The 144,179-nt window shown below is 36.1% G+C and overlaps 1 protein-coding gene, 1 long non-coding RNA gene and 1 pseudogene across 3 annotated transcripts; 1 reads left to right on the forward strand and 2 right to left on the reverse strand.

Moving 5' to 3' along the window:
* Nucleotides 1–755: 755 nt before the first annotated feature.
* LOC144454577 (uncharacterized) lies at nucleotides 756–5,902 on the reverse strand. Its single transcript, XM_078147136.1, has 2 exons — nucleotides 2,902–5,902; nucleotides 756–2,410 (listed from the first exon to the last, which is right to left on the reverse strand). Exons 1-2 carry the CDS (start codon nucleotides 3,891–3,893, stop codon nucleotides 2,380–2,382), a joined length of 1,023 nt encoding a protein of 340 aa, XP_078003262.1. The 5' UTR covers nucleotides 3,894–5,902; the 3' UTR covers nucleotides 756–2,379.
* Nucleotides 5,903–44,060: 38,158 nt separating this feature from the next.
* Nucleotides 44,061–96,049, reverse strand: LOC144454458 (uncharacterized). 2 transcript variants are annotated; one of them, XR_013482848.1, is made up of 3 exons: nucleotides 95,865–96,049; nucleotides 45,570–45,830; nucleotides 44,061–45,324 (listed from the first exon to the last, which is right to left on the reverse strand). It is a non-coding gene; the product is annotated as an uncharacterized LOC144454458 (long non-coding RNA). The 2 variants fall into 2 exon arrangements; XR_013482849.1 differs by lacking the exon at nucleotides 95,865–96,049 and adding an exon at nucleotides 46,347–46,394.
* Nucleotides 71,875–72,684, forward strand: LOC110218059 (small ribosomal subunit protein eS4, X isoform-like; annotated as a pseudogene).
* Nucleotides 96,050–144,179: the final 48,130 nt, after the last annotated feature.

Genomic DNA, 144,179 nt, shown 5'->3' on the forward strand with positions numbered 1-144,179 from the left:
AAGAAGCAAAGCACAGATAGTTTGAATTTGCATAGAAAGCATAAATAATAAGAACAATCAATAATATAGCACCGATCAAGAGAGTCGGTAATGGAAGAGAATACATCACCAATTCAAGGGAACCTCCAAAGTCAATCAACGGCTGGGAGCCCCGTTGCAGCCTGTACAAACTTGAATTGTGTAAAGATTTTCCCGGGCGAAGCGTCCTTCCCGCGGGTGAGGCTCAGCGGGCTTACAGGACGCAGTGTTTTTATATTGTTCTAAACAAAGAAGGCTTGGGGCCAAGAACCCCTTTTTGATGCTTGCGCTACTCATGGTTTGTCCAATACACATCTGACCTTAGCCACGCTCCCATCCGCCTGAGGCTTGGTATTTTTTTTTTAATAACATCACGTCTCACAAGGAGAGGAGCCAACCCTCCATGTCAACGTGACCTAGGAATGGCTAGTTCCTGGAATGCTAGGCCAAGAACACTCAGGAGATATGGAACGGTCATGACCGAGATTTGAACTGAACCTATTTATTTGAGTGATCTTATTAATTTAAAGGGGAATTTCCAATTTCCATTTCACTTGGCCTTAAGATCATGAGAATAATAGGTGAGGGGCAAAGGTGTGACATGAGTGTATATAGTGCGTATTTTGGTATACATACAACAATTGCATATACAAAGACATAAAAAGAACAAAGCAAGTAGTAGTATGGGGGTAGCTAAGGAATTAAAATACATAGTAGCAGTAGGAGATTTAAAAAGAAAATCATACCAATGATGATTAGTATCTGAGATCACTAAATGAGAAGCTTCGACTAGTCTTCCTGCGGCTATAAGAGTCTGTATTCGATGTTCATTTAACGCGCGTTGGTTGGACTCTAATAACTTTTTGATTTCAGTCGACTGATTCAAGATGTTCATAAGGGGATATAGAGATAGAGACACATGAGGTAGAGGCAAAGATTGGGGTACCCAAGCAAAATTTTTAACTAGGTTAGTGTCTGGTGGAAAGTAAAAATCATTTCCTTGCCAGCGTAGGAAAGATACATTGGATAAGCAACCAGAAAATGGACAGTAGTAATATCTACAGATAGAAGGTCAGAGTGATTATTAGAGGCTATACAAACATATTGAGTAGATACTTCATATATCATAGAAAAGTTACTCACTGGGTATAAAGTTAGATCACACAAATTGGATGAATGTGAGAGAAGGCAGGGTTCCATCTGCCGAGTCATCATCCCACAAACAATCCCTCCATTAGTTACAACACAATCAGACAGAGTATGAGTTACATTATACCAATCTATATAGTTTCCATAGATATGAGGTAAAGCAAAGTATTTATGTAAGACAAAAGGTATTACATGAAATTGCACATAACAGTCCAAGTTTTAACTTGGTAGAGTATAATAGTTCCAGCGCACCAAAGTGGAGTGCATCTAGCATTCTCAGGTTTTTGCTTTTTCCATACATCTGACAAGTCAAGTATATCGTTCCATATGTGAGAGTTACCTTCCTGTAGTAATCTTTGGGCATTTTCCTTCTGTATGAGGGTATATAAGTTTTGCAAGGAACATTTAGTCCAATTAAATAAAACACCAATGTTTTTCATAAGGTGTAAATTAACGAGGATGCTATTATTAAAGACTTGTAAAAATTGGCCTTGATATTGTAATGTATTTTGGTGTGGCAGGATCGTTGTGGGTAACCATTGGGCATTCACAGTCAAAGCTTGAGAAACATCTTGTCCAGCACTGCGCAGTCTGCTAGCCAAGGTCTCAAGGTCTATAGAATTAACTATACCCAAACCAGTTCCTGCACCACCAAGTAATGTATCATACCAAGCTCTTTTTTTCCTGACACAACTTTCTAAAGAGGGAAAAGTTACATTATAATGAAACACTATTTTGTGTTGCAAGATAGAGGTGTTAGTACATGAGCGGGGACACGAATTATTCCAGGAGGTTTCGGAGTCACAGGTACAACCCATACTAATTGGTTTAGATATTCTTCATACAGCCCATTGGAGGTGTTACGACAATAAAAATATTTTCTGTCGTCCGCTTGTGATAGTGAGACAGTGTAGGTGGAGTTTACTTGTGTCCAATTATATGTTACAGATCTTAACCTTTTAGGAAAATATGGACTAGGTGGCCAACTTGTAAGGGTACAGGATATATTGGTACCGTTTGCTGTGGTTACAGTTAGGTTAAAACTAGTTAAATTGATTCTCATTAGGGGAAATAGAGGGGCGTCCCAAACTTCTACGTTGAATGGGTATGACCAATTCATGATGTGGGTGTTGTTTTCACCAGCGTAGATGGAATCAGTACGCGGTCCTTGCTGAGGATTCCCCACTGGAATACCTGGAGTTCATGCCATAGTTAGCGTATAGCAGGCAAACACTGTAAAACACTTAATATCGTAAAAACATTTGGGTTAGTGGGACATGATACCATTTATCATCACCAGGGTATACTACTATGGCAGTATTAGTGTTTCCTTGTGCTATGAGCTCAGCTGGCCTTGGTCTATCAGATTGATGCTTCTTTATCCAAACTTTAGTACCATTATCACTCTGTATTTGTAGGGGGGTCCCATAATAAAGAGAAATAATATCTAGGGTTTTACAAGTGTTTTTCTGGGTAGCCCGTTTATAGGGGCAGGCAACTAATACCCCAGAGTAGGTGTCCACACAAGTGCAGGCATATTGACACCCCTGACTAACAGGTAATGGTCCAATATAGTCTATTTGCCAAATTTGAGCAGGTAAAGACCCTCTAGCCAATTCTCCAGTGATTTTCTTCGGCACAGGCCGATGAGCAAATAATTGACATTGTATGCAGTTTTGTACTATTTGCTTAAATAGATCCAGAGGTATGTTAATCCCTCTGTCTAATGCCCACCTGTAAGATGCAAGAGCGCCAAGATGTCCTGCGGTGATATGGACCCATTTTCCTAATTGTGTTTCATTTTCCTCTCTGGGGGTGACCTTTAAAGCTTTTCCTTGAAGTTTGGATAATTCATCAGCACGGGCATTATACTCACGTTCCACAGAATCTTGATTCACATGGGCATCTACATGAAATACAGATACATTAGTACATTGACACCATTCCCATATTTGTTCCCATAATTCTTTTCCCCACACATCTTTGTCTCTAATTTTCCATTCGTGTTTCTTCCAAATTGGCATCCAAACTGCTAGGCCATTGGCTACGGCCCAGGAATCAGTATATATATGACATTGGCCACCTTGTTCCTTTTGAATTACTTGATAGACAGCCACTAATTCGGCCCATTGGCTACTCTGGCCTTCACCAGAGCTTTCCAAAATAGTATTGCATGAAGGGTTATAGGCTACAGCTTTCCAACATCGCTTAGATCCTATATATTTAGCCGAGCCATCAGTAAACCAAGCATGCTTCTTCTGCTCGGGGGTTAGAGAATCATATCCATTATTCCAAGAAACAGGTGATTGATCATAAGACTTTGGTGGTATATCAATATCATTTGAATGTTTTGGTAATTCTAATACCTTTTCATGCAAGGTGGAAATACCCGATCTGCCTGTCTTGACTCTATTTTGCAAATACCATTTCCATTTAATAATTGATGATTCTTGGGCATGTCCTATTTTATGTGAGGCGGGGGTCCCCATAATCCAACTCATAATGGGTATGGCTGGCCTCAATACAACTTCATGGTTTAAAGTTAAATGTTCTGTCTCTACCAGGGCCCAATATGCAGCCAATAATTGTTGTTCAAAAGGAGTATAATTTTGGCCAGCAGGTGGCAGTTTCCGCGACCAAAATCCTAAAGGAACATTCCTGCCCTGTTGTTTTTGCCATAAACTCCAATCAGCATATCCATGCAAAACTGTAACTTGCAATTCCATCGGCCCTGGCTGTACAGGCCAAAGATCCAGGGCAGTTTGAATAGCTATTTTGGCTTCCTCAAAGGCTTTCGATTCTGTTTCCCCCCATTCAAATGCATACTTTTTCCGGGTAACTTTATACAATGGCTTCAAAATCTGACCTAAATGAGGAATGTGATTCTCCAGAAACCAAACAACCCAACGAACTTTTGAGCTTCTCTTTTGTCCCTAGGAGGTGAAAAATCTAATATTTTTTGCTTGGCCTTGGGGAGGATTTCTCTATGACCCTTATTCCAAATTATTCCTAAAAACTTCACACTTTGAGCTGGACCTTGAATTTTATCAGGATTAATCTCCCATCCCTTCTCCTTCATATATTCTATTAGTTGAGTTAATCTTTTCTCTACCACCTCTTTATTCTCTGCCTGTATTAAAATATAGAGGTCAAACTCAAAAATTTTAGACAATCCTTGGGGTCTAGCCACACTCCTCCAGCTCCCCCATCACTTAATCTTACAAGCCAGGAGATTGCAGGCTCTCCTGATCGCTGTGAAAACCTACTAAGCAAATCAGTAATTTCTCTTTGGGAGTAATCTTCCGTGATTTCAGTCACCCGGGGTGGGTTAGTTCCCTCCTTTTCGGCTTTTCTCCTAACTATCGGCCGAGCTTCCCCGTCTACAACATCCGGAACATCTTCCTCTATTACTTCCCCCCACCTATCATCATCTTCATCCCAAATATCACCTTCCCAAGTATCAGGGTCCCAATTCATATTTGCTGCGGCGATTACAGCATGCACTTTCCTTTTACTCACCCTTCAAATTTTCTACACACACTCCTCTCTCCTACATGCTTAAACTTCCTTGCCTTTCTTTCTAATGATTTAAAATCCCCTTAAAACCTGTACATATCTCATTCCTTTCTAATTCTGACCTAACACTTCAACAATCCTTCCCAACTTGCCCTCTACCAACCATATAACCTAAGTAATAAAGTATTCTTCTCTCTTTCCCTCTCCCATCCACGCACTGCTTTGAAGCTGCTGTTACCTGGGGAGGGAGAGGGGGAGAATGAAGGCAACTTTTCAGAGTCCTGCTGCAGCCTTTGGCTGTCTGGCTGCAAACAACCCAAAAGGGAGGGAAATGATGTACTGGTCGTATCCCCCCATTATCCCTGCTGGCAACCGGCCCATCCGTCGCACCCCAAACGAGAACCCCCAACACCCCCAATCCTCACTAGGTCCTGTACACTGTGACCAGGTTTTTGCGAGCGAGGAAAACGGAGGGTCCTCCCAACCGGGGACCTCTACCGGAGCCCGGGGCTCTTAAAGAAAGGCATTTATACAGCGAATCCTGTTCGTGACGCCAATTTTGTATTAATAGGATTTAGTGAGGTTCGGATTCGCTCCTATAAATGACACTCTCCAATGCACCAGAAAATAATAGGAAATAGATAATTTATTTAGAAGAAGCAAAGCACAGATAGTTTGAATTTGCATAGAAAGCATAAATAATAAGAACAATCAATAATATAGCACCGATCAAGAGAGTCGGTAATGGAAGAGAATACATCACCAATTCAAGGGAACCTCCAAAGTCAATCAACGGCTGGGAGCCCCGTTGCAGCCTGTACAAACTTGAATTGTGTAAAGATTTTCCCGGGCGAAGCGTCCTTCCCGCGGGTGAGGCTCAGCGGGCTTACAGGACGCAGTGTTTTTATATTGTTCTAAACAAAGAAGGCTTGGGGCCAAGAACCCCTTTTTGATGCTTGCGCTACTCATGGTTTGTCCAATACACATCTGACCTTAGCCACGCTCCCATCCGCCTGAGGCTTGGTATTTTGTTTTTTAATAACATCACGTCTCACAAGGAGAGGAGCCAACCCTCCATGTCAACGTGACCTAGGAATGGCTAGTTCCTGGAATGCTAGGCCAAGAACACTCAGGAGATATGGAACGGTCATGACCGAGATTTGAACTGAACCTATTTATTTGAGTGATCTTATTAATTTAAAGGGGAATTTCCAATTTCCATTTCAAAGCTCCACCATGCCAGCATTCCTCCTCACCCCAGCACCACCCCTCAGAACTGTGACCCAGATCGAAACATTGGCAAAGCAAGAGATTCCTGCCTCAGCACTGGCAAAGAGATTCCTGCTATCCCTCTCTGATCATCCACTGGAGTCCCCCTCAGTCTATGGGCCAGAAGCTCGAGAAGTAGCTGTCCCCCCCACCCAGGGCCATGCTCTTGGGGAATGGAGCTGAGACCCCACCTTCCTCTCTCAGCACCGACAGGAACAGACTTTTCCCACTGACCTTCTAAATTATCTTTGGCATTTGTGGATTGAGGAGTCTGGAAACCTCCACAGCTGCCCACAATTTGGTCCTCTGAGGCCTGCTCCAGGTTCACTGTGGCCTGCATGCCCATGCTGTGCTGCGCTCCACTACTAGCCCTGCGTGATACACCTTTCTGATCAGTCATCCAGGTTGTGTTGGGCTGGAAATTTGTTCCACTCTGTCTTTTTATGGGTTCTGCTTCTTCAGAATTGGTTTAGAGCCATTCTTTATGAGTATTTGGAGAGGTTTGGGGGAGAGCTCAAGCAAGTCACTGCTTTCACTCTGCCATCTTGCCTCTGCCTCGATAGATTTTTTCAAGGCACAAAATCATACATGTACATAATATATCTGAATAGGTCATCTGAAGTCAGTTCATTAAAAATATTCCACAGACCATCTACCATACCCCTTTATGTTTTCAGTGAACTCTTTTTTACCTGATGTGAAATCTTAAAATACTATTGCAAAGCCACTCAGGTCTAGCAAAAAAGGAAGAAAGAAGAGAAGGAACAAAAGATGAATGGAAATGAAAAGAGTAAAAAAAAAAAGAGGAAAGTGACATGAAAGTCAGGTGAGAAGGAAGGTCTTGTTTGGTTCATAGGAAATGTGGGTCATTGCTTATGGACTGAGGCTAAATGAATCAAAGACCAATAAATTTTATTGTTGCAAAAAGACTCTAAGAAATATAATCTGGTAATTATTAAGATGACCGAAATGATCATCAAATGTGGTGGTATATCCCTGTATTCCCTGCTCCTTAGGAAGTTGAGGCTAGGGAATCACTCACTGCATGAGTTCTGAACTATAGTAGACAGAATTGATTGGATGTCCACACTAAGTCTGAAGCCAATGTGGAGAAATCTTGGGAGTTGAGGGTCACCAGTGTGAGAGATATCTCTCAGAAGTGAAGCCTCCTCAGGGAATCAATGGTTCTTTCAAAACCCTCCCCTGCTCAGAGCCTGTTCTTAAATGCTTAGCAGAAAGAATAGCCCTTCCCCAACCTGAACTGTTTGCCCTTTGAAAGCTTCCCACCTTTTCTTGTGTCTGGGAAGGGGATTAGGGAGAGGAAATTGCAGTAAATTTCGGTTTCCTAGGAATTACCTAACTCATGGGAATTTGGCCCTAAACCCCCTCCTGATCACCACATCACTTCTATGTCAGCATTAGGTTTGCTACAGGCATGTTTGGATTGGCTATACCCTGTTTCCTTGTTCTTTGTCTTTGAATTTTCGAGCCTAGAATGTAAGGCTGCCTCCCAGCTAATGGGATAGGAAGGTTTTTCCTGTTCTTTTTGTCCTTGGTGCTGGGGAGAAGTTTCCACACTTAGACTGGGACCTCTGAAGCCCAGCCAATGGGAAGAAGAGCCAGTGGGTGGGGGAGTGGGGGAGGGAATCGCGATTAGGATCTATATAATCTGCTTAGTTGAACACACTCATTCTCTCTTCGATAGGCGCCATCTTGTGGGTGCTCTGACGGAACCTTTCTCAAGAAAGCCAATAAACGAACTATTCTTTTTGCTAATATTTCTAAGTCTCTGATTTATTGGTAAGGGTCTTCGTATCCCACACACCAGGATGCATAAAGAGGGGTTAACTGGATACAAATAGAAAACAGACATTTCACAGTCTTAAGGAGCTCACATTTTAATTGAAGGAAAAAGACATACAGGACTTTTCATGCCTATGTTTAGCTCAAACAGCAGTTTATGGGGAATCAGGATTCTCCAACAATTAGTGCTCTAGGTACCCCAACACCTTGTACTTAACTACGCTATACGTACATTGTATTTATGCCATACATACAGTACTAATGTGTGTAAATATTGTATCCCTTAGTAGGATATAAGCTCTTTACGGATTTCTTTTTGTCTTTGTGTCCCAAGCACCTAATAAAGTGAGTGCTAGTTAATTGATTTTTTTTCTATTGATTGATGATTGAATAATCTTTTCTCCCTTTTGGTTCTATGGTGTCATAGACTTTGAAAGTTACAAAGGACCTTTTCAGTAATCTAGAATAAGGCTTTCATCTTGCACATGAGAAAATGAGCCTCAGAAAATTTTAGTAATTTGTCTAAGTACCCACATCCTCCTAGTGGCAAACCCAGGATTGAGAAACTACATGAAGAGGTTCATGTTTTCTTTAAACTCTGCATATCCCCAAGTCTACCCCAGTTTTCTATAGACTAGTTCTTAATAAGTAATCTGCAGGTTATATGTTCTTCTATTACAACATATTCTGGGCCTGTGGAACTCCTTTTCAAGGATGCTATGCTCTAGATTACAGTCTCATATCCCAGAATCCATCTGGCAAAAAAAAAGTCATTCCACATGGGCTTCAGAGAGAGATGGATGTAGTTTTTTTTTTAAAGCAAGAGTCCCAACCCAATGGGAACCTCTAAACGTTCAGCATTGTGAAAGTAATACATCAGTAAGTTAACTCAACTCTTTCTTTACATTTCACTTTCATGTCATGTAGATGGAGTCATAATTTGACCTTCAAATTGAACTCCAAGACCCTTTTGAGATTTGAAGATGTGTGGTTAATTTTGCACATCCTTAAAGAGAGCCTGAGTTTGACTAAGATTCAAATGTTTATGAATCTAAATACTTTATTTCAGAAATACCTGATTCCCATCAATAATTTTTTTTAAAAAATCTAGATCTTATATGAAATATTCAATCCTCCAAGCAATTTGCAAATACAAATTAATGCTCATAATATCCCATTAAGGTATCTTAATGCATGTTCCTCCAGCAACTTAATCCCTCTGGGCATTTAGAAACTGAAGAAGCTTTAACCCTTTCAGGACATCATGGATATGCTACACAAAGGGAATAAACTTAGGCCCTACCTCATCCTCTGAAAATCTCAAAATGAATACTTTAAACATAAAGAAAGAAATAAATAAAGAATGTTCCTACTAATTCTTATAGGGAAACCTATAATTCTTTTTAAATGATAAGCAAAAAGAGAGAAGAGATAAAGTTACACAAATGCTAAACCTTCTACTCTACAGCCAACATCTAGTGAAGTACATTTATATCTTCCTTTTTTTTCCTATGCCTTGAATGAATTATTTCTTTCATATATTATTCCTAGGCACAACTTGATTCAATCTAACCTAAGTTGGGAGGGGCCACCTCCCCAGTCCTAGTGACTGGTAGTAAGGCTAGAATTGGGTATCCCAACTAGGAGTAGGTATGAGCATCAAGATACTTGAGCCTAAGCCAGAAACCAAGACTGATCATTGCAGCTCAGAGCCATCAGTAGGCCATGGAAAGGCTGGTCTTTGCCTGTCTCTGTGTGATAGGGAACAGTCAGAATTCCAGTCTCAGAGCCTGAGCTTTCAAGGGACAGCAGACATTTTATTGAGTTTTTTTTTTAATTTGAAATCCATTCTGTCTGTTAGATCTATTAGGCTTCTTAGCTCTCCTCAGATCTTTTTTTTTTTCTTCCTACCTTCTTTTTGGATTAGGCACTTCTGGCTCAAAAAAAGGTAATTTTTTCTGGCCTTTATGGCATTTTTTTTTCATTTTAAAATTTATTTTTAGTTTTCAACATTCACAATTATAACATTTTGAGTTCCATATTTTCCCCTTCCCTCCTCTCACCCCTCCATAGATGGCATGCAATATGACATAGGCTATACTTGTACACTCATATTAAACATATTTCCACATTAGTCATGTTGTGTAAGAAGAATAAGGAGAAAAAGGAAAAAAAAATTGTGAGAAAGAGAAAACAAAAAAAAAAAAGAGAGAGGGAGAAAATATTGTGCTTTGATCTGCATTCAGACTCCACAGTTCTTTCTCTGGAGGTGGATAGCATTTTCCATCATGAGTCTTGGAATTGTCTCAGATCCTTGCGCTGTTGAAAAGAGCAACGTCTATCAAAGTTGGTCATTGCACAATGTTCCTGTCACTATGTACAATGTTCTTCTGGTTCTGCTTACTTCACTCAGCATTGCTTCACATAAGCCTTTTCAGCTTTTTCTGAAATCCACCTGCTCATCATTTCTTATGGAAGAATAGCATTCCATTACATTCATATACCACAGCTTGTTCAGCTATTTCCCAATTGATGGGCATACCCTCAATTTCCCTTACTTTTCCAACACAAAAAAGAGCTGCTATAAATATTTTTGCCCATGCAGATCCTTTTCCATTTTTTGTGATCTCTTTGGAATACTGTCCTAGTAGTGGTATTACTGGATCAAAGAATATGCACAATTTCAGAGTCCTTTGGGTATAGTTCAAAATTGCTCTCTAGAATCAGTTCATAATTCCACCAACAACACATTAATGTTCCAATTTTCCCACATCTTCTCCAACATTTATCATTTTCCTGTTTTGTCACACTAGCCAATCTGATAGGTGTGAGGTGGTACCTTGGGGTTGTTTTCATTCGCATTTCTCTAATCAATAGTGATCTAAATTTTTTTCATTTTTTCATGTAACTATAGATAGCTTTAATTTCTTCATCTTCTTCATCTCTGTTTGTATCCTCTGACCATTTATCAGTTGGGGAATGACTTGTATTCTTGTATTCTTATATATTTGATTCAGGTCTCTATGTATTTGGGAAATGAGGCCTTTATAATAAATAATTGCTGTAAAAATTTTTCCTAGCTTTCTGCTTTCTTTCTAATCTTGGTTGCGTTGGCTTTTTTTGTGCAAAATCTGTTTAATTTAATGTAATCAAAATTATTCATGTTGCATTTCATAATGTTCTCAATCTCTTGTTTGATCATAGATTCTTTCCCTCTCCATTGATCTGATAGATAAATGATTCCTTGCTCTCCTAATTTGCTTATGATATCACCTTTTATGTCTAAATCACATTTCCACCTTATCTTGGTATGCAGTTTAAAATGTTTGTCTATGCCTAGTTTCTGCCATACTATTTTCTAGTTTTCTCAGCAGTTTTTGACAAATAGTGAGTTCTTATCCCAGAAGCTGGAGTTTTTGAGTTTATCAAAAAGTAGATTATTATAATCATTGACAGATGTGTCTTCTATACCCAGTCTATTCCACTGATCCATAACTCTATTTCTTAGCCAGTACCAAGTGGTTTTGATGATTACCACTTTATATTACGATTTTAGATCTGGTATGACTAGGTCACATTTCTTTTCATTTATTCCCTTGATATTCTAGATCTTTTGTTTTTCCAAATGAATTTTATTACTATTTTTCTACCTATATAAAATATTTTTGATGGTTTGTTTTATATGGCACTGAATAGGTAAATTAATTTAGGTAGAATTGTCATTTTTATTATATTAGCTTGGTCTATCCATGAGCAATTGATATATTTCCAATGATTAAGATCTGCCTTTAATTGTGTGAACAGTGGTTTATTTTTATTTTTATTTTTAATTATGTTCATATGGTTTGTAGGTTTGTCTTGGCAGATATGCTCCCAAATATTTTATAGCATCTACAGTAACTTTAAACGGAATTTCTCTTTCTATCTCTTGCTGCTGGACTTTTTTTAGTAGTATCTAGAAATGCTGATGATTTCTGTGGGTTTCTTTTATATCCTGTGACTTTGCTTAAGTTGTTAATTATTTTAAGTAGTTTTTCATTTGATTGTCTAGGATTCTCTAACTGTGCCATCATATTATTGCCTATTTTAATTCCTTCAATTTCTTTTTCTTCTCTTATTGTTAAAGCTAACATTTCTAGTACACTATTGAATAACAGTGGTAATAATGGGCATCCTTGTTTTACCCTCTTTATAGCAATTGTGATGAATCATAGGATTTTAGAGTTGGAAAGTTTCTCAGAAGGCAATCCATACCTAAAAATGAATTTTCCCTGGGAAGAGGATATCCAAGGGTCTACTTGGAGGCCTAACTACCTATTATTCTAGTCCTTTAGCTAATTTAACACTACCAATGGTTAATAATTTTTTGTTCAAACAAAATTTGCCTCCCTGCAAGGAGAATCTATCTCACTACCAATTGCTCCCAATTTTGCACTTTGAGCTCAAGCAGATGCCAAATCCCTGAGGATCTGTGTGGGATAGCAGAAATAGTGCTGGATTAGGAATCAGTTTCAGACTGCCCCAAAAGACCTTGCATGGGGTCATCATCCTCTTGATAATCTCACTGGCTTAGGTCACTTGTAGATCTAATATTTCATTTGTATTACACTTTAGAAAAACTGAACTTCTTTTTGCCAGTTCAGTGCCTGCCTTTTCTGCTACCAGGAGTTTCCTTTACCTATTTCTTTGTGTTTAAAATCCTTCTCTCATGCCTCTGGAAAACCTATCTCTCATTTAAGGGCCAGACAAAGTGTCTACAATGAACATAGGAATAAGAACTTTATTTTAGTTACAGTTCTGCTATTGTTTTACTGTGCAACAGCTGAAAACCACTTCCCTCCTCTGAGGTTCAGTTTCCTAAGCCTTTCGATGGGAGGATGACAGTAAATGCCCCTTTCTAGCTGCAGCATTCCATTGCTCCAAGATATAATGTTGTGTTTGTGCGTGTGTGCGTGTGTGTGTGTGTGTGTGTATGTAAGTCAGTCAATAAACATTTATTAAGGGTCTGCTATGTGGCAGCATTGCGCAAAGCTCTGGGCATACAAAGAAAGTCAAAAGTCAGCCCCTGCCTACCAGGAACTCAAATCTAATAGGGGAGAAAATGTGTAAAATATTCACAAAAATTTTCAGAACAATAGGAAATAATTAGTGGAAAATTGAGAGGAATTGGGAAAGCCTTGCTGTAGGTGAAGCTTAAAAAATCAGGGAAACCAGGAAGCTATGTGTAGGTGTAAATGGAAACAACCATTACATCTCACCTGCTCTTTTTCAGTACCTTCATTTGGGCAATGAATCACCTGCATGTTAAAAAACCCAACCTACATATTGAGTACCGTTTTGTGCCAATAGAGGGAAGAAATAAGAAATGCAGCACTAATCAAATTAAATACTTTGAGTTCTGCTAATGACATACATCTTGTAAAAGTAGAACCCGATATTTTAAACCTCTACATTTTTTACCTAAGGTATAATTATATATTGCATATTTTGAAGTTAAAAGAAATATACGAGATATGAGGAAATAGATACTGAAAGCATAAGGTGATGCTATCTATGTGTTCTAGATTTAGAGCTATATATCAAGTATTTATACTATGTGTGAATATGAATGTAAGAAATAGTTTCACAAAGATCCCTTAAGTCTAGGTTTGCCTAATTATGCCATAAATCATGAAAACCATCCACATAAAAATCACAAACAAATCTTTAAAAAGGCATAAATTTCACCCTCAGTTTAATTTTTCTACATCGTTCTCTAATCTAAATTCAAATCACATCGGTGGAGAAAGAAATGTAAAATGTAGGCTTTCATTCTTCTATAGACAGCCTTCTTCCTGGCATGTAATAAAAGGAGATTACATAAGAATAACATTCTTTTCAAAGAGTTCATGCTCCATCAAACAGTCTAAAGTAACAGCAACCTTTTTTTTTTTTTTTGGCCATAGCATTTGCAGTCTACAGTTTTACTGATAACAGTTTTTTCAAGGCTAGCTCTAAGTTCCAGCCAGGAATTGGTTCATAACAAAGAAGCACACAATCCCTCAGTGATCTTTAACAGCTGTACTTAATGTCAGAGGGAAAAAACAAAAACAAAACAAAAAAATATATTTCCCAGGATCTAAATACTCTAGTCTAACAGCACTACCTGACAGAGGGCTATAATGTTCCTGGGATGTTTGGAAAGAGAGAATGGTCCATTTTGGAGACACAAAGGACATGTCTGACCATGCCACTCAACCCATTCAATAAACCTCAGTGACTCCCTACTACTTCCAGGATAAAATATAAAATTCTGTATGGCTTTTCCAGTCACAACCTAGAAAGGCATGAATTTTTCCACTCTTTTTACACCTTACTTTCATTTACATATTCTATGATTCAGTCACTTTGGCCTCCTAACTGTTCTTCCTTAAATATATTCCATATTCCCACTCGGCTCATTTTCACTGGCTATGCCCTATGCCTGGAACTGTCTCCCTCCTCATCTCTATCTCTGGACTTCCCTAGCTTCCTTCAAATCTTCTTCAAGGAGCCTTTACTGGGCCTACTTATTATTAGTCACTCCTCTATAAAATCATCTCCAATTTGTCCTATATTTTTGTTGTTCAATTATTTCAGTCATGTTTGACTTTTCATAACCCTATTTGGGATTTTCTTGGTAAAGATACTGGAGTGATTTGTTATTTCATTCTCCAGCTCATTTTATAGATGAGGAATTGAGGCAAACAGGGTTAAGGGACTTTCCAAGGGTCACACACAATGTTTGAGGCTGTATTTGAACTCATGAAGATGAGTCTTAGTAATTCCAAGCCCAGTACTCTATCCACTGGACTACCTAGCTGCCTAATTTATCAGGAAGGAAGAAAGAAAGAAAGAAAGAAAGAAAGAAAGAAAGAAAGAAAGAAAGAAAGAAAGAAAGAAAGAAAGAAAGAGAAAGAAAGAAAGAAAGAAGGAAGGAAGGAAGGAAGGAAGGAAGGAAGGAAGGAAGGAAGGAAAGAAGGAAGGAAGGAAGGAAGGAAGGAAGGAAGGAAGGCAGGCAGATACATGATAAATAATTGTGTATCTTATTTATACATGTTGTTTAATGCTATGTTCCCCACTATACTATGATCCCCTTAAGTGCAGGCTTTGTGTTTGCCTTTCTTTGTATCCTCAGAACATAGAATCATGCCTTGGTACAAAGTAGTAAAAATACTTAATACATTCTTATTGACTTGCCCTGCATTTATATTACTGTTTCTTTCATGGCATCTCCCTAACCTAATCCACACTCAGTTCCCTTTTTTTAATGTTCCACCAAACGATTTCTCAGACCTCATTAGGATAAAATTCCTTCCTATGGCCTGGATCAGAGTCTAATATGCTCTGTATAGTTCTATAGCTCTGAAGGAAAACCTGATCCTGATTATCTAGATCTTTGATTTTTATTCCAGACTATACAATCTAACAGGCACAGTGGGAGCTCCCTAGATTTTCTCTCACATGCAGTAAGAAGCCCTAGGAACTGGTTTTTCTGGCATCTTCTAGGTTATATCTTCATTTTTGTCACTGGCATATGTTCAGAGCTAAGTAAAATAAAGGAACAGGAACACTGGGATTGGGTGGGAATGCTAGATAGTCATTTCCTGTTTCTATATTAATATGTGTATGTGACAGACGAACATTTAGGTTTGAATCTAATAGGATAAGCTACGATTATGTAACTTTCTCTTTAAAAATCTACACAAATTTAACTACTTAATTTGTTCCTTTTTATGTCTTAAAAAGGAACAGAAATGAAAAAGATACTATAAAGAGTAAGGTTTTTGCCATGTGTACATACATACATGTATGCATATATACATACATTCTGTCTGCACATATGTATATATATGTATATATACACACACACACATATATATATATATATACATATACACACACATACACACAAATATATGCTTATATATGTATTCATATCCATATATGATCAGGTATAGGAACTCTTTCTAATTTCATCATCTGATGTGTCACTGGAATTTCTTCAAATAGTTCATCAGATATTATGATCTTAGGAGTCAAATATTGTAGATTGGTATAACTGAAAAAGAAAAGATCATTATGGAATTATGATATGATTAAATCACAATTTGAAACCAAAATATGATTCCAGAAAAAAACAACAACAACAAAGAAAGGCCTAACAACATCAAAATAAAACAAATACAACAAAAACAGTGAATAAGTGATGGTAAATAAGAGCTAGAAGTAAATGAAATTAGGAGCTTAAAAAAACCAAATAGATAAACTATTAACTAAATAACTGAAAGGAAAATCAAGTTACCAGTATAAAAAATAAAAAGTATAATTCACAAAAATCTAGAATATAGAAAGGATAATTTGGAAACTTGTGCAAAACCACTTACCATTAAAACAAATACCTTGAATAAAATGGTTGAATATTTTAAAAATATAAAATGCTCATGCTAATTATCCAGTAATAGAGCATTTGGACAAACCAGAAAAATAAATTGTGACATAAATCCACTCAAAAGTAAAAATAAACAATAGGAACATACGAATTTACCAGCAAATCCTATTATACATTCAAAAAACCAATTAATTCCAATATGAAACAAAGTGTTTGCAAAAATAGGAAAAGAAGTCACCTTGCAAAATTCTTTTTATGATACACATATGTACAAAAACTTCAAATAAAACATTATAAAGCTAGCTTTAGCAGCATGTCATTAACCTTATAAATTTTGTTCAGGTTAGATTTATGGAAGGAAAGCAAAGCTGATTCAGTATTTTGGAAACTATAAATATACTTGACTATGAGAAAAACAAAAATCCTGTGATGATATCAAAGGTGAAGAAACATGTTATCTTTAAACAATATCTATTTTTTTGTCTAAAAAAGCTCCTATAAACACAGAAATAAATAGACCTTTCAATAATATGTTCAGTATTATTTATTCAAAATCAAGAGAGTATGGGGCAGCTAGATGGTGCAGTAGATAGAGCTCTGGCCTTGGAGTCAGGAGGACATGAGTTCAAATCCAGTCTCAGACACATGACACTTACTAGCTGTGTGATCCTGGGCAAGTCATTTAACGCCAATTGCCTCATCAAAAGTAAAAAAAAAAATAAAACCAATGGAGTACATTGTATGTTATGAGGATAAAATCAAGACCTTTAAAAAAAATTGGACTATTTGAAAGCCATGATCAAAAAAAGAGCCTAGACATCTTCTTTCAAGTAATTATCAAGGAAAACTGCCCTGACATTTTAGAACCAGAGGGCAAAATATAAATTTAAAGAATCCACTGATCACCTCCTGAAAGAGAAGCCCAAAGGAAAACTCCTAGGAATATTGTAGACAAATTCCAGAGTTTCCAGGTCAAGTAGAGAATACTGCAAGCAGCTAGAAAGAAACGATTCAAGTATTGTGGAAACACAATCAGGATAACCAAGATTTAGCAGCTTCTACACTAAGGGACTGGAAGACATAGAATATAATATTCAGGAGGGCAAAGGAGATAGGATTACAATCAAGAATCACCTACCCAGCAAAACAGAGTATAATTCTTCAGGGGAAAAATGGTCATTCAGTGAAACAGGGGACTTTCATGCATTACTGATGAAAACACCAAAGCTGAAAAGAAAATTTGACTTTCAGATACAAGACTCAAGAGAAGCATGAAGATGTAAAACAGGAAAAAGAAATCATAAGAGACTTATTAAGGTTGAACCATTTACATTCCTGCATGGAAAGATGATATTTGTAACTCATAAGACCTTTGTCACTATTAGGGTAATTGGAGGGTAAAAATTATGTGTATGTGTGCATAGATAGGTAGATAGATAGATAGATAGATAGATAGATAGATAGATAGATAGATAGATAGATAGATGATGGATAGAGGGCACAGGATGAGTTGAAGATGAAGAGGTGATATCTGGAGAATAAAATTAAGGAGTGAGAGAGGATTATACTGGAAGAAGGAGAAAAGGAGAGGTAGAATGGGGTAAATTATCTCATGTAAAACAGACAAGAAAAGGCTTTTACAGTGGAGGGGGCACAGGAGAAGGTGAGAGGGAATGAGTGAATCTTATTCTCATAGGATTTGGCTTAAGGAGGGAATATCATACATACTCAATTGGGTATGAAAATCTATCTTACCCTACAAGAAAATAGGGGGAAAGGGGACAAGACAGCAGGGTGATGACAGAAAGGAGGGCATGTTGAGGTAGGGGGTAAACAGAAGTAAACACTTCTATGGAAGTGTTTTGCATGACTACATATGTATAACCTGTATCGAGTTGCTTGCCTTCTCAATGATGGTGGGTGGGGAGGGAGGAAGGGAGAAAATTTGGAACCCAAAGTTTTAAAAACATATGTAAAAAAATTGTTTTCACATGCAACTGGGAAATAAGAAATACAGGAAATGGGGTACAGAAATATGTCCTGCTCTACAGGAAAATAGAAGGGGAAGAGGATAAGAGAAGGAGGGGTGAGATAGAATGGAGGGCAGATTAGGGGAAGGGGCATACAGAGTGCATGCCATCTTGGGCCAGGAGGAGGGATGAGCTTGGCAGAAAATTTGGAACTCAAAATCTTGTGGAAGTGAATGTTGAAAATTAAAAATAAATTAAAAAAAGAAAAGTGAAAGAAGACAAAGAAGGAATGAGAGAAAGGAGAAGAAATAGAGAGAATAAATGGACAGTGTGACATACAGTCAAAGATGACAAAAGTACTTAAATAATAATTAGCTGACATATATATTTATAATATATACATACACACATATATATATGTGTGTGTGTATATATATATATATATATATTATATATAGTTTTAGAAGTATATTACACATATGATCTCATTTGAGACTTATAACAACACTACAGGTATGAGAATATATTACAGGTGTTGTTTTCACAGTCTTTTAGAGGAGGAACCTGAGACTCAGAGAATTGAAATTATTAACCTAAGAACACACAGCTGGTAAAAGAGGTAGGTTTTGAATCTAGGGTTCCTAGGATTCATAGAGTCCAACAATTTAGCCACTATCCCATAACCCTTCATTACCTTAGGTCTCCTACAAAACAAAACCCCTTCCTCTTGCTCCAAACTAAGCTGCTGCAGATGTCAACTCTATCTTGTGCTGTACACCAAACACCCCTGGGCCACCTGGAAGCACCCTTGAGAACAGGGCCCAGCTTGTCTTTCAGATTGTATCCCTCCCCCTTACCACAATGTTTGGCACATAATAAATAGTAAATGGGGAAAAAATTAAAAAATAAAAACAAGATCTGTGGTAAAGAAGGCATGTCTATTGTAGCCACTAATAACTGTTATAGAGCTATAAATGCTATTTATTTCAATAAGATAAAAATTATTTAAGAGAACAAGTATAGTAAAAGAAGAAAGAAAAATATTACTTTTTTTGCAGACACATAATGGTGTACTTAGATATTCCTAATAAATAAATAAAAATAATCTGACAAAATTATTTACAAAGTTCATCCATACAAATTATGAGTATTTTTGTTACCAACAAAAACCAATAAGAACAGATAAAAATAAAAATTTCATTTAAAATAAATATAGAATGTATAAAATACTTGGGAGTCTATGTACTAAGACATACACAGGAACTATTTGCACATAACTACAAAATACTCTTTTTGGAAATAAAGAACCACTCTAGAGAATTAGCCAAATATAAATTGCTTATGAGTAAGTGGAGCCAATATAATAAAAACAACAGTATTATCTAACTTAATTTACTTATTCAATAATATATTTCAAGCTCAAAAATAGATTACCTTATGGATTACAGAAAAATTGTAAAATTCATCTGGAGTAACAAATGATGAAGAATCACAAGTAATGGGGGAAAAAAAGTGCACAGGAAGATCTCATAGAACCGTATCTCAGAATTTAATTTAAAGCTATATTCTTCAAGACCATGTATACTAGTTAGAAATAGAAAGTTTGATCAGGGAGACAGAACATACAGTGAAGAAAAACAAAGTAGCACAGAAGTCTAGTGTTTGATAACCCCCAGCTACTGAGGTGAAAATTCACTATTTGAATTAAAGAACTGCTGGGAAAATTTTAATGCAGTGTCAGGAAGAAAGCATACCCCAATATTTTAAATGATAAACCAATATAAGTTCCAAATGGGCACACCATAAACAAATTAGAGAAGGAAGGGATTACTTATCTGTTCTATCAATAGGGAGGAAGATCATAACAAACAAGGGACAAAGAAGATTACAGAAGGTAAATGAACAATTTTGATTACTTAAAATTAAGAAATTCTTGAAGAAACAAATGAATGTAGTTAAAATTATAATGGAAGTAGGTGTCTGGGAAGAAATCTTCATAGCAAATTTCACTGATAAAAGCTTCAATTGCAAGATATGTAGAGAATTTTAATCAAATGAGTTAATATTTTTAAAGCACTTCTCACAGTACTTGGTACACAGTAGGCACTATATAAATGCTATCCATGTTATTATTTATAATTTACTAATATTTATGATAATAAATACAATTTCCAAAGTGATAAATGTCCAAATTCTATGAATAAATAATTTTCAAAGGAGAAACCATCATCTAAAATTATATTTAATCTGTTAATAACTATATTAAACATGCTTCAAATCACTACTAATTAGAGAAATGTACAACTCTGAGATTTTTCATGAAATCCATCATATTTGCAAAATTGACAAAAATAGGAAAATAATAAACTTGCAAGCAGCTTTGGAAAAATTAAGAATGATTCATTCCTAGCTAAGAAGTTTGGAAATCTACCCTCTCCCCCCCCAAAAAAAATTATCAAGCTGTATATATTCTTTGATCAAGCAATAATATTGCTAGTCCTATGTTACAAATAGAATGCTAAAAGAGGAAAAGAAACTACATTGCAAAAGCACTCTTTTAAAATATTAATTAGATTTTAGTTTTCAATATTCACTTTTATAAGATTTTGAGTTCTAAATTTTTACCCATCCCTCTCTTCTCCCCACCCAAGACAGCATACAATCTGATATAGACATTACATAAACAATCATATTAAACATACTTCCACATTAGTAATGTTGTGAAGAAAAATCAGAACAAAAATGAATAACCACAAGAAAGAAAAAAACAAGTGAGAGAGAACATGATATGCTTCAATCTACATTCAGACTCCTTAGTCCATTCTCTGGGTGTGGATAGCACTTTCCCTCTTTGGTCTCTTGGAATTGTCTTAGATCATTGCATTGCTGAAAGGAGGATGAGTTTGTCAAAGTTGGTTATGACACAATGCTGCTGTTAGTGTGTAGAGTGCTTCTGCTCACTTTACTCAACATCAGTTCATCATTCTAAATTTTTCCTAGTTTTTCTGAAATCAGTCTGCTCATCATTTCTTATAGTGTATATAGTGTGTGTGTGCGTGTATATATGTGTGTGTGTGTGTGTGTGTGTGTATACACACACACTCATTAGGAATGATTGTACCTCTGATGTGAGGGCTGTCAATTCCTTTTTTCAGGGTTGCTTCCCACCTTTGGTGTGTACTTGCCACCCTTCTCTAACCCATGGTTACATGAAGCTGTAACATGCACAGTGGCCATACCCTGGTAAACTATTTTGGAAGACAGGCTAAAAAGATTGATGGTAACCAAGGGACCTCAAAACCATCAGTGAGTTAGGGGGATATCTTCCTGAAGAATGTGAATACTTCCTGGTAGAATAGGAAGATGAGAAAAATTTTTTCCAGTGGGCCATAAACTCAAAGGAAGCAGGTGCTATGGAGAACTTAGAGATTGTATTATAACGCAGCAAGCATCAAAACTATTTGATACTGGCTAAGAAGTAGAGTGATGAATCAGTGCAATAGGTTAGGTACAGAAGACACACCTTCAATGACTATAGTAATCTACTGTTTGATAAACCCAAAGACTCCAGCTTCTTGGATAAGAATTCATTGTTTGACAAAAACAAACAAACAAAAAACAACTGCTGGGAAAACTGGAAAATAGTATGGCAGAAACCAGGCATAGACCAACATCTTACACTGTGTATCAAGACCAAGTCAAAAGTAGTACACTATTAAGATATAGAGGCTGATACTATAAGTAAACTAGGGGAGTAAGAAATAGTTTACCTGTCAGATTTGTGGAGAATGGAAGAATTTATGACTAAACAAGAGATAGAGAACATTATGAAATGCCAAATGGATGATATTTATTACATGAAATTGCAAAGTTTTTGCACAAATAAAGCCAATGCAACCAAGATCAGAAGGGAAGCAGAAAGCTGGGAAACAACTTTGACAACTAATGTCTCTGATAAAGGTCTCATTTTTCAAATATATAGAGAACTGGGTCAAATTTATAAGATTACAAGTCATTCCTCAATTGAAAATGGTCAAAGGATATGAACAGGAAGTTTTCAGATGAAGAAATTAAAGCTATCTATACTCATATGAAAAAAATGCTCTAGGGGCAGCTAGATGTCTCAGTGGATAGAAGACTGGCCCTGAGGTCAGGAGGACCTGAGTTCAAATCTGGCCTCAGACCAAACACTTGACAATTACTAGCTGTGTGACCCTGGGCAAGTCACTTAACCCCAATTGCCTAAAAAAAAAAAAGAAAAAGAAAAAAATGCTCTAAATCACTATTGATTAGAGAAATACAAATCAAAACAACTCTGAGGTACCATATCACACCTACCAAATTAGCTAACATGACGAAACAGGAAAATGATAAATGTTGGAGAAGATGTGGGAAAATTGAAACACTAATGCATTCTTGGTGGAGTTGTGAACTCAACCAACCATTCTGGAGAACATTTGGGAACTATACCCAATGCTCTATAAAACTGCATACCCTTTGATTTAGCGATAGCACTTCTAGGGCTGTAACCCAAACAGATCATAAAAATGGGGAAAGGACCCACATGTAAGTAAATATTAATAGCAACTTCTTGTATATTGGCCAAGAATTGGAAGTTGTGGGGTAGCTAGGTGGTACAGTAGGTAGAGCACAGGCCCTGAAGTCAGGAGTATCTGAGTTCAAATCTGGCCTCAGACCAAACACTTGACACTTACTAGATGTGTGACCCTGGGCAAGTAACTTAACCTCAATTGTGTCACCCCCCCAAAAAAAAAGAATTGGAAATTGAGAGGATGTCCATTAATTGTGGAATAGTTGAATAAGTTATGCTATATGAATGTAATGGAATACTATTGTGCTATAACTTACATTAAATGATGCTGAGTGAAGTGAGCAGAACCAGAACATCATACACAATAGCAGCAATATTGTGCGATGACTAACTTTGAAAGACTTACCTCTTCTTAGCAAGGCAGGGATCGAAGATAACTCCAAAAGACTCATGATGGAAAATGCTATCCACTTTGAGACAAAGAACTAAGGAGTCTGAATGCAGATTGAAGCATACTATTTGCTTTCTTTTTGTTTATTTCTTTCTTCTTTCTTGTGGTTCCTTCCATCAGTTGTAATTCTTCTTTACAACATAACTAATGTGAAAAATATGTTTAATATGAAGTATATGTAGAGCCTAGATCAGATAGCATGTTGTCTTGGAGTGGGGAGAGGGAGGGAAGAGGAGAAAATTTGGAACTTAGAATCTTATGGAAGTGAATGTTGAAAACTGAAAACAAGTTAATTTAAAAAGCAATTAATAAAAAAAACAGTAATAAAAAAAACTGTACTGCTCATCTTGTTGTGTGAGGAAGGGGAAAGAAAAGGTGCTCTACAAGTTGTCTGCTTTACCTAACCTAAGTTCTAATTACTGCAGCAGGTGAAGATCCTACCCTGCAGTCAAAACACACTCAAATAAATGTACACAATCTTTTGCAAAGATGATTCCACTCACCACTGATACAAGGAATGTAAGCACGCATATGAACTACAAGAAATCCAGCAGACTTAAAAGACAAACAGCCCTTGTTACAAGGTAATTCAGCAGGTATCAAGTCCAAATAGTAGCCATAAGTGAAACAAAGCAGGTGATGAAGGTCCCCTTACAGATGTTGGAACATGTCTTTTTCTATAGTGGTTACCATAATTAGGAGCGTCATGAACCTGGGCTGTTTCACAATCAAATCTAATCTTAAATACCTCCAAAAAGGAGTGAATGACAGGCTCATGACCATGTGATTGTCACTTGCAGGAAAAGCATCATCAGTGCTGAACTGATGAACTCTGATGAGGTCAAAGAAAAGTTTTATGAAATCCTAGAAGTCCTTATCATCAATGTGCCAAAAGTGGCACATTATAATTCTAGGCGACTATAATGCCAGAGTAGGCACAGACTATTAGACAAGTCAAAGAGCCATTGGCAGGCATGGAGTTGGAAACAACAACAGCAATGGTCACTTACTACTGACAACTTCTGCATCTCATGACCTTCTCATCACCAACACCGTCTCCTATTTACCTAAATACAATAAAACTTTGTGGATGCACCCTCACAGCAAACATTGACATTTAATAGACTATGCCATTGTTAGGAGAAGAGATAGCATGTTAGAATGATGAATGGTGTATGGTGCAGAGTAATGGACCAATCATAGACGTATCCTTCCAGAGCTAAACATTTGCATCAAAAAAAACAGTGGCTGGAAGGCAAGAAGACTACCAGAAGACTTAATGTCCACAAATCAGAAACTTCTCCAAGTATGAACAGTTTATTGCTGAGTTGGAGGGAAAACTGAGCCAACACAAAGATGGTGAAAATGGAATATAAAGGGAGTGGGCAGCTTTCAGAAATTTGGCATACAGCACAGCATTTACTCATCTGGTTAAGAACATTCACAAATTTCAGGATTGATTTGATGAAAATGCTGGGGAAAATCAGAGGCTGCCAAATGAAAAATGAGAATTCCACAGGCTTTATCAGCAGGATAATTCATCCATCTTTTAAAAAGTAGCATTTAAATCCATCAAAAATAAATTCAAGCAAAGCTTAGAGAGATACTGGCTTCTTGGCTCAGTAATAAGGTAGATGAAATTCAGTTTCACATTGATAGTAACAGCCCAAAGCACTTTTATGATCTCCTGAAGGCTACTTATGGACCAAAGATATATGGTGCATCTTAACTGCTCAGTGCTGATGGAGCCACATTGATTAGTGATAAGGAAATGATCCTGGAGAGATGGGCTGAACACTTCCATAGTGTTCTTAATAGACCATCATCAAAAACATGCCAAAGTCATTGACTGTATACCTCAGGTGGAAATCTATCCCTTTCTAAGCAGATTTCCACCTGAAGAATAGCTTTTGAATGCCATTATGTTCCTTTCATGTGGTAAAGCACCTGGTACTGATCCTCTTCCAGCAGAAATTTACAAAGCAGGGTGTCCACTGCTAATGCAAAAGCTAACTGAAATCTTCTGGGTTATAATGCAAGAGGAGGCTATCTCTTAGGAGTTCAAGGATGCCTCCATTTTATACCTGTATAACAGAAAAGGAAAGATTATTCTGTGACAATTGCAGTGGGGTCTCTCTCCTGGTAACTGCCAGCAAGATTCTTGCCAGAATCCTCCTTCAGAGATTAATCCCTTAGTTGAAAGATAGTCATCTATCTGAAAGCGCGTGTGTCTTCATAAAAGGCTAAGAAAGGCTCCAACATGGTGTTTGCTGCCCAACAACTCTAGAACAAATGCCAGGAGCATAACTGGGTTGTGAGCACGTTTGTTGATCTGCCCAAGATATATGATACTGTCACTTATAAGGGCTTGTGGATGATTATGGAAAAATTTGGTTGCCTTAGAGTAATTCATCAGTATTGAACACTAGCTCCACGATGGCATGCTTGCATGAGTTCTGGATAATAAACAATGCTATCCCACTTTCCCAGTCACTCTATTATCAACTGCCTTCAATAATTATGAATTATATTATTGTGTTATATATAAATATAAATTATATTATTGTGCTTTTTATATATATGCACACATAGAGAGAGAGAAAATTAAAGCCATTATCTAATAATTATAGGAAAATATCTGTTTTCTTTTACTTTAATAAAGCATATTTGATTCAGGTATCCACTCTAAAATACCCTAATTACTGCTTAGTTCTTAATTTCTGTTTACATAAGTAGACACAGTCTAAAGGTATATCTATCCTTTTACACCTAGCTGTTTTTGGAGTCTGAAAATGGAAATCTTTCCCCCAGCACTGCCTCCCCGCTCTGTCACAACCTTGTTTTCTCCTTGGTGTGACATTTCACCTGCTTTCTAATTATAAGAGGCGTTGACCAATACTTAGCCTGAACATTCAGATGGCACTAGTTATCTTCTTTCCCATTTGAGGTATTAGTATGTAAGATACACTAGGGAAGTGTATAGAAAATTGTTATCTAGGTTCTAGTACTAGTGGGAGGGAGACTGACTGCTAGACTCAAGTTAATTTACCAAGTTAACTCACAGGTATCAGAAACTACTCTTTCCAGGTAACCTTCAGCCTATCAAACAAAATCTGCACCATTGGATTGGGATATAAAAGGAAGGCTTGTGAATATATTTTTAAGGAAAGAATTAAGCAAAAAATATCTCTCTGATAGCTCACACATAACCTAATATAGAAGTGTATGTGCAGGTGTCGGCGGGGGCAGTTAGGATAGCTTTTATCACTAGCTTGTAATGCTAAGGCCATGTATAGATAATTGTAACACAACCCACTAAAAACTGAAACATTCAGTCAAGTAAGCATTTTCCACTAATGCCAGATGACTCAAAGACTCACAGGCATATAGTTCCACCAACATGGAACTGGCAGGGAACCTAAGGGGGTTATGTAGTTTAAAACCACCAGTTTTTGAAGAAGAAAGTGAGGTCTAGAAAGCCAACTTAACCAAGTTTATTTTATTTTTCCACAGATAACAAGTTATTTGAGTTTGGAAGACCAAATATTTTAGTTGTTACTCAAACTTCCATGTCCCAAAATGGAAATGAAGTTATTAACATGAATTCTTATGTAGCAGCAGCCCTGACTCTTGGACACAGAGAATTTTTATCCAGGATGTGTATTTCTTGAAAGTTGGCATAACTTGCAGAGCAATCCTTCTTGTTTGAAACATTGTATCCATGAAGGAAAGACATATCTTAAGCTCTGACAGTGAAGAAGAAAACAAGGATTTACAGCCAAATTATCTTTCCGCTTTCAAAAGTGCTTCACTGAATATGCTTTGTTCTCAGACTCAGCATTTCCCAACTTCAAGCTCAAAGGTAAATGAAAGGCTGTGGCTTTCTCACACAAAACTGAAGAAAGTTGTTGTTGGTTTGTTTCTGTTCAAGTATTATGTTTACATTGAAAAAAATATTTTAAAACTACCTGTTTCCTTTTGAAAATTTATTTTACTTTTGGTAGAGTGCCTTAAGTTGTATCGGCACCCTAAAACCTCATGATAGGGCAGCTAGGTGGCTCAGTGGATAAAGCTCCAGCCTTGGAGTCAGGAGGACATAAGTCCAAATCCAACCTCAGACACTTGGTACTTACTAGCTGTTTGACCCTGGGCAAGTCAATTAACCCAATTGCCTCACCAAAAAACAAAACAAAACAAAACAAAACAAAACAAACAAACATAAAAACCCCCTAGAATTTACAAACAACAAAAATCCCTCATTGTTCTCAAATTGCTTTCCTTATGCAAACTCACAGAGAACTCACAAAATGAATTATTGTTGAAAGATCGATCCAGATGGAAACAGCAAAGATCATTGTCTCCAGTTCTGATTCCATTACATAGTGTTTAATATTTTGTGCTCAGATTCAGACCAATGTGCAAACTGCGACTGGCTATATTAGATATTATTTGTTTCAAGGGAATCAAGAAAACACCTTCTTTTAAGAACCAAGTCAGTGGACTTTCCATCCTTTATGTCAAAAGAGATAAATCATGTCCCACATTAATGTTGTTCTTCACAAAGCAAATGAATAACCTCTGATATTTACTTGAGAAGCAGTCTCTACCTGAGTGGATAGAGAACCAGTCACAGAGTCAGGTATACCTATATTCAAAGAACACTTTTGATATCTACTGGCATTCCGACCCTCCTCAAGTCATATAATTTCTCAATGCTCCTAGTAATTCTCTAAGACCATAAAAGAGATATTGGGTTTCCCTCTGTGTTGGCAGAAGTGGCAGGAGTTTCTTATGCCACTATGCTAAGAAGTCTGTAGATAGATAAATTAATACTCAGTATGAGTAAGGGACAAGGCATGAAGATAACAAAGGGGTTAAAAACTGCTTGATTCCTATAAGTGGTAATAGAATACAAGTGATCATGGTAATCTTTTCTTTTTGGGGGGGGAACGTATGCAAAACACAATTGCATATTAGCTATGTTGCAAAAGAAAACAGACAAAAAATAAGAAAAATTAGGATTTTTTAAAAATTTAATTTATTTTTAGCTTTCAACATTCACTTCCAAAAGATTTTGAGTTCCAAATTTTCTCCCCACCTTGTCCCTCCCCCACCCCAAGATGGCACACATTCTGAGTACCCTTCTCCTAATCTGTCCTCCCTTCTATCTCTTCCCCCCTCCTTCTTTTACCCCTTTCCCCTTCAATTTTCCTGTAGGGCAGGATAGATTTCTATACCCAATTTCCTGTATATCTTATTTCCCAGTTGCATGTGAAAACTTTTTTTTTACTTTTGTTTTTAAAATTTTGGATTCCAAATTTTCTCCCTTCCACCCTCCCCACCCACCATCATTGAGAAGGCAAGCAACTCAATACAGGTTATACATGTGTAGTCATGCAAAACACTTCCATAGTAGTCATGTGAAAAACTAAGTATATTTCCCTTCATTCTATCCTGTCCCCCATTTATTCTATTCTCTCTCTTTTGATCCTGTTACTCCTTATAAGTGTTTGCTTCTGATTACTCCCTCCCCCAATATGCCCTCCCCCTCTATCATCCTCCTGCTCTCTTGTCCCCTTCCCTCCCTATTTTTCTGTAGGGAAAGATAGATTTGTGTACCGAATTGAGTGTGTGTTATTCTCTCCTTAAGCCAAATCCAATGGGAATATAATTCACTCATTCCCTCTCGCCTTCCCACTTTTCCTCTCCATTGTAAATGCCTTTTCTTCTCTATTTTATAAGTGATGATTTACCCCATTCTACCTCTCCCTTTCTCCTTCTCTCCATATAATCTTCTCTCACCCCTTAATTTTATTCTCCAGATATAACCCCTTCATCTTCAGGTCACCCTGTGCCCTCTATCTATCTATCCATCTATCTATCTATCTATCTATCTATCTATCTATCCACATAATTTTTTTCCTCCAACTATCTTAATGCTGACAAAGGTCTCATGAGTTACAAATATTATCTTTTCATGTAGAAATGTAAACATTTCAACCTTAATAAGTCCCTTATGATTTCCGTTTCCTGTTTACCTCTTTATGTTTCTTCTTGAGGCTTGTATCTGAAAGTCAAATTTTCTACTCAGCTCTGGTCTTTTCATCAAGAGTGCTTGAAAGCCCTGTATTTCACTGAATGTCCATTTTTCCCCCTGAAGGATTATGCTCAGTTTTGCTGGGTAGGTGATTCTTGGTTGTAATCCTATCTCCCGTGCCCTCCAAAATATTATATTCCAAGTTTTGTGGTCCCTTAATGTAGAAGCTGCTAAAAGATGTGTTATCCTGATTGTGTTTCGACAATACTTGAATTGTTTCTTTATGGCTGCTTGCAATATTTTCTCCTTGACCTGGGAATTCTGGAATTTGGCTACAATATTCCTAGGAGTTTTCCTTTGGGAATCTCTTTCAGGAAGTGTTTGATGGATTCTTTCCATTGTTATTTTGCCCTCTGGTTCTAAAATAGCAGGGCAGTTTTCCTTATTAATTTCTTGAAAGATGACGTCTAGGTTCCTTTTTTGATCATGGCTTTCAGGTAGTCCAATAATTTTTAGCCTCTCTATCCTGGTTAGCCTCTCTATCCTGGATCTATTTTCCAGGTCAGTTGTTTTTCCAATGAAATATTTCACATCGTTTTCTATTTTTTCATTCTTTAGGATTTTTTTTAAAGTGTCTTGATTTCTCATAAAGTCACTAACTTCCAATTTCTCCATTCTAATTTTTAAGGAAGTATTTTCTTCAGTAAGATTTTGGACTTCCTTTTCCATTTGGACAATTTTGCTTTTTAAGGCATTCTTCTCCTCATTGACTTTTTGGACCTCTTTTGCCATTTGAGTTATGATATTTTTTAAGGTGTTATTTTCTTCAATATTTTTTTGGTTCTCCTTGAGCAAGCTGTTGACTTGTTTTTCATGATTTTCTTGCATCTGTTTCAGTTTTTCCTCTACTTCTCTTACTTGCTTCTCAAAATCCTTTTTGAGCTCTTCCATGGCCTGCGACCAATTCATATTTTTCTTGGAGGCTTTAGATGTAGGAGCTTTGACTGTGTTGTCTTCTTCCGGTTGTATGTTTTGATCTTCTTTGCTACCAAAGAAAGATTCTATTGTCTGACTCTTTTTACACTGCTTGCTAATGATCCCAGCCAACTACTTGAGTTATAAACTCTTTGTTAAGGTAGGAGTTTGCTTCCAGTGTGGAGAATGTACTGTCCCAAGTTTCTGGGGTTTTGTGCAGCTGTTTTCAGAGATATTCTAGAGACCTGAAAATTTTCAATTCTTCCAAGGTGCTATGATTAAGGGCGAGGTGTTTACTCCTTTCCTGGTCTGTTCTATGAGTAACCAAAACCACTCTTTTCTGTCTTGGAACTGTGAGGAAGATTATCTCTTCACAGCCACTACATGGTCTACCACACCAGCGCTCTTCCTTGCCCCAGGACCGCCACCCAGAAGTGCAACCCAGATCCAAGCATGGGTAAGCAAGAAATTCCTGCCTCAGTAGAGAGATCCCTGCAATCCCCCTCTGATCAGCCACTTCATTCCCAATTACCCTTCACTCTATGGGCCAGAAGCTCTGGAGGGAGCCATCACCCCGGAGCCATACCCCATGCTTCTCTCTCATCACAGACACAGACTTTTCCTACTGACCTTGTAAGTTCTCTTTGGTGTTCGTGGGTTGAGAAGTCTGGAAACTACCATAGCTGCCTGTGATTCAGTCCTCTGAGTCCAGCTCCAGGTTCGCTGAGGCCTGTGCACTCATGCCAAACTGCGTTCCTCTCCCAGTTCAGCGCGACTATACCTTTCTGATCAACCAACCGGGTTGTCTTGGGTTGGGAATTTGTTTTACTCTGTCTTTTTGTGGAAGCTGCTGCTTTAGAATTTTTTTAGAGCCATTTTTATAGGTTTTTTGGAGGGGTTTGGGGGACAGCTCCAAGAAAGTTTTTAAGAGTATGCTTAAATCTGCATTCAGAGTTCATCAGTTCTCTTTCTGGAGATGGATAACATTTTTCATGATGAGTCCTTTGGAATTATCTTGGATCTTTGTCTTGATCAGAGTAGCTATGTCTTTCACAGTTGATCACCCTTACAATATTGCTGTTACTATCTACAATTTTCTCCTGTTTCTGATCACTTCACTTTGTATCAGTTCATATAATTTGTCCAGGTTTCTCAAAAATTATCTTGTTCAAAATTTCTTATAGCACAATAACATTCCATCACAACATATAATACCACTTGTTTAATCGTTTCCCAATTGATGGAAATCTCCTTCAAATCTTTGTCAACACAAAACAGTTGTTATAAATATTTTTGTTCAAATATGTCATTTTCCCTTTCCTTTTATTTTTTTGGGGGGGATTTTGACTTAGTATAGTTATTGCTGAGTCAAAGAGTATGCACAGTTTTATAGCCCTTTGGGCATAATTCCAAATTGCTCTCTAGAATGATTGGATAAGTTCATAAATCCACTAACAGTGTATTAATGTCTCAATTTTTGTACATCCCCTCCAGCATTTGTAATTTTTCTTTTCTGTCATATTACGCAATCTGATAGGTGTGAGGGTAGTACCTTAGAGTTGTTTTAATTTGTATTTCTCTAATCAATAATGATTTGGAGCATTTTCTCATGTGATTTCCTCTTCTGAAAACTTCCTGTTCATATCCTTTGACAATACATGAACTGGGGAATGGATTTTATTTTTATAAATGTGGCTCATTTTCCTATATATTTGAGAAATGCAGCCTTTATCATAGAACTTAGCTGTAAAAGTTTTCTCAATTTCCTATTTTCCTTCAAATTTTAGCTACATTAGTTTTGTTTGTGTAAAAGCTTTTTAATTTCATATAACCCAACACATCTATTTTACTTCCCATAATCCTCCCTATGTCCTATTTGGTAATAAACTCTTTTATTATCCACAAATCTGACAGGTACATTTTTCCATGATCCCCTAATTTATTTACAACATCATATTTCATGTATAATTCATTTAACCATTTTGACCAAATCTTGGTATATATTGTGAAATATTGGTCTATGCTAGTTCTGCCATACTTTCAAGGTTTCCCTGCAATTTTATTAAATGTTGAGTACTTAGCTCAAAAGCTTAGATCTTTGGATTTATGCAACACAAGATAAATATAATCATTTACTATGGCACATCGTGTACCTAAATTATTCCACTGATCCACCACTCTATTTCTTAGCTAGTACCAGATTTTCATGATTAAAACTTTGTAAGATAGATTTAAATCTGTAACTGCCAGACTGTGTTCCTTTTTGCTTTTTTTTGATTCCCTTGATATTCTTGATTTTTTTTGTCCTTCCACATAAATTTTGTTACATTTTTTCTAGATCTACAAAATAAATCTTTGATTGTTTGCTTGGTATAGTACTAAATAGGTAAATTAGCTCTGGTAAGGTAGTCATTTCTATTAAATTGGCTCTGCCTACCCAGGAGCAATTAATAATTCTCAATTTGCTGATATGTTTTTATTTGTGTGAAAAGTATTTTATAATTGTATTTATAGAGTACCTGAGCTTGTCTTAGAATATGAACTCTCAAATATTTTATATTGTCTGCAAAAATTTCAAATGGATTTTCTCTGTCTATGTCTTGTTGCTGGGTTTTATTGTTAGTACTGTATATAGAAATGTTGATGATTTATGTGGGTTTATTTTATATTCCACACGTTTGGTGAAGTTTTTGATTGTTTTCAACTATTTTTAGTTGATTCTGTATGCATACCATCATTTCATCTATAAAGAGTGATATTTTTGTTCATTGCCTATTTTTATTCCTTCAATTTATTTTTCTTGTTACATGGCTATAGCTAGCACATACATTACAATATTTAATTATAGCAGTGATAATGGATATTATTGCTTCTTATGGAGAATGCTTCATTAATTCCCATTATAGATAATTTTGCTGATGATTTTAAACAAATACTACTTATCACTTTAAGAAAGATGCCATTGATTCCTAGGTTTTCTATTGATTTTAAAAGGAATGTGTATTTTATTTTGTAAAAAAGCTTTTACTGCATTTATTGATATAACCAAATGATTTTGTTGTAATTATTATTGAAAGAATCAACCAATCAGCACCTGAGAGAGATGCCAAAATGAAAAGTACCAGTGGTTCATTTTCTATTTAACCCCTTGGTTCTAGGATGTCAGAGTAGTTTTCCTTGATAATTTCTTAAAGTATGATATCTACGCTTTTTTTTTTATTGTGGCATTTGGGTAATCCAATAATTCTTAATGATTTCTCTGTAATATATTTCCCAGGTTAATTGTTTTTCTAATAAGATATTTCATATTTTCTTCTTTTTCTTTATACTTTTGATGGTTTTTTTTGTTTCTTGATGCCTCATGAAGTTATTAGCTGCTACTTGCCCATTACATAAAAAGCTTGATGAAAGTTTTAAATATATGCTACTTATTATTTTAAAGAAGACTTCATTTATACCTATGATTTCTAGTGTTTTTAATGGGAATGGGTGTTATATTTTATTAAAAGCTTTTTCTGCATCTGTTGAGATGATCATGTGGTTCCTGTTGGTTTTGTTGTTGATATGCTCAATGATGCTGATATTTTTCCTAATATTGAACCAACCCTGCATTCCTGGTATAAATCCTACTTGATCATAGTGTATTATTCTTGTGATAATTTGCTGCAATCTATTTGCTAGTATTTTGTTTAAAATTTTTGCATCTATGTTCATTTAGAGAAATTGGTCTATAATTTTCTTTCTCTATTTCTTCCTCCTTTAGGTATCAACAACCTATTTGTATCATAAAAAGAATTTGTTAGATTCCTTCTTCACCTATTTTCCCAAATAGTCTACATAGTATTGAAATTAAGTGTTCTTTAAATGTTTGATAGAATTTGCATGTAAATCCATCTGGCCCTGGAAATTTTTTCCTAGGGAGTTCATCAATGGCTTCTTCAATTTCTTTTTCTGAGATGGGATTATCTAAGTATTTTACTTCCTCTTCGTTAATCTGGGCAATTTATATTTTTGTAAATATATCCATTTCACTAAGATTGTCAAATTTGTTGGCATATAGTTGGGCAAAATAATTCCTAATTATTGTTTTAATTTCCTCTTCCTTGGTGGTAGCTTCCCTTTTCATTCTTGATACTAGTAATTTGGTTTTATTCTTCCTTTTTTTAAAATCAAATTAACCAAAGGTTTATCTATTTTATTGGGTTTTTTTCATAAAACCAGCTCTTAGTTTTCTTAATTTCAATTTTATTAAATTTTCTTTTGGTTTTCAATATTTCTAATTTGGTTTAGTTGAGGATTTTTAATTTTTCTTTTTCTAGTTTTTTTAGTTGTATGCCCAATTCATTAATCTCCTCTTTTTCTATTTTATTTATGTAAGCATTTAGAGATATAAAACTTCCCCTAAGAACTGCTTTCCTGCATCCCATAGGTTTTGGTATGTTGTCTCATTATTGTCATTCTCTTGAATGAAATTATTGATTGTTTCTATGATTTGTTGTTTGACCCAATCATTTTTTAGGATTAGATTATTTAGTTTCCAATTATTTTTTAGTCTATCTTTCCATGGCCCTTTATTACATATAATTTTTATTGTCATGATCTGAAAAGGATGCATTTAATATTTCTGCCTTTCTGCATTGGATTGTGAGGTTTTTATGCCCTAGTACATGGTCAATTTTTTGTATGTGCCATGTACTGCAGAAAAAAGTATATTCCTTTCTATCCCCATTCAGTTTTCTCCAGAGGTCTATCATACCTAACTTTTCTAATGTTCTATTCACCTCCTTAACTTCTTTCTTGTTTATTTTGTGGTTAGATTATCTAGTGCAGAGGGGGAGGTTCAGGTCCCCACTAGTATAGTTTTGCTGTCTATTTCTTCCTGTAACTCCCTGAACTTCTCCTGTAAGAATTTGGATGCTATACCATTTGGTGCATATATGTTTAGTAATGATATTACTTCATTGTCTATGGTGCCTTTTAGCAGGATGTAGTTTCCTTCCTTATCTCTTTTGATTAGATCTATTTTTGCTTTTGCTTTGTCTGAGATCAGGATTGCTACCCCTGCTTTTTTTACTTCAGCTGAGCATAATATATTCTGCTCCAGCCTTTTACCTTTACCCTGTATGTGTCACTCTTTTTCAAATGTGTTTCCTGTAAACAACATATTGTAGGATTATGGTTTTTAATCCATTCTGCAATCCATTTCCGTTTTATGGGAGAGTTCATCCCATTCACATTCACAGTTATGATTACTATCTGTGTCTTTTTCTCCATCCTTTCCCCCATTTATGCTTTTCTTTCTCCTTTTTCCTTTCCCCCTTCACTAGTGTTTTGCTTTTGACCACCCCTCCTTCAGTCCCTCTCCCTTTTATTATCCCTTTCCCTTTTCTTCCCTTTACTCTTACTGCTTCTTCCCTCCCTTCTTTCCCCCTCCCTTTTCTTTCCCCTTTTCCCTCCTACTGCCTATAGGGCAAGTTAGATTTCTATACCTAACTGATTATGTTATGCCCTTCTTGAGCCAAATCTGATGAGAGTAAGGTTCAAACAATGCTCCCCCCCTTCTTTCCCTCTGCTGTAATAGGATTTTGTGTCTTTTCCTGTAATGTAATTTACCCTTGTCTGCCTCCTCCTTTCTCAGTACATTTTCTAAGATCAGATTGATCCATTTATTTGGATCCATTTAACCCACTTGATTAGATTTTTTTTATCATTACATCAAAGTCAACTAATATCCACCCTCTTTATGTATACTCCTTTAACATGGTGTAATAACAATACAGTTCTCAAGGGTTGCAAGTGTCATATTCCCTTGTAGGGGTTTAAACAGCCCCCCCCATTAACAACATATTGTATCTTTCTGTCCCATTTACCTTTTTATCCTTCTTGAGTCCTGTACTTGAAGATCAAATTTTTTGTTGAGCTCTGGTCTTTTTATCAGGAAAGTTTGGAAGTCTCCTATTTCATTGAATATCCACTTCCTCCCTTGAAAAATGATGCTCATTTTTGCTGGGTAATTGATCCTTGGCTGCATTCCAAGCTCCTTTGCCTGGAATATCATGTTCCATGCCCTGTGGTCTTTTAATGTAGAAGCTGCAAGGTCCTGTGTAATCCTGACTGTGGTTCCATGATATTTAAATTGTTTCTTTCTGGCTGCTTGCAGCACCTTCTCTTTCATCTGGTAATTTTGGAATTTTGCTACTATTATATTCCTTGGCGTTGTCAATTTGGGATCTCTTTCAGGTGGTGATGGTGGATTCTTTCTATGGTTATTTTCCCTTCTGGTTCTAGGACTTCGGGCAGTTTTCCTTTATGATTTCCTGAAAGATACTGTCCAGGCTCTTTTTTTCATCATGATTTTCAGGTAGTCCAATAATTTTTAAATTGTCTCTCCTGAGTCATTTTCCAGGTCGGTTGTTTTACTGATGAGGTATTTTACATTTTCATCTATTTTTTCATTTTTTTGTTTCTGTTTGACTGATTCTTGCTCTCTCATAGAGACATTAGTTTCCATTTGTCCAATTCTAGTTTTTAACAGATTGTTTTCTTCTGTTAGTTTTTGTACTTCCTTCTTCAATTGGCCAATTGTGTTTTTTAGGGACTTGTTTTCTTCAGTGTATTTTTTTTTCGATTGGCCAATTGTATTTTTGAAGGACTCTTCTACCTCTCTCATTTGACTATTAAAATCCTCCTTTAGCTCTTCTAAGAAGGCTTTTTGGGCTTCAGACCAGTTCATATTCCCTTTTGTTGTTGCAGATGTGGGTTTGTTGACAAGGTTGTCCTCTTTAGAATTTCTGTCTTGATCTTCACTCTTCTCATAATATGAATCTATGGCATTTCTTTTTACTCATGGTGTTTCTTTATTCCCTGGCCTTTAAAGAGATTGAGCTCTCCTGCTGGGGAACAGAGGGACTGACCCAAGCTTCTTGTGTTGGGAGCCTATGTCCTCGTCACTGGCTTTGTGTGCTGGGGACTCTTATGTTGGCAATTGGAGGCTGTAGGGTTCTGGCAGCTTACCTCGTGTTGGGCTGGAATCAGCAAGGCTGGAACTTTCAGGCAATTCTAGGTTGCTTGTTTTTCCTTTCCTTTAGCTTTCTTCAGCTCCTTTTAGATGGGTGCTGCAGGATGTTTATCTGCCTGCAGTGTTGTCTCCCTTCTTTCTGCTAATGCACTGGGAGATTCCTTTGGGATAGAGTGCGTAGGCACCTGGCGGTTTCCTGAGCTGGTTTCCACAAGTTCCCCCCTCACTGAGGCACTCGGAGGTCCAGGTGTTGTTGTTTGCCTGTTCTACCCAATTGGGTATCAGTTGGGTAGAACAATTGGAGGCTGCAGGGCTCTGACAGCTCACCTGATGTTGGGCTGGAACCAGCAAGACTGGGGCTTTAGGAAGCCTTTAGTTTGTTTTCTTCACCTCCTTTCAGATGAATGCTGCAGGGTACTTATCTGCCAGGGGCCCCTTGTAGTTTCACCTCCCTTATTTTTGCTGAGGCACTGGGAGACCTGTTTGCTGGGCTGCTGCACTGCTGCTCCCTGACTTTCTTCTAGTTCTGCTGTTTCAGGGGGTTTTTTTGTGTGTTGATATTTTCTGGGTTTTCAGAGGTTGATAGGGGAGAGTGAGAGTGACTACCTTTTCACTCTGCCATCTTGGCTCCTGGAAGCAGAAAACTCTTGCTTGATTTTCAAAATGCTTTTTGAGCTCTTCCATGGCCTGAGACAACATGTAAACGACTAGGTACTTACAATATAGGTACAAAGTAGTGGGAAAATAATGTCCTAAATGATAATATCCTGGCACAATGGAGACTTAGAATTCTGTTTCTGTTGTATGAAATGTCTTAGGTCTTATAGGATTTAGAGCTGGAAAGGACCTTCAAGATCATCTAATTTGCCATGCTTATTTTGAAGATGACGTAACTGAGGATGAGAAGCTAAGTAACTCACCTAAGGTCACATTGGTGATAAATAGAAAAAGTAAGATTTTAACCCAGGCCATCTGTTTTTGATTTTTACATGTTTTCTCTCCAGAAGAATGTTAGATCCTCTAGAGTAGATAACTGTTTACCTTTCTCTGCATCTCTAGAACTTAGATCCCTGTTTGGGTCAGGTATCAGAAATAATCTCCCATCAACTCCCCAAACATATTATCTTTTTTAAATGAAAGTTTCGTTTTTTCAAAAATCAATTAATTTATTTTTATTTTTCAACATTCACTTCCGTAACATTTTGAGTTTTAAATTTTCTCCCCTTCCCACTTCTCTCCCCCCCCAATATGGCATACAATCTGATATAGGTTCTATACATATATATATATATATATATATATATATATATATATATATATATATATATATATATATATTATAATATATATATATATATATATATATACATTCTTTGTCTCTGGCTTAAAACCTCCTGAAGCCATTGCTGCTTCTAGTGACACCACCTAGTCCCATCATTAGTGTTTCATTCACATGGGCTCAGGGCCACCTTCCACCTCCTTGTTGCAGATCTCTCTTCCCAACTTCCTAAGCTTTATTGGGCTGGAAGAATGCTTCAGGGGCAGGTAAGTGGAACAGTGGATAGAGCACTGACCCTGAAGTCAGGAAGACCTTAGTTCAAATCCAGCCTCAGACCAAACACGGGACACTTACCAGCTGTGTGACCCTGGGCAAGTCATTTAACCCGAATTGCCTAAAAAAGAAAAGGAAGACTGCCTCACCCTGACTTTTTGTTGGATCTATGCCTCCAGAATTTGATTTGAGGCATTTTTTAAAAGTTGTTTGGAAAGGAGTGTTGGGAGAGCTCAGCTGTGGGCTTCCTCTACTCTACTGTCTTGGCTCCACCCCCAGAAGTCCCTATGTATTCTTAATAAAACAACTGTTTTTGGTTTTGCTTATGCAAATATATATTTGCCTTTATACTATATTTGCAAGTATATATGTAAGTCAGTCATATGTCAAAATTGTTTTAGATTTTGCCTTCACAGATATATCATATATATATATATATATATATATATATATATATATATATATACTATGAACCCCTCCCCAAACCATTTTGAACCCCCAAGACCTGAGAAAGGCCTAAAATTTGCATTGGCCAGTTAGGAGAAAGGCATTTTTGGCCCACACTGATCTTAACTTACCATAATGCCTTGCATACTTTGGCATAACAGATTTGCTTTGCTCTGGTCTCTGGTGAACCCAGTATACTCCTTCCTGTGTTACCAACTATGAGACCAGATGAAGCTGATCTGGAACATTCTTCGGTTTATGACTATTCAAGTCAGGATGCCTTGAAGCAGACACTATCTTGAATAATGGGATTTCTTATTTTGGTATTTTATGGATAAATGTTAAGCCATGTTATGTTATATCCATATCTATATCTATATCTAAATCTATATCTATCTATCTGTCATCCTGTTAATGATAAACACAGATATCCTGGATCTATAATTTCAATGGACACTTTGACACTTCTATCTTATTATATTTGCAATCTATCCAATTAAGAAATTTCTTTCTCATATTATGGTTAATACATATGGAGACTATAATTTTGGCTGACATAGGCATTGTGAGCCAGGAAGGGAGGGAGGGGTGAGAGGGAAGTGCTCTGAAGATATAAAGTCCCCTTTGTCTATCTGTCCTTGGGCTCATTTTCTACAATGAATGTTGCTATATGAATGTTCTGCCAGCCTGCAGAGAAATAAACATGCACATGCAACCTAATTTTGTTTGTCTTTCTTAGAATGAATTCAGTAATGGTTGACAGTTCATATGATTTGTTTTAAAATATATAATACATTAAAATATATCACCTTATTCATTTATAAAATTATAATCTAAATATAAATAATTTCCATATTATTTTTCCCTAGAAAGCATTGACTGAACCATGGTTTTGATTGACTAGTCAGTTGTGCCTTGGAACCAACTGCATCTGCCTCAAAACTCTTTCTCTTTTTTATGATCCCCTATTTACTGGACTGAGAAGAGTGAGTGCCTAAATCCAACCATATCCATATCTAGAAGGCAAGGTATATTGGGTATAAAGCATTCAGGAAAAATCAAGTCCTCAACATGAGGGCTTTAACACTAGAAAAATGAAATACGTTATGCAAACCATACTCAAAAATCATAAGAATGCCCAACTCAAAAAGAAAAGAATAGAAAGTAAAATTAAATTAAAAAAAACTAATACTGCATGCAGATAGCTGTGGTATGCACAACAGGAACAAGAAATTCAGTCCTGGCTTATTTGGTTCAATTCATCCACACAGCTCAGTTGCTCAGCAGAAAAACTCAGAACAGCCTTACCAGTAGTGTAAACTTAACAATCTCACAGGAAACTGGGCAGAAATCATATATTTCAGTCCTGGATGAATTTCTTTGCAGTGGTACAGGACCATCCTCAAAGAGCTCTACAATCACCAATTTTTGAGAGATGCAAGCCAAGCGTAATTGGAAAGGGAGATCAAGTCCAGTTTTAGTTACTGTTTTTGGTCTGCTGTCTCATTTGCTTTAAACCTGCCCAAATTTCTTTCAGGAACCAGCAATCTCAGTCATTGTTGACTTCTTGAGTACATATAATAGGTGCACTGAAATCACTTTATGAAACATTTCCTGACTGTGGCTATTAAAACCTTTTTTTTTTCATTTTCTGTACATCTTCCTTGTATGCCTTGTTGAAACTCATCACAGGTAAAGTCTTTTATTCATATGAAGGGGAGGTATAGAGTCCTGTTCTAAGACTCATGTAAACCTAAATAATATGCTCTATGAGGCTCATTATACAGGGGAACCTGTCCTAAGATCCTGCCCCTTATTATTAATGGGCTATAGTCATGTAGCAATATGCATTTAAATAATTCTCTTTACCTAGGATTTTAAAAAAATATTATTTTAAAATTTTTATTTCTTACAATGAGATAGTATTCAGTCATCTTTTATGTGTCAAAAGACAATATGTTCCACACCCAAAGAAAGAAATATGGGGTCTGAATGGAGATGGAAGCATACAATTTGCTCTCCTTTTCCTGTGTTGTTTTGTTTTATTTCTTCATTCTTGCGGTTCCTCCTATTACTTCTAATTGTTATTTACCTCGTGACTAATGGGAAAATATGCTTAGTATGAATGCATAAGTAGAGTCTATATCAGATTATACACCATCTTGGGGGGGAAGAAGTGGGAATCGGAGAAAATTTAAAACTCAAAATGTTATGGAAATGAATGTTGAAAAATAAAAATAAATTAATTGGTTTTTCAAAAATGAAACTTTCATTTAAAAAAGACAATACGTTTGGGGATTTGATGGGAGATTGTTTCTGATACCTGGCCCAAACAGGGATCTAAGGACTTACTATGTACCAGATATTGTGTTAAGTTCTAGGTATACAGAGAAAGGTGAACAGTTACCTACCCTAGAGGATCTCACATTCTTCTGGACAGACAACATGTAAATGAGTAAATACTTACAACACAGGTACAAAATAGTGGGAAGATAAACTCCTAAATGATAGTATCCTGGCACAATGGAGACTTAGAAAGTAGTACAGAATTCTGTGTTTCTGTTGTATGAAATCTTTTAGGTCTTATCATATTTAGAGCTGGAAAGGACCTTCAAGATCATCTAATTTGCCATGCTTATTTTGAAGATGAGGTAACTGAGGATGAGAAGTTAAGTAACTCAGCTAAGGTGCCATTGGTGATAAATAGAAAAAGTAAGATTTTAACCCAGGCCATCTGTTTTTGATTTTTTTATATCTGGAAAAGAGAGGTGATTGGATTATAGGTCTAGAGCTAGAAGGAATTTCAGAGGCTATTTAGACCTCCCTCATTACCCTCATCATTTTACAGATAAGGAAAATCTGACAAGATCAAATGTGGTTGATTAAGAATTCAGACCCAAGACCTCTAACTCCAATGTAGTGTTTGTTCTGCAGCATTACACCACCACTATTATCTCTAGATATTTGGGGCACAAGAGAGATACGAAGACTCTTAAGATACCTTTAACATTTCATTTTTTTTCTCTTGAATAGTCTGAAATTTAGAAAGTGTTCTCCATCAGAATTTATCTGCAAATTCTGTAGGATCCAGATGTTCAAGTTAAAGGAACTTCCCACAACTGCACAGGAGGATCTTGTGGATCTTTATAATCACCCTGAGTAGTGTTGCATAGGAAGACTCTAAGAATGTCACACTGAGTCTTTCTTCTTTCTTCCTAGCACTCCCCAAATGCATAGTATGCCCCTTTTATAATTCTTTTAAATAAGTGAGGCCATTCTAGAAAGGACAATTCATCCCAAAGATTAAAACAAACAAATAAACAAATAAAAACAAAACCCTGTGCATCGGAATGAATGAGGGACATTCGCTGACTCTGTCTCACTGAAAACAATAGCAATTGACTTTCTGAGGGTGAAATCACATATTCGTAAGTACTATAATTGATTAACATGTTATATTCATTTCTCAGACCTGACCTATTGTTCTCAATGCCCAAATGATTTTTTGGGGGAGTGATGGGGAGACTCCCAGCAGCACATGCAACAAAGAAATTAGTCAATTCTTCTGCTGTGACTTTAGCAAACAATGGTATCAATGCTATCTACTTAAAAAATATCCTTTCAGTTGCTCAAAGATATGAAATTTTATTATCATCTGCTACTTATTCCATAGCAAGCTCTTGAGAATCAAAGACAATATCAGAGGATGAAGGACATCAATTTCAAAGTCACCAAGACCAAACTATTGATGTAGGACACTAAAGCTGTGTAGACATGTAAGATTCTGAAACAAAAAGCTTACAAGTTGTAACAAAAACTTATTCTCCCTTAGTATTTTCTATGGGGATTTTTCACTCTTTTGCAACTAACAGAAACATTTTAAACAATAAAATGTATGAACTTTTTTTTAAAGTTCTACATCTTTTTTTGTTGCTGGAAATTTTGTTTCGCTTTTTCCTGGACAGTTGATCTTTATGTTAATCTTGGCTTACTTGATGCTGTTGGGGATTGATATTTGTAGGTATAATCTGATTCATAAATGCCACCATATAAACTAAAAAGGGCTTGTTTTAATCTGTGCACTGTAATTTTTTTTTTAGTTTAACATCTATGAGTTGATGTTCTTTTATTTGGTTAAATCATTTTCCTTGCTTCCTTTCTTTCCCTCGTTCACTTTTGGACATGCTCTCATTTGCAGTTCATATTTCCTTGTGGGACAAATAATTCAGAATTAATGAACTTGTGTTCCTGGGGAATTCATCTTAAGAACAACTTGGTCTACTGTAAAGAATGTTGAAGTTGGAGTTAAAAAAAAAGGAGTAGATTCACATACTTATAATAACAATGATAATAATAAGTATTCATATAGCACTTTAATGTTTACAAAGCATTTATTATCCATTATATCTTTTGAACCTCACAATAACCCATTGAGGTGGGTTCTGTGAATATTTTCATTTTACAGTAAACTGATGCACAGAGAGGTTGATTGATCCATGGTCAGAAACTAGTAAGCTTCTGAGATGGGGGTGTTGAAATTTGTACTGAGGGCATTTGTTTCTAAGTCAAATGATCTTTTCACTAAATTAGCTGAATGGCCATGCAAATAAATCATTGAATCCCTTTAAATCTCACTTTCTGTAATTGGGAAAACATGGACAATGATAGTTCACCTCCCTCACAGGGTTGTTTTCAGAAAAGCATTTTGTAAATTATAAAGCACCACATAAAAGTGAGCTATTATTACCTTATAATGCGTGTAACACATGCACAAACATACATGCACATGCATACAGACACACACACACATATATATGTATATATATATATATATATATATATATATATATATATATATATATATACACATAATCACATATGTGTTGTGTGTGAACATCTCCTGAGTTCAGAGTAGGATGCTCTTGGCATCAAGATCCAAAATAAATCAGAACACAGAGGAATGAGAAAAAAATTGGTTAAGGTAAAACAGGGAAAAATTAATGAGCTTATGTACTTGAGATAGAAAGCCATAACTGAATTTACAGTTAAAGAAAATATAGACCCCAACTCAAATATACCTGATTCCTTTTAAAAATTAAGCAATGAATTACATTAACTGTCCAGTCACAGCTGGATTATTGTCATAGGGACTTTCAGTGCTTTATATAACATCAATAACAGGGCCCAGTGAAATAATAAAATTCAGAAGTACATTAGGGAGGACAATAGATGCCACATGACTGGGAAATCCATTCAGGTAAGCAGGCAGAACTGAGTTATCACCTTTCTCTCTCTTGGGGGTAGAAGGTGCATTTGCTTATAAGGAAAAAAAAATTAAAAAAAGGAAAATAAGAATATAATTTCCTGCTTATCATGAAACCACACTGATTTTTAAAGATTGCTTGGAGGTTCAAAAGACAATGTTCATGAAGTGCATTGAAAGTTAAAAAAACAAGAAAATTACATAATTGTCTAAGATGATGGTGGCTAAGAGGAGCCTGTTATGTAGATATAGCCTGCTTTGGAATCAGGAAAATAGGTGTTCAAATGCTGTTTCTGCTGCATACTGGAAAAGTTTAACCTGGGGCAAACCATTTATCTCTCAGGGCACCAGACAACTCTGCAAGACTGAAAGTTGCAGAATTGTTGTTGATCTACATTGATAGAGGGAGTCTCCTCACTGGGAGTTCCCTAAATGAATTAAATCACATTTCTATTCTACCCCACCAAATACACACACACACACACACACACACACACACACACACACACACACACACACACACACACACACACACACACACACAGAGTGGGGAGTGTGTGTGAGTTTTTTAGCTCAGAACTTGAGGTCTGTTTGAACCTTCTCATTTGCTGCATTCTTTTCACATAAGGAGCAAAGTAAATAAACATCACCCCAGATGTACAGAGAAAATTTCCCCAAGCAAATGTAGTCTGTGGCTCCTTAGACTAGTGGGCAATGGCAGCCATGGAAATTTGGCTCAGATCTAATCCCCTTTGGCTTCTTTCACAGACTTTAATTATCATTGTATTAAAGGGTGTGACTGGGGTGCTTCAGGTCACAGCAGGGTGGATGTCTTCAGGACCAAGCAAGGTTTTTGTTTCTACAGGGTTTGTTGATTGTGGAACTCTTCTCTTTCTGTGGAGGTTTCCAAAATAAATAACTTTAGACTATTTGTTCCCCCTATCCCAGCTGCAAGCAGACTTGACATAATGGATCTGACCATTGAACCAGCTGGTCTGACCTTCTGCTTCTGTCAGCACCTGGAGAGAGCCCCTCCCCCTTCATCTCCTCCCTCTACTTTCCCCTTTTCCTTCCCTTTCCCCTCCCCTACTTCTCCCCTTCCCAGAGATCAGGAGCAGAAGGAGGGTCAAGTGACAGACCTACTCCATTCTTTTCACTGCGACAATATTCTTCCTTGGCCCTTCCAGATCATCAAGCTGTATCTTGCATTGCTGATTTGATCAGGGTTCACCGGCTCACATGGTCACAGATGTTATTAATGATTGTACACTTAGCCAAAGCCTCTTAAACAGCCAGACGTACTTTCCTTCTTCATGACCTTTCTGTAGCCGTCTCTCTTTGGGTTTGCCTTAAAGGTCCTGGGGGATTTGCAGCTTTTTCAGAGTCAACCCTCCTGCTTTCTAAATGTAAAAGAACACGGAGTCAGAATTCATGGCCATATTTGGAACTTCAACGAAGATTATTTGATACAGAACACACGGTGAAGACACTCAGACCAGCTCTTTTCTTCCTTCAAAAGGTACATATGGTAATTCCTGAAAATGTTTAGGATCTGATGTTTATATTTAGGAGGAGAGAAGTCTGGATGGGAGCTGGATCAAAATAGATTTTATTTGTATTGATAATTATTATAAAATTAAAACAATAACAACAACAATAGTTAGTTATGTGGGCAGGGTAAGAAATTGTACTGACTAAAGAGAAGTCTCAGTGCAGGCACAGACTTTCCTTTCATTCCTGATTCAACCCCTCCTCATCTGACAGCTTAGCTGGCTTTAGTTATCACAAGATGTTCATTCTACATTTCTCTTGCATCGTTTCACTATTCTGAGCTTTGTGGCACCATAACAGTGGGAAACATTTCAAGGATAACTATGAAAATAAACATTCCCATTATATATATTTTTTAGACATACCTTATATCTGGCACCAAGGTTAACTCATTCTACATCTGTTGAATTCTGGAAAGGTGAAAAATTCAATATATCAAGGGCCAGTTTGACAGCTTGACACTCAACAGGTGATTTTACTGTTTTTTCCTTTTCTCTGTATTCAGTCACTAGTTCAGCAAATACTTATTAATTCTCCCTAGTGGTAATGTATTATGTTAGGCAGTGAAAATAATACAATGGCATTGGCCTGGTCTTTTTCTCCATGAAGGGTCTGTGTTCAAGGAGTGATGAGACATTGAAGTAGTCACCTCTGTGTCAAATACTTATTGCCAGCAAAACCTGTGTCTGTCCATCTATTGTTAAGCACCATAGAAAAAGACCCTTCTTCTCTCCCACCCCTCACAGCATATCCTGAAATCCATCCATAGAATGGTGGACTATGAAGACTAGAAAGGGTACAGAAAATTGTTTTGTCCAAAGTGTATTTTCAATACTAAAATTTAGGTTTTTTTTTTTCATTTCCCAGTTGGTCCTCCCAGGATCCTTAGCAAACGGCCAATAGAACATGACCAATAGAATCTCAAGCCCCTATCTATCTGTCTATCTATCTATCTGTCTATCTATCTATCAGTCTATCTGTCTATTTGTCTATCTGTCTACCTATCTATCTTTAAATGACAAAAGCTATTTTAAAAAACACATGGGAATTTGGAGAGCTATAAAGTTCAGAGTAAATATGTGATTCTAGAAAGAATGGCTTCTAAAATTTTAAAAGTGCCATTAAAAAAAAAAACTAGCCCTAATAATGCAAAGAGACAAAATTCTGACAAAACTGAATAGAATTCTAGTAATGTATGTGTGCGTGTGTGTGTCTGTGTGTATGTGTACCCAATTATGTAGTCCTGTTTCTTTACCTCATTGTAATATTGAGGCAATCCTGAATTCTCAGAGCCTATGAAAGCATAGTATAACCTCTGGCAGGTCCTACAATTCTGACAAGACCTTGAATGTGCTCCTAGTTAAAGCTTGCAAGTCTGTCGTCTAAGGATAGCCTGGCTAAATGGGGGAAACTCATCAGCAATGTGCTCTCACCTCTCCACCTTTTATTTTTTATTTATTTTTCCACACAGTTCTGTGTGCACATAGCCTTCCCTAATAGAATATAAGATCTTTGAGGGCAGGGAGTATTTCTTCTTCTTCTTTTTTAAAATCCACAATAGTTAATACATAATAGATGTTTAATAAATACTTGTTGACGTTTGTGTGAATATATGTGTATATACATACATGTATGGACATATAGGTCGATCATATATGTACATATATGTATGCATACAAACACAAGAACATACAGATTCCCTTTCTCCAAGGCTATTGAGAACAACATTGATCTAAAGTTGATATCTGCACATGGGCCATATTAGCTAGAATATCCTAGGTCTTTGAAAACTTTTGACCTCAGAATTAATATGGCATAAATGGAGTAAAGAAGGGACAGGAAAGGAATAAGCATTTACATAGCATCTGCTCTTTGGTAGACACTGCTAAGTGCTATTTACAAATATCTCACTTGAGCCTCATGAGGCTGGTATGATTATTTTCTCTATTTTATATTTGAGGAAAGTAAAGGCAGCAAAGATTAATTGACTGGCCTAAGGTCACATACCTAATAAATATCTGAGGCAGGATTTACATTAAGGTTTTCCTGACTCCAGGGTCAGTGCTCTATTCACTGTACCACCAGCCGCCTCTAAGCTGGAAGGAAGTATGGCTATGCCTGTATCCATGATTGTCCTGCCAAATCAGACAGGGAAATTGGGGCAAGCATAACCGCTCTCTTTTCTAAAACATGGACTGGGGAAAGAAAGACCTGTAGTAGAAGTATAGTGCTAACAAAGCAAGAGGAGACATGCTAGGATGAGCCAATAATGTCAACTGGAGAAGAAAGCTTATCAGGCTGAACTAATAGAGTAGGAGTTGAGACCACTATATTCCAGGGCACAGTCCCTATCTTTCTCCTGCTTCCTTGGAGCACTGTCTGCCTCTCTGATTACCTGTTCAAACACACTCATTAGTGTTTTGACTAGTGGGTGTGTAGGTAGAAGAGATATATTCCTTCAATTCATCTTGTAATCTGGTTTGCTTTATTTTAATGTGAATCTATATTATTATAATGCTTTTGAAACAACTATTAAGAAACATGGCTATTTACAGTTATTATTGTCTAAGTCAGAAGTGGGGAACCTGCAGCATTGAGGCCACATGTGGCCCTCTAGATCCTCAAGTGCAGCTGTTTGACTGTAAAGTTTGGATTCAGTCAAAGGGTTGCACTTGTGGACCTAGAGGACCACATGTGGCCTCAAGGCCATGGGTTCCCCACTCCTGGTCTAAGCCTATAAATGATCAGTTGAAAATTTGAAAGGGGGAACCTAATCCAAAGGAAGAGGGGAATCATGCCCAGTTCATGGCTGGGGGGAAGAAGAAGAGCAATTTGGAGACAAATATTCTGTAATTTGCAATATGCTCCGCAATATGCATACCATAGAGTACCATTATGGAGAGAGACATATTTATTAGCCAGGTCCAGGTGAGACTTCTCCCGTCCTTTACTGTCACCAGAGAAATCTGATCCCCTGAACTTCTCTCTGTCTAACTTTTCTTTAATTCTCTCAATTCCAGATGCACTCTAAGGGTTATGATAATGGCAATTGTCATAGTTGTGTCTATATGAATATATACATATATAGTATGCTATGTGCATGTATAAATGTTATACATACACATATATGCATATATATGTATGTATATATATGTGTGTGTATATATACACACACACACACACACGCACACACACACACACACATATATATATATATAAACACACATACAAGTGCATTCAAATGTGACTCCATAAATATTTGATTAATTAGACCAATTGGGCCATCCGATCAGGCATGCACATTCTCCTTTGTGCTTTTATGCTATTTCACTGTATGATTTCAGAAAAGCGAGTTCTAAAATGTTTTGTTTACTTTACATAAGATGAACCAAATAACAAACCACAATTCATTATATGGCTCAGTGAGGGCTGCTATGCTGAAGCAGGGTTATTCTTTTGTAGAAAAGATGCCTTTTTTTCTATTTTCTGATGGAATTTTATCTTTAGCTTTTTTAAAGTTTTCTTTCATGTGTTTAAAAAGACTTTGTCCTGGAAGAAATACTGGGCCTGTTTACAAATCACTATCTATCTATTGTGATCTAAGATTTTGTGATTATAATCTCTTCAAAGGGGCAGTCTCAATCTGAAACAAGGTACGAAACTGTTGGCTGTGAAGGGAACTATTGTATTTACTAAAGAAAACAAGAGCTAACCATTACATTTATGTTCATAGATGAGGAGATTCCTCTTTCCTTTGAGGATCAAGTAGAGAAAAAAAAATCTTTGTGGGAAAGGACATCATAGAGAATTATATTACTGATAGAAATCACCCCATGTTACCCTAAATTTTCTCTCTCCAGCCAAATGGAGTGAAAAAGGTAAGAACCTGAGCAAAGAAATAGAAAGAATATAAGATTGTATCTTAATTAGGCCTAACAGCTAGGAAGGAACGAAAAACAATTTAAAAATGCAAATGAAATATTGACAACTATTAGGGAGAAATTAATTTAATCTGGGGACAATGTATCAATAAGCAAATATTTGAGTAACTACTAAGTGTGAAGTAGAGTCTAGTGACATAATATTTAAAATAAAGTAGAATCCCATAGATAAGTTTCTGATAGAAAATAATTCTGAAAAAAATGATTCAGGATAAATGAAAACAAAACCATTTTACCCAAGCCTGAGGATGGAAAGTAGGATTTAAGTAATTATGATTTGTCAGTCAGGACTAAATAAGGAAAGTACCAAATTTTCATTGCTTCCCATTTAGCTAATTAGCCTATGACATCCTTTCCAACTTGGATTTTCAGAATTCTGTGATTTTTGTACCATTCTATTTCCTTTAAAAACTTCATCTTTAGGATGGGTTTGACAAGTTGTTTTTACTTTGGTAATTTTCTTTAAGAAATATTTATTAATTTGTTTTATTTAATTTGTTTATTAATTTGTTTTAATTAATCATATTTATACAGTGTTGGCTATCTAGAGCACAAGGTACTAGACAAAATATCACTGCTCAGCTAGTATCAGCATATACTAATTATAGGCACAGAACACAAAAAGAAAAATCATCCTCTTAAGTAACTCACTGACAAATATATAGGGACATACTCATTTTTTTCTGGTTGTGATCATGAGTGTCTCCTTATGGAAATGAACTATTTGGTATCAATTGCCAATCAGAGAACCTGTCACATATGATGGGGATAAGAGAGGGAAAAGTTGAAGGCAGTCCATGCATAAGAAGGAAAGTAGGGCTTTGATCTCAAAGAATCATAGATAGCATAAATGGAATCCATACGGTCTGCATCAAAGTTGGTGTCAGTTTTGATACCTTCTTCAGATTATATCTGAATCATTGAGTTTAATTTTAGGCCCCATGTTTTAGGAAGAATATTCACAAATGAGCATATACAGAGGAAGGTGACCTGGAAAAAAGATTAGACTTATAGACCTATCAGTCACATAAGACTAATTGAAAGAAATGCTGTTGTTTGACCAAAAGAAGAGAAGCCTTAATGGACATATGATAACGATCTTCAATTATTTGAAGGGCTATTACGTGGAAGAGGGATTTGAATTGTTCTGGCTGACCCCATTGAGTAGAAGTAAATATGTGGAAGATTCAAAGAGATGGGTTCCAGAAGGATATAAAAACAGCTTCCTAACAGTTAGAATTATCCCAAAGTCTAATGGACTGAGTTGGGAGTAGACCAGTTTTGCCTTGTAAAATTTTATTCAGAGGCTGAAATGTCACTTGCAAGGAAAGTTGTAGGGGAAATTCCTCTTCAGGGAGAGAGTTGAGCTACAATGACCTCTTAGAACTTGCAAAATAAAAAAAAAAACCTAAGAATTTTAGTTAGGCCGAGAAGAAAAATTAGGAATCTAGATAAAGAGCTGGAGGGGACCTCTGAAGTTTCCTATTCTACTCCACACCATGAATTTTACAAATTATGACAATGAAACCCAGGAAGGTTAAATGACTTGACCAAGATCATGTTGTTAAGTAATTTTTAAAGGCAGGATTTGCACCCAAGTCCTCTGATTCCAGTGACAGGGTATTCTATAACATTGCTGCCTTCTTGATAAAATGGAAAAAAAAGTCAAAGCCTGAAACACCATTATGCATATACATTTCTATCTTAGAATTTTTTCTTAGCCTCTAACATTGTCCATAGAAAGCTCAATATCGCTAAACAATAGTACAACTGAAATAATAGAAACAGTTTAGAAATGAATATTTCCTCTTAAATCATTGTGTGCAAAATGAAGTCTATCAACTCTTCCCTATGTTATGTACATTTTTTCCTCTTATGCAGAGAGTACAAACATGATTCTAGCTTAATAGGTCTCAAACCAATGATCATTATCTTTGTCTTTACCCACTCTTCCTGACTCCCCTCTTCTAATCAGTTGTCAAATCCTATTGATTCTATCCACTGTGTTTAATAAGACCACAGTTTTTAGGCTACAGTCTAGCCCAACCTCTTTGCTTTACAGATGAAGGAACTAAAGCCCAGAGACTATATGACTTACACAGGGCCATGTAAGGAGTAGTAAATAGCAGATAAGATACAAATCCAGGTGCTTTGACTATATGCAGATGGGATTACGTCCATAATGCCTCTCTCCATCATCTTTAGTATCCAATGGCCAACTTCATATAACATAGGCCCTCGTGATAAGAAATGGTCATTCCTTCTTGGCTTAGATGCAGGCCGGCATGAATTCATTTTTGTGCAAGACGGTAGATTAAATTGTAGGAAATCTATGTTTAAAAACTTATCTTTAAATTTTGTTACTCTTATTAATTATCTTTTTATATGTATATATCGTTCTTCCCCAACTAGGTGATATGCTTTTTGTTTTTCAGAGCAGAGACCAGTGTCCACAGCATTGTACTTTGTTTTCGACTCATATTTCTTACTACACTACTTCTCATATAATAGGTCCTAAATAATTATTTGTGGTTTGATTAATAAGAGAGGCAGCATAGATAGTTTTCTAGACTTGGAATCAAGAAGACAAGTTCAAATCCTACCATTGGTAACATATAAAATATGCACAACACATGACCTATGGCACAGGTGAAACATATTAAACACATATGACATATGGTATAAAAGTATAAATTTCACATATAATAATGTCAAGCACTGTTCATGTGATAAATTATTCATGTGTAATGTCACATAATTCAAACATGCTGTACTATACATACACATGCTATATGTACAGTATATAACACATTCTCTATATGTACATATGTGTGTATGTGTATGTATAAATATATGTATATGTTCTTTTTTTAAAAAAAGCTTAAATGCACAATAATAAAAGAAAAAGAAGCGTTATAAACTTGAGTAGTAAAACTTAAATGCAAAATAAGAAAAGGAAAAAAGCATTTCCATGTGCACCGCAGAATATGAGAGAATTCAAAATATACAGCAATAAATTTCCATTTCAAGAAATCCTATATGGGAAATACTACACATTGTATTAAGAGCTGTCCATCTTTTGTTTGTTTTCTTGTAAGTTTACACATATATTCTGATTATTGATTGTCTGTCAGACTGCATATCACAATTTAGACGAATCATTTGTGTCTTTTTTTTTTTAATCTGTGGATTGTTGAACTGAAGTTCTTTGATTATCTATGTATCTCAGAAAGGAACCCCTGTAGCTTCATTGGACTTTATTGAATCAGCCAAATCTCATCTTCAAATGATAAAGGATTTCACCATTGTGAGTAACTGAATGGACAAATCCAAGTTAGGTAAAAAAAATAAGTAAGAAGTTAAGAAATAATGAATTATTTTCAGAAAAGAAACGGCCTGAAAAATAATTTAAGGATCTGAAAATTTTTTGGTGCAGTTCTCCCTCAACAATGCAGCTAAAACTTTTTTCCACCAATTTAATCAGTTGTCTTTGAGAGTTACTGTGGCCATAAAAACTAATACAGCCACCTTGGTCAAGAGAGATTCTAGTAATATAGCTAGGCCAATATTCAGATAAAAGGTACAATAGTCCATTACAACTATTTTTTAAAATAGTCTGCTGGAGTTCTGCTGACATAGCACTTAAGGATTTGTAGCCACCTTTGTGCCATAAGGAAGAATTGGAGTAGGAACTTAATGAATTGTAGTAAGGGAAATCACCTCAGCAATGCATGAGTAGAAAAGAAGGTTGAGCAGTCATGTAGGGATAGCAAAGGATGATAGACAATCCTATAGAAAGGAAAGGGAAACCAGGATTTATTAAGTACCTACTGTGTAGTAAGCATTGTTTAAGAACTGTACAAATATTTCATTTAATACGTAGAATGCTAAAAGAGCAATAAAAAAGCCTGCCTGTATACTGGATGGTTTATCAGTGGATGATTTATAGAAGGAAATAAGCAAGACTTTAAAAATACTAGAAGGTATAGTTTAGTTGTGATCTGTACTGTAGATTTGTGAACTATAGGTATTACATACCCAAAGGAAAATCATATCAATAGCAGACATTGGTCACTTAATAAATGTTTCTTGGGGCAGCTAGATGGTGCAGTGAATAGAACACCGGCCCTGAAGTCAGGAGGACCTGAGTTCAATCTGGCCTCAGACCAAACACTTGACACTTACTAGCTGTGTGACCCTGGGAAAGTCACTTAACCCCAATTGCCTAAAACAAACAAACAAAAAACTAAAAAAAATGTTTCCTGACTGAACTTACTCAAAAAGCTATCATCCAGCTTCCATTTGAAGATCAACAGTAACGAAATCCATGATTCTAAAAGCAAACCACTTCTACTTTCAGAGGTTTTATAATTGTTTGAAGTTTGTCTTTGATCTTTGTCTACCTTCCCATAATTTCTATGAAATAGTCCTAGTTTTTCTTTCTGAGTAGAAAAAAATCTAATGAACCTTCCACATGACAAACTTTCCAATACTGAAAGACAACTATCATGTCACCTCCAAATCTTTCCATGGAGCTAAGTATTACTAGTAGTGCCTCATATTTATACTCATTTGGACAGTTTAGACTGAGTAATTTTCCCATCATCATCATTCTCCTCTGGATACACTCTAATTGGTCAATGTTTTGTTTTTTCCTAAATTATAGAATATAAAAATTGAGGATAATATTTCATAAGGGTTCTGACCAGGGCATAATAGAGACCTCTCACCTGCCTTATACTAACACTATACTTCTATTAATTCAGACTAGCATTCCAATAACATTTTTGGCTTCCATATCACACTATATTTTGAGCTTATAGTGTATCAGGCTTGCATAATCTATGGCCTGCAGGCCACTTGTGGCCTACCAAATGATTCTACATTTTTTGTGGGCCTCCCAAGAGCCTTTGGTGGGTTGTACATGACCTGCAGGCTGCAGGTTGTGTAGGTCTGTAGTAAATGAAACCCGAAAGAGTACTACTAGATGTTTAATGACCAGCTCTCTGGGGGAAAAAATGTGCATGATATACTTTTCAGTTTAGTTTACATTATTAACCTTTTCTCCATACTTTCTTAAGTCTAGACAATCAACAAAATAAAAAAAATAAAGCTCTTATTTGTACCATTTGCTGACATCCAGGATGTAAATTCTCATATAAAAAAAAAAATAATCAGTTTTTGAGAGCTTGTTAGAGTTGGCTCACACACACTCCTGAAAACCTCAGGTCTTTTTAATATGAACTTATTTCTGGACACATCTATCCCAACTTCTTCTTGTTTAAGGTGATTTTTAAACTGCTTCAAAGATTTTTATACCTATTTGCATGCTGGTGTGAGTAAGGGCAGGGTAAAGCTGTATGTTGGTTGCTGGGTGATGTCACAGAAGACAGTAACAGTTCAGACTGAGACAATGTCTCACTAGGGGGATAGCCATACAAAGATCTATCTGCCTGGGAACAGTAAGGGACAAAGTTTAGTGGATACAACAAAGCATAGCTGGGGAATGTAACTTGGCAACTACATTAGATGTCCATGTGTTAATCCCTCCCTACTTCCCTCCACTGCAGTTTGTCTCTGTTGCTAATTCTTTGAATACATGATTACAGTGAGGTCTGGGAATTATTATAGTTCATTTTGGTAATTTTAGATCATCTCTCTCGTATGTGTGTGATTCTACGCATGTGTGAGTATGTATGTATGTATGAGTATACCTCCAAGTGTTATGTTATCTGTAAATTTGACAAATATGCTACCCAATGACTAATAACAGTGTGGAATGTAGCAAGGGCAAGAACACAGGCTTGTGAGACTTTACTAAAGACATTAATTCAGGAGTGAACATTCTTTGGGCTCAGCCAACCAATTCCAGCTGCACTTAATTGTACTCATAGTACATATCTCTCCATTTTGCTTTATGATATTTTTTTCGGATTTACTCAATGCCTTCCTGAGATCCAGATTTATTATATCTGTTCCATTTGTCTTGCATGCTGGTGAAAATCAGAGGGAAAGGAATGCAAATGATGTTAAATTGGTCTGACTCATTTTTATTGAACCAATCCTGATTTGTAGTGATTACTATTTTCCTTTCTAAGTGCTCAGAAAACCATCCTTCACAGCACTTTCTAGAATTTGCCAGGAATTTATATGAAGCTCATTGGATTGTAAACTGAAGAACCTACTTCATTCCTCATGAAAATATTTGCTAATATTTCTCCACAATTCTTCAAATATCGCTGCCAATGGCTGAGCAATGATATCCTTTCCATAACCTGAAAAACTTCTCATCTGAGATAGGTCATATGAATTTATTGATGGTCCCTAATATGTTTTACCAACCTCTCACTTAACTTTAATCCATCAAAGAAGATGCATTTATTAAGCACCTTTTGCTGCAAGGCAATATGCCAAGTTGTGGGATTATTAGGCACAAAAAAATAGTCCCTTACTTCAAGAAGCTTACATTCTAGTGTGGGAAATAACATTGAGGCTAACATATACTACTGGGAATTCAATCAATAAATATTTTTTTTAAATACCTGCTATGTACCAAAAACTGTGCTAAGTACTAGGGACACAAAAGGGGCAAAGGACAGTCCCTATCCTCAAGGAGCTTACCATTTAATAGAGAAGATAATAAGCAGATTACTTAAAAGCAAGTTGTATGCAAGACAAATAGGAAATAATTAACAGAAGAAAATGTATTAGAATTAGGAGAGGTTGGGAAAGACTTCCTGTAGAAGAAGGCATTTTAGGTGGGACTTCAAGGAATCCAGGGAAGCTAAGAGAAAGAGAGATTCTATAGCTAAAATTCAGCCAGAGAAAATGCCCAGATCTGGGAAATAGAATGTCCTGTTTGTAGAACAACAAAGAGGCCACTGTCACTGGATTGAAGAGCACATGAGGTGAATAAATTATAAGAGGCATAGAAAAGTATATAGGTGGGGGGGCAATAGTTTATAAAAGGCTTTAAATTCCAAATGGAGGACTTTGTATTTGATTCTGAAGGCAAAAAGGAGCTACTGGAGTTTATTCAACATGTTTTGACTGGAACTCTATGAAGCTAAATGACGGCAAAATGTAGAATGGATTGGAGTGGGGAGAGACCTGAAGTAGGCATACACTACAACAGGCTACTACAATAATACAGGTGTGAGGTACTGAGGGCTTGCACTAAAATGGTCTCAATGTCAGAAGGGAGAATGAAGCATAATCAAGAGATCTTACAAAAGTATAGTTGACAGGCCTTCACAATGGATATTTTTATATGAGAGGCAGTAAGGAGTCAAGGATGATAGTTAGTGAGACCTGGGGATTGAAAGGATGACTGCCATCAAAAGTAGTAGGGGACTTTGGAGGAGGGGAAGCTTAATGGAAATGTAATGACTTAAATTTCCAAAACATTGAGTGTAAGATATCTACTGGACATCCAGTTTATGATATCTGAAAAACAGAGATGCAAGATTGGAGATGAACAGAGAAGTTAAGGTAGTATAGCTAGATTTGAAAATCATCAGTTTAGGAATTACAGTTAAATACATGGGAATTGATAAGATGACCAAGTGAAATAGTATAAAGGGAGAAAAATAAAACCCATGATAGAGCTCTATGGGACAACTACAATGTGAGGGAGTGACCTGGATGAGGATCTAGCAAAGGAGACTGAGATGGGATTAGGTAGGTGATTTAAGAGAGAGTGGTATGCCAAATACCTAGACTAGAGAGAAGAAAGTTTCAGGAAGATGATCACAGTAATGTCAAAGGCTATAGAAACTTAAAGAAGAATAGCAAGAATAAAGACTTAGAAAAGGTCATTAGATTTACTTACAACTTCACTAATGTGAAAATATGTTTAATAGGAATGTAAACATATAGCCTATGTCAGATTGTATGCTGTCTTGGGGAGGGTGGTGGGGAGGAAGGGGGAGAAAAATTTTGAACTCAAAAGCATATGGAAGTGATTGTTGATAAATTAAAATAAATTAATAAAGTAAATTTTTAAAAAAGAAGACTAGTATCCAGGATAAAGAAAGCCAACCAACAAAAAAAAATAGAAGAAAAAGAAAAGGTCATTAGAATCACAAATTTAAAGACCATTGGTAACTTGGGTGAAAGTAGGATTGGTAGAGAGATGAGGACAGAAATTGGATTGTAAGGATTCAAAACAGTAAGAAAAGAGAAAATGAAAGCACCTATTGTAAATGGCCTTTCATTGATTTTAGCCCCAAAGGGGAGAAGAGCTATAAGAAAATATTGGGAGTGGAAGAAGTAAATGAAGAAATATATACTTTGCACAGGGATATGGTAATGCAAAAGCAAAATACCTAGAGCTGGGAGGGGGGTGACCTACAGCCTTCAGGCCACAGGTGGCCCTCTAGATCATCAAGTGTGTCTCTTTGATTGAATCCAAACTTTATAGAACAAATCCCTTTAATAAAATAATTTGTTTTGTAAAACTTGGACTCAGTGAAAAGGCCACACCCAAGGTCCTAAAAGGCCACATGTGGCCTCAAGGCTGTAGGTCACCCCCCTCCCAAGCTCCCCCCCTCTTAACCTAGACAGTCATATAAAGTAATTTCAAAGGGAAGATAGCAGGAAATGTGAGAGGACTGGTAGATCAACAAAGTTCTCTTGTAAGATATTGTCTCTGTGCTGTGCTTTGAAGGAGAATGGGGATTCTAAGAAGCCTTTAGAGGGGAAAAAAAGCAAAACATAAATTTAAAAAATTCTCACCTCAGCATCGAGCCCAGATGGTGGAGTAGAGAAAGTCCTCAGCTGTGCTTTCCCAACATTCCCTTCCAAAAAAACCCACTTCTAATAGATTTCTGGAGTTACAGAGCCAACAAAAGATAAAAGTGACATTTTGCTAGTCCAAGGAGGTCAGAAAGAGAGATTTGTGACATGGGAGAAAGCTGATCCAAAGCCCATGTGGTCAGAAAGGGACTGTAAGGTACTCATGTACTAGCACTGAAAAGAGTACCAGGTTCTGTTTGGCAGCTCCATTTCCTATTCCACTTCTGGGTCATAGTTAAAGGGTGGAGAGGAGCACTTTCATTCAAGACGGGGCAGAGAAGGTAAGGGATGAATGTTAGGCATCTTCATTGCCTATATCTACTTTCGGGTCATAGCTCAAGGGCAGAGGTGGAATAGGGATTTCCTTCATGACGGAGTGGAAACCCTGAGAGACTGTATCAATTCTGGCATTAAGGGATCAGGGACACTGAAGAATGGTATTATTTATGGTCCCAAGTAAATAGGGTCTCTGAGGAGCAGTAATGATCCTAAGGGATCATGAGCCCTTCCTGGGTAAGGACCAGAGTGCAGAGCAAGAGAGCAGTGTACACATCTCTCCCCAGATCACAGCAGTTTGGAAGCACAAAAAGCTTCAAACTTTAGAACTAGCTTTGAAAACAGTGATGTGAAAAATGCTAAAGCTTTAGACAGTATCCCTACTAACTCCAACAAAGGGAACAGAGCCCAGCATTAGCATAAAGTTCCAAATCAAGAAATAGTAAAATGAGCAAAGAAAAAACAAACAAACAAACAAGAACCTGACCATAAAAAGCTACTTCTGTGACAGAGAAGATCAAGAAAAATTAGAAGACAAGGAAATCAAAACATCTACAAGCAGCAAAGACTCAAAAAGAGTGAGTTGTACAGAAGCTGAACTGGAATTCCCAGAAGAGCTAGTCTTTACAAACTCAAATAAGAGTGGCAGAGGAAAAAGTAGGTAAAGAAACGACAGCAAAGAAAGAATATTATCAAAAGGCAGTAGTTTGGTAAGAAAGGCACAAAAATAATGAAGAAAATAACACCTTAAAAACAGAATTTTCCAACTGGTAAAAATCTACTTATGAAAATAACTCCTTAACAAATAGAATTGTAAAATAGAGTGCAGGAGGAGAGAGTGAGAAAAGCTCACCAAAGAAAATAATTCCTAAAAAATAGAATTGGGCAAGTGAATGCCAATGAATTTTTGAGACATCAAGAAACAATAAAACAAAGTCCAAAGAAAGAATGGAATAAATTGTAAAATAACTCATCAGAAAAAGAACTGACCTATAAACAGATCAAAGACATATGATTTAAAAATTATTGCATCACCTAAAAGCCAGAATCAAAGAGAGAGCCTAGACATGTTTCAAGAAATTGTCGAAGAAAACTGTTCAAATGTACTCAAATCAGAATGTAAATGGAATAAATATTCTAGAAGGCAAAAGAGCTGGGACTACAACTGAGAATCACCTACTCAGTAAAATTGAATATAATCCTTCAGGGGAAAAATTGGCATGTAATGAAATACATGACTTTTACTCTTTTCTGCTGAAAATACCAGAGTTGAATAGAAAATTTGACTTTCAAATATGAGGCTCAGGGGAAGCATAATAAAAGGTAAACATGAAGGAGAAATCATAAGGGACTTGGTAAGTTTAAACTGTTTATTTTTTATGTGGAAAGATAAGACAGGCATCTTCTAAGAACTTTACCATTATAAGGAAATTTATGAGGATTCTATGGGCAGCTAGGTGGAATGGTAGACAGAGTGCAAGCCCTGAAGACAGAAGACTCATCTTCCTAAGTTCAAACACTTACTAGCTATGTGACCTTGGGCAAATCACTATATCCTTTTTGCCTCAGTTTGCTCAGTAAAATGAGCTGGAAAAGGAAATGGCAAACTGCTCCAGCATCTTTGACAAGAAAACTCAAATTGAGGTCATAAAGACTTAGACATGACTAAAAATGACTGAAAAACAAAGAATTCTACATAGAAAGAAGGTCTGGGCATGAGGCTATTATGTTGGGATTATATAAAAAACAGATATGTGAGAAGACTGAGGTCATGGGAGAAAGGAGAGGAAAAAATGGGGAAATTTATTTCACATAAAAGAGGTACAGAAGGAATGGCTTTTATGGTGGAAGAGAAAATAGTGAGGGAGCAACATTTGAACCTCACAAAAATTGATATATGGAGGGTAAATGTATGTGCCTAATCAATTGACAATGAAATCTGTCTTCCTCAACAGGGAAATATGAGGAAGGGGGCAACAGAAAGAGGCTGATAAAAGGGAGGACAAATAAGAGATGGCAGTAGTCAGAAGCAAAACAGACTTGAGAGGAGGGAAAAAAGAGAGCAGAAGAAAACAGGATAGAGAAAAATGTTCAGCTAGTAATTGTAACTTTGAATGTGAATGGTATAAATTTATTCACAAAATGGAAGTTGATAGCAGAAGGGATTGAATCCAGCAGTATATTACTACAAGAAACAAACTGAATGAAGAGACACATAGAGAGTTAAAATAAAGAGGTGACACAGAATCTATTACCCATCAGCTGAAGTAAAAAAAGGTAGGGTGCAGAATCGTGATCTTAGACAAAACAAAAATAAAAATAGACCTAATTAAAAAGGATAAGCAGGGAAGTTACATCTTGTCCAAAGGAACCATAGATAATGAAAAAATACCAACATTAAACATTTTTGAACCAAATGACATAGCATGAAAATTCTTAAAGGAAATGTTAAATGAATTACAGAAAGAAATAGTAAAACTATACTAATGGGGAACCTCAACTTTCTTATATTAGAGCTAGATAAATCTAACCATATAACAAATAAGAAGGAAGTCAAGGTGATGAATAAAATATTAGAAAATTTACATATGCTAGCCCTCTGGAGAAAAAAAATGAATGACACTAGAAAGAAGTAAAGGAGAAAACCATTGAACTAATAAATAAAAACTGGGATTTACTCTTATAAAAAATAAAATAGATAAACCACAAACCACTGGTTAATCTGATTTGGAAAAAAAAAGAAATCCAAATTACAAGTATCAAAAATGGAAATAAGGGGATGAATTCACCATCAATGATGATGAAATTAAAACAATTAGGAGATATTGTGCCCAAGTATATACCAGTAAAATTGACAATCTAAGTAAAATGAAGATTTTCAAAAATATTTCCCAATAAAAAAAGAGTAAATAGAATACTTACATGGCCCTATGTTCGAAAAATAAATTATATAAGCCATGAATGAGCTGCCTAAGAAAAAATTCTCAGGAACAGATGGATTTATAAGTGAATTCTACCAAACATTACAGGAAAACTTAATCCTAATACTTAATAAACTATATGAGAAGATTTGAAAAGGAATCCTTCCAATTGTGCCATTTTATTACACAAAAATGTTTTTGATACCTAATCAAGGAGATAAAAAAACAAAACTATAGACCTATTTCCTTAATGAATATTAATGCAAAAATTTAAATAAAATATTAGTGAAGACATTACAGCAATACATCACAAAGGTCATATCCTATGACCAGGTAGGATTTGTTATTAGGAATGCAAGACTAGTTCAATATTAAGGAACTCTAATCATAATTGACTATAGAAACAAGAAGAAACAAATATTATATGATTATATCAATAGATGCAGAAAAAGTACTTGACAACATACATCACTCTTTTTTATTAAAAACACTAGAAAGCACAAGAATCAGTGGAACCTATTTTAAAATTATAACTAGTATCCTAGCCATGTGACCCTGGGCAAGTCACTTAACCTTGATTGCCTCACCAAAAAAAAGAAAAAATTTAATATTAATCTAAACCCAAAAGCAAGCATTTTATCTGTAGCAGGGATAAACTTGAAGTTCTTCCAATAAGATCAGGAATTAAGCAAGGATGTCCATTATTGCCACTGTTATTCAATATTCTACTAGAAATGTTAGTTATAGCAATAAGACAAGAAATAAATAATGAAGGAATAGAACTAGGGAATGAGGAAACAAAACTATCACCCTTTTAAAATGATATGATAGTATACTTAGAGAATTCTAGAGAATCATCCAAAATAGTGAAAACAATCAACTTCATCAAATTTGCAGGATAGGCAATGAAGACATATAAATTATCATCATTTCTAGAGATTATCAATAAAACTCAGCAGCAAAGGGTAGAAAGATAAATTCTATTTAAAATAATGACAGACAGCATAAAATACTTGGTAGTCTACCTGACAAGACAAACCCCTAAATTATATGAATATACTTTTCATACACACATACACACACACACACACACACACACACACACACACACACACGCAAAATTGGAGAAATATTGATTGTTTATGGGTAGCCTGAGACATTATTATAAAAATGACTACCCTACCTAATTTACTTATTCATTACCATACCCATCAAAATAACAAATAATTATTTTATTGAGCTAGAGAAAAAATAGTAAGCATATTCATCTGGAAGAAGAAAGGTCAAGAACATCAAAAGAATAAAAAAAAAGATGTGTAAAGGAAGGAGGCCTAGCCATCCCAAATTTCAGTCTTTATTGTTTGATGTAATCATCAAAACAATCTGTTATTGGCTAAGAAATAGTAATGAATTGCTGGAATATCTTAATTATACAATACACAGTAGAAAAATACCATATTAATCTAATGTTTTTTTATAAATCCAAGGATCCAAGCTTTGGGGGTAAGAATTCAACATTTGACAAAATTTCTGGGAAAACTGGGAAAACAATCTATGCGGTAGAAAGTAGGCATAGACCAACATCTCATACCATGAGCCAAGATACTGTCAAAATGGATAAATGAGTTAGGCAAATCAAATAAAAACATCTTTGAGAAACCATTTCACAGCTATCAAATTGATTAACATAACAGAAAAAAACGACAAATGATGTAGAGGATGTGGAAAAATTTAGACACTGATGCACTTTTGGTAGAGCTGTCAACTAGTTTATCAGTTTCGGAGAACAATCTAGAATTAATCTCAAAGAGATATAAAACTGTACATACCCTTCGACCTAGATATACCACTCTAGATATGTATCCAAAAGAGATCAGTGAAAAGGGAAAAGGAACTTTATGTACAAAAAATATTTGCAACAGCTCTTTTTGTGGTGGCAAAGAATTGGGAATCAAGTGGATGCCCATCATTTGGAGAATGGCTAAACAAATTATAGTATATGGTTGTGAAGGAATATTATTGTGACAAGCAGTAGGGTTTCCATAAAACTTCGGAAGACTTATATTAACTCACGTAAAATGAAGTCAGCAAAAACAGGAGAATATTGTACACAGTAAAAACAATATTGTATGGATGATCAATTGTGAAAGACTTAGCTACACTGAACAAGACAATTCTGAATGAACCATGATGAAAAATGCTATCTACCTCCAGGGAGAGAACTGATGAATTCTGGATGCAGTTCGAAGCATACTTTTAAAATTATTTTTATTGTTCAATTTTGTTTTTGTTTTCTTTTGCAACATGGCTAATATGAAAATACATTTTGCATATGTGTAATTAATATCAAATTTCCTACTTTCTCAAGGAAGAGGAAGGACTGGCAGGGAGGAACAGAATTTAAAACTCAAAATTTTAAAAAAATTCTTAAATTTTTTGCATATATTTGTGAAATATTTAATGAAATAAAAAAATAGTTTTGAACAGATTCTCCATGCCTTGGATAATGATTTTTGAGGTTTATTTCTGACAACATTCTAGAGCTTATTGTAGTGACCTCATTAACTTCATGATTTATGTTTTCTCTCTCTCTCTCTGTCTGTCTCTGTCTCTGTCTCTCTGTGTCCCCCTCCCTCTCTTTCCCTCTATCTCCCTCTCTTTCCTTCTTTCCCTTTCTTTCCCTTTCTCTCCCTTCTTTCCTCTCTCTCTCTTTATCCCTCCCCCTCTCTCCCTCATCTTCCAGTCATCTGCAAATTTGATAAATGGGAATCTAACCTGCAGTTACACTATGGATCAAATTCACAATTTCTCTTAGATTGAGGTATTCTGGCTATTAAACAAAGTGACTATGGTACTTCAGTTCCTTTGCTAAAAATATATTGTGGCAATCAAAAGAATCTTCCAGCAAATGCATTTCCTTTTATAATTCAGATAAAGTCTAAGGAAAATGACAAGGCAAAGAGGTTGTACACCTAAATAAAATATCAAACATATCATGAGAAGCATGTCACCTGTGAGAGTCCTAATAGGACCCATTTGGGAAGAGATTCTTGATCTAAATTTAGCCATTCTCAAAAAAAGTCAGCCTTTACTTTGGACAGAGGTCAAAAAATAGATGGAAACTTTTCAAAATATAATTTCCCTTGAAGTTCTGAAAAGAAATGAAATTTTTCTTCAGTTTTATCCAAGAAAAAGATCAAAAGACGGCAGCAATTTGGAATTTATCTGTAGCGAGAAAGTCTGGGTCCTTTAGTGTTTAAATAATTCAGGCAGATGCCAATTGAGACTGGAAAGAACTCTGGGCAATGCCAATACTGAAGGGAGAACTGGAAAGAAGAGAGAGCTGAGAAATGGTTCAAGTGCTCATTTGGTGATTTCAGGCTGTGAACCAGGTAAGCAATTTCTATTCCTGAAACAAGTAGAAAATGCTAGAAGAAGAACACAAGTTCTCACTGAAGAAGTAGGAAAAGACTGAAATAAAAATCCCATTATGTACCTTGCCAAGCATACAACTCTCTGCCACTTATATCCCCAGGAAAATGGGATGTAAGGAGAGTATAATTCTTCCCTCTGGCTCTGACAAAATTGGGATATGGGCAAAGTTTGTCTTTAGGATGTCTTTCCATTTAGGATACCTTGCCCTCTTACAGTGCCCCCTTACTTTCTAGAGAAGGAAAGGTCTTATACTTTAAAGATTAATCTCCTGTTCCTCCCTGGAGTATCTGTATTTTAAAGCAGGATTAAAAGGACAAAAAGCTGTTTAGTATAAAGTAATAAATGATTAATGTTGGAATTTCAAGGGAGTATGTCACCTGGGTTTGAGACATTATCATTATAATTTGGGGGACTATTATTATAATTTTCTGTCTTCAAAAGGTATGAATACAAGTTTGGCATTGACTGTGCCCATCTCTAAATGTGTGGGTTTTAGATAATGTGGCATTTTCATTCCTTTCTAGGTCTGTCATTCTATAATGATAATAGTTTAAAATTAGAGAGCACTTCTCAAAGAGCTTTCCTCACACCTGAGTGGTAAAGAATATGAGTATTATTTAAAAATGCTTGCTTTACTAAATAGATGTAGTTAAGTGACATAGTGAACTGAGTGCTAAACTTAGAATTAAGAAGATCTGAGTTTGAATTTTGCTTCAGATACTTAAAAGCTTATGTAACCTTGATCAAGTCAGTGAATCTCTGAGAGTATCCATTTCCTTACCTGTAAAATGGGGATTAAATGAGATTGTATATATGTGTATATGTTTGTATGTGTGTTCACACACACACACACACACACATTGTGTCTATATATTTGTGTGTACATACTTTTGTAAGCACTAAAATTATATATGTGCTAATTTTTTCCTTCTTATGCCCATAATAGAGATAAGGAAACTGAGATTCACAGATGCTAAGTAATATGCCCAGAGTCACAGAGACAATATAGATTGGAATCAGAACTCAATGGAAGGCCTTCTGATTCAAAGTCCTATGTGCTTTCCACTGTACCACACTGTCTTCCATGATAATTGATGTCTAAATACCCACAAAATAGACAGCATTGAGTTATTTTAGTATGTGGGGATATCTAAATAGATTGTAGTTCATGAACATCGTGGAATAGTATTATTTTGTGAGAAATCATAAACATGATGAAATCAGAGAAGTATGGAAAGACTTTATCTGAAATAAGATGAAATAAAATAGAGTAAAGAAAAAAATACTTAATGACTACAACAGTATAAATGGAAAGAACAACCACAAAACACTGAAAATTGCATGTTGCAAAATTGTAAAGACCAAACTTCACCCCGATGAAGAAAAATGAGAAGATATGTTCGTTGACTTTTACTCAAAGGTGGGGATTTATGTGGGTGGGACATTGAATATAATATGGCATTTTCTCTATTTATTGATGAGTTTTGCTGGTTTATTTTCTCTTACTCTTAAAAATTTATTATAAAGGATAGATCTCTGGCAATGAGTAAGCAAAAAAATACAGACAGTGTGAAAACAAAAACAAATGAGTGATATACTTTAAAATAATTCAGTGGATTACTATATCTTTGAGACAGGTGTTCCTTCCACTGGTGCAGATAGCAACTTTTCTATTCCTTTTAAAAATTTTTATTAGGGCTTTCAAAAAAGAAATTAAACCATCATTATTTTAAAAAACAGGTTCTCTCTCACCAAAAAAGTGTACAGTGAAGAAAAATGCTCAAGTGAAACAAGCAGATTCAAATGCAAGGTTTATGGATTTATTCTGTGTCCATAATCCAAGTAGAGATAAGAGAATTTCAGCTTCAGTACTTTGGGACCAAGTTTTATAATTGCATTTAATCTGAATTCTGAAGTCTTCTAGCACTTTTCCCCTATTTGTATTATTTTAGTCACTATGTATATAGCGATTTATGTTATAATGCCTTCCTTTCCTGTAACGTATCAAAAGCCTTTGAGAGGGGGCATTTTGTTTAATCACATAAAATGCTTTTTCAGTATCAACAAAGAGCAAGAACAATTGGATTGTAAAGTAAGCACAACATCTTTTTTTTTCTAACTAAAATGATGACTGTATCATCCATTGTTTAATATCTCTTTTGAGACCTGCTTATTATTACCTATGAATACCTTAATTAAGGATAACCTCAAATAATTTAGAGATGACTCTGATATGTAGATGAAAGATCTATCCTTTTAAATATCATATGAAATTTTTATATAGATGAGAGAGTAGGCACACATCTATAATTCTTCTTTTTTGGTACTAACTTCTATTTTTTTTTTTGCCTCATCACTTTGATACCTTTCCCTTCTTCATATTTCCAGTGTTTTCAAGACCTCACCATCCTGACAATACTGTTGCCTTTATTATAGGTCTGTTCTGTACATACTTCTTCCAATTTGTATGCTTTTCCTGTTTTTGGACTCTTTAGTGCATCTTAGCTCCTCTGTGGGGCAACTAGGTGGTATAGTTTATAGAGCACCATGCTTGGAGTCAGGAAGGCTCATCTTTGTGAGTTCAAATCCAGCCTCAGATACTTACTAGTGGTGCAACTACGGACAAGTCACTTAACCTTGTTTGTCTCAGTTCATCATCTGTAAAATGAGCTGGAGAAGGAAATGGCAAATTACTCCAGTATCTTTGCCAATAAAACCCCAATGAGATCATGATGAGTTGGACATAGCTGAAAAACAACTGAGCAACAACAAACCTCCTCTCTAAGCACGTGTGGCACTGTGAGATTCCAGATGTGGTGGTTCCATTGTTTGTGATAAAGGAAAGAGTTTGTAATATTTATTTTAGTAAGTCTTTTCCATTTTTCTGCTCTTTGTTGCCCTTCATCCATTTTCATCCTTAAATATTCTTGGGATTTTATTGCTTTGTTGGATATCTTGTCAAACTTTGTGTAAATTGATTTTACTCTCTATTGCTTCTCCCTGCTTTATGAGTCAGTACTGTTCATAAATGGTCATTATCCTTCTTTGTAAGGTCTTACAAATGGGTTTATATTCTAAACTATGTTGCCTCTAGCAGTCATCTTTTTCCCTCTGTCAAATATGTCAGATATTTGCTGACTGAGGTATTTTCTAGGTCTTTTCATTTCCCTATATTAAAAATTCTTTTCATTTCCTTATATTGAGAATATATTGATTATCTAGTACATTATTTATAGTGTTATCTGGCTAGTCTAGAGGTGATGTGCTTCTCCATTGTAGATTGTTTTTTTTGGAAAACAGAATTAGTGCGTGACTAGGGCCAGTCTTGAAGCCTTTCATCATTATAGATAGAACGTATAAGAACTAATGCTCCGCTGGCATCATGGTTGAGAGGACATGGTTAACTCCATCCTAAAGTAAAGCATCATTGTGGCACCTAATAGAGGTTTTGGTTAATTTTCTATGATATATTTGCATCTGCCATTAGTGTTTTATATCCTTTGTCAACTTTCCATTTGGTCCTTCTAAGGTCATGACATCCCATAGTTTAGATCCATACACTATCATCAAGAAAATATTGGAGGTCAAGAAGATGGGCTACCATGGCAATTGACAACTTAAGATAATTGAAAGTAAAGTGTATTTTCCTATGTATAATCCTTTCTATACTCTTCCTTCAATTGTGGGCTCTATTATAGCCCCTGTCCAAAGATATATGCATTTGCATTATATGTATGTAATGATAGACTACCTCAATGGGAAATCTTTTTAGTTAGTATGTACTGAAGTTAAATATAGCAGCACTTTGCTATGTTCATTATATGTTTGATGTATACTGTATACTATATTTCTTGATTCAGTTTCAAGGGAAAATAGATTTTGGTAAAAAGCAATGCATCTTCATATTTGGGATAGCTGACATGTACTAACAGCTCACTTCTATGGATAGCGAAGAAGATTGAAGTGAGGAGAACTTCCCACTGTGGATTTCTGCTAAAAGGTGTTTATTAGAGGGATGAATGGACACACACATTTGGAGTTTGATGAATGTCTCAAATCATCTCCTGAAAATGTTGCTGTAAAAGCAATTTTACTTTTTTGCTTCTTTATGATCTTTTTTTATACCTGGTTTCTTGTAACTGAGAAACTGAAATTCCCAAGTTAAAAAAAAAATATCACTTACTTCCCTAAAGGTTCAAATTCAGTTTACAACTTGATACCCATAAGGCACGACTGGTTCTAAAACTTGGCAAAACAAATTTCCCCTGATTCTGATGCTTTTTCATGTCGTTACCCAGTGAGCTTTTCCAACTTACAGTTAATTCATTGAAAGTGGCTTCTCTCCTCTGGGATCAAATTTGTAGATTTGGGCCTGCTTATGGATGCATGGAGTACAGCACTATGTGCTTTTGGCGAATAGGAAAATAATGATTTGGACAATGTAACTCATATAACCCCTTGAGGACAATATAATTCATGTAAGGTATGATGATAAAAACACAGAACAAAAGATCTTAACTCTGAGCCACTGAGGTTCCTTAGAGACTTAAGTATCAATACAGAAAAAAAAATTTACACAACTCTATAAATTGATAGTGATGATGTGTGTATGCATATGTATATATGTGTGTAGACATATACATACATATGCATATACATACATCTGAATTGTTTTAAAGACTTTGTGAAAATTAATGTAAGGTGTATAATTTGCTAAAATAAATTTCTTTCTGACTCTGCACCTGGAAAATTACTCACTTGACAGAAAGTATGAGAAATATAGTCCTTTGTAGCCAGCAATTTCTACTCATTGTATAGATTTTGCAGTTTAAATCCCCAACATGGTTACCTTAAGATATCTTATCTGTTAAATGTAAATTAAGATTTCAGAACTCTGAGAATTTGTGATATGTCTTTGGTAACACATAGAGACAAATACTTTCTCTTCTAGCCACAAAACAATAAGAAAACAACAAAAAACGAGAGAGAGGAGCAATTTAGACTTTTTGTCTTCCAATGTGGGAGCAGAATGAATTATTCACAGTTCCATACATCTGAGTCTGATTTCCTTTTCAGTCTCTGTATTTCTATTTCCAACTGCTTCTGAGACATTATCATTTGAATATTTCACTGGTGTCTCAAAAACACACTTTCCTCCAAAGCTCATCTTTTTCCCTTTAGATTACTAGAGCTATCTTCCTAGTCAACAATACCCATATTCTGAGAGTTATGTTTGAATCCTCCCCATTCCTAACCTCCTGATTAACCACTAAATCCTAAAAGTCAGCCTCCATGACTCCATGATGAACAAGATGACTCTTGTTTCTGTACCCTCCTTTCTATTCCCACTGTCACCATACTAATCAAAGGAATCATTGCCTTATGTACTCATATAACACCACTGATCAAATTCCTGTGATGATATTACCCCACTACCTACTGAATGAGGTCCAAACTCCTTTAGTCTGGTTTTCAAAAGGTGTCCAGTATTGACTACAATCTATGCTTCCTGCCTTATTTCACATGACCCCAACTCATGGACTCTTTATCCTCTAAACAGACTAGTGAGCCCCTGTAAAAATTCTGTTCTCCACAAACAGAAAAAAAATGTTTCCTATTTCCATCAATTAAAGTTTTATGCATTATTCAAATGCCCAGTACAAATATTATCCATTCATCATGTTTTCTGTTATTGTTCTGGCTATCTTCTTTCCATAAATTCTCATTGCAACTGGTTTGTACTTGTCTAATGCAAGTATTATTCTCTATCATGCATTTTGATTGCAATGTTTTATCTTTCATATAGATATATAAACTTTTATTTATTTATTTTTGACTAGGCAATGGGGTTAAGTGACTTGCTCAGGGTCACACATCTAGTAAGTGTCAGTGTCTGGTCTGAGCCCACATTAGAACTCCGGTCTTCCTGACTCCAGGGCCCATGCTCTATCCACTGAACCACCTAGAGGCCCCAGTATATAAACTCTTTAGAGGTAAGAACCAGGTTTTATCTTTTAGCACCTTCTCCCCCGGCCCCCACCTAGTGTTTACAACATAGTAAGGGAAGAAAGTTTTAGCTCAGAAAGGGTATTTATATGGACAGTGTTATTTTTCTTTTGGCTCATTTAAAAGAACAATGTACACAACTGTGAAAATATGATCAAAGTTAAGAAGTTATTAAATTCCAGTGAAATGTAATGTTCAGTTAGTGGTATGCCATCAAAATTAAAGATATAAATTTCATTTCTTTTAAGAATTAATATGGGTGAGTCTCCCTCCTCTGGCTCCGGCCCATCCCCAATCAGCCTCCATCCTCACTGTGGCTGTTGGGCCACCTCCGGGGTTGGGAAGGGGCAGCTGGGCTGGAGGGTGGAGGCCCCTCGGGGATCCTGGAGACATTGGTCCGCCCCCCTCCCCCGCAGTCCCTCACTTTGGGGCCCTCGGGGCCATACTGGGGAGCCTGAGAGGCCCCTATCCCAGCTGACTCCCTCGCGTTTGTCCCCAGGCTGGTGGACCCAAGAAACACCTAAAGTGCATCACCGTCCCCAAGCGCTGGATGCTGGACAAGCTGACCAGTGTGTTTGCTCCCAGACCATCCACAGGCCCCCACAAACTGACAGAGTGCCTCCCACTCATCATCTTCCTCCACAACAGTTTTAAGCATGCCCTAATAGGGGTTGAGGTTAAGAACATCTGCACGCAGCCGTTCATTAAGATTGATGGCAAGGTCCACATGGACACAACCTACCCTGTTGGCTTCATGGATGTCATCAGCATCGAGAAGACTGGCGAGCATTTCCGTCTGGTTTATGACACCAAGGGCCTCTTTGCTGTTCATCACATCACAGCAGAGGAGGCAAAATATAACCTGTGGAAAGTGAAGACCTTTGTGGACACCAAGGTCATTTCCCATCCAGTGACCCATGATGCTTGCACCATCCACTATTGAGGCCTGCTCATCAAAGTGAACAATACCATTCAGATTGATCTAGAAACTGGCAAGATCACAGATTTCATCAAGTTTGATACTGGGAATCTGTGTATGGTGACTGGCGGACATAACTTGGGTCAAATTGCTGTGATCACCAACAGGGAGATTACATCCAGGCTCCTTCAATGCGGTCCACGTGAAGGATGCCAATGGCAACAGCTTTGCCACCAGGCTTTCCAGCATTTTCTTTATTGGCAAAGGTAACAAGCTTTGGATTCCTGTGCCCAGAGGCAAGGGCATCCACCTCACCATTGCTGAAGAGACAAGAGGTTGGCAGCCAAATAGTGCAATGGGTGAATGTTGGCACATTACCATGTGGTTTTCTCTGGACAAATGAAGACCTTACAAAGTGTGTGTGTGGGGGGGGGAGAATTAATATGAGTGGGAAATTGGCATGACAAACACTAAGGTATTTTTTGAGAAGTAGCTACTATGTCAAAATAAGATATAGCAACACTTTTTTTCCCCAAAATTCAACAAGCTTCTTTTGAGATAATTTAATTTAATAGAAAATTCATTTCTCAAATGTTTACTGAGCAATTGTATGTAATATATATGTATAAACATGTGTATGTACACATATGCCTTTAATTTAGCAACACATTGCCTTAAAGGATGCTTGAGAAATAGATTTGACCAATGGTCAATATATACATAAATGTGTAGTGTCTGTGTTGTGTGTGTGTGTGTTGGTGTGTACTTGCATATTACTGACTACTGGTCTAATCTATTTCTGAAGCTTAATTTAAGAGAATATAATATTAAATAAAAGAATTTAAGACTCAAATATCATAACTATAACAACTATATGTAGAAAGAAAAAGAGAGAGCAAGAGGGTAAGGAGAGAGGGAAGGAGGAAAAGAGGAGAGAGAGAGACAGAGACAGAGACAGAGAAACATAGAGAGAGAGTGGGAGGGAGGGAGGGAGAGAGCTGTGTGTCAAACTAGCTTGTTCATATAGACAGAGCCTAAAAGAAACCCACTGTTTCATTAATATATTGTTGGGTGTTTTTTTTTTAAATCTTTCACTAAAATAGGAATGAAAATAAAGCAGAAATAATATAGTAATTCTTTTCCTGGGAAAGCTGACATTCATTCCAAAAACATAACTTGTAGGATAACAAAATAGGATGATTTTAAACTTTCTAATATTCATAGGCTTTTCTAATGACTATTAAAAATAGTACTTTCCTCCCCATTAAGATGACTTATACTGAATCATGGTTTCACAAACTGCATTGTATGCAAGGAAAATTTATTTTATAATAATGATTTTGGATTATACTGTTAGAAACATTCTTGTCTCAGTAATAAAACAAAATAGAAATTATTGTTGAGAGAGCTATATGAAATTTTAAGGAACAGAACAATTTCTAGAATTAGAGAAATCAAAAGAGGAAAATTTCTAATTAGACCTAATAATAACAGTAATTAATAATTATATCTAATAATTATAGGAGACTTTGTGTTTTGCATTGTACTTATAGTGATGAGAAACTCAACCTCCAAGGCAACCTTCTCCATTTTTGGACAACTCTAAACATGAAGGTTTTTGTTGTTGTTGTTGTTTTTCCTCATGTGGTGCTAAAATCTGCTTTTCTCCATCTTCAACTCCTTATTCCTTGTTCTCTCTTTTGGGGTGAAGCAGAATAAATAAATGATGTCTTCAAGAACTTGAAGACAGCTATCAAGACACTTCCCCCTCACCTTCAGATCCATTTCTTCTCTTACCTGTGATAAAATAATCTATGTTTTCCTTGTTATGTTTCTCCAATCTGTTTCATTCTTTCAATGTCCTTTCTAAAATGTGCCTCAAATGGAATGTAGTACTACAGATGTATCATAAGGCTACCACAGACCTTCTTCCAGATATTGTGTTTCAATAAATGTATCCTAACATAACTTTTTATATTATGTCTTTGCATAACACCCTGGTGACTCATTAAGTTTGCTGTTCTCTAGAACTTTCTCATATGGACTAGTGCTTTTCTACTTATCTTTCCAATATATACTTTCCAATAGCATACTTTTATATAATGCCTCCTATGTGTCAGGCATCGTGCTAAATATTTTACAAATATTATCTGTTACAATCCTCTTAACAACCCTGGGAGAGAGGTACTATTGTTAACCTTATTTTAGAGTTGAGGAATCTGAGGCAAAAACAAATGAAGTGATTTGCCTAAGGTCACATAGACAATAGGCAGTATTCGAATTCAGGTTTTCCTGACTCCCAGCCCAGCACTCTATCCACTGTGCTGCCTACATGGCTCTATTTGTTCTAATGTAAGATTTTTAAAAATTTATTCTTATTAAATTGCATCTTATTAAATTCAAAATAGATTTTCCATGCAAATTATATATGCCAGTGTATTAGCTATCCCGCTCAACTTTGTGTAACCCAAAGTTGTGATTCATCTATTCATCTGATGGTGAAAAAATACCAAAGAACCAAAGATGGATTCTCAAGACACTCCACTACAGATATCAGAGAGGAAGGGAGGGAAAAAAGGAAGGAGGGAGAAACAGAGATATAGAGAGACAAAGACAGAAGATGAATATCAAGAGCAAGATAAATCATATGACCATATCAATAGACATAAAAATTATTTTGACAAAATACAAAATCTATTTCTGTTAAAAACACTAGAAACAGAATCTCTCCTTAATTGCTGTAAGTAGTAATTCTTTAAAACCAAATACTAAAATTATATGAAATAGGAATAAACTTGAAACCTTTCTAGTAAGATCAGAGTTAAGAAAGGACGTGCATTATCTCCATAACTATTTAATATAGTGCTAGAAGTATTAGCTATAACAAAAAGAAGAAAAAGAAATTAAGGGAATAATTGCCAGAACAATGGAAATACATTATTACATACTAATATGTATCTATATATATTTGTGCACTATGTGTATAAATCTACATATATGTCTTAGTTGTATGTATATACATACATATGTGCATACAGATACCTATATACATATATAAATACATATATGTGCATATCTATCTTAATTGCCTGTATGCCTGGGATACCAAACCATTTGCTGAGAAATGATACAAAGACTGTTTTTCCTATTTGAGCACTCCCCTTATTTTCCTAAATTTCTAATTTTTTTTTCTGGAGCTTTTTAGTTTCATGTAATAAAAATGATTGATTATCTCATGTAATTGTTCCTGTCCCTTGTTTAGTGGAACAGGTGCTAAAGAATTGAATTAGAGTCAGGAATACTTGCCAAGTCCTGCTTCAGACACATACTAGCTGTGTGACCCTGGATAAGTCACTTACATTCTGCCTCAATTTCCTTATCTGTAAAATGTGAATAATAGCGCCTACCTCAAAGAGTTGTTATGAGGATCAAATGCATTAACATATGTAATGTGCTTTGTAAAATTTGAAGGGCCATATATATTGATTATTATTATTCACTAATATTAATACATTAACCTATGGTTATAAAAGGTATATTATTTTTTATATTATATATATATTATATATTATATATTATATATTTTTACATTAGTGTCATGTATCAATTTTGAATTTATTATGGATGTTGTGGAATACATGATTTTAAGATGTTAGTCTAAGCCTTATATTTTCCAGAATGCTTTCTAGTTTTCCTAATAGTTTTCTTTTTAAAATTAAATAGGTAATCCTTCCTAAGTAATTTGTGGTTTCTAATTTTTTGAACACTGTGTTATTGGGTGCTCTTGTTTCTGATTCTCCCTTTTTTAGTGTATTCCTGTGGTCTATTTCACTATTTTAAAACTAATAACAGGTGGTGCTAGGTGCTCCTTTATAACATAATTTGTCAGTAGGTACTATTCCCCCTTTTCCCCTACCTTTGAAAAAATATTCCCCTTGACATTTTAGATCTTTTGCTTCTCCAAATGAATTTTATTGTTATTTTGTCAGGTTTTGCATAGCCATCTCTTTGATAGCTTGATTGGTATAGCAAAACATTAAGTTGACTTTGAGTAGTATTGCCATTTTAAAAAATTATTATGGGGATGACCCAGCTACAAGAACTGCATAGTCCTCCAGATTTAAATTATTCTTTATTTCTTTAAGGAATATTTTGCATCTAAATCTATACAAGTATTTTGTATACTTTGGTAGACTGATCTCCAAATATTTTGTGCATTTTTACTTATTTTCAATGGGATTTCTGTTTATGTAATAACTTCTTGGATTTTGTCATTATCACATGTAATGGGGTTTTGCAAGGCTCAGATAGCCCAAGACAGATGGATACATATAAGAGATGGTAGGGACCTGAATCCAATAGAGAAAAATCTTCATTCACTTACCACGTAGACGGGAGCATCCTTGCACTAGCTGTGTAGATGAGACAAGCTGAAGCTTTAAAACTACAAGATTGCTGCAGTCTTTATAGCTGCAAATATTGGGGTGGGGAGGGAAGGTGAAGATCCTTTTTACCTGAAGCATGGGCACTACACACTAATCTGGAGGTAGGGAGAGGGCCACCTTTTCCCCACACTGACCAATCACCACTTTAGTGCCTCTGGTCCCCCAAAACGGGCTTTGAGTTTTGATCTGTTTCATTTGTCCTTTTTGGGTGAAGGCATTAAGTGGTGGAGTCTTTGGACCTGAAAGCTCCAGCTGTGGCAACCTTGGAACAAGCACTCCCGGCTAGATGTTGCAAAGAGCCCATCAAGGAAGCCAGGGTGCAAGGGCACAAGCCTGGGGGAAGAGTGGACTTACATGGAACTTGTAGGTACTATACTAAGTAGGAAACAAAACAAACTGTCAACCTCATTCCTCTCCCCAGAGAATGAGGTAGTATAAAGAAGAATTATTTCCATCCGCATGGTATTTTTTAGGGAAATGTAAGCATGCTCTTCTTATACTTTTGAAATAAATATTCCTTTACAAAACCTAACCTAACTAAATGAAACAGGTTCTAGGGATCCCTACAATTGAAAGGAGAATACACTCAGTGGGCACTTGAACTACTGTCAGAGACTAGGTACCACCTAAGCCTTTAAGTAACCAGAGAACCCTGGGAGAGAGGTCACAAACAATGTATCTGGGTTTCAAGCAATAGGATTTACATTTTAGCCTTCAACTTTGCTAAAACTATCATATAATTGATACTTCTGATGATTCCCTATGACTTTATAAATATATCATGTTGTTAGCAGATTTGTCTCTTCTTTTACTACTTTTATACTTTTATTTTCTTTCTCTTACTATTGCTAATATTCTAGAATTATATTGAATAACATAAGGATAAGGAGGAATCCTTCTTAATTCTTTTACTTATTGGTGGAGTTTGAGTGTATTCCCATTGCATATGATACTTTCCTTTGGTTTTATAGAGACACTTTTTTATAACATTAAGTGGTCCCTCTATTCCTATATGAAGAGTGGGTAACCTGCAGCCTCAAGGCCACATGTGAACCTTTAGTTCCTCAAGGGCTGGCCCTTTGACTGAATCCAAATGTCACAGGACAAATCTGCTTAATGAAAGGATTTATTCTGTAAAAATTGGACTCAGTCAAAAGGCCACACGCAAAGACCTGTAAGGCCACCTCAAAGCCATAGGTTCCCACCCCGGGGCCTATACTTAATAGGTTCCCCCCCCCCATAAAAATGAGTATTGTACTTAGACAAAGGCTGCAGCTGTTGAGATATCTTGTGGGTTTTGGTAATTAATTTTTGTATACTTATTGCTTTCATACTATTGAACTACCTTTGCATTTTTGATATGTTCAAATTACTTGGAATTAATGATTTTTAATGAAATATTGTAGTTTACTTGATGGGGATTTTGTTTTAAGAATGAATCAATATCCTTTAATAGCGTTTGTTTATTGCTTTTCTGTACTTAACCTTTCGTTGGGTTAGGTATCAGGGCTATGTTTGGCTCATAAAAGTAATCTGGTAGAGTGCTTTCTTTCTCAACATTTGAAAGAAATTTGAATAGTATTGGTACTACAATTTTCTTTAAAAGTTTGACAGAATTCTCTTCTTAATCCATTTGGACCCATGGGGTTTTTTCCTTTGGTAAGTCCTTTAGTGTGAGTTCTATTTCTTTCTTCTGAAATTTGGTTATTTAGTATATCTATTTGTTCTATTAATTTGGGTATTTTATGTTTTTGAACCATTCCTCTGTTTCTTTTTTCTTTTCAGTTGTTAGGATATAACTGCACATAGTAGGTTATGATAGTCCTTTTTTCTTTCTTCTGGTTTTGTGGTGATAACACCTTGTTCAATTTCTATTTTGTTCATGTGATTTTCCTCCTTTTTAATTGTGTTGGTTAAAGTTTTTACTTTATTAGTCATTTAAAATAATTAACTTTTACTTTTGTTTATAATTTCTATAAAATTTTTAGTTTCTAGATAACATATTTTTCTTATAATTTTCAGTATCTCTTCATTCTTTGTTTTCATTTTGTTATTTTGAAATCCATATTCATTTCATTATTTCTCTTTTTCTGTTTTATTATATTTTTAGCAATTTATTTCGCTCCTGATGACACAGCTCCAAATTTTTTCATAATTATTATTTTCTTTCACAGAATTATTAATTATTTATATGATTTGTGCTTTGACCTGCTCCTAATTTGGGATTTCACTGTTGTCTACATTTGGGTCTGTGTGTTTATTTATGTTCTTTGAATTGATTACTATTTTTTACCTTTTTTTACATCATGGTTCATAAAGTACATATTTATGATTGCTGCCTTTTTTTGCAATGTCTCCATTATAAGCCATGGTCAAGGGGAAGCTAGGTTGTACAGTGGATAGAGCACCAGCTCTGGAGTCAGGAGATCCAGAGTTAAAATCTGGTCTCAGATACTTATCAGCTGTGTGACCTGGGCCAATCATTTAACCACAATGGCCTTTCAAAAAATAATAATATGCATGGCCAGTTTTTAAAGTTCCATAGAGTACTGAGAATTATGTATATTTTTAGCACTTTTATTTAAAAAATTCCATTTATTTTAACATTAAAATCTCTAGTAATTTGTTCACTGATTTCATTTTCCTTTTTGTTTTACTTTCTTGTAGGTATGACCAAAAGTGAGGAAGGGACTTGAAATTCTCTTACTATTATCATATTAGTGTCTATTCCTTCTTTTAATCCAATCATTTTTTTTCCTTTAAATATTTAGGTACTAAGGCATTTAGAGCATATAAATGTAATGTCAATATTACTGTGTTTTCTCTGATTCCTTTCAGCTCATTGTAATTTCTTCATCTACATCTTTTTAAGTCGTAAAGTTTTGTTTTTGCTTTATCTAATAGTATGAATGGCAGTGCCTGATTTTTGAATTCATATGGTACATAGGGAATTGTGTTAAAATCATTCATTTTTATTCTGTGTATGACTTTGTTTCATTTTTTAGTTGCAATTCTTGTAAGCAATAGATTGTGTGAGGTTTTTTTCTCTCCTTATCTAGTTGTTAACTCATTTTATTGATGTATTTAAACTGTTTCGCGTTTAAAGTTGTATTAGTTTGACATATTTTGCTCCATACATCTTTAATGTTTTAATTATGTTTTTTTTATTCTTCTTCCTCTCTAAATGGTACTTTGTCTATTCAGCTATTTTTGTTTAGTTTACTTTGAGCCAAGCCTACTCCCACATCAGCCCTTCTCCTTGCCCTTTAGCCCCGCTTATTCTGTTTGTCTCTTATTTCCCTACTTATGAAGTTTTACTTAAAATTTTAATTCATTTTTATGCTCCTATTTACCTAGCTATTTAACTCTTCGTTTCCCCTCTTAATTAAGTCGTTAATGAAAATCATCCTTCCTCGCTCCCCTTTTTAATTTTTGTTAGTTTTTTTAATTTTCTGCACCTTTTTTCTAACAAAAAGATTTCTTTCCCTTGTTCTCTTCTACATTAATGTCCTTTCCTTTCTATCTATGTAGCCTTTTATTACTAGATTCAGAGTCCTTATGCTTATTTATCCCTTTGTGAGATTCCACTTATAAAATAGCACAATGCTTTCAATTCTATTCATTGACATAATTTCATCTTTTTGTAAACTAATAGTCACTTAGTAGTGCTATATATCTGTGAATTATAGAATAACAATCAAAGAACAAAAATGTCAGGTACTCAAAGGCCAATGGAAAGACATTATTTCAATAATATAGGATGTTACAAAATGTAGTATAGGAGATATCACCAAGCCTATTAACGTAGTGTTTGGGGAATTCTAGATAAGCATCATGAGTTCTACAGTTTTTATTTTTCTGTTTAGACTAGACTTGTAATTTCATTTGTATTGGGAACTCTCAATGAGGAAACTTTTTTCTTTTTTATTAATTTATTTTGATTTATCAACAATCACTTCTATAAGCTTTTGAGTTTTAAATTTTTCTCCCTCTGTGTCCCCACCTCCCTCCCCCAGATGATGCAATCTGATATAGGCTATACATATACATTCCTATTGAACATAAAGGAAACTTTTACTGCCAGTGCAACTGGACCTTATTTTGCAAACCGTAGTATTCGAGTTATCTGAAGCACAGAGCATTATTAAAAGAATTAAAGGAAAATTTCCAATGCATTTGGAGGATCCTCTTTGGAGTAGTTATAAAAAGGCACAGGAAAGAAGAATATCTTATAAGAAGACAAACAAAAGCATGTCTTGGACACAGAAAAGGTCACAGCTTCAAAGAAATATTGAAATGTTTAAAAATAGCATGAAATGAATAGCCACTTAATGCCTTGTTGTTGTCTTATGTTACAGATGGATAATGTATAAATTAACATTTATTGAAAACTGACTTGTTTGTAGATTTAAGAATGGGTTAAGAGGAAAGGCTAAAGTTTGAGAAATTAGTTTAAAAGAGTATATGTGTGAGGTAAAACAAGATTAGGCAACATTTTAGAAATAGCAATATCAAAAGACAAAAAGAGAGAGAGAGAGAGAATGGTGATTGATATCATTGGGAAGGTAAAGGAAACCTGATTAAAGTTTTAAGTTAGTGGTAATTTGAAGAATAATGATACCATTGATAGAGAAAATTGAGAGAAATTTTATTTTGTTTTATTTCTAGGGGTGAATGGGGTGATGCTAGCTTTGTTTTTGAACCTTTTGACTTTAAAGTGACAACAAGATACAGAAATGGAAATTCTCAGCAGGTAAATGATATTCTGGGTTTGGAGTTAATTAAGAAGGAAACAGAGGTAGAAAGAGAAAAACTTTGAAAATATAAGTTTGTTTGATTTGGTTTGATTTTAAAAGGAGATTCGGAGATCACAGACTTTTGTGTCAGATGAGTGGCACATGAGTAGCTCATTCAGGGAGGGAATGGATATGATGTAATTAATTTAATTCCAGAATTTGAGTCATTGCCATGGGTTATATACTGTTGAGGAAACTGAAGTTCACAGGTACTAAGTGAAGAGGAGTGATTTGAACCAAGGATCTCTAATCCCAAATCCACTGCACTGTATTGCTTCTACAACATAAGCCCTGTACTCTCACTCCCTAGTTTTGTTTTTTATGGGTGGACTGGATTTATTTTTTGCTTCACCATAAAAGACTCATAGACTTGGGGAACTGAAGTTTTCAAAAGCCATTTGTGCTTCAACAGATCCTGTATAATTTCTTTCTCTTCTCAAGAGTGATGAGATCAAGCTGGAATGAAGACCATGTTGGGGAGGGAGAGAACAGAGATGCCTTCATGACAAGAAACAGATGAGATATGGTTAAATGGCAGGTGTGTTTTGTCTCTTGCATTCTTTCCCTGCAGGAGATCAAATGACCATAATATGGATCCCCATAAATATGGATCTATGGACGATTCAGTCTAGGTGACAGTGACCCACAGGAGCTGAGAAATTTCTTCATGAAAGAGTATAGAGTAGTTTCAATCCTTGAAAAGATTTCAGCTTTAATTTTCAAGCATAACTAAGACTTTTTAGGAAGCCAAATGGGTAAATCATTAAAATGTTATATAATAATGTGTCTCAGAAACAAGGGGACAGATCTACTCAGTGAAAAGTCAGGGCTGGACTCCAGTTTCATATGGTGGTGCAGACCCCACAGCAACTGTTTTTATTACCAGAATAAGGATAGATGAAGACCTGGTCACTACACAGAATGTATCAATGTCAGCTCATGATTCTCCCACAATCTACTGTTGAGAAGTCACATGATGAAGTAGAAAGTACTAGGTTTGGAATCAGAAAATGTAAGCTCAAGCCTTAGTTCTGCTACTTAAAGCTGTGTGACCCTATATAAGTTACCACCTCTCTGGCACTCACTCTATTTCCTCATCTTTCTTTGTTTCCTTTCAACTCTAAAAATCATCCCATTCTAAAGTTGAGAAATTCCATAGAATGGTTACTAAACTAACATTTTGAAATTTTACTGTTCTTCATGTTCTGTCCCTGTGCCTTTACACTAGCTGGCTGTCCCCCATGCTCATTTCTCTTTACCTGCTCTTCTTAAAATCCCTTGTTGCCTTTATGATGGAGCTCATATACTACTTTCAACATGAGCATCTTCCTGATTCCCACAGTTTCTAGTGGCTTCTCTCCTCAAATTACCTTATACACATACATACACACATATACACACATATACACACATATGCATATATGCAAATATTATTTATACCACATTATACCATTATATAAGTATTACTATAATATTATGCAGTATATGTAATATAATTATTTATGTAACATGTATCCCCAGATAGAATATAATTTCCTTTAGGTTAGGGAATATTTCATTTTATCTTTGCCTCCTCATTATCTACATAGTACCTGACACATAATAGGAACTTACTAAATGTTGATTATTTTGTCTTCTAGATATGATTTTCAACTACTTGATATTAATAAAAATAATTGTAGAATCTTATTCACTTTATAGACTTGATTTTGCCATTTCTCATCTCTGGTTTCTCACACATAGCAGGCATTTAATAAAAATTTACTGAATGAATAAATGAATGAAGTTTCATTCCAGAACGACCATTACCTAGCTTGTGAACCTAGGCAAATCATTTAATCTCCCCAGGTTGCAGTTTCTTCATGTACGAAACAAAAACTAGGTAAAGTTCTGACTCTTAACATTTTATTATTCTCTGTTCTAACTAAGGAAAGGTCACACTGCACTTACTGGTAATACATTATGGAAAGACATAAAACATAATGAAATAAGCACTAGATTTAGACTCAGGAGACCTGTGTTCAAATTTCGGTTCTGACATTTTCTATCTGTGTACCCATAGGTTTTCTCAATTTCAATTTACTATGATGTAAAATCAGAATTATATTAATGGTTCATTTTTATTTTTATCTATTTATTTTTAATTCATGGAATAAAACAAGCATTTCCATAACATAGTATTAAAAAAAGATGATTTCACATAAAACTGTGAATCTATTATGTACAACTTGCTATTCCTTTTAAATATATAATAAGGTAATCATGTAAATTTCTTTTTTTCTTTTTGCCCTTTTTTCTTCCTTCCCCCCTGCCCTAGAGATAGTTACCATTAGAAATATAAACATACTTACATACGTATATATATATATATGTGTGTGTGTGTGTGTATATATATATATATGTGTATGTGTATATATATATATATGTATTATATATATATGCACATAGAGATAGAGAGAGATACCTATAAATGTGTATATACATATACATATGTATAATTAATCTATACATACTTCTATTTATCAGTTCTTTCTCTGGATATAGATAGCATCTTTCTTCATATGTTCTTTATACTTAATTTGGGCATTTATAATATTCAAAATGTCTTATTCACTCAGAGTTGTTATTAAAATAATATTGCTGTTACTATATACAATGTTCTCTTGGTTCTGCTCATTTCATTCTTTATTATTTCATGCAAGTCTTTCCATGTTTTTCTAAGATTATTGTGCTCATTATTTCTTATAGCACAGGAATATTTCACCACAATCATATAGTACAACTTGTTCAGCCCTTCCCCAATTGATAGGTATCCCTGCAATTTCCAGTTCATTGCCACAACAAAGAAAGCTGATGTAAACATTTTAGAATTGCCTATGTCAGAGCTAGTTCTGTAGATTTCCCTTTTCCACTGTGGTTCAATTTCAGAATGGTGCCAATTATTACAGATATCAGAAAGGATGCTATCTCATGTTATGGCCTCTCCCCCACCACATCACCAATTATGCAGGCTACCAATGATCTGTCCTTCCCATTGTTACCTTTTTTCCCCTTATGCTTCAAAATCTCCTCCCCAAGTCCATTCTAATCCACTCCCCCAGGAGGTAGTTACCCTCAGAGTATTGACTTTACCTGCATACCTCCTCTGTAGGACAAGTAGAATTTTCAAACACCAGATGCCCCAGACCATGCACTGTCTGAGTCACCATCTCCCTTCATACACCATCTCTCTTCACCCATAACAGCATTCATCAGTGGAATCTCTTCCCACTACCAGACCATGTCTTCCTTCCATTTCCCATCTTTTCAATCCTTCTCCCCTCCTCCTCATTCATTCTCCCATAGGATCTTCTCTTTCTGAGACCACAGGAGTAATTTCCCCCTCATTGCTAGCCTTTGATTTAATCCTGACATATCACACACTTCTTTATCTCTCTGTTATATTTCCCCCCTTTCATGTACTCTCCCATGTTGTACCATAGTCCCACCAAAACAACAACAACAACAACAACAACACAAAACAATTAACAAGTCACCTGTAGGCAATGTGTAGTCAAGTCTTGTCCATGTTTCAGGCCTATCTCTTCACTGTTACCTCCACCAGAGTCTGCCTTTTTTCTGTCTCCTTATATGGAATTAAAAGGCTCTTACTGTTCTCTCTGCTGTAACTCTGTTGCTGTTGTCCTTGGCAGCTACGTTTGTTCATTCCTCTGACATTTCTGTTGTTTGGAGTATCCAAGAAGCAAAGAATATCCTCAGTTCTGGTTTTATTTCTAAAAATGTTTCGATGCCTCTACTCTTATTTTAAAAAATTATAAGTAAGCCCAGAACTACAGGGTAAGTTGCCTGTACTGTATCCTGAGGTACATAGCTCTTCAGATACATTTTGAACTATGTTGTTCATTCCTACATTTTATGGTGGGTGCAGAATAGTCTTGCCTTGTTTGAATTTCCTTTACTTTATATTTGAAGGTCTTTCTTCTGATTGCTTAAAGAATTTATTGTTTCTGAATTTAATTGTTATATTTAACCAGCATCATCTTGGATTTTGTAGACTGGGGTTTTTGTTGTTGTTTTATTTTTTTTATCTTCTTGTACAGATAATCTATGAATTTGATTAATTATATTTTGTTTCTATATATTCTATGTATAGAATATACATCTTCTATTGTTTCCTGAATTATGTTGTTGAAGGTGGTTTTACTTACTTTTTGTCATCCTGTAACTTGTTTTCTGAGAGACCTATGACCCTTTGGCTGTCTCTGTGCATCCTGTCTCTAAGATCAGTATATTTACTTTCTTTTAAAAATTTTTTTTGTTTCTCTTCTTCTAGATTGTCCCTTACTTCAATATATTTGCCTTCCTACTCTATTGTTCCTCTTTTGTTTCTTTGGTGAGACTTGCCGTGGCTGATTCCAGTTTCCTATTCTCCCCATTATTTTTGTTGTACAAGTGATCAGTTCTGCTCTCATAATTCTCATTTCTTTTTTGACTACTCAGAGAATTTTGTGGTTCCATGTTCTCACCTTCCACAGGGTCTCATCAAGTGTTTTTTCATTTTCCTTTGTTTTGCAATATTTATTCATAGATACCTGAACATATTTGCTAGATCTGAAGGCCATATTACCATCCATTGTTGATTGTTTCTCTATTGATTGATCCACTTATATTCAAGGTCTTTGAGTTTTCTTGTTTCTGAGATCTTTCATAATTTCAGCCTTTTTGGATACATCAAGGGGGCAGAGCCAAGATGGCAGAGTAAAAGCAGTGACTTGCTTGAGCTCTCCCCTAAACCTCTCCAAATACCTATAAAAAAATGGCTCTAAACAAATTTTAAAGCAGCAAAACCCACAAAAAGACAGAGTGAAAGAAATTTACAGCACAAGGCAGCTTGGATGGTTGATTGGAAAGGTATATCATATCATACTGAGTGGGGAGAGGAGCGCAGTTCAGCGTAGGCACACAGGCAAAACAGGTCCCTGTGACCCTAGAGCAGGCCTCAGAGGACTGAATTGAGGACAGCTGTGGCAGTTTCCAGATTCTCAACCCACGAACATCAAAGACAACTTAGAAGGTCAGTGGGAAAAGTCTGTATCTATGGTGAGAGAGAGAAGCATGGCAGCCCCAGTCCCCAAGTTTTGCCCCCAGGCAACAGCTGCTTCCTGAGTTTCTAGCCAACAGACTGAGAGGAAATCCAGTGGCTTATAAGAGGGGGATTGCAGGGATCTCTCTGCTGGTTCAGGATTCTCTTGCTTTGCCCATGCTTGGATCTGGGTCACTGTTCTGGGTGGTGGTCCTGGGGCAAGGAGGAGTGATGGCATGGTGGAGCTTGTAGTGGTGGTGGAGAGAGAAAATCCTCCTCACATTTCCAAGGCAGAAAAGAGTGCTTGTGGTCATTCATAAGCAAGAACACAGGTCAGGAAAAGAGTAAACATTTCACCCCTTTTCATACCACCTTGGAAGAACTGAAAATTTACAGATCCCTACAACTATCTCTGAAAAGAGATGCACAAAACCCCTTGGGGCAGTACATTCTCCACACTGGAAGCAGACCCTTACCTTAAGAAAGAATTTAAAACTCAAGTAATTAGCTAGGATCATGAATAAACAAAGGATCAAAAAAATCAGACCATAGAATCTTTCTTTCATAACAAAGGAAGATCAAAACATACAAACAGAAGACAACAAAGTCAAAGCTCCTACATCCAAAGCCTCCAAGAAAAATATGAATTGGTCCCAGGCCATGGAAGAGCTCCAAAAGGATTTTGAGAAGCAAGTAAGAGAAGTAGAGGAAAAGCTGGGAAGAGAAATGAGAGCGATGCAAGAAGATCATGAAAAACAAGTCAACAGCTTACTAAAGGAGACCCCAACAAATACTGAAGAAAATAACACCTTAAAAACTAGCCTAACCCAAATGGCAAAAGAGGTCCAAAAGGGCCAATGAGAATAAGAATGTCCTAAAAAGAAAAATTGGCCAAATAGAAAATGAAGTCCAAAGGCTTACTGAAGAAAATACTTCCTTAAAAATTAGAATGGAGCAATTGGAAGCTAGTGACTTTGTAAGAAATCAAAACACTGTAAAACAAATAAAAAAGAATGAAAAAATAGAAAACCATGTGAAATATCTCATTGGAAAAACAACTGACCTGGAAAATAGATCCAGGAGAGAGAATTTAAAAAATTATTGCACTGTAATTTTAGCCTTTTTTTCCCCAATTTTCCCATTTTGTTCAGTTTCTGAGTCTGTCTCCTCTGATCTAGATCTGAAAGCTTCCCTGCCTCCTCTCACACTAGTTAATCCATGGTTTACAAGCCTAAATCTCTGTCCCAAGTAACTTTTGGGTACACAGAACTGACCCTAGCTGTATTCGGTGCTCTTTCCCTCAGGATTACTTGTACTACACATTCTTCTCCTGTCTCCCAACTTGGTATCTTGTCTTATTCCCTCTGTTCCTCAGTTTTCTGCTCCAGCACCCACAGCCCACAGCTTTGCACTGGTAATACTAGTAGACTGTGGCACATGGCACTAGCTGCTGCTATGGCACATGGAAACTGCTGCAACCTAGAGTAGGGATCATGATACTGGAAAGGGAGGTGTGCCTGGATATGGAGTTTTATTGCAAGTTTCTGTGTTGGGTCCTGTGCTACTATTGTCTTATTTTTGGTAGCATGAGAGGTGAGGAAGGGCTGATGAGTGAGCTCAGGGTCATTTTTTTAACCTTTTTTGTAGTCCTAGGTGTCCTAGACCATGAAGACAACTAAAGTTGCTTTATTTTGGTGCACAATCAAAATTCCTGCTTTAGAGAGATTTGAGAGTTGTGAGGATTTGAGGAACTATCTAGTCCTCTATCTTGTCACTTACACAACCTAGAAGCCCTCAGGGGAATAGTTTGACCCTATTTAGCTTCTAGTGATCTCTTGCTATTAGAATCCCTAAAGGTCAACTCTAAAGATATTTGTGTGAGCTGCTTGGAAATAATTCAGTCAGCAAATATTTACTGAATATCTGCTTTAGGTTAGGCACTTCTCAAAGCATATTGAGATATGCACCCCTCCTTCAATTTCAGAATCATGGGATCCAGAGGATGAGTCAAGGAATAACCAAATGAGAAGATACTTCAGAATACAAGACTATAAGTGCATGAAGGAAGGTGGGAAAATTGACTATGGACTACAGTGCATGGCATGTCTTTTAGAGAAGAAGTGATGTTTGAAGTGATGCACGAAAAGTACTTGAGAGGTATTCTAGATGTAGAGAATGGCACAAGTAACACTGAATATAGGAATATGAAAGGTTTCATAAATACGCAGCCCGTAGTCAGCTCTGGCTAGACTGGAAAACCGGCAGCTCTTTCAAAATGTTTCATCTGTTTATCTGTGAAAATGATGATAATGATAATGTTGATGGGTATGATAGCTGCCTTATATATATACACACACACACACACACACACACACACACACACATATGTGTGTGTGTGTGTGTATAAAATTTCCTTATGCAAACAGAAAAAAATAACTGGGGCCAATAGACCAGCCTCTTGTGTGACAATCCTATTTGTGAGTTTTTATGAATACAGAGTATCAGCCAACCCCTGAAGCAGAGTCCTCAAGTGATGAATAGGGTCACAGATTAAGAATATAAGCAGAATGAACAAGAACTGCTTCCTGATCATGTAGGAGTCTTTCTAGCCACAATCATCCACTATGACAGTTATTTTTCAGTGTTTATTCAGTGTGGGAATTCCTTTTACGGTGATCACACCCATCACTTAAGTCAGTAAGAGGGTAAGTAATTAGTCCAGGATCATACAGTTAATGTGGAGGCAAAAAAAAAATGAACCCAAATCTTCCTAATTTCAAATCTAACACACGATCCATTATGTCATGCCAATACCTCTTTTAAGATGTCTCCTAAGATGAATGGACTATGTTGTATTGAACCACAGGAGCATAGGACCTTAGATCCTATTTAGTTCAACCTTCTACTTTTATAGATGGGAAAACTCAGGAACAGAGTTTAAGTGAATTACTCAGTATCACATAGGTAGTTAGTGTCAATGTAGGATTTTATCCCTTGGACTCCTGTCTCCAAATCTAGCACCTTTCCATGTTGCCTCTTGAAAGGTGCGTGGTCTTCTTTCCAAAGGGGATATCACAGAACAAAGAAACCCAAGTTATTGGACATTTCATAGATGTTCAAATACAGAATCCAAAAATTAAAGGAAAATTGCCAAAGTTACTTAGCTACATGATAGGAGAGCCAGACAATATAATATGGTGGAAATATACTGGACCTGGCATGAGAAGGCCAGAATTAGAGTCTTAGCTATAGGACTTATTGGCTGTGTGAAGGTAAATATATGTTGATGGTTATGTATATATATAACTATACATAACACATAAGTACACATACGCATACACGCATGTATGGTATATGAACACATATCTACATAGGTGTGTAAATCTACACATTTTATTTATAACATAGATACACGTGTGTGTGTGTGTGTGTGTGTGTGTGTGTATGTGTGTGTAGTCATTGCCTCAAATTACATGCTGAAATCATAATAGCAGAAACCTTTGACAGACTTCCCAGGCCAATTTGCCACTTGCCATATTTTTTTAAAAAATCCCAATTCTTTAATGATTAGTAGGAGACTGGGCCTGGATGAAAATATGTTTCTCATTATTTTAATCCAATGTCAAGGAATTTAAGAGTCACAAGCCTCCTGGCCAAGGTAGACAACACGAGATGAACATGAATATCAGATGTTGGATAAGGGTTCCAGTTCTGTCCCTGGGTAGGTGTAACAACATGGTCTAAAATCACTAACAGAAGACATAATTGGAATCATGAGCCAGAAACATTTTACATGGCAGAAGAACCAAGTATTTTTGTTCGAATATATTTTTCAGCCTGGCCTATTTAATAAAATCCATCTTCTAATACTTTGAAACTTCTTGGAGAGTGGTATTAAAACTTATTACTAAAGACCTCCAAGGTAGGGATTCCACAGAATTTCTACAATCTCTTTCAATATCATGCCTCTGTCATAGTCTTACCCAGAACCCTCCCTGAATACCTAGAGTCTCCTTACCCTAGAACCTTGCAGACACCTTCTTGTGTTGTGTCCATTTTTGAAAGGGCCTAGCCAGCTAACCTTCATTCCCCTTCTGGCTGTGCTGTTTTTGTTTTTGTTTTGTTTTGGTTTGTTTGTTTGTTTTTTGAGAAGATTATATTTCAGTTTGCACTCAGAATTCATCAATTCCCTCTCGGGAGGTAGATAGCAATTTTTTTTCATCAGGAATCCTTTGCAATTGTCTTGGTTCAATTACTATTTTGCCCTCTGCATCTAATAGGTTCTCCTTTATAATTTCTTGTAATTTCTAGGTTCTTTATGTGATCATGGCTCTCAGATAGTTCAGTAATTCTCAAATTATCTCTCCTCCATCTATTTTCCAAATCACTTGTTTTTTTTTAAGATATTTCACATATTCTTTTTATTTTTCATTTTTTGACTTTGTTTTATTGTTTCTTGATGTCTCATGAATTCATTAGTTTCTACTTGCCCAATTCTAATTTTTTTAGGGAATTATTTTTTTCAATGGGATTTTTTATCTCTTTATCCATCTGACGAATTCTGTTTTTTAAGGAGTTCTTTTCTTCAGTTAATTTTTATGCCCCTTCTACCATTAGGCCATTTTTTAAAGATTTTACTATTTTCTTCAGTATTTTTATGTCTCTTTTACAATGCTATTAATTCTTTTTTTAAAATAATTTTCTTGCCTTACTCTCATGCCTTTTCCTAATTTTCCTCTACCACTTTTATCTCTCTTTTTTAAAATTCTTCCAGGAATTCTTGTTGGCCTTTTGTCCAATTTGCATTCTTCCACTGAGGCTTTCAATGTAGCTATTTTCACTTTGTTGTTCTCTGTGGCACAAGCTTTGGTCTTCCCTATCACCATAGTAACTTTTTAAGGTCAAATTCTTTTTTTGTTTACTCATTTTTCTTGGCTATTATTCTTGACTTTGAACTTTATGTTAAAGACAGGCTCTGCTTACCTGGGAGTGGGGAGGTACACTCCCAAGCTTCAGACTTTTTTTTTCTGGTGTTTTCAGAGCTATTTCTGTGAGTCTGCAATTTTTCAGTGCTTTCAAGGTGGTGTGATACCAGGAAGAGGTATAATCCCTGCTCTCCTGGTCTATTTTCTGGTCTTTCCTCAGGAAGGGCACCACTGCCCTGAAGAGCTAAGCACTCCCATTGGTACTAGAACATCACTCCCCTGTAGCTACAAGCACCAATGCTTCTCTCTGGCTTCCAGTTGTGAGCAGGACCCTTGCTGCTTTGTCACTGTGCACAAACACACCTGTCTTCTGGAATAGCAACCTAGAACTTCATATGGGCAATAAAGTTGTAAATTAGTTCCAGTTGCACCAAGTAACAGCAAAAGGTCCCCTCTAACCTCTTTCTGATCAGTTGTGGAACCACTTTACCATCTTTTGGTTGACAGCCTCTGAAACTGCTGCTGCTGCTGCTTTCATAGCTACCTCTAAGGTCCATGGCTGATGCTGCTACTAAATGTGCTCCAGACTTACCCCTACCCTTACCAGACTTACCAGTGACAGAGGTGTTGCTGATCTCTCATGCCAAACTCTAACCTTCTTAGTTGTCTTAGGCTTGAAAGAGGTCTCACCCCAACCTTCTGTTGGCTCTACTACTCCAAAATTTAATTTGATTTCTCAAGTTGATTTCTTTCATTAGAATGCAGGCTTCTTCAGGTTGAGGACTGTCTTTCTTTTTGCTTTTACTTTTACCCCCCACTACTTAGCACAGTTCTTGACAGTTAATAAACATTTACCAAATGCTGGTGACTTATCTACCTACCTTGGTGAAACATCCTCATAATTAAGAAATTTGTTTTTCTAGTGAAAATAAACTCCTTATTTTAGAACTTCATTATTAATATGTTATTATTCCAGATGGGTAGAGGACCATAATGGGTCACTGCAGTCCACTTAAGGATCCTTAATAGATTTTTTAAATTATTGATAAAAACCCTACTTAGCCTATTATTTCCTACACTACACAAATCCAGTTTTGTTTTCTATCTTAAGCAATGGAATAAAAAGATAGAAAGAAGAAGAAGATAGTTGTTCCTAGAAGGGTAGATAAATCAACTTGAAGGTGAGTTTCACATTTTTATGTGAGTTAGCTTTAAAATACAGGCCTCCAAGCAAACAGGATGTTTAATTAATGTATCCTTTACTATACCCTCCTCCCCCCCCTCAGAAATTTTGGAATCATATCTCTTAGAGATAGAATAGCCCTTAAAGATCATTTAGTCTACCTCTTTTATGCATGAAGAAACTGAGATCCAAGACAGTTAAATGACTTACCTATAGTTTCACAGGTAGTTAAATGTCAGAACTAAAGTAAAAACAGGTGCCTTGATTCCAAATGTAGTGTTAATTGCATTAACCATACCATATAAATGTTATCATTTATGTGGGAAAGCAAACATAAACACACACATACACACACACACACACACACACAAACACAAACACACACACACAGAAATACAAACTAGAGCTCACAGAGTTTTAGTGGATTTGCCATGCTTACACAGGAAGCTGGCTGAATAGCTAGAATTTGGTCCTTCATCTTCTAATTCTAAATCAATCCAAAAAAAGTTATTCTGTGCCCACTATATGCAATACACTATGCTAAGTGCTAGATACGCTTAAACACCCTAAAGGACTTGTGATTTCATTGATTTGAAAAATTTCTCCAATGATGAGTTTGCAGTCCATTTGTGCCTTCCTCTGCTGTGTAAGTTGTTTATTTCATCTTATAAATTCACTAGAAAGGGTCCAATCAACATACTGGAAGCCTTCTTTCATTTCTCCTAATTGCTTCGAAAGTACCAAGTGAGCACTCTAACTACCTTTTATCACTCAAGACATAATCAGCCTGTCTTTTCTTCTTGTTATTTAATTCCTAGATCATATCTTTTGTTGTTTTCTTTGGAATTCCTCATTGGTTACATGTAGCAGGCTAGTTGTACCTATCATATACTTTTCCGTTGACCTCTGTGACATATTAATTGTTAATTATTTAGAGACCTATTCCAAGTAAACTATTATGAGATCAGCTACTGCTTTATTTTTATTTTCATATGTCAAGCACCAGTTACACCTGGACTGCGGCTTTTGTCAGGTTGCTTTTCCGATGTTTTACTTAAATATTCCTGGCCCATGAGGGACTTGCATTCTAAGAGAAATGTCATATGTACAGTGGTAAGCAAATCTGAAATATATGCAATTTAGTACAAAGTTATTTGATGAGGGAGATAGTGATAATCAGGAATTGGGATATCAGGAATTCAGGATGCTTTTCATTATAACACACTGCTAATCTCTCTCATTTTCTCTCTCTCTCTCTCTCTCTCTCTCTCTCTCTCTCTCTCTCTCTCTCTCTCTCTCTCTCTCTCTCTCCCTCCCTCCCTCCCTCCTGAAATTCCATAGAAATTGTCTGTACTTCCCTTATGGAGCTGTTCACATTCTTCTGAGATCACGGAATATTAGAACTGAAAGGAAACTTAAACAGGAAGTCAAACCTCTTCATCTACAAATGAGCAAACTGAGTTATGATTAAAAAATATGTGCTTTTACCAGCCATCTGTGCCACACTCAGAAGCTATGCATCCTTGGGCAATTCATTTGACTTCATTGAGCCTCAGTTTTCCTAGCTGTAAAATGGGGATAGTAACATTTATACCACTCAACCTCACTGGGCTCTTCTGAAGATTCAATGAGATAATGTGAATAAAGAGCTTCGTTAACCTTGTAATAACAAATCAATGGTAGCTGTTATTCTTCTTGTAATTATCTTATCTAAGTTGCCTTATTCATTATGGTTTATAAACTTCTTGAAAACAAAGAACTTGTCTTACCTTCATATTCCTACAGTCCTACAACATAAGCTTTCACAAAATTTAAATTGTTGTTTATGAAAACATTGGTCTACACATCATCCTACTTTGTTCACTAGTGAGAAAAAGATCCACACATTTTCCTACCTCATGTTCTAGTGAGTCCTTCTCTTTATACCCATTCAGCTATTAAAGTGTTTATTTTTTTTGGTGAGGCAATTGGGGTTAAGTGACTTGCCCAGAGTCATATAGCTAGTGAGTGTTATATGTCTGAGGCCAGATTTGAACTTGGGTCCTCTTGACTCCAGGGGCAGTGCTCTATCCACTGCACCACCTTGTTGCCCCTGAGTCCTTCTCTTTTCAACCAACCTCCTGAATTCTAGTATCTGTCATCTCACCTCTCATATGAATTCTTCTACTCTCTGCCTAGCCTTTGTCTAGAACATGGGAAATGTCACATTTTGATATTCTGCTCTGGCCTACCCTACCATCAACCACCACTGATCCTATCCATTTATCTTTTATGGCCTGAAAGTACAGTCTTCTACTTTTTGTGGAGGAATTAATGCTCTGATTCAATGTTCCAGTTCCTCGACCTTCAGGGCAGAAAGCCTTGTTAAATGTTACTTCCCCTTCCTTGTGATTTACTTTTACTGAATGGTTTATTCTTTGTTATTGTGTATTTAATGCTATATATGCACCCAGAGACTTTGGCAATGGGTGTGCTTTTATAAGACTAAAAATTAAGTGAATAAATTATAAATGAATGTATCATTTCCTGTATATGTGCCCAGAGACTTGAGGGAATGACTACATTTTCTGAACTAGACTATAAATAAATAAGCATTCTAAAATTTGGGTGTAGAATGCATTATGCAAACTACTTCCTTTACGGCATTTCACATTTTAAAACTGTCACTTTCAGCTTCCAACAAAGACAACAGGAGAAGTTTGTAAGGACTGGGATGAAAATGGCCAGAGTGTTTCCATTACCCACCCTCTTTGCTTCTGCAAAATGGATTCCCAGTGCCATATTTGCTGGTTGTTACCACTCAGACAAATGAAGAGGCCTTCAGAATGTCAATGCCACAAACACAGTATGAGAATTACTGGCCTAGCCTTTGTATATGACCCTGTGACTTTTCAGTGCAATCTCTAATGGCATTGGCCAGAGGGCCCCTTTATCTTTCCAGGGGCTCCTAAGGAAGAAAAAAAGGTGATAACCAGAGGCAGTGACAAACTAGTTCACTCCTTGGGTCAAAGCTCAACAGCGTGCTTGGACAGACTGAGAATTAATATCCTCCAGATTCCATTGTTGTGACAAAGATGGTAACAAGAACAGGCACAGCATAAATGGGTCCTTGTAAGAGTGACAGAAACCAGAATGGGGAGCAGTGGAGATGTCTTACCTGTTCTCATTACTAGCTGAAGATAGTAACATGGGCACCCTCCGGAGCCTCTGCTATTTCTGAGACATAATCCTACATTTCTTTTCATTCTTTCCACCACTTTATGCCTATGTTAAAACAAGTTTGGGTAAGTTTCAGATTACTCAGCCTACACATTTTTTAAGAGTCTGTGATCCTAGCTGACCTCTTTCTGATGTAATTGTTAGGTCTGATGTGACCCCTTTGTGATGCGATGAAAAATAATAGAAAGTAATAGAAAAAGGTAAACATGATACTGTAAAGTTAAAGAAAAAAACTCAATCATAGAGTTATGAAAGAGATTTTTAAAAATATGAAATTCTGTTTCACCCCCCCCATTATTTCACATGATCCTGCTACTTCAAAAAAAAAAAACTTCCACAAAACTCCCTAAGGTTTTTGCTGCATCTCTCATAAATGATTCCCTTTGATAGAAACCCAGTACAACTTCTCCATTTTTTCCTGACTTATAGAGGCAATGATTCCATTGCACAGCATTGAAACTCTTGACAGCTCGCTGGGTGAGGAAAATGAGGAGGGGGATTATCTAAAAGAGAAGGGGGAAGGGAAGACATTCAAAGTCAGACCCAAGATGACAAGAGAAATAGGGTAGCAGCTGTACAAAACGTTACTTGATCTCTGCCAGAGCTGCAGGATGTAGGGGTGAATGACAACTTCTAATTAAAATTGGTGACTGATTATCATGTAAGAAATGACATAATTTGTCTAAGACCTGGAGTGGGAGATGATTCACTTTTATTTGTAGAAAATGCTAATCTGAAGTTGTGCATTTTTAGAAGAACATCTGTGGTAATTTTTTGATTGGATCCACGTAGTGATTAAATCCGTTTTTTATTTTGTGACTGAAACTTTTAAATTGTCTCTTTGCCTGGTGCCGACTCTGTTTTCATAAACAAAGCTAAAGGAAAAAAAAAATAAAAGATCTCATCATTTACTGGCAAAATGTTAAGTGTTATACAGTAAAAAACTTTGAATTATAATGGTGGTGAAAATTGGATATGTAGATCATTGCCATGAGTTCACAGGTCTCCATCAAGCCAGTCTGGGTATTATTTTTCAAAGCCATATGATCTCTTTAGTAGCCATACATGCATGTAAAACTGATTCATAGTCCCTTGTCTGGGTCAAATGCACACAACTGTCATCAAAACACATGTTCCCAGATGTTTTTAACTTTTTGTGAGATTGAAAATTTGATAGCATTGGATTTTTTTATCCCTTAATAAATCTCATTCACACTTAAGAGAACTATTTCCTGATTTAGACCTATAAAGAAAGAAATAAAGTGCTACAAAGGAAAGCACTGGCCTGCAAATAACTTGACTGGTCTCTTAAGGTTGATAAAATTTTCAGAGTTAGTTATAATATCCAATGCACTATAGTCAATACCTTCATAAATGACAAAGAAGAAAACACATACAGCAATACAATGATATTGAACATGCAAAGATTTCTATGGTGCACAGAAGAATCAGATGGGGAAAAAAAAACATTTGGTTCACCTGTTTTCTCATTGTTCATCTCCAAGATTGGCTTTGTATAAGTTAGTTGTATAGAATTTGAGTTGAAGTGAGATTCACTTTGTTCTTTTGGCATAGGCCCAAGAAAATTGCTAGGCAAGAAGTATGAGAGTGGCTTTTCCTACTTTTAGATTGGGAAAGTGTGGTATGATTATGAAGTGAACATTTTTTTATTAGTAATTAACATTGTTAGCATTATATCATAGTTGATTCAGCTTTGGTGGCTTAGATTCAATTTTAAGGTCTCTATTTGAATAATTAAATAGACCTGTAGACCCAGGAAAGTCTCAAGACTCCTTCACATTCACAAAAAAGAAAAAGAAAAGAAAAGAAAAATTTAAAAAAATCTTCTGCCAGTGATAGAGGCAGGCCAAACTTTAGACCTGCTGTCTTGGAGCAAATATTCCATTGAGATCAGTGGACAGTAATTCATATACCCTAAATCCCCTGTTAGGAATTTCCACAGTTTTTTGTTTTGTTTTGTTTTGTTTTTTAATGTTGGCCCTTCTCTTGTAACAGCTCAATAAGTGTGTGAGTTAAATCAAGGGATTTACTTTTGCAGCAGGGTAAGAATGCTTCTGATACTGAGTTTCCTTACCATATGACCTGTGTATTAAAGATCCCTAAACACTCAAGCAAATAATGGACTGATAGAGGGTAATGGAAAATTAATAGAAAAAATGCAGACTGGCTTCCATTTAATTCCCTTTAAAACAAGTATGATGATACCTCTGAGGGTTAAGGAATAAGGAATTTCTCAGTTAATGGAATTTGTTAAGCCTGGTTTTCAGAAATTTGAAATATAAGGGTCCTCTCAAATTTATAATTCCCTTTACTTGGATTCAATATCTATCAAAGGCCTGCTACATTCTAGCTTAGCTTCTCAAGGAGAATTTTTCCTGTTTCTACTGTTAGTACTATGATATGAGTAAGGCTAGGGAAATGTAAACTAAAGTTAACTTCCCTCATTCTCTCACGACCAATTCATTTGTCAGTTCATTTGCCAATGTCTACCAATATTTACCTCCACATCTATCATATCTGAGCCCTTCTCTGCACTAATAATAATCACTGTCCTAATTCAGACACTCATTACCCTTCTCTTATACTGTTGTATTAGCCTCCTAAATCAGGTCCCTACCTCCAGTATTTCCCTTCACCATTCTCTCCTTCATTCCAATACTTGGATAGATCTGTGAGTTTATTGATGTGGGTATCCCCTCCAGTGTTACACACTGAACTTCATTCATACTTTCTCATCATAAGTGACTTTGGTTTATGTCCTCCAGCAAATTCTCAATAGAATGTAGCATACTACCAAAATAGTCCTGAATATTCCTCCCCCTGTGCAGCACTCTACTGGTGGTATATTACAGCCTATTCATTTCCACCATGCAACTCTATTGCCCATTGGAGATTAGTATTTTTTAATTGAGTAAACTGAAGGCCATGGAACTGAAATGATTAACGGATGCTGGTCAGTAAGAAAACCAGGACCATGATGACTCTCAGGCAAATACTGTTTTCTTATTACTCTGTACTTAGATAACAGAATTCACACAGTTAAAATTTAGTCATCTGAGATTAAGAATAAAATAAAATGTATTGGAGCTTTTATTAACAACATCTTTTCTTGAGTTATATGTAAAAGTGTGTTGTTACCTGAGAAATGAAGCTTTAACAAGCTTCTGTTAGTTTTTTTTTCTTTTACACAGAAAACAAAATATTAGTATAAACTTACATTATACTGAACTCTAACACTAACTGTGGCCAATTGTATTAAGGAACGGTTCCAGAATAACACTAAAGTATTAAATAGGATGAGTGCCTAGGCAACAAGTGAAGAAATAATAGTGTAAGCAACAAATAAGGGAATTGTACTAAAAGAGAAGTTATTTGGAATCACTACATTTTTACCTCTCTCATGACTGGTTATATGAACTGTATGATAGTAGATAATAAAACTAAGAGAAATCAACAGAAGAAAGTGTGACTTTATTATGTCATCAGAACAAATAATCCTATGGCAGTGATTTTCTTATTATTGTTGAAGTATAAGAGATGCATAAGTGATAACTTTTCAGGGTTTTTTAGATAAGATTTGTACTTTAGATTGGAATGAGTCAGGAGTTCTTAATCTCAGGGTTTTGAAACACATTTTTGTTGTTTATATTTTGATAATCAAATTTCAACATAGTATTTTTTTGTGTGTATGTATCAGGTACCTCAGAATTGTTTTGATTTGCGTTTCTTTAATAGTAGTGATTTAGAACATTTTTTTTCATATGACTATAGATGGCTTTAATTTCTTCATCTGATAACTGCCTGTTCATATCCTTTGACAATTTAGCAATTGGGGAATGTTTTGTATTCTTATAAATTTGACTTAGTTCTCTTTATATTTTACCAATGAGGCCTTTATTAGAGACACTGGTTGTAAAAATTCTTTCCCAGTTTTCTGCTTCCCTTCTAATCTTGGTTGAATTGGCTATGTTTGTGCAAAAACTTTTCAATTGAATGTAATCAAAATTATCCATTTTTCCATTTCATAATGTTGGAATGGTATGTTAGATCCTTTTTTGTTCAAGGCAAATCATGGAAAGAAAAAGAAAAATGGAAAATATCCTGTAGTCCTTTGTACTCCCTCCCAATTCTGTTGTGAGGTTAGCCAAGGGGATTAGAGACACTAAGACACACAGAATTTTGTTTTATAAACTTTAGGTTGGCTATACTAAGACCTTTCTTCAGTGATATACTCCTATAGGAAATAAATCATGAATCTTTATGTTCTCATTACACACAAAACCCGAAGCCAGAGAGAAATTGTAACTAAGTGGAAAGATGATTACCAGATGATGCAAAATAGGTAGTTGCCAGGGTTATTTTTAATCATGTTTCCAAAAACAACAAAAAATATCATTTCATGGGGCATTTGTTGATCTTGTATTACAGCATTCCTGATAAGTATCTGTAGAAGACCATCATAAAAGTAATTACAGCTTATGTGATGATATATGTTGCATAGAATGATGTAAAAAAAGAAATCTACAGAGAACACAATATAACTCTCCAAATTAAATCAACATATACTATATTACTTGGTGACCTGCAGAAGTCAGCCTAGGTAAGGATACTGAAAATATATGGGAAAATTGAGTTAGAAATTAGGACTAGGAAAGACCAAGGGATTTAGAGATAAGGAAGAAAGTTCATCCTAAAATCATAAATATTTTCTTTAAATAAAATAAAAAAGTTGTTGGCTATAGTGAGCACCAGATAACATCATTAAACAGACACATTAATTTTATTTTAACATATAAGGAATGAATCTTTCTTGATCTGCAAGTCATTCTTTTTATTAGTTTTGTATGTACTGTAAACCTACTAAATTGTTAGGTTAAAGAAAAAATGAATAAAAATTTAAGACAGAAAAAAGGAAATGGAAAATAGACATATTCTGTGATCAAAACAACTAAAACCTCATATGTTTTTGAATATTTTATTTTTTCCAATTACATGTAAAAATAATTTTGAACTTTCATTTTTTTTTTAAATTTTGAGTTCCATATCCTGTCTCTTCCTTTAACCTCAATAAGATAGCAAGCAGGTTGATATAGGTTACACATGTGTAATCATAGAAAATATATTTCCCTATTAGTCACAGAAGATCATCAAACATGCTCTTACTGTGTACAATGTTCTTTTGGTTCTGCTTACTTCTCTAAGGATCCTTATCATCATAATAACTTTCTATGGTCACATTCTTTTTGTGTTTGTTCATTTTCCAGCCTATTTCATGACTTTTAATTTTGTGTTAAAGTTGGACTGTTCCTGGGGTGGAGGGGGACACTGTCCCAAGTTTCTTGTGTAGGGGGTATGGAGTGTCTCCACTGACATTAGAGCCTTGGCCTGCTGCACCAGGGAGCTACAGAGCCTCTCTGCTGTCATGCTGTGCCAGGGTTACCAGGCCTCACAGCTGACTTGCTGCTTTGGGGGCAAAAAGGGGAGCAAAGAACTAGCCACTGGTCAGCTTCACCTGGGACTTGGAAGGTCTAGTCCAGGGTCTAGGCACCTGCTCTGCCAAGGCCATGGGGCCTGTCCACTCACTGACCTGCACTAGGGCTCAGACCTCCCGGTTGGCTTGCTAGAACAAAGCCTGCTTTTAGCTTGCACTGGATTGCACTCCCCTTTTACTCAAGTAAGACAGACCTTTCCACTCATCTTCTAAGTTGTCTTGGGCTGGAAAATTGTTCCATCTGTTCCTACTTTTGGTTCTGTAGCTCTATAACTTGTTTTGAGGTGTCATTTTATAGTTATTTGGGGGTGAATTTGAAAGAGTTCAGATGAGTTCCTACTTTACCCTGCCATCCTGACTCTGCCTCTCCCCAAAACTTATGTCTTTAAAAAAAATTTAAGTTTAAAAAATTAAGATTTTAAAATTGGATATAGACAAAAGAAAAAAAATTGACTCTCCTAAAATATTTCATATCATTAATCAATGTAAATAAATTTCAACAACAAAGTGATGAAGAGAGCCCCACAAGAGACATATTCAAATAATATTCAGTCAACTTATCAAGCAGACAGATAAGTCACCTGTAAAGTACAAAAGTTTGTAATATAACTTCATTTGTCAAATCTTAAGGAGAAGGATGATGAGTATTATTATCTCATAAAAAGTAAGACAATGAAATCTAAAACAAGCATACAGAAAAGCATGATGAGAAGACCAAATATTAAAACAAAAACATCCTAAGGACATTTAATGATGAAAATGGGGGGAAAAGATAAAAAGATGAAAAATATATGCAAACATTTTGTAACATTCTTTTTTTTTTAACCATTAAGGGCCATACAGTTCTAGATGTTCTCATCAACTCACATAGATTTAATTACTACCTCCTTGCTTATGATTTTCAAATGTACCTATCCTACCCCAACCTCTTTGTTGACCTCCAATCTCATATCTCTAACTGCCAACTCAGATATCTTGAACTGAATATCTTAAACTTGGCTTCTTTAACTCAATGTGTCCCAAACTGAACTCATTCTCTTTCCCATTAAAACTTCTACCACTCCTAGATTCCCTATTATTGCAGATGGCAGCACCATCCTCCCGCTCCCTTAGTTTCACAAGCCAGGAGGCCTCTTGGACTCCTCACTCATATATCCAATCTGAAAGCCTATCAATTTAACTTTTGCAATATCTCTTCAATACACCCCCCTTTTCTCCTTTGACACCACCATGACTCTAATATAGGCCCTCATCACCTCACACCTGGGCTATTATAATAGTTTACTGGTGCATCTGCCTACATCAAGTCTCTCCTCCAATTCATCCTCCATTCACTCACCAAAATAATTTTCCTAAAATACAGATCTGACAATATCAACATCCTCACACACACACACACACACACACACATGCACACGTTCAACTGAAATCCTTCCCTAATGCTTCCCAAACAAAATATGTAATGTTTATCTGGCATTCACAGTACTTCATAACAGCCCCCTCCCAGTTTTCTAGTTTACTTTAACTATGACATGTACTCTTTCATCCAGTGACATTACTTCCTTTCTGTTCTATGAACAAGAAACTCTATATCTTGTCTTTAGGCATTTTCTCTGGCTGTCATCCCATGCTTAGAATACTTTCCCAGATCTATTCTATCTACTGGCCTCCATTACTTTCTTTAAGTCCCAACTAAAATCCTATTTTTTGTATTAGAAATCTTCCCTAACCTCTCTTAATTCCAAGGCCTTCTTTTTGTTAAATATTTCCTATTTATCTTGTATATAACTTTCTTTGTACATATTTGTATTCATGTTGCCTTCCTTAGAATGGAATTCCTTGCTCTTGAGAGCAGGGACAGTCTTGTGTCTTTTTATATCACCAATTGACTCCACATAGAAATGGTAGAAATTGGGCCAAAGATAGCAGAGATAGAAAATGTAACTAGGCTAAATCAAATGTATATAGGCACATATTGAAAAGTGCTGTAATTTCAAGGACAGAAGGAATGATTCAAAGGCTATCTATGTATATGAGGGAGTTGGTAAAGAGGGGCTAAAAAATATGGAAAAATCTCAGATCTTATTGCTACCCAAAATTAGTGACTGAGAGAACATCAACAATTACTGAGCTATGTGTTAACTTTCCCATGTATATGAAGTGTGTATGGGGGAATAAACTACACGTATATCAAGGGGATCATTAACAAGGATTGTATAAAGTAATAGGCTTTCAAAAGCAATATTCTATAGTCCACATTATCTTCACACAATTGACTGAAAAATATAGATCTAACTGTGATATCCTTTTATTAAAAAAAAATTGATTCAATGGAGCTAACAATCAACTTAAAGGTTCTATACCAACAAGATATGTCCCACGCATATATCAAAATTTTATATGATTCACTAAAATATATAATAGGAAACTTGTTACAAAACACCATTACTATAGGATAAGGTGTGTGTGTACACACACACACACACACACACACACGTATATATGTATATATATGTATATATGCATATATATACATATATACATATATGTACATATATACATATATGTATATATGTATATATGCATATATACATATATGTATATATGCATATATGTACATATATACATATATGTACATATATACATATATGTGTATATGTATATATATGTATATATGCATATATACATATATACATATATACATATATGTACATATATACATATACATATACATACATATATACATATGCATATATACATATGCATATATACACATATACATACATATACATACGCATATATATACGCATATACATACACATATACATACATATACATACATATACATATACATATACATATACATATACATATACATATACATATACATATACATATACATATACATATATATACATATATATACATATATACATACATATACATACATATACATACATATACATACATATACATATATATACATATATATATATACATATATATATACATATATACATATACATATATACATATACATATATATATATATATATATATATATATATATATATATATATATATATATATATATATATATATATATATATATATATATATATATATATATATATATATATATATATATATGCAGACCAGCCAGGTTCCAGCAAACCAAGAGCAGGCCTTGGGAGCCATTGAATCAACAGTGGGAACAGCTCCTTCCAGAGGTCTCAACACAGAAGATAAGGGAGTTGAACAACTCGTTAGAAGGAGTTTACCGGGGTCTCTTTGCTAGCACTGCAGGCAAGACTCTGTTGCTTTACCTGAAATCAGATCTAGATCACAGGCCTGGGTGGCAGTCCTGGGGCAAGGAGGAGCACTAAAACACCCGAGCTTGTGGCTATAGTGAGTAGAAACCCTCCTCACAATTCCAGAGTAGAAAAAAGTGCTTGTGGTAACTCACAGGCCAGAACACAGGTCAGGAGAGTGATAAACACCTCTCCTTAGATCATACCACTTTGGAAGAACTGAAAACTTGTAGGTCCCTAGAAGTGTCTCTGAAAACAGCTGCACAAAATCCCTGAAGATTTAGACAGTGTGCCCTCCACCCTGTAAAGGGAGTTCCACTTAGCAAAGAGTTAAAAAGTAAAGAAATAGACTAGAAAAATGAGAAAAAAATGAGAAGAAAATTCTGACCATGGAAAGTTACAATGGTGACAAGGAAGATCAAAAGACACACAGAGAAGATGATAACAGAGTCATAGCTCCTACATCTAAAGCCTTAGAGAAAAATAGGAATTGCTCTCAGGCCATGAAAGAGCTCAGAAAGGATTTTGAAAATCAAGAGAGGTAGAGGAAAAATTGGGAAGAGAAATGAGAAGGATGCAAGAAAATCATGAAAAAAGAGTGAACAGCTTGGTAAAGGAGGCACAAAAAAGTGCTGAAGGAAATAACACCTTAAAAATGGACTAACCTAAGTGGCAAAAGAGGTTCAAAAAGCCAATGAGGAGAAGAATACCTTAAAAAGCAGAACTGGCCAAATGGAAAAGGAGGTCCAAAAGCTCATTGAAAGAAAAAATCCTTAAAAATTGGAATTGAGCAAATAGAAGCTAATACTTTATAAGAAATCAGGAAACAAAGAAAACCAGAAGAATGAAAAAAATAGAAGACAATGTGAAATATCTCACTGGAACAACAACCGACCTGGAAAATAGATCCAGGAGAGATAACTGTAAAATTATTGCACTGCCTGAAAGCAATAATCTAAAAAAGAACATAGGCATGATCTATTAAGAAATTGTCAAGGAAAACTGACCTAATGTTCTAGAACCAGAGGGTAAAATAGAAATGGAAAGAATCCACTGATCACCTGAAAAAGATCTCAAAACGAAAACTCCTAGAAATATTTTAGCCGAATTCCAGAGCTCCCAAATCAAGTAGAAAAAACTGCAAGCAGCCAGAAAGAAACAATTCAAGTGTCATGGAGCCACTGTCAGGATAACACAAGAATTAGTAGCTTTTATATTAAAGGATTGAAGGGCTTAGAATATGATATTTTGGAGGGCAAAGGAGATATGATTAAATCCAAGAATCACCTACCCAGCAAAACTGAGTAAAAAGCTTCACAGGAAAATAAACAATTGACATTCAGTGAAATAGAGGATTTTCAAACATTCTTAAGGAAAAGACCAGAGCTGAATAGAAAAAAAAAATGACTTTCAAACATAAGACTCAAGAGACACATGAAAAGGCAAACAGGAAAGGGGAATCATAAGGGACTTAAGGTTAAACTGTTTACATCTGACATCAGAAGATGTTACTTGTAACTCATAAGAACTTTCTCATTATTAGGGCAGTTAGAAGGAGTATGTATAGACAGAGGGCACAGGTTTGAGTTGAATATAAAGGGATGGTATACATACATATATATATATATATATATATATATATATATATATATATATATATATATATATATATATATATATATATAACTAAGGCATGAGAGGGAATGTAATTGGGAGAAAGGGAAAGGGAGATGTAAAATGGAGTAAAATATCTCACATAAAAGGCAAGAATAAGCTTTTACAGTGGATGGAAAGACAGAGAAGGTGAGGGGAAGTAAGTGAACCTTACTCTCATCATAATTGGCTCAATGAGGATATAACATACACACTCCATTTGGTATAGAAACCTATCTTACCATATAGGGAAAAAAGGAGGGGAAGGAGATAAGAGAAGCATTTTGATAGAAGGGAGGGCAGATTGGGGTGGGGGTAGTCAAAATCAAAATACTTTTGCAGAGGGACAGGGTGAAAGGAGAGTGAGAATAGAAAAAATGGGGGGAATAGGATGGAGGGAAATACAATTAGCAGTAGTAACTGTGAAAGAAAATTTGAAGCAAGTTTCTTTTATAAAGTCCCCATTTCTCAAACATATACAGAACTGAGTCAAATAAGAAACATTCCCCAATTGATGAATGATCAAAATATATGAACGGTTTTCAGATGGAGTAATCAAAGCTATCTATAGCCACATGAAGAAATGCACTAACTCACTATTAATTAAAGAAATGAAAATTAAAACAATTCTGAGGGAGTACCTCACACCTATTAGATTGTCTAATAGGACAGAAAAGGAAAATGACAAATGTTGGAGGGGATGTGGAAAAAATGAGACATTAATGCACTATTGGTGGAGTTGTGAACTGATTCAACTATTTTTTAAAGCAATTTGGAACTATACCCAAAGGGCTATAAAACCATGCATATTCTTTTAGCAATACCACTACTAAGTCTGTATCACGAAAGAGATAAAAATGTAAAGGAAAAGGACCTATATGTTTTTATACACACACACACACACACACACACACACACACACACACACACACACACACATATATATATATATATATATATATATATAATATATATATATATATATATATATATATATAAACACACACACACACACACACACACACAGACCAGCTCTTTTCTGGGGGCAAAAATTAGAATTTGAGGGGAGGTCTATCATATGGGGAATGGCTGAACAAATTGTGGTATGTCATTGTGATGGTTGTGCTATAAGAAATGATGAGCAGAATGCTCGCAGAAAAACCTGGAAAGACTTAAGTGAGCTATTACGAAGGTAAAATGCACTGTGTACAAAGTAACAGCAATATTATAAGATGATCAGCTGTGAATGACTTAGCTATTCTCAGCAGTACAATGATCTGAGACAATTCTGAAGGATTAATGATGAAAAAAATGCTATCCATCCCCAGAGAGAGGGAGAGAGAATTGGTGGTGTTTGAATACAGATTGAAGCATACTTTTAACTTTATTTTTCTTGAGATTATTTTGGTCTATTTTTCTTTCATGACATATCTATTATGGAAGTGTTTTCCATGACTATACATGTATAACCTATATCAAATTTGCCTTACCAATGAGGGGGTGGAGTTGAGGGGAAAGGCAAGAAGGGAGAGAATTTGGAACCCAAAATTTTAAAAACAAATGTTAAAATTGTTTTTGCATGTAACTGGGGAAAATAAAATACTAAGTATAAAAGAAATACTTTCTCATATTGAGTAAAAAAAGTATAGAATTTTAACTTTTGCCTATTAGTCCAACAGTGGGATACCTTCAAGTACCACAATTAAGTTTAATTTTTCTTCCTCATGACAATCTTTCAGACTTCTGAAGATATTCATAATGTTCCCATTAATTCTTCATCTCTTCAGTCTAAACATAGACTTCTTAAATTGGTACTCATATAATGATATCACTTCATATTACCATATTACCATGTTGCGTAATTTTGCTCCAAGTTGCCAATAACCTCAGTTAAACTTGGTCTGCCCATATACAATTCTCCCAGACTAAATTTGGGGCCCAGAATTTGGTCTGACTGAAACATAGAGTAACAGGGATATAAGTTATCACATTGTGAACACTACAGTGTGAGCAGCCAATTATCATGTTAGTATTTCGGGCCTACACCGATCTCTCACCCCACCCCAATATCTTTTTCAGTAAACTGCTATATAGGATTTCAAAATAAACAAATAAATAAATAAATATCACATCAGTTGTAAGTAATCTAGTATTTACCTGAATACCAAAAAAGTAAATACAAAAAAAATGAATTTAGAGAAATACCTAGATCGATAATTTGTTAACCTTTATTGACACTACATTTTGTTTCATTTTAAAATGTCATTATTATAAACCACTTAAATTAAGTTCCCCAGATTAGTATATATGATGGATATGTGCACATGTGTGCCTACATGAACAAATATTTACACATATACACACAAGTGTTTGGGCACCTAGGTGATGGATATGGTTAGGGGCCTGGAGTCAGGAAGAATCCTGTTCCTGAGCTCAAATCTAACCTCAAATATTTATTAGGTGTGGTGCCATAGGCAAGTCATTTAACCCTATTTGCCTCAGTTTCCTCATCTACAAAATGATCTGGAGAAGGAAATGGCAAACTACTCAAGAATCTTTGCCAAGAAAACCTCAAATGGGGTCATGAAGTCAGACAAGACTGAATTGGCTGAACATATATACAGCATATATACAAATATAAATATATATATGTACATATATATGTGTGTATATATATGTACATATATATATATATATATATATATATGTATGTGTTTATATATACCCATGTATACGTATACACACATCTATCTATCTATACATACACACATACATGTAATATGGAGTTAACAATCCCATTTCAGCCTCACAACAATTTTGTTATTTAGGTACAACAAATATTGGTATACTCATTTCATAGATTATGAGCACACTCACACATATACATACTTATACACAGATCCATGTATCCTTGCATATGCACACATATAACTGCACTATGTATGTAGCTATTTGAGCCTTGTACCTGTGAGTTAGATAGAGGATTACATTGTCCTCATTATACAAATTAGGAATTAAGATTTAAGAGTTAAGTAATTTACATATGGTTATAGAAAACTAGTGTCAGGAAGTAGATTTTAATCCAATCTTTCCTAACTCCAAGTCCTCTGCTCTAACTATCACAGTGCGAAGCTTCTCTAAGGGATAACATTTCATGCAAATTACTTTGTATCTGAAAAGACAGGATAAGCCTCACTTAGTGAAATAAAGGCAGACAATACTTTGAACATAGTTGTCAGTTAATTCACAGTTGTTGAATTAATGAAGGAATCAACAAATTACAAAAGAAATTTTCCATCCTGCTAAATTATTTCATCTTGAAATGTTCATTTATTATTTACTAGCATACACAAAATCATAAGTAAGTTAATATAAGCTAGCAGTATGTACATAATGTCAAATATAGGCCAATGTTTCTCTTTCTAGCTCCTAATTAGAGGCAGCTTGGTGGTGCAATCGATATGACACCGAGCCTAGAATCAGAAAGAGCTTAGTTCAAATCAGGCAATTACTAGCTGTGTGACACCAGCTATGTGACCTTCAGTAAGCCATTTAACCTATGTCCTGGTTTTCCCAAATCTAAAATAGGGATAATAAAACATAACGCTCTAGGTTGTTGTACCAATCAAATGAGATAATAGTTGTAAAGCACTTAGCCCAGTGAATGTCACATAATAGGCATTTGTTTCTTCCCTTGTTTCCTTCCTTAATAGTCTAATTAGTCTTCTTAGTCTAACTCATCTATTTTAGTATTGATAGCATATACTTCGATAGCTATTATTTGTTTTTTATCATTTGTACAAATAGATGCCTTGAAATTATATAAACAATTGCCTAGTCAGAGGCAACAAAACAAGATTTAACAGAACTAGACAAAGATTTTCAGGTCAACTGGAAACTCAACTTGTGTATTTGTTTCCCTTTGATGTTAGTTTATGTACCAAATAAGATGTCAGGGATTCAAACAGTTTATTTTAGGATTCATGGTCAATACAGATTTTATATAGTATAACTTCTAAATGTTGCCAGTGGCTTTTACACAATTGATCAGAGATGATTATAAGAGTGCTGGTTTTGGAGTCTGAGAAACTGTGTTTAAATCTCAGCTCTGCTACACAGTATTTGTATGACTGAGCAAATTACTCACCCCCTCTAGTCTTCAGTTTCCTCATAAAAAATCAAAAAGTAGGTTGAACCAGTGAAAAAGAGGTACTACAGAAAGAGTTATATGATGCATACTGAGGGGCTTCAGCAGGAAGAGTTGACATGGAGGAGCAAGTACATGTCTCTTGCCATGTTGGTGCCCCACCCAGGAAAGTACTGTTGTTAGTCACAGAGACTATGTGTAGATCTTACACTGAGGATGGCCTTCTTGGAGAGCTTTCAACTAGTTCTGGGTGAAAATGTGAAGACTTTCTGGGTCCTTTTAATTTCAAAAGAAAACTATTGTAGGTGTTAAACCTTGGGGATCTGAGTTTTTATATAGGAATCTGCTGGTTATGCTTGGAGGAATACCAGATAATATTTGTAAGCAAAATTAATACATGTTTATTTGCTTCCTGTTTCCCTGTATCATAGCCCCAGATGTTGTTTGATGTGAATTGTTTTCTAAGAACATCTTCCCCATCATATATTCAAGCAATTCATTTTTAAATCAGATGTAAGATTTAACATTCATTAAAAATAATGAAAGATATATTTTATAGCTCTGTAGGATTGGTAAAGTGCATTGCTTATGCTATTTAATTTGATTTTTACAACAACCCCTTTTTACATATGGAAGTATTTAGGCGAAGAGAAGTTAAATGATTTTTCCAGGGTCAAACAACTACTAAATGATAGAGGCAGGATATGAACTCAGGACATGCTGATTTCCTGTCGAGCATTCTAGCAATTATGCTACCTAACTGCCTGCTAAATTAAATCTCTTAAATGCCATTTTGGCCCTTTGTTCTAGGCTGGGTAAGTAACTGTTTAGATTCATTTCTAATCTATTATGATCTTTATCCTTCCATTCCAGGTTTGGTGAAGAAACTCAGTATGTCACTGTTCCAGCGTTAGAGCAGAATTCAGAGGTGAATGGAATTAATCAAGAAAGATTTCTTAGAGTTAAAAAAAAACCACACCTTGTGAGCCAGATTTTGGAGTAGCTGAAGGTCAGGACCACGTTTTAATCTATCTTTTCAGAATATCAACTTGAATGTCACAAGGGTTTCAGATTGGGAATGCCAAATGACATATAAATCCTGCTAAGTAAACTGACAGGAGTTCTGGTTATACCTGTTGAGCGTACCGTTGCATCACCTGCAGGTCTTCAGGGAAATGTTACCCACAACTTTCAAGACAGCACATCCATCAAAGAGTGATCTTGCTAGCCTTTTCTTTCTTGGCTTTCCTTCTCCCTTTCTGTCAATGGCATCCCCACTGCTTCCCAGGCTTGTATCATGACTGTCACCTCTTATTTTGCAGATGGTTTCTCACATTCTAGCAAGGCCATTCTAGAGACTTTCCCATTATTTCTATGTAACATGCCTCATTTCTGTCATTTTAGGACAAAGGATCTCAGCCAACTCTTTTTTGGGTAATATCCTTGCTAATATGGTATAATAGAAATAAATTCTGGCATTATAGTCAGAATGTTCATTGAAGCCCTTTCTCCAAAACTTACTTGTTTGGGTTATATTAGAAGAGGTTTTTTTTTTTTTTAAATCTTACTGCAACTCCATTTCCTCAATTGCAAAAACAATAACAACAGCAATGACAACAAGAAAACATGCATGTGGTTGGTTAGGTACCTCCAACATAGTTTCTAAGCCTAAAATTCTGTAAATTTCAATTATCTTCCCAATTTCCCAGCTAAATAGAAGCACCTCAGTGTCATATGATAAAATGGGTTCTATTCTTGGAATCAGGAGACCTGGGTTTAAACTAGAACCTGACACTTGCAAGTGTTTGACCTTGGGATAGTGAGTGAGTCTCTGTTTTCTCATCTATAAAATAGTTAAGCAATTTTCATACTGTCTGTCACACTGATAGATGTATATGAAGCAAGCATTTTGTAAACCTGAAACTGCCATAGAAATAGGAAGGTTTTTTTTCTGTTATTACTTAGACCTAGTCTGTATGTTGTCAAAGAAATTGGTTGAAGAGTGAAAAATTCATCCAACCAACAATTTATTGAGGCTACAAGCTAACAATTAATGTATTGGTTTGTTATTGTTAGTTTTCCACTGAGATGCCTGAATTAACTATCATGCCAAAAAATGCTTTGGCTTTTTAAAATTCTTTCTTTAGAACTGCCCTGAATTCACTCCCCATCCTAACTTACTTTTTTATATTTCTAAACCCCTCCCCCCCGCCTTAAAGGCTTTTGTAGTAGCAATACCTCAAGATTACATGGTGTTTTTCAGTTTACTGAGTATTTTTCTTACAGTACCCTCTGAGATATGATAGCACAGGTATTTTAATCCCTGATTTAGAAAAGAGGAAACACATTCACAGAAGTTAATGGACTTGATCAAAGCCATACAGCTACTAACTGAAAGAATAGCTTTAAAACCAGTCTCCTGATTACAAATCTCATTTTCTTTTTACTATGGCAATCTGCCTATTTTATAAGATCATAGAATCTCAGAAGAGAATGAGTCTTCAAGGGTTTTCTAGTCCAACTGCTACCCATATCAGGTATCTCTCCTGCAATAACCAAGAGAAGGTGTTATCAAAACTCTGCTCAAAAATCTGCAGCTACAAGAAGCACTCTGCCCTCTCTGGTACCTCATTCTATCACCACATCTCTGCTTAGCATTTCCTTCAAAGCACCAATCCCTCATGGTGTCCTCTGCCCGTTCTGGTTTGTACCATTTTTGTTAAGCTTCTATCCAAAATATTCTTTTAGTTTCAGCTGGGATAGAGATTACTCATCGACTTTTCTCATTGTGCCCTCAACTCCAGATATCCTGACAATGTTTATGTTCTAGAGACCTATTCTATTTCTCTCAAATAGAATATCCATTGACTGTATGATATCCCCTTCCAATTATCTTTACCTACTTTATTCTTATTCTGAAAATTCATCCTATGTTACTAATTAATGCTTGTCCTTGGATTATAAACTTTTTAGTTTTATTTGTTGTCACAAGTTTAATTAGTGTAAATCAATATGCTTTTAATGGACTACATAAAATATTTAATTGTTATCCCCTTTGTACTCTTATAATCATTTACGATCAGATTACAAAAAGCAATAATTTGGGATCTTCATGAGCATAGAGCCATGCAAAGTAGGTTTACCTGCACCTTGGTGCTTATAATCTAAGGCAGATTCCGATAATGCAAACACAATACTCAAATAAGGTTAGAATACAGTATATGACAATAACTAACTGAAAAAATATAGTTGTAATTTGCTTTAAGAAAAATAGGTAAATTTAAACACCAGTTGGAAACATAAGAAAATGGAGAGAATGGATTTTATAAAAAAAAAAATTCTATGGAACTTTTCTTTCATCTCCCTAATGTAAGTTCTTGACCATTTTAACCTATCCTTCATTTAGTAGCTAAAGTTCAGGTCTGACTATATTACTACTAATACTACTTAATAAAGTCTGGTGGTTCCCTATCATCTCCAGGATCTTATATGAAACCTTTTCTTTGGTATTCAAAGCCCTTTAAAACCTGTCTATCTTCTACCTTTCCCATCTTCTGATACTTAACTCCTTTCTACTCTAAAATCCAAGTGTATTAGCCTACTCATTATTCCTCAAACAAGATATTCTCTCTCCCACTTCTGTGGATATTCAATGGCTCTTTTCATGCCTAGAATGATCATTAAGTTCATCTCTTGCTCCTAGATTCCCCGGGTTCATTCAAGATTCAACTAAAATCTGACCTTTTGCAAGAGACTTCTCCATGACCCCCAACAGCTAATGCTTTCCCTGTGAACTCCCTGAAGAAAGAAAAATGTTATTTGCTCTTTTGCTGTTTCAAACAGTTAGCATTAATAGCCCAAAACATACAGTAAATCTTGAGAAGGGCATGTTGTATGACTTATAAATAGAAAGTTCCCTTATGTACTTCTGTAAACGAAGTAAATCAGGAAGATGACTGATAAAATTAAGAAGTTTTCTCAAACTGATGCAGCTAGGTAGGATAGTGGAGAAAGTGATATACTTCAAGTCAGTCAGACTTAAATTTGAACCCTGCTTCACATAGTATTTATGTGACTCTGAGTAAGTCAATTTAACTCTCTAAATCTCCATCCAAACTCATCAATAAAATAGAAATAACAAAAATGACACCTTCTTCACAGTCTCTGTAGGTGATCAAATTAATTAACACATGTAAATTCATATAAAGTACTTTATAAAGCATTATATGAATAATCTTGGAGTAGCCGAGATGATGGGTTAAAGGCAAGGATTCACCAGAGCTGTCTGAAATTCTCCTATAAACAATGATAAAATAATGCCTTAAAATAGAACCCAAAGAAGGAAAGATTGAAAAAAAAAATCAAACCAAGGACAATGTGGAAGTTTGCAGGAAAGTTCTGTTTCATTGGAATAGTAGTGGAGTGCTGTCCAATATATGCCATGCCATTACAGGCTGCACCTGGCAAGCCAGAAGCAGATTTTGGGAACAGCTGAATCAGCTGCTGCAGTGGCTTCTGGAACTCTCAGTCCACAGATGGTGAAGAAAGAGTGTTTGTGGCCTGTCACAGACAAGAACACAGGCCAGGAGACAAACAAATTATTTTATTAAGGGGATTATTCAGTGAATTTTGGATTCAGTCAAAAAGCCACACTTGAGGACCTAAAGGGTCACAGGTGGCCTCAAAGCTGAAGGTTTGCCACCCCTGATGTTAGGATTATAACCAGGAATCACCTGCCTAGCGAAGCTGAGTATAATTCTTTTGGGGAAAGAAAAATTGGATTTTTAATGAAATTGAGGCTTTCATGATGAAAAGACAGATGTGAATAGAAAATTTCACTTTCAAATACAATACTAAAGAAAAACATAAAGAAGTAAAGAGAAAAGATAAATCACAAGGAATTCAGTAAGGTTATACTGTTTACATACCTAGATGGGAAGATGATACATGTAACTCCTAAAAATATTCTCATTATTAAGACAGTTAGAAGGATTGAACATAGATAGGGGGCATGTCTGTAAGTTGATAATGATGGGATGATATCTAAAATAAAATAAGGAGAGAGAAAAAGAGATGCACTGGGAAAGGTTGGAAAGAAGAAGTAAAATAGGGTAAATTATTTCTCACAAAAGGAAGTAAATGAGAAAATGGTATGTGGGCAATGCTTGAATCTTACACTTGAATTGGTTCAAAGAGGGAAAGGCATACACAATTAGTTGGGTATAGAAATCTATGTTACCCAAAGGGAGGTAGGAATATATGGTGATGATAGGAGGAAGGGCAAATTGGGAGAGGTGCTGGTCAGAATCAAAACACTTCTGAGGAGTGTTTTGGTAAAAGGAGAGAGAAAAAGAAAGGAAACAGGGAAAACAGGATGGAAGGAAATAGTAATAATTAACTATGAATGTGAATGGCGTGAACTCACCCATAAAACAAGCAAATAACAGAGAGAATTGAAAATCAGAATCTTCCAATATGCTGTATACAAGAAATACACTTGAAGCAGAGAGACATACAAGAAGTGAAGGTAAGGGAATGGAGCAGAATCTATTATCCTTCAGCAGAAGTAAAAAAAAAAAAACAGGGGTAGCAATTGTGATCTCAGATGAAGCAAAAACAAAATAAGAGCCAATTAAAAGAGATAAGCAAGGATAGACTACAAGGAGCCAAGATGGCAGAGTAAGCAGTAAATTGCCATAACTCTCCCATATTTACCTGCAAACAACCATAAAATAATGCCCCAAAATAAATTCTGGAACAGCAAGATCAGCAAAAAGATGGGATGAAAAAATTTTTTTTCCCAAGAAAAGCAGAAGATTGGCAGGAAAGATCTGTCTCACTTGGGTAAAAGGAGAGCACATTCCAGGACAGGAAGCTTCCCAACAAGACCAACCTCAGCAAACTAGTGGGAAATCCTGAGCCCCAGTGTGGTGGATCAGACAAATGTCATTAGCAGGGACCCTCCCCCACAAGTGCCTCAGCACACCCAGGGGAACAGGCAAACTCTAGCTCTAAGAACCACCACATACTACAGCACAGCTCTGGGCAAACAGGTAGCCTTCAGCACACAGGCCATCATGTGCTTCAGTATATCCCTGGGGAAATACCCCACTACCCTCAGCCCCCAAGACACCAGCACTAGGACCCTGGCTCAGCACCAGGTAAGCTACCAGACACTTCTGGCCTCCAAAAGTGACAGCCACTCAGTGTAGCACCAGCCATAGCAATGCCTGGGGCGGGGGCTTAGGGTAACATCAGTGCAGAATCAGGTGAACAGCCAGGGCCTGCAGCCTCTGGCACAAGAAGCCTTAGACAGTGCCTCTTCAACCCTGGGAACAGAGTTCAAATTGAAAAGAAAGGAAAAAAAAAGCCAAAAAAGATGAGAAAAACAAAGCAAAAGAAAACAAAGAATATGACCATAGATAGTTATTATGGTAACGGAATATCAAGACACAAACTCAGAAGAGGACAACAATGTCAAAACACCTATGGGCAATGCCCCCAACAAACACATAAAATGGTCTCAAGCCCAGAAAGACCTCATGGAAGAGCTTAAAAACCACATAGGGGAGGTGGAAGAAAAATCAGGAAAATAAATGAGAGTGATGCAAGAGAATTATTTAAAAAAAACAAACAAACAAAGAAAAAAACCACTCAACAACTTGGAGAAAGAAAACAACTGTTTAAAAAATAGAATTGGCCAAATGGAAAAGGAAGTAGCAGACTAACTGAAGAATACAACTCCTTTAAAGTTAGAATTGAGCAAGTGGAGGCAAATGACTCTATGAAACATCAAGAATCAATCAATCAAATTCTAAATAATAAAAAAAAAGAAGAAATGTAAAGTACCTCACTGAAAAATAACTGACCTGGAAAATTGGTTTGGGGAGAGACAATATCAGAATCATTAGAGTACCTGTGAAAGCCATAATCAAAATGAGGTCCTGGACAGCATCTTCAGGGAATTATGAAGGAAAACTGCCCTAATATCTTGAAATCAGAAGGCAAAATAGGCATTGAAAGAATCCACTGATCTCAGGAATCCTTCCTCAAGATTATGGCCAAATTTCAGAACTATCAGTTCAAGAGGAAAAAATACTGTAAGTAGTCAGAAAGAAGCAATTCAAATATCTGATTGCCACAATGAGGATTACACAGGACTTAGCACCTGAGACCTTAACAGATCAGAGGTTGTGGAACATGGCACAAGAATCACTTACAAAATGAAATTAAACATAATACTTCAAGGGAAAAATGGTCATTCAGTGAAATAGAAGGTTTTCAAGCTTTCATAAGGGGAAGACCAGAATTGAAACCAAAACTTTGTGCCCCAATATCAAGATCCAAGAGAACCTCAAAAAAGTAAAAAGGGAAAAGAAAGCATAAGGTATTCAATGTAGCTGAACTATTTACATCCCTGCATGAGAAGATGATATATGCATGAACCAAGTGGTATATCTTCCAAATTCTTAAAGGAGAATTTAAATGAGTTACTGAAAGAAATAGACTGCATGACTATTCTAGCAAGGGACCTCAACTGTTCCCTTGCAGAACTTCATAAATTCAACCAAAAAAATAAATAAATAAGAAAGACACTGAGGAGGTGAATAGAATATTAGCAACTTAGGTATGACAGACCTTTGGAGAAAACTTAATGGAAACAGAAATGAACATAACTTTTTATCAGTAGCACATGGCAACTACACAAAAATGACTGTGTCTTAGATTATAAAAACCTCAAAATCAAATGTATAAAGGCAGAAATATTAAATGTATTCTTTTCAGATCATAATACAATAAAAATTGCATTTAAAAAGGGAAGTGCAATGATAGATTAAAAATTAATTGGAAACTAAGTTATCTAATCCTAAAGAATAAGTGGATAAAAGAACAAATCCCAGAAAAAATAATAATTACATTAAAGAAAACGACAACAATGAGGCAACACCCCAAAATTTGTGGAATGCAGCCAAAACAGCACTTAGGGGAAAATTTCTTTCTCTAAATTCTTATAGTGCAAAAAGAGTAGATCAAATGAGATGGGCATGCAACTAATGAAACTAGAAAAAAGATAAAATTTAAAATCCTCAATTGAGCACCAAATTTGAAATCCTAAAAATCAAAGGTGAGATTAATAAAATTGAAAGTTCAAAAAAAAAAACCTATTGAGATAATACATAGAACCAGGAGCTGGTTTTCTGGGGTGGGGGGGGAGACAATAAGATAGGTAACCCAATAGTTAATTTGATTAAAAATAAGAAGAGGAAAACCAAATATCCAGTATCAACAATGAAAAAGATGAAATCACGAATGCAAAAGAAATTAAAGCAATTGTTTTGAAATATTTTGTCAAATTATTTCCTTCAATTGTGAATACAGACAACAAACCATTATTCTAAGGAGTCTGGAGGGGTCATCAGACTACAAAAATGGTCCATTACAGTAAAAAAAAAAAAAGACTAAGGATCTTTCATCCAAACTACTGAAATGAAGCATTTTGAAATATTAACCAAAAAGTTATAAAAGATAAATGTCAAAATTAGTAATAAGCCATGAAAAATTTTTATTTTTATAGCCTTAAATGGTAATTGACACATTCTAATTATTAAATAACTTATTAATATTTTTAAACATTAATTAATTTATTTCTAGTTTTCAACATTTACTTTTTTTGGTTCATTAGGGAGTCCTTTGTTGAGGGGGATTTTTTATTTTTTTTAATAATTAACTAATGTATTCTTAGTTTTCAACATTCACTTCCATAAGAAATTAACATTCATTTTTTAAACTTTGAGCTCCAAATTCTCTCCCATCATCCCTCCTTACCCACTCTTATTGAGGAGGCAAGCAATTTGACATAGGTTGTACATGTGTAGTCATACAAAACACTTCTATAATAGTCATGTTGTGGAAGACTAAATATATTTCCCTCCATCCTATCCCACCTATTGTTTTTTTCTGTTCTCTCCTTTGACCCTGTCCCTCCTCAAAAGTGTTTGCTTCTGATTAACCCCTCCCCCAATCTGCCCTCCTTTCTTTCACTCCCCTTCTTAGTCCCTTTCACCCTGTTTTTCTGTAGGGTAAGATAGATTTCCTTACCCAAATGAGAGTAAGATTCACTCATTCCCTCTCACCTTCCTCCTCTTCAATTCTACTGTAAAAGCTTTTTCTTGCCTCTTTTATGTAAGATAATTTATGCCATTCTACCTCTCCCTTTCTCCTCCTCAGAGTACAATCCTCTCTCACCCTTTAATTTCATTTTTTTTAGCTATTATCCTTTCATTTTCAACTCACCTTGTGCCCTCTGTCTATATCTATATCCATATTTATAGATATAGATATGGATATGGATATAGATAGATATACATATCTAATATAGATATAGATATCTATATTTTATGTGTCTATCTATCTATTTATCTATCTGTCTATTCCCTCCCACTATCCTAATACTGAGAAAGATCTCATGAGTTATAAATATCTTTCCATGTAGGAATGCAAAGAGTTCATCTTTAATAAATTCCTTATGATTTCTCTTTCCTGTTTACTTTTTCGTACTTCTTTTGAGTCTTGTATTTGAGGGTCAAATTTTGTATTCTGCTCTGGTCTTTTTATCAAGAATGTTTGAAAGTCCTCTATTTCACTGAAGGTCCATTTTTCCCCCTGAAGGACTCAGTTTTGCTGGGTAGGTAATTCTTGGTTTTAATCCTAGCTCCTTTGACCTCCAGAATATCATATTCCAATCCCTCCAGGTTCTTGACATAGAAGCTGCTTTGTATTTGTATTGTATTTCTACAATACTTAAATTGTTTCTTTCTGGCTGCTTTTTAACATTTTCTCCTTGACCTGGGAACTCTGGAATTTTCCCATAACATTACTAGGAGTTTTCCTTTGGGGATCTCTATCAGGAGGTGGTCAGTGGATTCTTTCAATTTCTATTTTGCCCTCTGCTTCTAGAATATCAGGGCAGTTTTCCTTGATAATTTCTTGAAAGAGGATGTCTAGACTCTTTAATTTATAATGACTTTCAGGTAATCTAATAATTTAAAATCTGTCCTGGTTCTATTTTCCAGGTCAGTTGTTTATCCAGGGAGATATTTCACATTGTCTTCTACTTTTTCATTCTTATCATTTTGTTTTATAATTTCTTGATTTCTCATGAAGTCATTGGCTTCCATTTGCTTGGACCTCCTTTTCCATTTAACAGATTCTGTTTTTTAAGGCATTCTTTTCCTCATTGGCTTTTTGTATTTTTTTTTCTATTTGAGTTAGTCTATTTTTAAGGTGTTATTTTCCTTTTTTTAGGGGGGGAGTCTCTTCAGCTAGCTCTTGACCCATTTTTCAGGATTTCTTGCATCATTCTGATTTCTCTTCCCAATTTTTCCTCTACTTTTTTTACTTGCTATTCAAAATGCTTTTTGAGCTCTTCCATGGCCTGAGACTGATTTATATTTTTCATGGAGGCTTTGAATGTAGGTGCTTTAACTTTGTTGTCTTCTTCTGGTTGTATATTTTGATCTTCTTTGTCACCAAAGTAAGATTCTATAGTATGAGTATTTTTTCCCACTGTTTGTTCATATTCCTAGCCAATTACTTGATTTTTTAATTCTTCGTCAAGGTATGGTTTGCTTCTAGTGTGGAGGCTATACTGTTCCAAGCATCAGGGATTTTGTGCAGCAGTTTTCAAAAAATACTTCTAGGCACCTGTAAATTTTCAGTTCTTCCAAGATGGTGGGATCAAAGGAGAGGTGTTTACTCCTTTCTTGCTTTGTGCTCTGGTCTATGAGTGACTGAAAGCACTCTTTTCTGCCTTGTAACTGTGAGGATGATTCCCTTTCTACCACACTACAACCTCTGCCATGCCAGTGCTCCTTCTTGCCCCGGGAACATCACTGAGGACTGTGGCCCAAATCCAACCACTGACAAAGCAAGAGAATCCTGCCTTAGCACTAGCAAAAAGAACTCTGCTATCCCCAGCAAACACTTGATCCCCACAATGTCTGTTGGCCAAGAGCTCTGGAAGCAATTGTTGCCACTGTGGCTGCCTCCTCAGGGCTGTGCAAGAACCATGCTCCTCTCTTACCCAGGTCTGACAGACCTTTCCCATTGATCTTCTAAGTTGTCTTTGGTGTTTGTTGGTTAAGAACTCTGGAAACTACCAAAGCTGCCCATGATTCAGTCTCCTGAGGTCTTCTCTGGGTTTGGTCTGGCCCCATCTTTGCCTGTATGGCCCAGGCTGAACTTCATTCCTTTCCCAGCCCAGAGCAACAGAACTTTCCTATCAACCACCCAGGTTGTCTTAGGCTGGAAATTTGCTCTACTCTTTCTTTTTTTGTCAGCTCTGCTGCTCTAGAATTTGTTTAGAGCTATTTTTACAGGGATTTAGAGGAGTTTGAGGGACAGCTCAAGCAAGTCACTGCTTTTACTCCCAAGAAATTCCATTTAAAAGAATTGTAGACAGTATAAAATACTTAGAAGGTTATCTTCCAAGAAAAACCCAGGAACTATATGAATCCAATTACAAAATACTTTTCACACAAATAAAGTCAGATCTAAACAATTGGAATTATGTCAATTGCTTGTGGTTAGGCCTAGCCAATACAATAAAAATGACAGTTCTACCTAAACTACTTTACTTACTCTATACCATGACAATCAAACTACCAAAAATAATTGATAGAGGGAGAAAACATGACAAAATTTATATAAAGAGTAAAAAGTCAAAAATATAAAGTGATTTAATGAAACACACACCACACACACACACACACACACACACACACACACATACATGAAGGGAGCCTAGCAATACCACATCTCAAACTATATTGCAAAGCAGTAATCATCAAAACTATCACATACTGGCTAAAAGGCAGAGTGATGGATCATTGAAATAGGCTAGGTACAGAAGATACAGTAGTAAATAACTATAGTAATGTCGTCTTTGATAAAACCAAAACTGTAGCATTTGGGATAAGAACTCATTATACCTGTTAGGTAAACTAGAAAACAACCGGGTACAGACTAGGTAAAGAACAATATCTCACAACATATACTAAGATAGTCAAAATGGGTACATGAGTTAGACTTAAAGGGTTACACCATAAACAAATTACAAGAGCAATAAATAATCTACCCATCATATATATGGAGAAGAGAAGAATTCATGGCAAAACAAGAGATAGAAACCATTATGAAATGTGAAGTAGATGACTTTAATTATATTAAATTCTAAAGCTTTTAACAAAACCAATGTAACAAGACTAGAAGGAAATGGGGACAAGCTAGAAGCATTTCCAATAAGGTCAGAGTGCAACAAAATTCCATTATCACCACTGTTATTCAATATCATACTGGAAAATTTCGCTTTAGCAATAAGAGAAGAAAAAGAAATTGAAGGTATTAGAATAGGCAACGAAGAAACAAAGCTATCAATCTTTGCAGATGGCATGATGATATACTTAGAGAATCCTATAGAATCAAGTAAAAAACTACTTGAAATAATAAACAACTTTAGCAAAGTTGCAGGCTATAAAATAAACCCACATAAATCATCAGCATTTCTATATATTACCAACAAAGCCCAATAGCAAGAGATAGAAAGAGAAATTCCATTTAAACTTACTATAGGCATTATAAAATATTTAAGAGTCTACCTGCCAAAACAAACCCAGGAACTCTATGAACACAATTACAAAACACTTTTCATACAAATAAAGTCAGGTCCAAATTATTGGAAAAACATCAGTTGTTCATGGGTAGGCCGAGCTAATATAATAAAAACGACGGAGGACTTCTGCTTCTGGCGGCCAAGACGGCAGAGTAAAAAGGTAGTCACTCTCACCCTCCTCTATCATCTGTTGAAAACCCAGAATATATCACCCCAGAAAAAAAAAAACCTGGAATAGCTGAACTAGAAGAAAGACAGGAAGCAGCAGTGCAGCAGCCCAGCAAACAGTTCTCCCAGAGCTTCAGCAAAAATAAGTGAAGCAGCATGACAAAGGGCCCCAGGTGGATAAGCACCCTGCAGCATTCATCTGAAAGGAGCTGAAGAAAGTGACCTAAAGTCTTCCTAATGTCCCAGCCTTGCTGATTCCAGCCCAATACCAGTAAGCTGTCAGAACCTCCAACTATCAACCAGGAAGAGATCCTGAAGCCTAGGTGATACAGCAGGCAAACACCAACACCTAGACCTCTGAGTGTCTCAGTGAGGGCAGGGGGAACTGGTAGAAACCAGCTCAAAAAACCACCAGGTGCCTCAGAACTCTATCGCAAAGGAATTTCCCAGTGCATTAGCAGAAATGAGGGAGACAGCACTGCAAGGGGCCCCAGGCAGATAAACACCCTGGAGCACCCATGTGAAAGGAGCTGAAGAAAGCTAAAGGAAAGGAAAATCAGGCAACCTAGAATTGCCTGAAAGTTCCAGCCTTGCTGATTCCAGTCCAACATGAGGTAAGCTGCCAGAACTCTACAGCCTCCAATTGACAACATAAGAGGCCCCAGAACACAAAGCCAGTGACCAAGACCTAGGCTCCCAACACAAGAATCTTGGGTCAGTGCCCTCTGTTCCCCAGCAGGAGAGCTCAATCTCTTTAAAGGCCAGGGAAGAAAGAAACTCCATTAGTAAAAAGAAACATACCATAGATTCGTATTATGAGAAGAGTGAAGATCAAAACAGAAATTCTGAAGAGGACAATGTTATTAACAAACCCACATCTGCAACAACAAAAGGGAATATGAACTGGTCTGAAGCCCAAAAAGCCTTCTTAGAAGAGCTCAAGAAGGATTTTAAAAGTCTAATGAGAGAGGTAGAAGAGTCCTTAAAAAATACAATTGGCCAATTGGAAAAAAAGTACACTGAAGAAAACAAATCCCTTAAAAATACAATTGGCCAATTGAAGAAGAAGTACAAAAACTAACAGAAGAAAACAATCTGTTAAAAACTAGAACTGGACAAATGGTAACTAATGACTCTATAAGAGAGCAAGAATCAGTTAAAGAGAAACAAAAAAAAAATGAAAAAATAGATGAAACCATAAAATACCTCCTCGGTAAAACAACCAACCTGGAAAATCGATCCAGGAGAGACAACTTAAAAATTATTGGACTACCTGAAAATCATGATGAAAAAAAGAGCCTGGACAGTATCTTTCAGGAAATCATAAAGGAAAACTGCCCTGAAGTCCTAGAACCAGAAGGTAAAATAACCATAGAAAGAATACACCACTCACCACCTGAAAGAGATCCCAAATTGACAATGCCAAGGAATATAATAGCAAAATTCCAAAATTACCAGATGAAAGAGAAGGTGCTGCAAGCAGCCAGAAAGAAACAATTTAAATATCATGGAACCACAGTCAGGATTACACAGGACCTTGCAGCTTCTACATTAAAAGACTACAGGGCGTGGAACATGATATTCCATGGGGCAAAGGAGCTTGGATTGCAGCCAAGGATCAACTACCCAGCAAAAATGAGCATGATTTTTCAAGGGAGGAAATGGATATTCAATGAAATAGGGGACTTCCAAACCTTCCTGATAAAAAGACCAGAGCTCAACAAAAAATTTGATCTTCAAGTACAAGATTCAAGAAAGACATAAAAAGGTAAATGGGACAGAAAGATACAATATGTTGTTAATAAGGGTGGACTGTTTACATCCCTACAAGGGAAGATGACACTTGCAACTCTTGAGAACTGTATTGTTATTACACCATGTTAAAGGAGTATACATAAAGGGGTGGATATTAGTTGACTTTGATGTAATGATAAAAAAAAATCTAATCAAGTGGGTTAAATGGATCCAAGTAAGTGGATTAGTCTGATCTTAGAAAATGTACTGAGAAAGGAGGAGGCAGACAAGGGTAAATTACATTACAGGAAAAGACAGAAAATCCTATTACAGCAGAGGGAAAGAAGGAAGGGGGGTGAGCATTGTTTGAACCTTATTCTCATCAGATTTGGCTCAAGAAGGGAATAACACAGTCAGCTAGGTACAGAAATCTAACTTGCCCTATACAGTAGGAGGGAAAAGGGGGAAAAAAAAGGGAGGGGGGGAATAGAAGGGAGGGAAGAAGCAGTAAGGCTAAAGGGGAAGAAAAGGGAAAGGGAGGGAGGGACTGAGGGAGGCAGTGGTCAAAAGCAAAACACTAGTGAGAATTTGTATTTAGAACTTCACCAATGTGAAAATATGTTTAATAGGAATGTAAATGTATAGCATATATCAGATTGTGCACTGTCTTGGGGAGGGTGGTGGAGAGGAAGGGGGAGAAAAATGGTGAACTCAAAAGCATATGGAAGTGATTGTTGATAAATCAAAAAAATTAATAAAATAAAATAAAATTTTCCTACCAAAAAAAACCACTACAATTCTACCTAAGCTAATTTACTTATTCAGTGCCATACCAATCAAACTACCAAAAAATATTTTATAGAGTTACAAAAAATAATAACAAGAGTCATTTGGAAGAACAAAATGTCCAGAATTTCAAGGGAACAAATGAAAAGAAATGCAGGGGAAGGTGGTCTATCAATTTCAGAACTTAAATTGTATTATAAAGCAGCAATAATATTCCATTACATTCATATACATTTGTGAAAGAAGAATCAGAACAAAAGGGAAAACCACAAGAAAGAAAAAAAAAGTGAAAGCATTCAGACTCCGTGGTTGTTTCTTTGGATGTGGTTAGCATTTTCCACCACTAGTCTTATATAATTGTCTTGAATCATTATATTACTAAGTTTATCTCAGTTAAGTATTGCACGATGTTGCTGCTGCTATGTACAATGTTCTGCTTCTACTCACTTTACTCAGAATCAGTTCATGTAAATCTTTCCAGGTTTTTATGAAATCTACCAGCTCATCATTTCTTATAGCACAATTCATATGCCACAGATTGTTTAGCCAATTCCCAGCTGATGGGCATCCTCTTGATTTCCAATTCTTTGCCAGTACTAAAAGAGTTGCTATAAATGTTTTTATACATATTGGTCAATTTCCCTTTTTTATGGTCTCTTTGGGATACAGACTTAGTAGTGGTACTGCTATATCAAAGGGTATGCAGAGTTTCACAGCCCTTTGGGCATAGTTCCAAATTGCTCTCCAGAATGGGTGAGTCAATTTGCAATTCCCCCATCAATGCAATAGTGTTCCAATTTTCCCATATCTTCTCCAACATTTATTATTTTCCTTTTTTTGTCATGTTAGCCAATCTGATAGGTATGATGTGGTACCTCAGAGTTGTTTTAATTTTCACTTTTCTGATCAATACTGATTTAGTGTAGTTTTTCACATGACCACAGATAGCTTTAATTTCTTCATCTGGAAACTATCTGTTCATATCCTTTGATCATTTATCAATTGGGGAATGACTTGTATTCTTATAAATTTGACAGTTATCTATACATTTTAGAAAAGAAACCTTTATCCGAAACACTGGCTGTAAAAATTGTTTCATAGCTTGCTGCTTCCTTTCTAATCTTGATTACAGTTATTTTTACTAACTGTGTATTTCCCTCCGTACTGTTTTCCCACTCTTTATACTTTTCTTTCTCCTTTCAGCCTGTCCCTCCTCACCAGTGATTCGCTTCTGACCACTGCCTCCCTCAATCTGCCCTCCCTTCTATCATTCCCACCCTTTTCTTTTGTCCTTTCTCCTACTATTTCTGCCCTCCCTTTTATCAGTCACTGTCTTTCCTTTTTCTTTCTCCTTTCCCCTACTACTTCTCTATAGTATAAGATAAATTTCTATACCCACCTGAGTGGGTATTCCCTCTTTGAGCCAAATTCAATGAGATTAAGATTCAAACAATGCTCACTCCCTCCCTTCCTTCTCTCTACTGTAATAGGTTTTTTTGTGCCTCTTCATGTGACGTAATTTAACCTATTCTGCTTCTCCCTTTCCCCTTTTCCCAGTAAAATCTTTTTTAACCCTTAAACTTTTTTACATAGCATCACACCAAAATCACTCGTACCCATACACTCTGTCTATGTATAATCCTCATAATTTCCTTAATAGTGATGCAGTTAACCATAGTTGCAAGTTTCATCTTCCTGTGTAAGGAAAACTGTTTAAATCATGTTTGTTTTTTTTTCTTTCCAGTTTATCTTTCTTGCTCCTCTTGAGTCCTATATTTGAAAAACAAATTTTATGTTAGCACTGGTATTTTCATCAGGAAAGTCTGAAATTTCCCTATTTCATTGAATCCCCATCTTTTCCCCTGAAAATTATGCTCATTTTTGCTGGATAGTTCTGGAATTTGGCTACAACATTCCTTGGAGTTTTCATTTTGGGATCTCTTTCAGTAGGTGATTGGGGGATGTTTTCAATAACTATTTTACTCTCTGGTTCTAGGACATCAGGATTGTATTCCTTGATAATTTCTGTCCAGACTTTTTTTTTTTAATCATGGCTTTCAGATAGTCTAATAATTCTTGAATGACCTCTCATAGATTCATTTTCCAGGTCAGTTGCTTTTCCAATGAGGTATTTTATATTTTCTATTTTTTCATTATTTCAATTCTGATTGATTCTTGATGTGTAATACAGTCATTAGCTTCCATTTCGCCAATTCTACTTCCTAATGAATTGTTTTCTTCAGTTAACTTTTGTACCCGCTTTTCAATTTGTCCAATTCTACTTTTAAAAGAGTTGTTTTCTCCAGTGGATTTTCCCTCTAGTTTGGCCAGTTCTATGTTTTTTTTAGGAGTTGTTTTCTTCAGTCAATTTTTGTGGTTCCTTCTGCAGGCTATTGATGCTTTGTTTTTTTTTCCCGTAATTCTCTTTCAAAACTCTCATTTCTTTTTCCAATTTTTCTTCCACATCTCTTTCTTTATTTTTAAGATCATTTTTGTGCTCTTCTAAGAGGACTTTCTGGGTTTGAGTCCAATTCATATTCCCCTTTGAGGCTTCACATGTAAGCATTTTGACATTGTCCTCTTAAGAATTTGTGTTTTGATCTCCCTGTTGCCATAGTATCTTTCTATGCTCAGGGCTCTCTTTGATTTCTTAATTGTTTTTCAGCCTATTTTGTGACTTTAAAAGTTGAGCTCTGATCTTGGAACATAGAGGGGACTACCCCAAGTATTTTATACTGTGGACCAGGGGCTTGGTCACTGGCTTTCCATGCTTGTGGCTTGAACACTGCTCTGAGGGTAGTCAGGCCTTGTCACCTCTTTTTTTCAGGGTTCTGGGTCTCACAATTTTCCCTCTGTGCTGGGACTGGAGGCCTCATTGCTTGCCTGCTGGGGCAGGACTGAGGTGCCTCAGTTGCTGATCTGCGCTGAGGCTGAGTCTCCTGCTGACTTGCCTGAACACCGTCTGTGCTGGGTTTAATTCCTCTTTATTCAAGTGAGAATGACATTTCCTGAAGTCCTTCCAAGTTATTTTAAGTTGGATAATTGTTTCATTCCATGTTTTTGTTGGTTGTGAACCTCCTGATATTGTTCTTCAAACTCCAATCCACATACTTCATTGTCCGTTTCCTTATTCACAACCCTCTATCCAGTTTCCCACTCCAGATCTTCTTGTTCTTTCCACTAGGTTCTCTAAAATGACTGCTTGGTAATTAATAAATTGCTTCTAGGACTCCAGGGAGGATAGAGCCAAGGTGGTGGAGTAAAAGCAGTGACATGCTTGAGTTCTCTACCAAACCCCTCCAAACACCTGTAAAAAAAAAGGCTCTAAACAAATTCTAAAGCAGCAGAATCCAGAAAAAGACAGAGTGAAACAAATTTCCATCCCAAGACAGACTGGATGGTTGATTAGAAAGGTATGTGAAACCAAGTAGGGACAGGAATGCAGTTCGGGGTGGGGAGGGGTAGACAGGCAAAACAGGCATCAGTGAACCTGGAGAAGCTCTCAGAGGACTGAATCATAAGCAGCTGTGGAAGTTTCCAGACTTCTCAACGCATAAACACCAAAAACAACTCAGAAGGTCAGTAGGAAAAGTCTGTGACTGTGGTGAGAGACAAGTTCAGTTCCAGGTCCAGTCCTTGAGTATGGCTTGGGGTGGTAAATGCTTCTAGAGCTTCTGGCCCACAGACTGAGGGGAAATCAAGTGGCTGATCAGAGGGGATTGCAGGGATCTCTCTGTTGGTGCAGGATTCTCTTGCTTTGCCTGTGCTTGGATCTGGGTGGTATTCCTGGGGCAAGGAGAAGTGCTGGTATGGTAGGGCTTGTAGTGATGGTGAAGAAATCTTCCTCACAGTTCCAAGGCGGAAAAGAGTGCTTGTGGTCACTCATAGACCAGAGCACAGGCCAGGAAAGGAGGAAACACTTTGCCCCTTCTTCTGGTTGTATGTTTTGATCTTCTTTGTCACCAAAGAAAGGTTGTGTGGTCTGACTTTTTTTTTTTTGCATAATTTGTTCATGTTCCCAGGCAATTACTTGAGTTTTAAACTCTTTGTTAATGTAGAGGTCTGATTCAAGTGTAGAGAATGTACTGTCCCAAGCTCCAGGGGTTTTGTCTAGCTGTTTATAGGTTCCAGGGACCTGTAAATTTTTAGTTCTTCCAAAGTTTTTCCCTGTGTCAGACCACACAACCTTTCTTTGGTGACAAAGAAGATCAAAACATACAACCAGAAGAAGACAATAAAGTCAAATCTATATCCAAAGCCTTCAAGAAAAATATGAATCAGTCCCAGGCCATGGAAGAGCTCAAAAAAGATTTTGAGAAACAAGTAAGAGAAGTACAGGAAAAACTGGGAAGAGAAATGAGAGTGAGGCAAGAAAATCATGAAAAACAAGTCAACACCTTGCCAAAGGAGACCCAAAAAAATACTGAAGAAAGTAACACCTTAAAAAATAGCCTAACCCAAATGGCAAAAAAGGTCAAAAAAGCCAAGGAGGAGAAGAATGCCTTAAAAAGCAGAATTGGCCAAATGAAAAAGGAAGTCCAAAAGCTTACTGAAGAAAATACTTCCTTAAAAATTAGAGTGGAGCAATTGGAAGCTAGTGACTTTATGAGAAATCAAGCACTGTAAAACAAATTCAAAAGAATGGGGAAAAAAGAGAACAATGCGAAATATGTTATTGTAAAAACAACTGACCTGGAAAATAGATGCATGAGAGAGAAGTTAAAAATTATTGAACTCTCTGAAAGCCATCATCAAAAAAAAAGAGCCTAGACATCATCTTTCAAGAAATTAACAAGGAAAACTACCCTGATATTTTAGAATCAGAGGGTAAAATAGAAATTAAAAGAAAACTGTGATCACCTCCTGAAAGAGTTCCCCAAAGGAAAACTCCTAGGAATATTGCACCCAAATTCCAGAGTTCCCGGATTAAGGAGAAAATATTGCAAGCAGCCAGAAAGAAACAATTCAAGGATTGTGGAAACACAATCAGAATAACACAAGATTTAGCAGCTTCTATAATATGGGACCAAATGGCATGGAATATAATATTCTGGGGGACAAAGGAGATAGGATTACCACGAGAATCACCTACTCAGCAAAAGTGAGTATAATCCTTCAGAGGGAAAAATGGAAATTTAGCAAAATAGAGGACTTCAAGCATTGTTGATGAAAAGCCCAGAGGTGAATAGAAAATTTGACTTTCAAGTACAAGACTCAAGCGAAACATGAAGAGATAAACAGGAAAGAGAAATCGTAAGAGACTTGTTAAGATTGAACTGCTTACATTCTTGCATGGAAAGATAATATTTGTAACTCGAGACCTTTGTCAGTATTAGGGTAGTTGGAGGGAAAAAACATATGTATGTAGACAGATAGATAGATAGATAGATAGATAGATAGATAGATAGATAGATAGATAAATGGCACAGGTTGAGTTGAAGGGGTGATATCTGGAGAATAAAATTAAGAGATGAGAGAGGATTATACTGGGAGAAGGAGAAAGGGAGAGGTAGAATGGGATAAATTATCTGACGTGAAACAGACAAGAAAGACTTTTACAGTGGAGGGGAAATGGTGGAAGGTGAGAGGGAATGAGTGAATCTTCTCACCAGATTTGGCTTAAGGAGGGAATAACATACAAACTCAATTGGGTATGGAAATCTATCTTACCCCACAGGAAAATAGGAGGGGAAGGGACCAGTAAGCAGGGGGATAATCGAGGGAAGAGCAGATTGGGGGAGGGAATAACCAGAAGCAAACACTTATGAGGAGGGACAAGGTCAAAAGAGATAATAGAATAAATGGGGCTGGGATAGAATGAAGGGAAATTTACTTAGTTTTTAGCAACATGACTACTACGGACATGTTTTGCATGACTATACATATATAACCTATATAGAGTTGCTTGCCTTCTCAATGAGGGTGGGTGGGGAGGGAGGAAGTGAGAAAATTTGGAAACCAAAATTTTAAAAACAAATGTTAAAAAAAATTTTCACATGCAACTGAGAAATTAGATACAGGAAATGAGGTATAGAAAGTATCCTACCCTATAGGAAAATTGAAAGGGAAATGGATAAGAGAAGGGGGGGAATAGAAGGGACAGCAGATTAGGAGAAGGGGTATTCAGAATGCTTGCCATCTTGCAGTTGGGGGGAGGGGCGAGATGGGGAGAAAATTTGGAACTCAAAGGGAAGTGAATGTTGAAAACTAAAAATGAATAAATTAATTTAAAAAAAATTGCTTCCATCTTAAACCTTTCACTTTCTTACTTTGGGACTTAATGAAACATGGCTCCCTGATAATGACACTGCTTCCTATGCACCCCTGGTTTTACTTTTACTCATATCCCCTGACTCACATGTTGCAAGAATTGAAATACTCATCATTTCCATTGCCCTTTCTAGACTCTCTCTCTACCATCTTATTTTATTAATCTTCTCCTTTCAAATTTATTCTGGTCAAATTTGTAACCAAATCCAGGTTACGATACCTATCATTTACCAACTCCTAGGAAATTCCTCTTCTATACTCAATGAGTTCTATGCCTAGCTTTGTCTTTCTCTCCTCCTCAAATCCTGCCCTCATACCAGGGAACTTCAACATACACATAGATAATGTCTGAAATACTTACTTTTCAGTTTCTCAATTTATTCAGTTCCCATTACCTATTCCCCCATTCTACTTCGTCTATACACAGAAGTGTGTTTGTGTTTGTGTGTGTGTGTGTGTGTGTGTGTGTGTGTGTGTGTGTGTGTAACCTTCCTCTTGCCATCACCCATATATATTCTACTTCCTTATTCATGAATGCTGTCACTTGTATATCTGATTATAATCTCATATAATTCCATTTTCCCTATAAGGGACCTGTGACCATTAACCCTTTTATGACCACCAATTCCTGTACCACCAGTTCTTTTCTAGGCCATTATCACTGAATTAGCTACATTTTTCTCCTTCACTACCTTTACCTCTTGGTGAACCAACTCAACTCAAGGTCTACTCAAGGACAAAAACAATAATGAAATATGTTCTGAACAGAACAAAATATAGAGGGATGATTATCTTATGCCTTTTTCAACGAATCGCACAAAACATTCTTTTTTGTGTATGTGTATACTATGTCACACTATTTAACCTCACTGAGTTTGTATTCTATCTCACCTCCATATCTTTTTTCAAACTATTTCCTAATCATACTTCCCTCACTTTGTACTTCTAAAATCTTTAGAAACAAAAATATAATTCTTCAAAGTCTCTTTATCAAAATAATGTATGCTAATATTTTAGCCCTCATAATGACTGAATAGCAACAATATATTTGTACCCAGCCTCTGTTGATCAATGTGTTAGTTATTCTTCCATGCTTGGTGTCAGCTTTAAACTTCTTAAGTGCCATGTACACCTTTATTTGAGTAGGAATAGAAATGGAGACTGGAATTCTTATTTCCTTGTTATAGAGGAGCTGTCAGATCAGGAAACTCCATAAATTCAAACTGGCACTTTCTATGTACCTTAGAGTCTTAGGGTATTTCTTAGAATACTGAAGGGTTGAGTGACTTGTCCAGAGACAGAAACTAGTGTTTCTTTTTTGTTGTTATTGTTGTTTTTGGTGAGGCAATTGGGTTAAGTGACTTGCCTAGGGTCACACAGCTAGTAAGTATCATGTGTCTGAGGATGGATTTGAACTCAGGTCTTCCTGACTCCACGACCTGTGCTTTATCCACCATGCCACTTAGCTGTCCCCAAAGCTTTGGGAAACAACCAGTGTGTCTTAGGGAAAGGATTTAAATCCAGGTCTTGCTAACTCTGAGGCCAGTAGTCACGTTTGTTATGCAATGCTACCTCTTTTTGTGTAATTCCTTTTTCTAAGTAATTGATGTAAAATATTAAATGGCACAGGGTCAAGTATAGATCCCATGCACAAAAACTAGTAAATCCCTCTAACTGTACTATATTAAAACTATATATCTCAGTCTTTTATTAACAGAATAGCATGAGGGACTTTTTCCAAGTTTTGTCAAATTCTAGGTGAACTATGCCTATACGTTCCCTATCTGTTATTTTTCCTTTATTTCAGAGGACCAATGATATCACAGCATGATGGCTTGACTAGTGCATGAATTAAATTTAAGTGAGGCAGAATTGCATAAAATCATCAGTTTTGCTGTCTCAGAGTCATCAAAATCCAGAGAAAAGACAAAAGTCAGGATGACTGGAATGTAGTGGATGACCTTGGAGTCTTCAATGTCTGTGTGAGCTCTAAGCTTTTCACAGCACTTGCTTTAGCTACCTTCATGGCCATTGGAACAAGTTGTTCTCATCTGCCCATTTTGCCAGGGGAACTCTTCACATGCTTGGAAGAGATGTCTCCCTAATTCACTGGTGAGTTTGAGGCCTGTTATTTTCACCTAGTTATCCCTTCTACTAAGACAATTTTTCTGGGGTGTGGCCGTTGTGTATGCTAGAGCTTCTTGGAGCCAAAGGTGAGAGCTGTATGTATGGAGTGTTCAGGGAGGAATATCACATCTGATATGAGGGTTGTTCATTTACTTTGGGAGTCCATCTTTCACCCTACGCACCTATTTCCTGATTTACCAGAATATTAACCCTGTTAATAAAAAAATAAGGTTGATATGGCGCGGATCTATTCTTGATGAAGCCATGATGCCTCTATGTGATCATTACTTTCTTTTTAGATGTTTACTGTCTCTTTACTAATATGTTCTAGCATTTTTTTTCCAGGAATAAACAACCCTTGTGTAAGCCTTCACCACCTCACACTTGTACTCTTTTACCCATTGGTTGATCATCATGCCTCAAGTCTCTCTCCTCCATCCTTTTTAGCTCCCAAAGGTATCCTCTTAAAGCACATTTGTTACCATGCTATTCTGCCCATCCACTCCTACCACCCTTTCCAAATTTTTGTGTGTGCCTGTTACCTATAGGATTAATTATAAAATCATCTGTTTGGCTTTTAAAACCCTTCATAGCTGGGCCTCTTCCTATTTTTCCAGCCATCTTACATTTGACTTCCTTCCATGTACACTATGAACCAAATATGCTGGCCTACTTACTGCTGCTTGAATATGATACTCTATCTCCTGATTCTGTTCATTTTCAATGACTATACCCTATGCCTGAAAATTTTCCACTCCTCAAAATGAAATAATATTTATAAAGTGCTTAACATGTTACTAGCACATAGTAGGTGCTTAACAAAGTCTTTCCTTTCTGGTTTCCTTCAAGCTTCAGCTAAAATCTCCACTTTAGCAAGAAAACTTTCCCTGTCCCCCTTAAGGCTACTGCCTTTCCTTTGATATTGTCTCCAATTTATCCTCCCATACAGGGCATGTACACAGTCTTACGTGTACATAGTTATTTGCATGTTGCATCTCCATTAGAATCTGAGTTGTATGAGGGCAGAAAGTCTTTTGGCATCTCTTTCTATTCTTATTACCTAGCACAGTGTCTGGCGTATATAAGTAAGGGCTTAATAACTGTGTATTGATTTACTGAAAGCAAACTCAAAGGCCTATACTTTTTAGATTCTGTTTTATTTCATTTAAAAACAATATTCAATGTGTTTTTTGTCTTTTTATTTTTTTTGCACAGATCATTTTAAAATTTATTTTGATTTATCAAAAATCACTTCCATATGATTTTGAGTTTAAAATTTTTCTCCCCTCCCTCCCCCCTCTATCCCCAATATGGAGCACAATCTGATATAGGATATACATATACATTCCTATTAAACATATTTTCACATTAGTGATGTTGTAAGTAAGAATTAGAACCAATAGGAGGAACCATCAGAAAGAGGAAACAAAACTCAACAGAAGAGAAAAAAAATAACAATTCAAATTCCATAGTTCTTTCTTTGGATCCATCACGAGGCCTTTGGAGATGTCTTAGATCCTTGTATTGCTGGGAAGGGTTAAGTTTATCAATATTAGTTATTGTACAACGTGGCTGCTATTATGTACAACGTTCTCTTGGTTCTGTTCACTTTACTCATCATCAGACCATTCAAGTCTTTCCAGGTTTTTCTGAAGTCAGCCTGTTCATCATTTCTTATAGCACAATAGTATTCCATTGCATTCATATACCACAACTTATTCAGCCATTCCCTACTTGATAGACATCCTCTCAATTCCCAATTCTTTGCTACCACAAAAAGAGCTGCAATAAATATTTTTGTACATGTGGGTTCTTTTTCCCGTTTGTATGATTTCTTTGGGATACAGCCCTAGAAGTGCTATTGCTGGATCAAAGGTGTGCACATTTTTGTAGCCCTTTGGGTATAGTTCCAAATTGTTCTCCAAAATGGTTGGATCATTTCACAATTCCATCAACAATGCATTAGTGTTCCAATTTTCCTACATCTTCTCCAATATTTATCATTTTCTTGTTTTGTCATGTTGGCCAATCTGATAGATGTGATATAGTACCTCAGAGTTGTTTTGATTTGCATTTCTCTAATCAATAATGCTTTAGAGATGATTTTAATTTCTTCATCATATCCTTTGACCATTTATCAATTGGGGAATGACCTGTATTCTTATAAATTTGACTTAATTCTCTATATATTTTAGAAATGAGGCCCTTATCAGAGACACTGGTGGAAAAATTCTTTCCCAATTTTCTACCTTCCTTCTAATCTTAGTTACACTGGCTTTGTACAAAAAAAATTCAATTTGATGTAATCAAATTTATCCATCTTGCTTTTTGTAATATTCTCTATCTCCTGTTTGGTCATGAATTCTTCTGTTCTCCATAAATCTGATAGGTAAACTATTCCTTGCTCTCCCAGTTTGCTTACAGTATAAGCCTTTATATCTAAATAATGAATCCATTTTGACTTTATTTTGGTATATGGTGTGAGATTTTGATCAGTGCCTAGTTTCTGCCATATTCCAGTTTTCCTAGCAGTTTTTTTTCAAAGAGTGGGTTCTTATCTCAGAAGCTGAGGTCTTTGGGTTTATCATATAATAGATTAATATAATCACTAACTACTGCGTCATGCATACTTAACCTATTCCACTTATCCACCCCTCCATTTCTTAGCCAGTAACAAACATTTTTGATGATTGCTGCTTTATAATACAATTTAAGACCTGTAATGGCTAAGTCACCTTCTCCTGCATTTCTTTTCATTACTTCCTTTGATATTCTGGATGTTTTGTTCTTCCAAATGAATATTGTCTTTATTTTTTCTAACTCTATAAAATGTTTTTGGTAGTTTAATTGGTATGACTCTGAATAAGTAAATTAGTTTAGATAGAATTGTCATTTTTATTACCTTAGCTCGTTCTGCCCATGAGCAACTGATGTTTTTTCCAATTATTTAGATCTGACTTGTTCAGTTTCTGAATTCAGCCTTTGAGTCCAGGGAAGGAAACTGTTGTGGCTTTGAGGTTATGTTCTTATCAAATAGTGAGAACAGAAGTAGGTATCAGCTGTGTGACTATGACACAAGAGTTGTGTTTCAGATCTTGCTCTCAATCCTTTTTGTTGCCTGTAGTGACAAGGACAGAGAACATAGACAGAGGGGAATCCCCTCCAACACTGATTACTTCCTTCATTTGTAATATTTTCCAACTACTTAGTTTGAAGTGAAATTTTAGTGTTTTTTTAGATAACCACAATTCATTTTTTCTCCTTTTAACCTCCAAACCACTTGAAAGAAAAAAGAAAAGTGAGAAAGGCAGAGGGGAGAGAGAGAGACACAGAGCAAGTAGTATGTTTCAATTTGCATTCAGATTCCATCAGGGAGATGATGACATGGCTCATACTTGACATTGATTTAAGTGATGTAGGGCTGTGCAAAGTCACCAGCCTTACTGTCTCCTCCAGAACCATCTGGGCCCTGATGTCATGTCTTCAAGAACAAAAGACAAACTACAACTGGTGAGTAGTCCAAGCTGCCTGAATGTGGACCTAGCTAGCCAGTTCCAGTTGGCAACTCAGCTCATCCTGTCCTCTCTTCTCCTCTCATCCCTGCCTAAGCACCACTTATAGGTTATGTTTTGGCCCTCCTGGCCCAGAGTGAATGTAAATAGTAACTGTTTCTCTTTTGACCAGCAACCCTGAGGGTCTTCCTATCTCAGTTTCTTTGTTTGTTTGTTTAATTAAACAGGCCATCCCTTGCTTGACTCACTTCTTAAAGAGGCCTATTCACTGAATGGTCATTGCCTCTCTCAAAGTGAAAACCTGAAAAGATCTTAGCTTAAAAGGGTCAAGGTCTCCCATTGCATCCTGGGCCATCTCTAGTCATCCTGATAGACATCTGGCCACTGGATGCAGATAGCTCTGGAGGAGAAATTAAGGCTCGTGACTTTGCACAGCCCTCCCTCACTTAAAGTCAATTGCAAGTCATGTCATCTTCTCCCTGATGTCATAGTCCTCTTTGAGAACAAAAGATAAGCCACAATCACAACCACAACCACAGACTCCATAGTTCTTTTTCTGGATATGGAAAGCAATTTCCATCATGAGTTGTTTGGAGTTGTCTTAGGTCCTTGCATTGCTGAGAACACCTAAGTCTATCAAAGTCAGTCATTGCACAATGTTCCTGTTACTTTGTACAATGCTCTCCTGGTTCTGCTCACTTCACTCAGTATCAGTTCATACAAGTCTTTGTGCTTTTCTGCATTATATTGTGAAGTTTTTATGCCCTAATACATGGTAAATTTGTGTGTAGGTGCCATATACTGCTGAGAAAAAGGTATATTCCTCTCTATCCCTATTCAGTTTTCTCCAGAGGTCTACCATATTTAACTTTTCTAAAATTCTATTCACCTCCTTAACTTCTTTCTTGTTTATTTTATGGTTAGATTAATTTAGTTCTGAGAGGTGGAGGTTGAGACCCCCCCCCAATAGTATAGTTTTGCTATTTATTTCTTCCTTTAACTCCTTTAACTTTTTCCTCTAAGAATTCAGATGCTATACCACTTGGTGCATATATATTTAGCAATGATATTACTTCATTGTCTATGGTAGCTTTTAGTAGGATGTAGTTCCCTTCCTTACCTTTCTTAAATTAGATCTATTTTTGCTTTTCCTTTTTCTGAGATCAGGATTGCTACCCCTTCTTTATTTTAAACTTCTGCTGAACTGTAACATATTCTAATCCACCCTTTTGCCTTTGCTCTGTGTGCATCTCTGCTTCAAACGTGTTTTTTTGTAGGATTATGGTTTTTAATCCACTCTGCTATATGCTTGTTTTTTGGAAGAGTTTAGCCCATTCACAGTCATAGTTATGACTACTGACTGTGTCTTTCTCTCCATCCTATTTCATTCTGTTTCTGCTTTTCTCTCTCCTTTCTCCCTTTCCCTCTTCACCAGTGTTTTGTTTCTGCCCATGCCTCCTTCAATCTGCTCTCCCTTCTATCATCCCCCTCCCTTTTCTTTCCCCTTTCACCTCCTACTTACTATAGGGTAAGTTAGATTACTTTACCTAACTGAGTATGTTGTTTCCTCTTTGAACTAAATATTGTGATGGTAAGGTTCAAACAATGCTCATCTCTCTTCCTTCTTTGCTGCTATGGTAATAGAACTTTTGTGCCTCTTCATGTGATGTAATTTGCCCTTTTCTGCCTCCTCCTTTCCTCTTCTCCCAGTACAGTACCTTTTCACTTCTTAATTAGATTTTTATCATCACATCAAAGTCAACTTATATGCATGCCCTCTGTTTATGGTTACCCCTTCTAAATGTTATAATAAAGATACAGTCCCCAAGAGTTACAAGTTTCATCTTCCCATGTAGGGATGTAAACAGTTTGCTCTTATTGAAGCATATGTTTTTTCCCCCTCTATTTTACTTTTTTTGCCTCTCTTGAGACTTGTATTTGAAGATCAAATTTTCTGTTCAGCTCTGGGTCTTTTCATTAGGAGATTTTGAAGTCCCCTATTTCATTGAATGTCCATTTCCTTCCCTGAATGATTATGCTCAATTTCACTGTGTTGTAATCCAAGTTCCTTTGTCTTCTAAAATATCATATTCCAAGCCCTCCAGTCTATTAATGTAGAAGCTGCAAGGTCCTGTGTAATCCTGACTGTGGTTCCACAATATTTAAATTGTTTCTTTCTGGCTGCCTGCAGTATTTTCTCCTTCAGCTGATAATTCTATAATTTGGCTACAATATTCCTTTGCATTTTCACTTTGGGATCTCTTTCTGGAGGTGATCAGTGGGTTCTTTTGATTACTATTTCACCCTCTGGTTCTAGGATCTCAGGGCAGTTTCCCTTGATAATTTCTTGAAGATGCCGTCCAGGCTCTTTTTTGTTTCTTCCCATGACTAGATCAACAGTTCTTAAATTATCTCTCCTAGATCTATTTTCCAGGTCAATTGTTTTTCTAGTGAGGTATTTTATATGTTCTTCTATCTTTTTATTCTTTTGATTTTGTTTGATTGATTCTTGATGTCTCAAATAGTCATTGGCTTTCACTTGGCCAATTCTACTTTTTAATAAATTGTTTTCTTTAGTTAGCTTTTGTACCTCCTTCTCCATTTGACCAATTCTATTTTTAAGATGTTCTTTCCTTCAATGACTTTTTGTGCCTCTTTTTCCATTTGGCCAATTGTATTTTTAAGGACTTGTTTTCCACAGTTATTTTTTGTCCTTCCTTTTCCAAGCTATTGACTCTCTCTTGCATACCTCTCATTTATTTTCCCAATTTTTCTTCTACCTCTCGTATTTGATTTTTAAAATCCTTTTGGATCTCTTCCAATAAGGCTTTTTGGGGTAGAAACCCACTTCATATTCCCCTTTGAGGTTTCAGATGCAGATGTATTGACATTGTTGTCCTCTTCTGAATTTGGACTTTGATCTTCCCTGTCCCCATAGAAAAAATGTATGGTCAGTGTCCATTTCTGCCTTCTGCTCATGATATTTGCATATTTCCTGGCTATAAAAGTTGAACTCTCCTGCTGCCCCAGGGGGTGCTGTCTCAAGTTTCTTATACTGAGAACCAGGGGCCTCATCACTGGCCTTGTGTGCTGATGCCTCAGGTACTGGCAGCTGGAGGCTGTAGGGGTCTGTCAGTTTACCTAGTGTTGACTTGGAGTCCTAGTGGTGGTGTCTGGCATGTGCTGAGGCCAGGTGGGGTTTCTCTGCATTTCCCCAGGGGTACACTGGCTGGGAAGTTTGGCTGCTGGAGGATGCCTGCCCACTGGCACATGTGGTAGTTCTCTGAGCTGGAGTCTACTGGGCCCCCTGGCTGTGCCAAGGCATGTGGTAGGGTACTGGTGTTGGTGCTTGCCTGCTCTACCACTTCAGGGCTCAGGAACTACCATTAGTTTGCTGAGGTGATGCTTGCTGCTGGGTTGCTGGGATACTTCCTGGCCTGTACTGCTCCCCTTCCACCATAGCAAGAAGGACCTTTGCCATTAACCCTCAAACTTCTTGGGCTACAAAACTGCTGTACTCATCTTTCTGCTGTCTCCACTGTTATAGGATTATTCCTGGGTGATTTTTTTGAGGTTTTTAGAGGTCAGTAAGGGAGAGTGAGAGTGATTTGCTGCTTACTCCGTCACCTTGGTTCCGGGAAGCCCTTCCCCTAAATACATAATCAAAGTAGTCAGATGAAACTATATATGATCAGGGGGCAGTTAGGTGGTGCAGTGTAGAGCTCTGGTCTTGGAGTCAGGACAACCTGAGTTCAAATCCAGCCTCAGACACGTGATGCTTACTACTTAGCAGCTGTGTGACCCTAGGCAAGTCACTTAACACCAATTGCCTCACTAAAAAAAAAAAATAGATTTTGGGGCAGCTAGGTGGTGCAGTGGATAAAGCACCAGTCCTGAAGTCAGGAGGACCTGAGTTCAAATCCGGCCTCAGACCAAACACTTGACACTTACTAGCTATGTGACCCAGGGCAAGTCACTTAACCCCTGCCAAAAAAAAAATTATATGATCCCTCCACAACTTTAATCTATAATTTCATGAATTTCTGTCACAAAGCAAAGAAAAAACCTTTGGTAGTTGACCTCCTAGTAATTCTTCCTTCCCTTTTTCTTCCCTTCCCTCTAACCCTGCTCACCTCTTCTCTCTCTGTCTCTGTGTCTTTGTCTCTGTCTATCTCAGTGTCTCTGTCTATGTTTCTCTGTGTCTCTGTCTCTGTCTGTCTCTCTCTGTCCCTCTCTGTCTCTCTCCTCCACAAAACTGTCTGCCACCACCCTTGTACTCAGATTTGCAGTCTGTTAAAAACCAGCTTGCATTATACTAGGATATTGGTTGAGAGTTCAAGTATTTCTCCCTGCCTTGGTGAAGTATTGTTATAGGATTTCAGTGGAGGAATAAGAGTAATGGCTTGTGTTATTACTGTACTTTTCAGGCACAGAACTTTCATATAATGATGTCAGTCCTTATTTGCAAATTTCCAGTGGGTAGAAGCCAAGAGCAAACCTTTCAACTTTTGGGAACCTCTAACTTTTAGCATGATGATTTTTTTTGTTTTGTTTTGTTTTACATTCTTCCAAGGCCAAATTTTGCTTCAGTATAAATTTGACTTATATGTTCTAGTTCTGCTTTCTAGAGCTATGAAAAACAAGGTCAATGTCTCTTGTTCATAAAAGCCAATCCTTGAATATAATTAACTTGTTTCCCCTACGTTTTCCTTTAAGATTTAACTCCAGACTTTGAGAGGTTTGTGGATTTTTTAAATTTTTTCTTCTTTATTAAATAGTTCCTAACTAGTTCAAAGACCCAATCTGGAGAAATATTTGGTGGTCCACACAACTATTACCACTGAATATCTTTATCTTTCTAAAACCTATAAACTTAAATAAATACATATGTATGCATACATTTAAAACCCTTTACTCCTTTTCTTCCTCCTCCCAACTTCCCTCTCTCCCTTTCTCTATTCTCTCTCTTTTTTTTCCTTACTGGCTCATGGTTCCCACACCCTAAGCTATCATGATTACCCTGCCAGATAGATAATTCAATTTGGGATATACTGATTACAGGTTGGTTTGGGAAAGATTTGTGCTCCCTGATCACTAAGCCTGATTACTAACCCTGGGCATTAGAACAGAGACAGTGGTGCTGGTAGAAAATGCTTGGTGAGGTCTTACTTGGTCTGGAAGCTAGACAAGATACTACTTTGTGGAATATAAACTGGGAAGGTTTTAGCTGTGAGTATGAGAAGGAAATCTAGGTATACCATGGGTAGTTGGATTATTGAATATCAGTAAAGATCTAAATTGACAGATTGTTTATGGAGGGCTAACTATGGGCAATAGCTAATTACTCCAGCAAGTATTCATAATATGGCAACAACACAGTCTGGTTGCAGGCATATGACAACACAAGCATTTTATTTATTTATTTATTTGTTCATTTTATTGATTGATTGATTGATTTGAGGGGGGTGTTGGAGAGAAGAGCAAGAGAGAATTAGGTTATCCTAGCAGAAGTAGCAAGGACACGGTCAAGGTGACTAGATGTTTAAAGGATAGGACTTCAATTGTCGAGAAAGTTAGAGCTATACAAGAACTCAATCTCATAGAAACTACAGTAATGAACAAAATGTTACAGGAAGAGCTCAGGTATTCAGGAATAAGAGGCTTCTTGTTATTCAGTCGCTTCAGTCAGGTCTGACTCTTCATGACCCTATTTTGGGTTTTCTTGGCAAAGATACTATAATGGTTTTCCATTTCTTTCTCCAGATGGTTTTACAGATGAGGAACTGAGGCAGAATTAAGTTACTTGCTCAGGGTCACATAGCTAGTAAGTGTCTGAATCTGTATCTGAACTCAGGTCTTCATGACTCTAGGCCAGGCTCTTCATCCATTGCACTACCCAGCTACGCGGTAGTAAAAGAAGGCCTCAGTTAATTGGATGAGGCTTCAAAAAAGTATCAATATCACATGGAGCAATCCAAAAGTCCAATTACCAGGGTAGAAGTCCAGATTAGGATAAAGAGTGAGACTAACTTTATATAGAAATTAAGATGTAACTAAAACTCTTCACGTGTATTAAATTAACTCCAAACAATTCCATGGATTAACTGTGGGACCTTGGGCAAGTGACTTCTCTGAGTCATAGCTAGTATATTGGAAAACTAAGAAAATTATATTAGCTGTGGTGGTTGTAGAAAAATTGTTAATAGCAGATGCTACCTCTGATTAAACTCCACAAGTGTGGCAAGGACACACTTTTCCCCCTGGTCTGGACCTCTTATCTTCTCGTTTTAGGGAGCTTCCATCATAGAAATTGGTTCTACTGATGGAAATTATTTTTCTGTAACTTATAGGCTTAATAATTCC

Source organism: Phascolarctos cinereus, unplaced genomic scaffold (assembly GCF_003287225.1).
Source record: "Phascolarctos cinereus isolate Bilbo 61053 unplaced genomic scaffold, phaCin_HiC Scaffold_726;HRSCAF=1367, whole genome shotgun sequence".
Lineage (NCBI taxonomy): Eukaryota > Metazoa > Chordata > Mammalia > Diprotodontia > Phascolarctidae > Phascolarctos > Phascolarctos cinereus.

What these genes read in the sequence shown, in the direction of transcription:
- LOC144454577 (XM_078147136.1), bottom strand. Translation starts at nt 3,893, where the DNA reads ATGGAATTGCAAGTTACAGTTTTGCATGGATATGCTGATTGGAGTTTA. An exon ending in GGCGCTCTTGCATCTTACAG is followed by an intron (nt 2,411 to 2,901) that starts GTGGGCATTAGA and finishes TACGATATTAAG; the next exon opens with TGTTTTACAGTGTTTGCCTG.